The 144,179-nt window shown below is 41.6% G+C and overlaps 1 protein-coding gene and 1 non-coding gene across 7 annotated transcripts; one reads left to right on the forward strand and one right to left on the reverse strand.

Annotated features, from left to right (window-relative positions):
• Positions 1-4,671: 4,671 nt before the first annotated feature.
• On the forward strand, positions 4,672-70,717 carry INO80D (INO80 complex subunit D). 6 transcript variants are annotated; one of them, XM_070387742.1, is made up of 11 exons: positions 4,672-5,163; positions 23,562-23,654; positions 23,760-24,006; positions 28,715-29,457; positions 35,980-36,088; positions 48,053-48,277; positions 52,179-52,288; positions 53,760-53,893; positions 60,806-61,023; positions 61,740-61,897; positions 63,311-70,717. In XM_070387742.1, exons 3-11 carry the CDS (start codon positions 23,789-23,791, stop codon positions 64,489-64,491), a joined length of 3,096 nt encoding a protein of 1,031 aa, XP_070243843.1. In that variant the 5' UTR covers positions 4,672-5,163; positions 23,562-23,654; positions 23,760-23,788; the 3' UTR covers positions 64,492-70,717. The 6 variants fall into 6 exon arrangements, with proteins under 6 accessions (XP_070243843.1, XP_070243833.1, XP_070243863.1 ...); XM_070387732.1 differs by having other exon boundaries at positions 4,672-5,013; XM_070387768.1 differs by lacking the exon at positions 4,672-5,163 and adding an exon at positions 5,492-5,615 and having other exon boundaries at positions 63,326-70,717.
• On the reverse strand, positions 7,928-8,000 carry TRNAC-GCA (transfer RNA cysteine (anticodon GCA)). The gene has a single exon. It is a non-coding gene; the product is annotated as a tRNA-Cys (tRNA).
• Positions 70,718-144,179: the final 73,462 nt, after the last annotated feature.

The raw sequence follows: 144,179 nt of genomic DNA on the forward strand, positions 1-144,179 counted from the left end.
ACAGTACTCCAAGTCTATGCCCCAACCAGTAATGCTGAAGAAGCTGAAATTGAATGGTTCTATGAAGACCTACAAGACCTTTTAGAACTAACACCCAAAAAAGATGTCCTTTTCATTATAGGGGACTGGAATGCAAAGGTAGGAAGTCAAGAAACACCTGGATAACAGGAAAATTTGGCCTTGGAATACAGGCCAAAGCAAATATAAGCAGGGCAAAGACTAATAGAGTTTTGCCAAGAAAATGCACTGGTCATAGCAAACACCCTCTTCCAACAACACAAGAGAAGACTCTACACATGGACATCTCCAGATGGTCAACACCAAAATCAGATTGATTATGTTCTTTGCAGCCAAAGATGGAGAAGCTCTATACAGTCAGCAAAAACAAGACTGGGAGCTGACTGTGGCTCAGATCATGAACTCCTTATTACCAAATTCAGACTTAAATTGAAGAAAGTAGGGAAAACCACTAGGCCATTCAGGTATGACCTAAATCAAATCCCGTATGATTATACAGTGGAAGTGAGAAATAGATTTAAGGCCCTAGAGCTGATAGATAGAGTGCCTGATGAACTATGGAATGAGGTTCCTGACAGTGTACAGGAGACAGGGATCAAGACCATCCCCATGGAAAAGAAATGCAAAAAAGTAAAATGGCTGTCTGGGGAGGCCTTACAAATAGCTGTGAAAAGGAGAAGCGAAAAGCAAAGGAGAAAAGGAAAGATATAAGCATCTGAATGCAGAGTTCCAAAGAATAGCAAGAAGAGATAAGAAAGCCTTCCTCAGAGGTTAATGCAAAGAAATAGAGGAAAACAACAGAATGGGAAAGACTAGAGATCTCAAGAAAATTAGAGATACCAAGGGAACATTTCATGCAAAGATGAGCTCGATAAAGGACAGAAATGGTATGGACCTAACAGAAGCAGAAGATATTAAGAAGAAGTGGCAAGAATACACAGAACTGTACAAAAAAGATCTTCACGACCCAGATAATCACGATGGTGTGATCACTGACCTAGAGCCAGACATCCTGGAATGTGAAGTCAAGTGGGCCTTAGAAAGCATCACTACGAACAAAGCTAGTGGAGGTGATGGAATTCCAGTTGAGCTATTTCAAATCCTGAAAGATGATGCTGTGAAAGTGCTGACTCAATACGCCAGCAAATTTGGAAAACTCTGCAGTGGCCACAGGACTGGAAAAGGTCAGTTTTCATTCCAATCCCAAAGAAACGCAATGCCAAAGAATGCTCAAACTATCGCACAATTGCACTCATCTCACATGCTAGTAAAGTAATGCTCAAAATTCTCCAAGCCAGGTTTCAGCAATATATGAACCGTGAACTTCCAGATGTTCAAGCTGGTTTTAGAAAAGGCAGAGGAACCAGAGATCAAATTACCAACATCCACTGGATCATGGAAAAAGCAAGAGAGTTCCAGAAAAACATCTATTTCTGCTTTATTGACATTGCCAAAGCCTTTGACTGTGTGCATCACAATAAACTGTGGAAAATTCTGAAAGAGATGGGAATACCAGACCACCTGACCTGCCTCTTGAGAAATCTGTATGCAGATCAGGAAGCTACAGTTAGAACTGGACATGGAGCAACAGACTGGTTCCAAATAGGAAAAGGATTATGTCAAGGCTATACACTGTCACCCTGCTTATTTAACTTACATGCAGAGTACATCATGAGAAACGCTGGACTGGAAGAAACACAAGCTGGAATCAAGATTGCCAGGAGAAATATCAATAACCTCAGATATGCAGATGACACCACCCTTATGGCAGGAAGTGAAGAAGAACTAAAAAGCCTCTTGATGAAAGTGAAAGAGGAGAGTGCAACAGTTGGCTTAAAACTCAACATTCAGAAAACGAAGATCATGGCATCTGGTCCCATCACTTTATAGGAAATAGATGGGGAAACAGTGGAAACAGTGTCAGACTTTATTTTTCTGGGCTCCAAAATCACTACAGATGGTGACTGCAGCCACGAAATTAAAAGACACTTACTCCTTGGAAGGAAAGTTATGACCAACCTAGATAGTATATTCAAAAGCAGAGACATTACTTTGCCAACAAAGGTCCGTCTAATCAAGGCTATGGTTTTTCCTGTGGTCATGTATGGATGTAAGAGTTGGACTGCGAAGAAGGCTGAGCGCCGAAGAATTGATGCTTTTGACCTGTGGTGTTGGAGAAGCCTCGAGAGTCCCTTGGACTGCAAGGAGATCTAACCAGTCCATTCTGAAGATCAGCCCTGGGATTTCTTTGGAAGGAATGATGCTAAAGCTGAAACTCCAGTACTTTGGCCACCTCATGCAAAGAGTTGACTCATTGGAAAAGACTCTGATGCTGGGAGGGATTGGGGGCAAGAGAAGAAGGGGACAACAGAGGATGAGATGGCTGGATGGCATCACTGATTCGATGGACGTGAGTCTGAGTGAACTCCGGGAGCTGGTGATGGACAGGGAGGCCTGGCGTGCTGCGATCCATGGGGTCGCAAAGAGTCGGACACGACTGAGCGACTGAACTGAACTGAATCAAATTCACCCATGTTGCAACTGTAGCAGGATTTCTTTTTTGTTTGGGCTGTAATTCCCTCAGACTAGGCTATTTAGCTCAGCTGGTGGAAAAACTTGATGGATCACAGCCCTGTACAAGTCAAACGTTACAAAGAGAAAGACACTGAAATGGTACCATATTTGCACCATATTATGAACATCCCCCTATCCCCATACAGGTATCACTCAAAAAAGCTTGCTGGTCACAAGAGGGACTGCATAAAAGGGTACGGTCAGCTGAAATCAAACACATCTTAATGTCTTGAAAAATTGAAAGTATTTCTATAAAGTCATGTCACGCGTAAGGAACAAGTCGCTCAAAATCATATTTTTCAACTCCACTAGATTTCATTAAGGGAACGGATTTCCTTGTTATGACCGAAGTGTTTGATTTCTAAACACTGAAAAAAACCCCAAAATTGTAAATAGAACACAACTTTAAAACTGAGGCTTCTGAGATATTAAGAATCAGTTAATTTTTTAATTACTTCAGATTTTTCTAGCAAATAGTAAGATAAAAAATCTAGAAAAAAACCAAGACTATTCAGGTACCGTATTCAAACAGATAATAAAGATGTGGGTGAGAATGAAAATACTTAGTATCTGTTATATGCATTATCTGAACTCACTTTAATATTATGGGAATTTTGACATTTGGAAGCTCAAAAAATAAACATTTTAAGGTGAATCATCAGTTATTTTTACATGCTTTTTAGTCAATTTTAAATTAAAGGAATTAAATATTCTACTGATATAAGACACTGCTTTACAAATTCATTTCCACCATGTCAGGCAATCTGCATCAGAAAAATAACTTTTAGTACAAGATTCATCATTTCCTGTAAAAACAGAAAAAGATCTTTTGTTCATTTTCTAGTATTCTTCTCTTTCTTTACAAAATTAGCAAAGAATCTCTGCGATTTGTTTTCCTCCAGTAAGATTTCTGTGGCATTGTTGCAAGTGAGCAGCATCCTTCTGTCCCTCATCTCTCTGTTATCTCAGCTTTGATTCCCCCCATCCTGGGTAACTTTGATCCCCTCTATCTACTAACCTTTTGCTTATTGAAGAAAAGCTGATTCATGACATCCATTGTAATATATTAAAACTAATTCATAGCTTGGCAACACATTGGAAGTTCTGAACGTTTCAACTCTAACAAAAGCAGACACACTGATTCTCAATTCTGTGACACAGAAAGTGGTCAGCAACATGTGCAATGCACCAAAAATCTAAATTTTAAAGGATATAAACTAAACAACAACAAAAAAATTAAATGCCTGGATATAATTCTAAGTAAGCAACTTAACTTGAAGAAAATCTAAAGCTGTCTTTATAGCCTATTTGGAGTTTTCCAGTAATCTTTCTTCACAAGCAGACCATAAGAGCGTTAGGATTATTTCTAGAAACACGGTCAGTTATACTTGAGTTGTATTTAACCCCCCAGTGATCTCTGTCTTAATTTGCACTGTGAAAAATAAACAGCTGTATCTTTCCTTTCTGGACAGTCAATTGTTTTATTTACATTGCTTTGGGAAAAGGAGACAAAAGACATCCCTTTAAAATTGTCTTCCAGCAATCTCAGTTTGGAAGGGAATATATAGCACAAATTTATATATATAAGGAAAGAAATATCTCTATACACAAAAACGTATAAATAAGCAGACAAATAAAGTGGCTAGGAAGTCTCTTGAAGTTCAAATTTATAAAGTGACCATCAAACCCAGAACTTAGATCTGTAATGGAAAAAAAAAAATCATTATTAGGCTGAAAAAAAATTCAAATACCGCTATCACGAACATGGAAAAAAAATTAAATAGAAAACAGAAAACAATAATCACCGGAAAACCTGTGTCTTGTAAAGATTTCTTTCCACCAGAAGATGCAGAAACATTTTCCCCCCTGGAGTAAACGCAAACGTTTCTGAGGCACCCCCAGTTTCTTCCCCGCTTTCTCCCCCAGGCGCCGGTGGAGACGGCCGGTGTGGACTTTTTTCCAGAGATGAGAAGCAGAAATTTGTACTTTATCGGGAGCGGGTGCACTTTTCCCCCTGGCCCCCCTTTGCTCTGCCTCCAAGATGGTAGGAAAGTTGTCGTTTCGGAGGGCAGAGGAGCGGCTCTCTGGTGTTATGTCCTCGCAGTGCCTGTAGTGGTGCTGTAGGAGGCTGCTGCCTCTTCTTGTGCAGCCCCGGCAGCCCTGCCTTCTTGGCTGGAGAGTATATTCAGGGATTTCCCCTTAATAATCACCGACCCTGGGAGCACTTTTTAGTTTCCAAAATAAAAATATGATCCTCACCCCTCTTGCTTGACAGGGAAAGGCTCTCGCCGGAGCCCAGGGGGGAGCAGTAGCAGCGGCAGCCGAGCTTCCTAGTCCATTGCCAGCGCCTCTCACTCTGATCTGTCAGCCCAGCCGAGGGAAAAGGGGGGAAGGAGAAAAAAAAAAAAAAGCAGCTGAAAGGTAAGCAGAAGCGGCCCCAGGCCCGGCCCACATCCCCGGGCTCCCGTAGGGCGGCGGGCTGGGCCGCGCAGGCAGGGCGGGCGGCGAGCACGCTTACGTGAGGCCGGGGATTCGCCGGCCCGCGCCAGGCCCCGGGCAGAGAATGAAAGGGTGAGAGGGCCGGCGCCGGGGTGGTGGGGGCTGGGGACTCGGGGGCCTGGGGGGGCGCCCACGGGCAACGACGGCGGGCCGCCGGCCAGGGGTCCAGCCGGGGCCGAAGCGGGGCGAGCGGCGCGGCCTGCGCGGGCCGGGGTAGGGGTGTGGAGCGGGGGGGGGTTGGGGGTGCCGGTTAGGCCTCGGGCCGGCGGGCCCCGTAGCGGCCGCGCCCTGTCCCCTGCCCCCGCACCCCGGGCCTCCTCGCGCCCCTTCGGGTCCCTCGGGGCCTCCAGGCGGGACGGCAGCGCTGCTGGGCCGAATCCTGCGCGGGCCCCCCGGAGGTTCCCCGGCGGGGCGGCAGGCCCGGGGTGGCCGGGACAGGGGCGTCAGGGCCTAAGAGTGGGGAATGGGCGTCCAGCCGCTCCCTCCCCCGAGTCTCTCGACGACGTCCCCCACCCCCGATTCCGGTAATAGTTGGATTTATTTCTCCCCCTCCTCTGCGCTCCGGGCGGCCCAGGCCGGGGCGGGGCGGGCGGCCTTGCGGGCGTGGGGTGGGGTGGAGGGGCGGTGGAGGAGTCAGGTGCAGCCGCGGCCCGGAAAGTTTCCTTTTAGGCCCGAATTGGGGGCTGGCCTCCTTTCGGGGAGCCCCGGTCCTAGCGCTCGCGACCCCCGAGGGCGTGGGGGAGAGCACTCGGCTATTTTGAAACTCTTTGCCAGTTCCTGTCCGTGGAAGGTACTCCGCCCCTGCACCCCTCGCCCGCGCCCCACCCCGTTCCCCGGTGAGCCCTTCCAGGGCTGCAAACTCCAGCCCCGTCCCCGGGAGCCCCCCGGCTGGGGAGAGGGTCCTCTCTGCCCGTTTGCAAAAGTTTTCCAGGGGATTTGTCTTAGCTGATTAGTTAGTGACTGGGCTTGTTGCAGTGGGAAAGGGAGGAGGTACATTCAGGTGGTATTTCTACTGGGCAGGCTTTTCTAATCGCTTTTTTAGCCCTTACCCCAGGAAGCGAGAGTGTTTATTTTCAGACCGAGCACCCACCCTTCCTCCCATCCCGGACTTCTTCGAGTCCCGAGCCCCCTTTTCTGGACAGCCTTGCAGAGGGAAAGATGCAGGGAGGGGGGAGGAGACTGTCAGGGAGGGAGAGGGGGGCTGGATGTCTGGAGCAGCCCCTAGATGGAGGAGTTTTCCTGTCCTGTTTGGTCACTGTCCGGGAAACAAACACGGGGACTGGACCCAAGGCGGGGACCCTGGTTGTCAGGACGGACCCCGCTGGGAAGCACTAAGAACGAGGAGGGAGGTGGAGGTGGGCAGGGCAGCTCCTGAAACAAGGTCTACAGTTTAAGGATCGTCCGTTTATTTTTTTCTGATAATAGCTATTTGGATTTTTGTGATACTCTTCGACCCTAGAAATAGAAAAGTGGGGGATTTTTAAGGAAACTTGTTATTGCCGCAACTCAGAAGGGTCTGTGGAAGAGCCCTCAGGGAACTGAACACAGTGTGGTTTGGCTATTTCCCCCCTCCTCTATGTTTAAACGGATTTAATTTTAGCTATATTTTGGTGCCGTGAGTTTTGAAAGTTTTTTTTTTTTTTTTAATGTATAAAACTTAAATTTCCAAATCTAAATTTCCTGGTTTTCGGGGATGGGATGTTTCCTGTGGCTCCACTTAACCTCCTGGTGTTCTTTAGTGTGTGGAAGTCAAATGTTAATGTGCCCTGCCCGCCCCCACCCCCCACCAGCCCCCAGCGTGGGATTGTCTGGGGAGGTGGTTTTTCCTCTTTTATTGGCTCTTTTGTTCCCAGCTGTTTTTAAGTAGACCTGGACCTGGGGCCAGAGGCTGTGTGTAGGTATGTGTGTCCCGCCTGGTAGCAGGCTGTGGAGCTGGCTGGCAGAGGTGTTCCGCACTGACCACTCACCCCCAGAGTACTATTATCCAGGAGATGCTGGCACTTGCAGGGCAGTGGGTAACCCACCACAGGGTCACTGCTGACTTCTGTTCCGCGTGGAAGTGAGATTCCTTCTGTGGAGTCTTACTAAGTGTGTCTCCTTTTCTTTTTGTTTGCCTGAAATAAAACTCCTGTTTCTCTACAAGGACAGCCATCCAGCCATTTAGTATTTTGCTAAAGAAAGAAACACTTGATATTTGAAATTGTGTGGATTTCATACCCAAAATGTAAATTACATTTAATGGTTGTTTAACTTTATTGATTTATTGAAATTGCTTGTTGATTTGGATGTTTTCATAAACTTGTGTACCCAAAATTGTTACTTCTGTTATAGTTTGTCCTTATTTTTAGAGCACACTGTATGGAAGAAATCAGTCTGTGAATCTCTTAGGACATTTTGAGGTTTTTAAAAAAAATCTCTTTGCTTCCTAATTTGATATTTTTAAGGTGTATTGTTGGCTTCGTATTCCCAGACTTTAAAAATGTGTATATGTACAAATCCCAAAAGTTTTGTATCCCACCACCCCTGCAGTCTTTCCTGATCTAATCATTCCATGGGCTACTTTATTTTTGAAGGAATAGTGGGTTTGATAATCTAAAAAGTTACATTGTGTTTGAAACTTAAAAAAAAAAGGCTTTCAAGGCAAATATTGAATTAAATTTTAGTGGCTAAGGTAATATAAGTGAAGTGAAGTCACTCAGTCGTGTCCGACTCTTTGCGACCCCATAGCTTACCAGGACCGTAGCTTACCAGGACCGTAGCTTACCAGGCTCCTCGGTCCATGGGATTTTCCAGGCAAGAGTACTGGAGTGGGTTGCCATTTCCTTCTCCAGGGGATCTTCCCAACCCAGGGATTGAACCTGGGTCTCCTGCATTGCAGGCAGGCGCTTTACCGTCTGAGCCACCGGGGAAGAAAGTAGTATACTTTTTCACTATTAAATATTTAGTTTCAAAAGTAGATGTTTATTTTCATTTATAAGTCTGAAGTAATCAAGTTTTCTTTCCTCTGAAAGATTGTGTAAGGAAATTTGTATCCCCTACTCCAAACCATTTTTCTCAGTAAATCATGTTAATACTATTGTAGAGAATTGAAATTACAGTTTAGATGGATTTTAAAATTTCTAAGTCAGAGTACCCAAAATTAAACATGTCACTTCAAAAAAAGAAAAAGGCTGATCCATTCAGTCTTACCTGAATTGTTCCCCCAGAGTTAGCTCTCACTATCCAGGTTTGGAACCATAGTTATGGATAAGGAGAGGTCATTTATATTTGAATACAGTTAGATGGCAATGTTCTCAGACTAGTGGCACCCAGTCTCTTCCCCCCACATACCTCGTAACCTGTAAACAATGGATGAATGGATGATACTGGGTTGGAGGCAGCCAATTGTCCCCAAAGGAGATACTCCACAGCAAATACAATGGTGTTCCATCTAAGCCCATTTAATTTATGCTAATGCAGCTCTGTCCTTTGCAAAACAAACAGCAGTGGAGTCTTCTTCTCACTTCCATCAGGTAGATTTTGTCCCAGAACCTCAACTGTAATGACTCGTCCTGGCTTTTTTGGGACAGTCGCAGAGATAGTCTTTTCCCGCTCCTCTCTTTTTTTCCCTGATTGCACTTAGGATGCTCGGTTACTTGGTTCGGTTTCTTTCCCTGAATGTGACTTGGTTTTAAGACAGCTTTTTGGTCGCATTTTATTTGTAGCAGGCTCAGACGGTAAAAGCGTCTGCCTGCAATTCGGGAGACCTGGCTTCGATTCCTGGGTCGGAAAGATCCCCTGGAGAAGGAAATGGCAATCCACTCCAGCACTCTTGCCTGGAAAATCCCATGGACGGAGGAGCCTGATGGGCCACAGTCCATGGGGTCACAAAGAGTCGGACTTGACTGAGCGACTTCACTTTCACTTTCACTTTCACCCTACAGTCAGCCACATTTGAACTGGGTCTTGAGTTCTGATCCCAGCCAGTTCTTGCACTGGGCAGGTTCTTCAGCTTTATCTGTAAAATGGAAAAAACTTTTTTCTTTTGATATAAAGATTAGATAAGGTAGCTCATGTACTTGACTCTTAACTCACCTAGGCCACTTTACTCTTCTGTGCTCTATACTATTCCCCTTGGCCACTTTGGGCTTCCTTGTGGCTCAACAGCTGGTAAAGAATCCACCTGCGGTTCGGGAGACCTGGGTTCGATCCCTGGGTTGGGAAGATCTCCTGGAGAAGGGAAAGATTACCCATGCCAGTATTCTGGCCTGGAGAATTACATGGACTGTATAGTCAGTCCACAGAGAAGGCAATGGCACCCCACTCCAGTACTCTTGCCTGGAAAATCCCATGGATGGAGGACCCTGGTGGGCCGCAGTCCATGGGGTCGCTAAGAGTCGGACACGACTGAAGTGACTTAGCATAGCATAGCGTAGTCGGTCCATGGGGTGGCAAAGAGTTGGACATGACTGAGCAATTTTCACTTTCAGGCCACTTTACTCTTCTATTTTCTATACTGTTTCTCTTGTTTGACTTTTTTTCTGATTAAAGGTAATATTTGAAAGTGAAGTCGCTCAGTAGTGTCTGACTCTTTGCGACCCCATGGGCTGTAGCCTCCCAGGCTCCTCAGTCCATGGGATTTTCCAGGCAAGAATACTGGAGTGGGTTGCCATTTCCTTCTCCAGGGGATCTTCCCAACCCAGGGATCGAACCCTGGTTTCCCACATTGTAGGCATATGCTTTTACCATCTGAGCCACCAGGGATACCCCAAGGTAATATTTACTCATATTCATTCCATTCAGTCTGCCTGCGATACAGGATACCAGGGTTCCATCCCTGGGTGGGGGAAGATCCCCTGGAGAAGGGAATGGCTACCCACTCCAGTATTCTTGCCTAGGAAATCCTATGGACAAGGAGTCTGGTGGGCTGCTGTCAATGGGGTGACAAAGAGTTGGACACTTTTTGTGTCTAACACTTTCATTCTATTCAAGAGATAACCATTGTTAACATTTTGTGATCTGCGTGTGTGTTTTGTGATTGTGTGTGCATACCACGTGATCTCAGGATCTTCCATTTAACAATGTTGTATACTTTTATACATGGGAGTCGGTGAGGGACAAGGAAGCCTGGCGTGCTACAGTCCGTGGGGTGGCAAAGAGTCGGACATGACTGAGCGGCTGAACTGAACTGATAGTCTCGTATTGGTTAAAAGCTTGGGCGGTGGAGTCACATTGGCTTTGAATCCTACCTATGTGCCTTGGATAAATTAATCTCATTAAGTCTCAGTTTATTCATCTGTGAAAGGGGGTGATGATAACACCTTCATAGGGCTGTTGTGATTAAATGAGGAACTGCACATGAAGCCTCATATGTGGTCTTTGTATAATATTTTCCTTTAAGATTTTTAATATTCTCGATGTTAATTTTTTTCAGTGTGAATGAGTGCTTGACTCAGCATATATTAATAATACTAGTAAGTATTTGAGTACAGATACAATATAATAATTACCTTCGTGGGGCAAATAAATATTTTTGTGCCAGTAAAAAATTAGCAGTATATTCACAGAAAGTTTCAGCAGCTTGATGTTAGTCTAGTCTCTGCCATTGAGCTCTTGAGTTGGTAAATGTAAAGAAGTGGTACTTTGTAAGTACACCAGTGGGCAAAGAAGGTGGGTTTTCTTCTAGCTCCTTTTAAACTTGAAGCTATATGCGTGCAGGTGTGTGTGTTGAATGGCTTTGAAAAGCTGAATAGTCTGGCTGATTTGGTAGGCTCACCTTGGGAAGGTAGGATGCTTATCTGAGTGATAGTAGAGTTTGCTGAAGCCTGTGCCGCTTCGTTCATTTATCACCTCGGCTTCTTTAGTGGTAGCTCTAGGGTTTGGGAAAGATCAAAGGCAGGAGGACAAGTGGTCAACAGAGGACCAGATGGTTGAATGGCATCACCGACTCAATGGACATGAGTTTGAGCAAACTCTGGGAGATGGGGAAGGACAGAGAAGCCTGGCCTGCTGCAGTCCATGGGGTCACAAAGAGTTGGACACAGCTGAGCAACTGAAAAACAACTGGGCCTTGTAAGAAAAAGATACTTTGTTTGCCCTTGAGGAGTTTTTAGTCTAGTGGAGAAGAAAAATAAAGTTGACATTTACAACATTGAAGGAGGAGGGATAGTTTAGCTTGGAGGAAGGAAAGCTTATTTACTCTGGCCTGGGGCAAAAAGTAAGGATTTTCCAGGGGGGTGGGTTTCTGCCCAGAGCAAATAGGAGGAGTTAGGCATTCCAGGAGGTGGGACCTATTCTGTATTGCAAATTGTAGGAATCTATAATAGGAGAGGGAGTGGTTGGCTTGGTTAGGTCTTAAGGAGTCTTGTACTTAAGAGGTTTGGATTTCTCATACATTTATGTAGGCCTTTGACCAAATAAATTATTTGGATTTTAGAGGATTCAGATCGTAAAAAAGTGGAACAAAGGAGGGCAAGTGGACAGCTGCTGAGAAGAGATTGAAGGTTTGGACTACCGTGATGGCAATGGGCTTGGAGAGAAGTCAGTGGAGAGGCTGGTTACAGAGGTAAAGTGGTCGTCTTCCGGTAATCGGATGCCGATTTGGGATCCATCCTTGTATAGATAACAGCTGAAGTTGTAGAAAAATTTGGCTTAGTGGTTCTTAGTCTTTTTTGGGAATCTGATAAACTTTCTGGATCCTGCTCCAGTAAAATATATTTGTACATATTTACAGTTTTATACATTCAGCTTGAAACCTGGGGTAATGTAGAACAGACTTTAAAATGGAAGCTGGTAAAAGTTTTTGTTTGACATTCACTGTTTGTGTGTCACTTTTAGCACTGACACTTTATAGATGAGGAAACAGATTTGTAAAATAACTTGCTCAGGGTCACATACCTTGTGTTTGAACAGTGCAAATGAGCTACTGACATGGAAGATTTTTGTGAGAAAATTTGGATTTGTATTTTTTGAAAAATTGGAAGATCTGGAAACCATAGGTCCGTGTGTGTGTGTGTGTGTGTGTGTGTTTTTAATTCCAACAACTTGTTGAAACTGGTTTGAGTCTGCTGCCTTTAGATGAGCAAAGTTTGCCAGTCTTTGCCCACCCCTGTGGCACATAGAGGCATTTCATCTTGCATCCCTATAGAACAAGATTAAAAGCATCTTCGGGAACATTGACATTTAAGTGTGGGCGCCAAGAGAAAGGAAGCCACTGACTGAGAAGCCAAAAAGAAATTTTTCAAGAAAGAGAAAGTGGTCAGCATGTCAAATGCCACAGAGAGGTCAAGTGAGATAAGGATGGAAAAGAGTCCCTGGAATTGAGCAACAAAGAGGCCGTTAGTTTCAGATTCTTAGAACAAAAGAACTGTAGCTACAACCTAAGTTTTCTTTTTGTCATGCAATATAAGGTTTCTGTAACAATTGAAAGTGACCCCATGGCAGGGATAGAAACTCAGCATTTGCTGTAAAGGAGTCTTAATTGGAGCTAATAAATGTCATAACCCAATCAAACACTGCTCATTCTGCTAGTATTTTTGTCCCAAGAACGCCAGTGTCTAGATGTTCTGTAGAATGTTGAAAACATTTTTAATATTAGATTTTTAATATGGATAATCATAGGAAACAGTTTTCAGTTGATTCTGTTACTCTAGCCTCAAGAAGGTGGGAGGGCCTGATTTACTGGAGAATTACACTGTATCATTCAGAGAACCACCAGCAGCTGGAGACTGCCTTTCAGCCCGCCTTTCAGCCCTGCAGATCTTTGATTAAAATGATAATACCAATAAACCACTACTTAACTGCTTCTAATAGTAGTTAACATTAAGTGATTACTATGTGCTGGATACCATGCATATTGAAATACCTAATTTAATTCTCCTAAGTGACTCAGTGAGGTACATACTATTATAATCCTCTTTACAACTGAGAGAACTGAAACCTAAATAACTTGCCCAAGGTCAAACACCTAGTAATGAGCTGAGCCTTTTTAAGCCCCATCTCTGATACCCACTGAAGCCAGTAAGTGCTCTGCACTGCTGCATGAGCTCTCCTTACGTTTCTAATAAATTAGGTAAGAAGCTCAACTAGCATAAAGGTCATTTTAATTGAAATTCATAATGCAGACTTATTTGCACAGTGCTATTTGAGCACAGTATTTGGCACATAGTAGACATTCGATAAGCATTTAACTTAGCTTAAAATACTCTCCTTTGCACTTTGTGTTGAATATTGTTTATATTTTGGGATGATAGGCAGATTTTCTCACTGATCTTTGAATCACACCAGTTGATAGATTTTTATAATTTCTGAGTCTAACACTGATGTGTGGGATATTGCTTTTTTTTTTTAATCAATATATTCATCTGTTTAGTTTCACATTTCTATGCTGCATGAAGTTGAGTCAAAACATTTCAAAAAAAACCTAAAATGGGACACTTTTTAAGTTTTTAAGATTTTTCAGACTTTTTAAGCTTTTTCAGACTTTATATGATCTGGGATAAACAAAAATTCTTTTCATTTGTATTAATTATATTAGCTAGCATTCTGAGAATTTAGGTTCACGTTGGATTAGAAAAAAATTGTATGTTGTAGGTCTAAGCCCTTAAAAGGGAGTAGACTATATAAAATTACAGATGGCAATTAGGAGAAAATAGTGTGGCAGTGAAATGAACATGCTTCTGAAACAGGAGACTCAAAAGAGCAGTAATGACACACACAGATTCCACGTGGAGGTGATAGAGTGGCAGTCCCAAAGAGACTAATGTTCACATTTTGCAAATTGGTTTCTGGTTGCTGTTGGAAGACCGAAAGGGCTGTAGGTTGCTTTTGTTAAAAGCTTATCTTTCTTACCTTTTCCCCTACTAATGTCTTATTCCTCTGTATTTGCAAGAAGAAAGAGACTATGGAAGGGAATTGTTTTATTTTTCATTAAACTCAGCATATAATATCAAGTGATTTCCTTGTTCAGCTGGTAAAGAATCTGCCTACAACGCTGGAGACCTGAGTTTGATCCCTTGGTTGGGAAGATCCTCTGGAGAAAGGGAAAGGCTACCCATTCCAGTATTCTGGCCTGGAGAATTCCATGGACTGTACAGTCCATGGGGTTGCAAAGAGCTGGACATGACTGAGCGACTTGCACATAATAACAAGGAGGATTTTTTAGGAAGATTTTACAGCTACCCATATTTCCTCCTCTTCAATTCTGGTACATGGATATGTTTGCCATGAAAAATTTTTTTGTGTGACTCTCTTCTCAGGTATTTTTTGCTTTTTTGGTAATAACAAATGTATATTAAAGGGTATATTCTAGTGCTGCTGAGAGTGCTTAATTACCTTAATTCTCTTTCACATTAAACTTGTTTGTGTTCTTTTTCTAAGCAAGCTATTTCCACAGATGAAGATAGTATCTAGTGTAGTGATAAATTTGGTCTGGTTAAGACTCTTTTTTAAGTGTTATTCATCGTATATTAAAAGGTGTAGCTCTAAATGGATTAGACAGTGGGATAGTATTTCAGTGGCATCATATTTAAATACAAGTGTCTATAAGACATTTGATTAAGATCATGTGGCCTTTATACATTATATGTTTCCTCAAATTTTATCTTACAGTGAATGTCAATGAATGAAGGCTATGTGAACTGCGTCTTTGGTGGAGTAGCAGTAAAGAACTTCAGTGTTGGGAGGCTAGATATACAAAATTTTTAAAATGTAGGGTTTTTTTTTTTCCCCTGAAATCTATTTTAGTGCTTTTGTCACGATTACTTTTTTTAAGATAGAGAAGACCATATTAATGGTCGTTTCCAGTTTATAGACAAGTGATTTTGATATTAATATCAAATATTATTTGATTAAACAATACTTCTTAAGAAAGAAGTTAGATTCAAAGCTGAAAGCCATTTTCCCTGAACATTCTTTCCTTTTATAGTGTATAAAGTAAGTCTGAACACATCAGGGAATTGAAAATATAGCTATAAAGATTAAATTGGGCTTATTAAAAGGGATTTGAAAATGGAGAACAGGGAGGTGATTATTTAAAAAGAAGATGGAAAGTTGGCTTTTAGTAGGATTTTTAAAATGTTACAATTCAAAGAAATAGAAAAAATAATCACAGGTTGATGTAAAAAACATGAAGTTTGGAGAGAAGTTGTTTTTAAGGTGTTGCAGCTAGACATTTTGTAATGGCATAGAGATCGTTAGCAAGAGCTTTGGCATCTTGTGGCAAATGCTGAAAGATAGACTAATGGATAGATTACTGAATTCTTAGAGTTAGAAAGATGTTGAATAGGCACATTTTAATGTGTTCTTACATTTATTAAAAAACAATATTTTAATGTTTTTAAAAAAAGTTATTTGCTAGATAGACCTTGGGTGGAAAATTATATGAATCTGTTTGATGAAACTTTTTTTTTAAAATATGTATTTATTTTTGGCTGTGCCAGATTTTTGTTGCGCATGGGCTTCTCATTGCAGTGGCTTGTTATGGAGCTTGGGCTCTAGGTGCACCGGCTTCAAGGCTTACAGGTTTAGTTGCCCCACAGCATGTGGGATCTTCTAGAACTAAGGATTTTAACTGTCCTCTGAATTGCAAAGTGGTTTCTTAACCACTGAACCTCATGGGAAGCCCCTGAAACGTTTGATGTTCATGAGATATACGGCGATATTCAAACATTTTAAAGCTTCTGAATTATACTTTCTCTTGGCAAATGGCTATGGCTATTAGAAATCACTGTGTAGACTTAAGTACCAATTTAGTGATTTTTAAGAATTAATTATTGGTGGGTGAATCTAGTAACCTGTTTTGGGTAGACAACCTAGAATTGAGTTGCTATCACAGAAGCCATTTATGTAGGCAGTGTGTACTTACTGAGCAGCTATTTACTTCTGGGCACCTGTGCTAGGCTCTGGGTATAATGAAGAACAGGAAACTGTCCCTTTAGAAGCTCATTTCCTAAGAGGGAAGAGAGCAGATCAAGCAAAATAGACTCTACTGAGGGTTAAAACAGGTAAATGCACAGAATACCTCAAAAGAGCATGGAACTAACTCTGCCTTTGGGAATCTGCATATGGTGACCACTAAGCTGTGCTCTGAAGGCTAGGACTGGCCAGAGGAGGGGACACAAAGAAGAAGACATCCGTTGTTCTGGACAGAGGGCCTGTCTTTGGTTATGGTGAAGCTGGAGGAGCCTGGGTGCTCAGAGCTGTGGGTAAAATCCTCCAGTTACTCACTTCCTTTCTTTTGAGTGCATTTCACTGCATAGATTATGGAGCTTCCCAGGTGGCTCAGTGGTAAAGAATCCACCTGCCAGTGCAGGAGACACAGGAGATGCAGGTTCAATTCCTTGGTCAGGAAAATCTCCTGGAGGAGGAAATGGCAAACACTCCAGTATTCTTGCCTGGAAAATTCCATGGACAGAGTCTGGCGGGCTACAGTCCATGGGGTTGCAAAGAGTCGGACAAGACTAAGCAATTGAGCACATGTGCACTGCATAGATTGTAATCTTCTAAGGGAAAAAAAGTTGTCTTTTACTATTAATATACTCTGTAGCTTCTCAGAAAATAATGGACTTGTCATAGTGTTTAATAAATAAATGAATACTTGTCATTAAAGCTAGAATCACGTGGATTTGACATAGTGATTATAAATCAAATTTAGTACTTTCTTTAATAGCATGTTTATTCATTAAAATAAATTCAAAATGATCACAAAAGAATATGTTTGCAAAAATTAGACAAGTTTGTTTTATGATTTTATATTTTGGTATATTTTACTATACAGAATTTTTAAAGATACTTCTGGTTAATGATGGCAGAATACTGACATCTCTGTTCTCTCCTCTCTAAACCAACTAAAAAGAATGAGGAGAATGAGAAACAGAAGAGAAACTCAATCTTTGATAACAAAACCTTATAATTTGAACGTATGAATTAGTTTTAAGTGCAGTGGGAATTGAACCAGGGCAAGAAAGGATGCAAGGAGAGATGCTGCTGCTGCTGCTAAATTGCTTCAGTCGTGTCCGACTCTGTGCGGCCCCATAGGCGGCTGCCCACCAGGCTCCCCCATCCCTGGGATTCTCTAGGCAAGAACACTGGAGTGGGTTGCCATTTCCTTCTCTGCAAGGAGAGGTGATTTCCTCTATATAACTCAAGCAGAGTGCTGGGAAACATCGTGAGGACAAAACTAGTGACCCCCTCACTAGGAATGGCAAGGTTGGTATGTACATTGTGCTCCCTGAGTGGCGAGAGAGGTGGGATTGAGTAACAAACTGTATGCGTGCTAAGTCGCTTCAGTCGTGTCCGACTCTGTGCGACCCTGTTGACTGTGGCCCACCAGGCTCTCTGTCCATGGGGTTCTTCAGACAAGACTGTTGGAGTGGGTTGCCATACCCTTCTCCAAACAAGCTGTACAGTTGAACTATTTTTGCAGGAAGTTAAGCGTAGAGGAGAAACTGGCAGCATTCAGCTATATAGCTGTGTATCTGGTCAGCTGAAGAAAAATAAAGCCTAAATGACCATCCCCCCAAATCTATGCCATGTGGACCCTTTTGAGTAGGGGAGACTAGTCCAGCATTGAGTCAAGCCTTAAGGGAGAAATATTGAAGGTGATCATTTTCAGAAAGAACTGAGAAAGTAAAAATTATGAATAAATAGTTCCTTATGGTGGGAGGCGGTCTGGAGAGTTGGGGTAAGACATGGCTCCTCTGAAACAGAAGTTTATAGATAGATACAAAAGCTCAAGAAATAAATGATAAAATATAAGAGTGGAGCTAATGGAACCAAAGTATGAAATAAAAGAGAAATGTATAGTTATTATAGAAATGAAGGTTACTTTCAAAGCAGCACATATATCTGATAGCTGAGGATAATGGAGGTAAACTTGAGAAATTTGAGCAATTCAAAATGGAAAAAGTAAAAATAAAGCCTAGAGACAGATACAGAAGACAGTAAATTTAGCATGCCTATAATTGATACCTCTAAAAAATAGAATAAATGAAATAGAAAAACAGTTTCAAGACATTAAAGCATTTCCCACAATAAAAAAATGAGTTTAAATTCTAAAATGATCTCTAGACTTTATAAATTTAAAAATTAAAAAAAAAAAATTTTTGGCCACATCATGCAGCTTGCAGATCTTAGTTCCCCAACCAGGAGTTGGGCCCAGGTCCTGGCTGTGAAAGCGGCCACTGGATCACCAGAGAATTCCTATGAAGACTTTTATTGTTAGGTTAAAATATGGGGAAAATATAACCTAAGACTTTATGTCCAGGCAAGCTTTAGTTTAAGTGTAATATCAATTGACATATTTTTAAATAGAAAAACCATGGCTTATTTTCAGTAAGTCAGCCCTTGATGGGAAAGATGGAGAATGGAGGTAAGTAAATTATAAACTATTGAATCCAGAGATGGATTGAAAGCTAAGTTAAAAGGTTAGTGATTAGCATCGAATAATTTTGAATATAGGACAAACATTAAAATGTCATAAGCTGTAACAATGTAGAAATAATATAAGGAAGAAATACTGAGTTGGGATGATAGATAGTTAACAAAAATGTAATTTTTTCTCATTCATAGCAAGATCAATCACAGGAATGCTAAGCACACTAACTTTCTTAGTTTGGAGTAAAGAAATGTGATTTAAAGGACACAGACTATAAATCTTCCAAGAAAACAGGCTATAAAATGAAATATGTAATAAAAAGATAGAATTGAAAACTATAACAATACAAAAAATAAGGTAGTAAAATTAAGATGAAACATTTGTCACGTAAGTAAATATTAAATTATAAATTGGATGAACTAATTAAAAGAAAATGACTCAGATTGGGGGGGAGGGAAACCTGTTAAGAGATGCACTGAAAAAGGGACTGCTGCTGCTAAGTCACTTCAGTCTCGTCCGGCTCTGTGCGACCCCACAGACGGCAGCCCACCAGGCTCCGCCGTCCCCAGGACTTTATTTACAAAAGCAGGCAATGGGTCAAATTTGTCTTATAAGCCAGAGTTTGTTGACCTATAATCTTAAATAGTGCTTCAGAAAACCTGAGAGTAAAAGAATAGGCAAAGACTTAACCAGCGAATTCAGCTCCAAAAAATGAAGTCCAGATACTAATATCAGACAAGGTTGAATTTAAGACAAATAACATCAATTGCCTTTTCTAATAATAAAGAGTGACAGTCTAATGATCATGAAATCTCTATCAAATAAAATTTATAAAATAAATACAAGGGAAAATAAATTATAGTTGGAGATTTTGTTTTATCCCTTGGTAAACAGAAAAAGCAAACTAAATAACAGTGGATGTTAATAGCATGATATATGGTGTAACTAGGAAGATACCCTAGAAACAACAAATGCTTTTTTCCAGGAGCACCTATTAGTCCCCAAATAAAAATGCAGTCAAATCCAAAATCAGAGATATATGCAGGTTGTGCTCTTTCTTTTTTCCTTGTGAAATTTGTTTTTATTAGAATACAGGGGATGATTTGAGAAATATCTCCGTGGGTTATGCCCCACCAGGGAGGTATCCATTCCGATCTTCCTGGGATAGCTGTTGGAACTTCTTAAAGCTGCTTTTCTTGCTGCCAGCAGACTCTGAAGGCCCCCCTGCTTGAGTGGCTCCTCCATGGAAGAGAAATTTCCTCTTTTTCTTGGGGACACTCCTGTTTCTGACAGTTCAGGGTCACTAACTGGTTCCTCTTTGGGGAAAGATTTCTTCCTCTTGGGAAGACTTCCATGCTAGCTGTGTCTTCAAGATCGCTGCTAACCAGCTTCTCCTTGGAAAAAGATTTCTTTTTCTTGGGTTTGGAAAAAGAGATAAGTCTTTCATTCCATGCTCCTGAGGAGTCTCCTGGGGCTTTTTCTTCATTGGGGTCCTAGCCTCCTGGGAGGCAGCTGAGCCCGGGGAACCAGAGTGTGTTCCAGCCAGCTCCCTGGGCTCTCTGCAAGGTCCCAGCACCTCTCTTTCCTTATATTCCTTCTCCACACAGCTGCTGTTTTCTGATGATAGGAGGGCAGTTGCAGCCAGCTGTTTCAAGTGTTCTCTCCTGTTTCTCCAGCTTCCTAGTAATCTCAGCAGCTGCTCTCTCTGCCTGAATCGTTTACCTCCTTCACGACATCCAGATTTCTTCTGTGGTATCTCTTCAGTCTCCTAGGACAAGCGTTCCTCAACTTGTTCAAGTTCTCCCCAAATACACTTGTGCAACCCTCAGAGAAGCTATCCATTTGTGAGGAAGTACCTCATTTGTTTGCTAGGGGTCTGGAGAGGCAGCCTTTGTTCTTGGCAATTGCTTGGTCAGTGAAGGCAGGATGGAAAATAAGTCTGTTCTGGAGTCTACCCCTTGTCTTCAGGGCTCTGGAAGCTTGGTCCTTTGCTGGGCCCAGGGAATCAGTCAGACCAGTATGCTCCTTTTTCTTTTATATGTGTGTGTGTGTGTGGAATCTTAGTTCCCTGACTAAGGATTGAACCTGGGTCCCTTGCAGTAGAAGCATGGAGTCCTAACCACTGGACTTCCAGGGAATTCCCAGTGGTCCTTACTCTTAACTAGAACTAAAACAAAGGGAAGCCTAAGACTCTGCCATCCGAAAATGTTAGGTAACTCTTGGGTCAAAGAAGAAATTAAAAAATAAAATCCAAATCAACATGTGGGATATGATTAAAACACTACTCAGAAAAATTCATGGTTGTAAACAAATTACTAAGCAAGAAAAGAATGAAAATAAAAGAATTAAGCCCAAGAAGTTAAAAAATACAAGGTCTGCAATGTAGGAGACCCAGGTTTGATCCCTGGGTTGGGAAGATTCCCTGAGAAGGAAATGGCAGCCCACTCCAGTATTCTTGCCTGGAAAATCCCATGGACGGCAGAGCCTGGTAGGCTACTGTGCATGGGGTCGCAAAGAGTTGTACATGACTGAGCAACTTCACTGATAATTCCAAGAGGTTTTTTTTTCCTTCTTTTTGTGGGGGGAAGTATATTGGTAAAAATGTTAAGCAGATAAATGCCTGTTCAACCCAATCATGAACAAAAGGGGAAAGCACAAATATCACAAATGTGTATGGACATACGTAGAATACAAGAATGAGTCACAGATATTTAGTAAATTAAGTATAAGAGGTCACATTGCTAAATTGTATACAGGTAAATTTGAAAACCTGATCTGCAAAAAACACTGCCCAGGCAACCTTCTAAGGAACGTTACGACTGCAGTGCTTTTTAACTTGTTCAGGAACATAGATTTTATAAATTGTTTTTTAAAATACTAATACCTAATTCTGCCAAGGCACACACATAGAAAAAACTCTAGATGTTCTCAAAATAAAAAAATCCTCACTATTAGCAAATATAGCCCAGTCATACAGTAGAAGAGTAATGCGTGATGACCAGGTTGCTTTCCCAAGAGTGTAAGAAGGAGTACAGTATCAGGAAGTACTAAATACTAAATATTTTTAGTATATATTTTTTAAAGTGCAAGAGAAAAATGATCATTTCCCTGGAAACTGAAAAAGAATTTGGTAAAAATTAGCTGTCAATTCTGAGTTTGTTTTTTTCTTAATAAAGTAGGAATTACTTCATACTTCCTTAACATAACACGGAAGTCAGCATTTTACTGCCATTGACTGGAAGCAATTCTCATTTAAAATTAGGAGTAACAGTGGCTGCTGTTATTAACATTGTTTCAATAGTTCTAGCCAATTCAAATAGGGAAAAAGGATGCATGAACATTGGCAAGCATGGGGGAATCATCAATCTTAATAGACATGATGCTACCTAGGATATGTCAGATAAAAAGTGAATGTTACCCTTCATGTGATTTATAAAATATTCTCATCCATCTAGATATATAGGCTGATTTTTTTCATAATGGCAATCAAATTGATTATGTAAATTCCTTTTTTCAGTTATATCCAGCCTATTTATTTCCTGAAGTTCATATAGATTTACTTAACTAATTCATGAAAGATTGATGTTTGCCAGGTGGATGAGCAGGCCAAAGAGAGTGTAAAAATGAAACCTCATGGGTTTGCTTTGAAATAATTTCCTGTCCTGAACATCCAGACCTTCAGGGCAGCTGAATTTAGATTTTTAGTCCAGCTTTTCTTCCTTGCCTCCTAATAAAGTGAAAAGGCAAAGTTCTTATTTTTGTTTTTCATTGATGCATGATTAGGTTTACTCAGTAATGTGTGATTTTTTTTTTTTATTACCTAAGTAATAAAAAATTTACCAAGTAATTTCAGAATTTTTTCTACTGATGTAAGTGAAATGCTGCTTAAAGGTAATGTAAATTCTCTACCTGTATCATCAGCAGGTAAAATGTAGTAATAATAAGAACTTTATGAGTAATAACTCTGATTTGTTCAAGGCATGGTACTTAGTGTGTTGCATGCTTTGTGTGATTTGATCCCTGAAGCAACCTCATAACATAGCTACTAATACTATCTCTATTTTATAGATGAGAAAACCAAGGTTAAATGATTTGTCCAAGGTAAATACTGTCGTTATCTTGGCAGATCTCTGACTTAAGCCAACATATCTTCTGACTTTTGAAGGATTTGTGTATCTTGTCATTCACCGATATAAGGAGTTTTTTATTTAGTTTCGTAAAGGGGAGAGTGCTTCTCGAGGTTTTCTGTAGCTGATGTCTAAGCTGTTCATCATCTGTCTTGGTGACTTTTAGAGTGTAGAGCAAGCAGGTTGGACCACAGCAGCCCCCTGTGTCCTGATGTGACCGATCCGTTGTTGCAGTTTCATTGTAGGCGGTATGGTGTTAACCATACATGTTACTCCTAGACCTTTGTGTGTTGAGAGGTAGTGACTACTGTGTGATTTCTTCCTTCCATCTTCTTATTAAGCTTCCAGAGACTCATCAGCCATGGTAATTACACTATCTGGTATAATTGGGAACATTCTATGTTGCAGAGCACTCAACTGAATGGTGAAAATGTGGTGGTGACTAGTCTTTGGGCTCAAGGCTATCGTCTGGGTGGGACCGGTGTGGGGGAGTATTAGAGGGAAAAATAACTTTTAAAAAACAGGGATTTGTTCTTTTTTAATATTTCATAGAAATGTTTGTTACAAATTGCTAAATATTTTGCCAACACATCGGAAAATGTAGACTTTCTGGGGGAAGTTTTGGGTCTGTAGACCTCATTCCATTGCCATTTTAAAGAGATTTGAGTTCTGAAAATCGGCATAAGGTAAAACCATCAGTAAAGGAAAAAAAAAAAAAAGGACCCGCCACCTTATAACATGAGTTTGGTGGAAGAACCCTGCTATTTTGAGGTATTTACAAGACTTAAAGCAAAAATTATTTAGTTCAATTTGGAGTGGTAGGTTAACTTAATGTTTTATGTCTTATTATTTGAATTCAATACTGGGATGTTGGGTTATAGTGAAGAATCCATCCTGTTAGGAAGGGTGATACCCTAGAATTTTACTTCCCAGGTGAGCAAGCTTTGCTTATTTCTATTTGTTAACTAGGCCTTTTGATATTTTTGTAGACAATCTGCTTCATCTTGATTCTGCAGCATTCCAAACTGTGGTATCCTTGGGGTTCTCTTAACATTGCTATGGTGCAGAAGATTTAAAATCAGGTATGGCTGTGGGGCCCGAAGTCCCTCAGTGAAATTCTCAACTTAAACCTGCTTTATACTCTCTGATTTATCATTTGGGTTTCTTTTTTTGTGATGGTCTTTTAGCTGATGTTCACAAGGAATAGAGTCACGTGATGTATGAAGGGAAACATATACACTTCTCTGAGGTTGACAATAAGCCCTTGTGCTCATATAGCCCCAAACTGTGCAAGCAGCGGCGACTCAACGGCTACGCTTTCTGTATCAGACACGTTCTGGAGGACAAGACTGCCCCCTTCAAGCAATGTGAATATGTGGCCAAGTATAACAGCCAGCGCTGCACCAACCCCATTCCTAAATCGGAGGACCGCAGGTAAGCTCTGACAGTGGGGAGCAGCCTTTGATTGAATCAGCAAGCTTGGAAGTTGGTTCTGTTTTGTTTGATGTATGATATGATGAATTTAAATGTTGAGTTCAGGGGTTAATCTAAGTAAACTATAGAATGGTTCTAAAGATGAGAGATAGCAATTTTTAGGAAATGGAGTAGTAACTTTGGAGAATTCTTTGTGAAGTATGTTTAAGTGTGTAAAAAATTTTTTTTTTTTTGCTTGAAGTCTTGGTACAGATATGCTTGGTTTACAGCCTTAGAAAGTATTTTCTGATTTTTCTACTTAGTCTTTCGTCAGCCTAAGTGAGACAAATGAGAGGAACTACTTTGGTGTTATAGTTAATGATAATAATTTTGGAATTTTTAAATCTGCACTTGAAAGGTAGCAAATGATATATACTTATTGAAAAAGCATTATTCAAAAGAATGATTACTTGAATCATTCAGAAAATTTATTTTCTCTCAGGCTTCTTTTGGTTAAAAAGAGTTCCATATAAACTATGTTTACTATAATTTAGAACCTGTATTTTCATAGTAAAGTAGGCTTTATGACTGGGATTATGAATTTATACTTTTTTGAGTTAAAGAAAATAATGAGATGTTTTTAAAGGAGTTTTATGCTGATTATTCATCTTTCATATCCTTAGAAAAATTTATACTGTATTTCACATATAATCTCTTTTTTTACGTCTCTTTTTGTCAGTTCTCCAGCAACCATGTTGATCATTGTAGGATATTACAGAGAGATGCATGCTTCTTTTCCTGAAAGTTTCAAATACTTGTCTTTAGGTAGAAAATTTGAACTTTTTACTACTATATTTAAAAAATACATATACAGCCTTTATTTTTTGTTTCTATATGTAAACAAATGTCACCTGTGTAAATTGGTTGAAAAGGAATCATGTATTTTGTATGTCATGGTGAGCAGCTTACACACTTTTAGGGTGAAATAAATAATTTGTGTTGATAAATACCCCACCAAAATGAGTACAGCATAATGTGGTGATTTGGAAATACTCTCTTAGAATATCTAATGAGCACTTCAGGTTTCAAATTACAATACCTGAAAGTTAGAAACAGCTGTTTAGTGAGGAAAGGAATAAAATTTTAATCTCAGGTGAGAAAGGTACCAGTGTATTAGGCTAAGCATGTCTGTCCAGTTGGTTTTAGCTGACTAAAAATAATTTCTTACTCTTACCCCTTTTTAATTTGAAGAATGAATGGACTTGGATTATTTTTTTCACATCAAGATCCATTATAATCACATTTCTATAATTTTGTCTTAAATTCAGTTTATCAGAAGTGCAATTTTTGTCAACCTTGAATTTTTTTTCAATTCAGCTGAAGCAAGTATTATCTTAACAGCAAATAGCAAGAAGTAAATTGAGAGTCACTCTGAATTTCTCCAAAATATTAATTCTCTGAATTAATTTAATATGTCTTCACCTTTATATTCGAAGTAGTTTTCTTTTTTTTTTTTAAGCAAGAAAGGAAAAAATTTTTGTGTTGCTCTGTCAGGAGAATCTGGGCTTAAAAAGTACTGAGTTATATATTTTTTCAAAATTGGTCCAAGACCATATGAATACAAATGCTATTAATATTTTTGTGTTTTTGTTGTTGTAGGGCTGTTTGAAAACAGATTAAAGTAGATGTTAGTAGGAAGTAATATTCTTACTTAACCTCACAAAACCCAGGTTAAATTCATGTCATAATATGTTTAAACCTGTGTATAAATGTAATAGTTGTAACTTATACTATATGACACAATGTAGAAAAGATTAATATTCTTTTGAAAAATAAGCTTTTATCATTGTTAAGGCAGTTACTCCTTGGACACTTACGGATTTGAAATGGTTTTATGTATAGTTTAAGACTTCCCTGGTGGCTCAGATGGTAAAGCGTCTGCCTACAACGCGGGAGACCCGGGTTCAATCCCTGGGTTGGGAAGATCCCCTGGAGAAGGATATGGCACCTCACTCCAGTACTCTTGCCTGGAGAATCCCATGGATGGAGGAGCGTTGTAGGCTACAGTCCATGGGGTCGCAAAGAGTCGGACACGACTGAGCGACTTCACTTCACTATGTATAGTTTTAGAAAACAAATTCCCAAGGACTTTAATTGACAAAAATATCTGGTCAATAGTCAGCTAGAAAAAGTGCATAACTTACCTGGTGTGTATTATAAATGCTAACTTATGAAATTCCATCTTTTGGATAGAATAGTGTTAAGTTCAGTTAGAAGTACTAGTATAATTAAAAAGTAATGTCCAGTTTCTAATATACTTTTAACAGTGGGAAGCTAAGGCCTGGTACTGTAGCCTTGATATTTCAGAGGTAAATGGTTATATTAAATTGGTTATTTTATATAGTATTGTAAATTTAAGTTTGGTATAGTTTTTTATATATGTTTATTTAGTAGTATGTATTTACCAAGAAATTTTCTTGTCTCCTATATTTATTCTTTTCTAAAACAGCTTAAGATATAATTCACATATGAATCAAGTTACCCATTTGAAGTATACAGTTCAGTATTCTCTAATGTCTTTACAGGAGTGTGTAACTATCAACATAGTCTAATTTCACATTTTCAGCCCTGCAAAGGAACACATTTTCAGGCATTTCCCTGTATTCTTTTTGACTGGAAATTCATATTTACATACTTACTTTAAATATATACTTATTTTAAATGCTGTTCATAACTAAGTAAGCTGTGGTAATTCTAATTATGTGGTCACAGTGTGACAGTGGCTGAAGTGGGTTGAGGGTGGGGTTGAAGGAGGACTGTCCCTGTGGACTGGCCTCTGCTGGGTTAGGTGATGCACGGATAGTAGCCTCATTTACCAGTCTAGATGGCCCATGTCAATGAGCAGAGCAGCTTGATTTCTAAATTTAAAAAAGCCCACTTCATTACTCCTCTCTAAAAATTTACTAATCCTTTTGATAATTTGAAAATGAGTAGAAAACAACAAAAACCATCAACACTTTGTTGGGAAGCTTAATACAATTATACCTGAAACCCTTTTCCTTATTAGCTGTAGTTTTATGAATCTTTTCTATTTAGAGTAGGTAGGACCTAGCTCAAACCTACTAATTACACACACATACATGTGCAGTGCAGAGTCTCTTTATAGTCCAGAAAGCTTTTTCTTAATAGTTGTATTTACAATGAAAGAGTGAGACAAAGCAGCAAAACCATGTGTCCTCATTTTTGATGAATCTGTGTATTTAACAGTTTTTAAAACACTTTTCTGTTGCAGCCCAGCAAGTTTGGGAATTGACATTATTTACTTTATTGCCTTTTTTCCCAAACTGTGTTCTATGGAGATATGCTGCAGTAAAAGTAGGTGCCATTTTAAATAAGTTTGGGAAACAGTGCCACATGGGTACATTTCTACCCTTGGAGTATAATGCACATGTCATACAAGATGCTTTGAGAGATTGTTCGGCAGAAACAGATGATATAATTATTATCTCTTTCTGTTTAAGCCAGCATTTTCCCAAATTTATTTAAGCATGGCATACTGTCTTTATGGCATACTTGTCAGCATACCTTAGAACTGCATGAGGTATACCAGTTTGGGAAATACTACTTTTCCATCTCCTAGAGAAGGAAATGGCAACCCACTCCAATATTGTTGCCTGGAAAATATCATGGATGCAGAAGCCTGGTGGGCTACAGTCTATGGAGTTGCAAAAAGCTGGGATGACTTAGCAACTAAATGACAAATGACTTTTCTATTGGTTAGAAACCTTTACAGGTTTTCAGTGTAATTTTATTCAAATAACATGCATTCTTAATAAGAGTCTTCAAGAGCTTTGATTTTTTTCTTCTATTTTTTAATTGTAGTTGATTTACGTGTTAATTTCTGCTGTACAACACAGTGATTCAGTTACACATATATGCATTCTGTTTTATATTCTTTTCCACTATAGTTTATCACAGGATAGTAAATATTGTTCCCTGTGCTAAATGAGCTTTGATTTTTAGATTAAGTCTTAGCTCTGTCACTTTCTATATAGGTGGTTTTGGGTAAGTTAATTTATATAAAATTTAGCTTCCTCATCTGTATAAAGGGCATTATTTTGGTACCTACTGCAGGTAGAAATTAGAAGAGATAATTCATGTACTCAACACATGGCTATTGAGAAACTCATTTAATCTGTAATCGCACCAACTAGTTTTATTATTTTCTCCTGTTCTGTGTGTCTGTGTGTGCGTAGAACACACAGGAGACATTTGACATTCTTAAGTGTTATGTCATAAGATCTTTGTGAATCTCCAATACTTGAATGGCATTGGGACATGTGATTTTTTTCCTCTGGAAGAGAATTTTAAATGATCCTTTAGATTCTTGATGAGCTACTTTGTATGCTATGAATAGAGAATAACAAAGCCATATGAGAACCAATAGCTAGGTGTTTATCCAGGACCACTCACTATTTGAATGACTTGCTTCTGTCTGGCAGCCTCTTTGCATGTGCAATTCATTTATTTGCTTTAGCAAAACTGCACAGACTTTGCGGATTGCTTGAGGGTAATGGAAGTTGTATAAATTACATCCACGAATGCAGAGTTATTATAGTCATGCATTTTGAGCATACAAGGATTCACATTTTATGATATGTAGCTTTGTATTCTACTTTTCTCAAGATGTATTATGAACAGTCTCCTGTATATGTGTGTATTTTTATAGGTACTGCAACAGCCACTTGCAGGTACTTGGCTTTATCCCGAAAAAAGAGAGGAAGAAAAAGAATGACCCTATAGATGAAGTCAAGGTCAGGCACCAGATGGATACCATGGCCTTTAGCCTGACAGTGCCCACACTGGCCTTGAAGATGCCCAATGGACTGGATGGAATGTCCCTCTCTCCACCAGGGGCAAGGGTCCCTGTCCACTACCTGGAAACCGAGTTGGAAGACCCCTTTGCTTTCAACGAGGAAGATGATGACCTAAAGAAAGGGGCAACTGTGAGAAAGAAGTTGCAGAGCAAGTTGGCCCAGAATCGGCAGCGCCAGAGAGAGACAGAGATTTTAAAAGTTCGACAAGAGCACTTTAGTCCCCCTCCTGCCCCTTCTCAGCAGCAGCCTCCGCAGCAGCACTCCCACCTGTCACCTTTACCCACTTTAAAACCTCCAGCGCCACCGCAGGGTGTAGTCTGCAAGTCACCTCAACCTCAGAACACCAGCCTACCAATGCAGGGAGTGGCCCCCACCACACACACTATAGCACAAGCAAGGCAGTTGTCTCACAAGAGGCCTCTGCCCCTCCTGCCATCCAGTAGGGCTCCCGCCGTGGACCCGCCCAGGACTGACCGGGTCCTTATGAAAGCCACAGCCTTCTCTCCACACTTCTCTTGTATAAGTCGACTGCAGAGACTGGTGAAACTGTGCACCCAAAAACATCAGTTGGACACTGATCTGTTTCCCCATTTAGGTGAGTTACCGTTTCTTTTACCGTGTCATATAAGTGTGTAATATAACGAAATGTGCCCTTTTGCACAAGGTTTTATTTTCATAGCCTTCTCATATGTAATAGGGGTAGAAGAATACTTGGACAGAGTGTCCAATAAGACTCTGTATTTAGATAAATCACCTTAACATAAACATGCTACTGGAGAGAACAGTAATTGGTGAACAGGATACAGAAAAATAGGAGCTGGGAGTTTAGAATTCCATTACAGCTTCTAGTAGAGTAGTAGCAATAAAAGCAGTTGTGTTTGGTTTTGTACTTCTGTGAGCTCAGTCCTTGTGTGTCTAATGAAGTTCTTGACATGTCTTATCACAGAACTTTGGAATAAAGATAGTATTGTTGGCATCTGCTGACACTTTTCTAAAAAAAATTCTTAAAGTAATACCTGTTCATGATTTAAAAGCAAAAAGTTACAGAAAACTGTCATGGAGACAGATATCTATCTTTCCTTTGTTGTTTTGAGTTTTCTATCTTAATCAAGAAAATCCTCTGATAGCAAGTTTATACAGATATTCTACATATTCTGTTAATAGTTTGATTGTTTTATTTTTGTTCATTTAAACCTTTGAGACATTTGGAATTTATTCTTGTGTTGTGAGCTGTGATTCTAACTTTAGGAAAGATTATTTGCATGAAATATGGCAGCAATAGAAAAATGGGAAAAGGATGGGAATAGAAGAAGAAGACATATAAATGGTCAATAAACAAATGAAAACCTCAATCCTCCTAACAGATGGGGAAACGCAAATTAAAATAACAATCAGTTACCATCAGATTAGCAAAAATTATATCTGTTGTTAATGAGAATATGGGAGCTCATATGTGGCTGGTGAGTAATGCAACAATATCTACTAATTAAAAGTATATGTATAGTCAGCAAGCTCACTTTTGGAACTCTGTGTATTAAAAAAAAATACCAGAATATAAGGATATGTGTTCCAGGATGTTGATTGCAGCATTACTTGCACTACTAAAAATCTGCAAACCACCTTTATAACCTGTGGGAAATTTTGAGTAAATTCTGATATGTATACATTTTATGAAGTATTGCACAGCTATTTAAAAAGAATAAAAATAAAAAGAATGAGTGAAATCTCTTTTACCTGGATGTATCCATGATATTGTAACAAGCAGAAAAATACTGTGGTATTGTACTGTCCCATTTTTGTAAAAATAAGCAAAGTGAATAAACAAGGGACACCAGTATATCTGTTGATCAAGCATGTGAATAAATGTTTGCCTCTTTGTTACAAGCATAGTTAAAGTGTGAGTGAATGTACACTATTAGGCTGTTAACATTGGCTGCCATGTGGGATGGAACTGGACAGGGTGTGTTTTTAGGGAGACGGGAGTGATAACTCTTACATAGCTTTATATTGTGTCACTTGTTATTAAGCAATGTATGACGTTTGGTGGGCTTCCCAGGTGACTCAGTGGTAAAGAATAGACCTGCCAATTCAGGAAACGTAGGTTCCATTCCTGGGTCGGAAGGTCCCCTGGAGAAGAAAATGGCAACCACTCTAGTATTCTTACCTGGAGAATCCCATGGACAGAGGAGCCTGGTGAGCTACAGGCTATGGGGTCATAAAGAGTTGGACACGACTTAGCGACTAAACAACAACAAAACTTGACTTTGTTAATTAAAGAAACTAATGAAGCTTAAAGAAAAAAAATATAGATAAGCAAATATAACAAAGCAAGCCTTATTAATACTTATTTGTTAATACCTTGGCATATTCTTTCAGATATATAAACTTAAATTCCTGCTATATGTACAGTATTATAACCTATTTAAAAATTTTTATAATGTATTAAGTTAGTAATTTTTCATACACAACATAATTTGTCACAGCTGAATTCTTTCTCTAAATCATTTCCAATTTATTTAATTATAAAGTATTGCAGCTGTATAGCCCTTGCTGTAAAATAATTACCGTCACATCTTTAATTTTTCCTTCAAATAGATTCCTGGAAGCAGAATTGCTGATTCCAAGCTTTTTCACTTTTTAAAAAGGTTTTTGATATGTATTGCCAAATTGGCCTTCAGAATTATTTTTTCAGTTTACTTTTCTTTCAGCAGTGTATGAGAATGAGTTTCTCTACATCTTTATAGACCTGGATATTAGATATTATTATTATTCTTATTTTGCCTTTACAGATTTGATAGAAAATTTGGCAGTACATATAAAAAACTTCTGAGGTGTGCTTTAATACTTTAGACCAGTATTTCTCCAATTTTTGGCCTTAGAATCACTTTATTTGCACTCAAAGGTTGTTGAGGTCACTGTCAAGATTTTATATATGTGAGTTATATCTGTTGCTAGTTACTAATTAGAAGTTAAAACTGAGAAATTTAAAAATTACTAATTCATTTAAAAATAACAATAAACTTACTGCATGTTAACATGTTCTTTTTGTTAACTTATGAAAAATAACTTTCCAAAACAAAAACAAATATAATGGCAAGAAAGCATTTTTTGACCTTGTTTAGCAAATCTTTTTGGCCACCACTGTGTGGCCTGTGGGATCTTAGTTCCCCGACCAACGGTTTGAACCTGTGCTCCTGCAATGGAAGCGTGGGGTCTTAACCACTGGACCATGAGGCAAGTCCCTGTTTAGCAAAACTCAATGTCTGGGGTAGTAGAAGACGGCTAGATATCTGCATTCAGTGTGTCCTGATTCAATGTGGTTTTGGTTAGTAGATAAAAAGATGGCTTTACACATTTGTTGTAGGAAAAAGAGGGCAGGTATTTTAATAGTTATTTTTCCAAAAAATTGTGGATATTTGTAATTGGTTCTTCACCATAACTTGACAAGTGGTAGTTTTTAAAGATTAGTTTCAATGTGAAATCTGAAACCATATCAAGGAATTTTGCGTACAGTTACATTGAAATCCATTGATTTGCCTTGTACTTTGAATATCTTACCCATGGATGATATTGTAAATCGTATGTTGGTCGTTTGGTAAATACTGGCTTACTCAATTACACACATGTTCCAAATGTTGACATATTTTGTTATATTAAAATTTTAGGTTGCATTCATTAATATTAACACTAATCGTATCAGAAAAATCTGACTCATAAGAATTTGTCATACCATCAGTGATAAATTCAAGTTTTACTCCAGAATTGAGCTTTGGTTTGTTTTTTCTTTCATTCCATTGTAAGTCATTGTGTGGAACGTATATTGACAACTAGTACAGTTTTTTGCCCCTCTTGATTCATGCTAAGGCATCAGCAGTGTGACCCACTATGGTTGGTTGTTGTTTTACCAACAGTGCAAATGTCACCACAGTAAAAAAGGCAAATAATATCTTAATATTGTTTTGAAGGTAGTATTGGCCTAGAGGTCTCCCCAAAAGGGTTTAAGGGACCTCTGGGGATCTGTAGGCCAAACTTTGAGTAAAAACTGCTATTTTAGATTAATAATGTAGTTTTGACTATTGGTTCATACTGCCTTTTTTGCACATATGTATTTCCTATTTTGTCAATTTTTTCATCCAGTTTTATTTAAGCATTTCTCTTTTTTCTTGATAGGTAAGGGCTTTTTACACATATTTCATGTTTGTTGCAAAGCCTCTCCTCCCTCCTATTTGTTATTCGCTTTTAGTGCCCATTATAAAGGTTTTCCACTCCAGTACTCTTCCCTGGAGAATCCCACGGATGGAGGAACCTGGTAGGCTACAGTCCATGGGGTCGCGAAGAATCGGACACGAATGAGCGACTTCACTTTCACTTTTCACTTTCATGCATTGGAGAAGGAAATGGCAACCCACTCCAGTACTCTTGCCTGGAGAATCCCAGGGACAGAGGAGCCTGTTGGGCTGCCATCTATGGGGTCACACAGAGTCGGACACGACTGATGTGACTTAGCAGCAGCAGCAGCAGCATAAAGGTTTTGGAATTTATAGGTTAAAATTTTTTATGTAAACTCTCTTTCTCTCTCTCTCTCTCTTTTTTTAAGAATTCTTTTTGAATCAGTTTTTTTTTCCTCTCCCTTTGTTTAGGCTGTCTTCATTCCAAGAAAACATATATGTATGTATGTATTCGCCAACATTTTCTTTAGTCCTGTTGTTATTTCAGTCATCTATTTGGAACTCATTAGGCATTAGTTTTGAGGCAGAGATCTAAGTTTTCTTTGCACATCTGCCTCTCATTCCAGCATTTACCCACATCATCTGCTAAATATTTATTTGTATTTCTATTTATTTCTAGATACTGATAATATTTTAGCTTTTGAAATTTTATGTTATGTTGAGGGCTGACTTTCAGTCATTTTGAACAGAAATAAAACTCATGGAAAAGTGTTGTCTTTTTATTTTTAGAAAATGTAAATGTTTGAGGAACTCAAGTTTTTGTTTTTTTAATTGGAGGATAATTGCTTTACAATGTTGTATGGTCTCTGCCACCAAGTTTTTAAAAACAGGTTATTTCAGAGAAACCAGAAATTGTAATGTACTGTTACAACTAAGTCTGCATTCATGTCAGCAAAGAATACTTAAAGAAAAATGCAGTATTTAATTGGCTCCTCCCGTCCCGTTTGGGTTGGTTATCTCAATTAGTTATGTTGAAACTGGTGATAATGAAGCCAAGATCAAAGGTTTGCTTTACTGGACAGTTAATTTTACAACAGGAGAAGCCCTTCAATCTCAGTTCTTATTTCAGAAAAAGCATAGGTGACTTAGTAGACATTATTTTGACTTTTACGGAAACTTAAAAAATAACAGTTCATGTTCTAATTTTTAAAGGTGCCTTAAGTGTCAGTTTGTGTTTGAAAGATCTCACCTTTCAACATCCTGAAGCTAATGATGTGATCACTTTATTTTTTTACTTACTCTTTAACAAAGTAATAGTTATTTTAGTTAGAGAAAGTAACTTTTTAAGATGACCTGATAGTTTGAATAGTCATCTTGGAACTAGGTTTAGAGTTTCTTTATGCCGTTGTCGGTGTTATTTAATTTTAAGCATTTCTAATTTGCATTTCAATTAACCTTTTCTTAATTTCCTGGTGTGGCACCTGTGAACTAGTGGCTTAGATGATAAAGATCTGCCTGCAGTGCAGGAGACCCAGGTTTGGTCCCTGGGTGGCGAAGATCCCCTGGAGGAGGGAATGGCTACCCATTCCAGTGTTCTTGCCTGGAGAATTCTGTGGACAGAGAGGCCTCATAGGCTACAGTCCATGGGGTTGCAAAGAGTCAGACATGACTAAGCAATTATATTGGACACTAAACCTATTTGAATTATGGAAGAAATCTGTGAGATCCTTTATAACTAATTGTGCGTGATAAAGACTGTCTCTGATTTTTGAGGGTCTCAAGAAGGAAGACAGAATACTAGTCATCAGGGTGTCTAATTAAAGTTTCATAGTGGTTTTGAATATGTTAAGTAGTCCACACACTGTTGTATTTTAGGCTATGCAGGATCAGTATTTATCAAGACCTCTTCAAGATACAAACTTTTATTTTTTATTTTTTTTTATTTTATTTTCTTTAAGATACAAACTTTTAAAAAGGCAGAACCTTTATGTTGGAAGCTAATCGTTATCCAGTCATTAAAAATAATGCTTTTAACAAAATGCATAAGCATTATTCATACTCTGTTTCTCTGCTTTTCCTTCTAATCTTGTTTTCAAAATGAAACTCAAAATGTGACAGCTTTTATTTAACTAAAAGAAACCCCAGTAACATTAGAAATAGAACGTTTCTATCCTGCCCCTGAGGACAGGAGGAGAGTGGGGCGACAGAGGATGAGATGGTTGGATGGCATCACTGACTCAGTGGACGTGCATTTGAACAAACTTTGGGAGACAGTGAAGGACAGGGAAGCCTGGCATGCTGCAGTCCATGGGCCCGCAAAGAGTTGGACACAACTGAGCGACTGAACAATAGTCCTGCCCTTCTTCCCTCTTCCCCTGGGGAACAAAAGACTGGGCACGCTCCTGCTTTGTGGATGGAGTCCTTTCCTCCAGAGATGTTGTTGGGAGAGGGGGGATGCAGTGTGCCTGCCTTTTAACAATTTATTCAAGGGCCCTTCTTTGTTGAGGTATAGCATGAGTCCAGTGGTACCTTTTGCCTTTTTCTTGCCTGAACATACATTAGGCTTCTTTCCCCGTTGTCTTGAATATCTCTTATGTTTTTCTGACATTATTTTAGTGTATATGTTTTGATACTTAAGAAATTCTACCGTTTATTTTTTTCTGACTTGAACGCTCTGTTGTTTCTTCTCCCTTTGTGAAGAATCCTATAGAAGAAGTTCATCTGAGCCTTTTTGTTACAGTGTCTTTGTTTTAAATTTGAGTGCATGTTATGCATTCATTGTTAATACCTTTGCTAGAAACAGGGATGCAACTCATCAGGAGGCATTTATTCACACTATGGTAGTGTTTGCCACAGGTATTGGGTTATGTGTTTCAGGTAGCTTTTCATCTAAATTTTAAATGAACATGAATTTTTTCTAACTTGCCACATCTTCTCCCCTGTCCTAGGGTTGGACTGGTCTGAAGAGAGTGGAGAAGAACTTGAGGACTCAGAGCAGGCCTCGCCATACCAGGTGGCCTGGTCCATCCGAGAGACCCTCAGATACGAAAGACACACGTGAGTCCTCCTTTTCCTTTTTAGTCTTCAATTTCCACTGTAGTAAATGGGTTGTTCCTATATATGCTTATTTTTAAAATGTTACTAGATGTAGTCTTATTGTAATGCAGGTAAAAACAGATTCCACTTGAGAGGAGATGTACTATATTATTTGAGGAGAGTGATGTTTATGTTTCCCTGCTAAATTTGTTTCGGTACCTTTTTCAGTTATGACTGAAGGAACCAGTTGTAATAGATTTTAGAACTGAAGGGGACCTGAGAGTTTATCTGATCCCATTTCCTCATTTTATAGAAGAGGAAATCAAGGCCTTGACGGGTTAAGGAACTTGCCAGTGTCCCTGGCCTACTTGGAGTGCCCCTGTCTGATTTCTCCATGTTTTCTTTGGCCCTATCCACGCAGTAGCTGGGAATAGTTCTTTTTACTTCACCTCCATCTTATGCAAGATTGATCCTTTCTTTAATATTTCTAATGTGCTGAATATTCCTAATGTGTTAAAGTAGTTTCCAAAATAGTCTCATTAGAGGTTCTTGGTACCTGCCTTATTGGAAAGCTGTAGGTTAATGCCCAGGCCCTTCAGTTCTCTTTCGGAGGACTGCCTCAGCATCATGGGTCAGTGCTCTGGGTGCAGTGTGAGAGGACTGAGATCCTTTTCTGTGAGGCCAAAAGGTGACTTACAGATTCAGCTAATTTTTTTTTTTAAGTTCTTTTTTTTTTTTAATTTTATTTTATTTAACTTTACAATATTGTATTGGTTTTGCCTTATATCAAAATGAATCTGCCACAGGTATACATGTGTTCCCCATCCTGAACCCTCCTCCCTCCCCATTAAGTTCTGTTAAATAGATGTTCAACAAGATAGAGGGGAGACTATCTGCCCCAGGCCAGCTCCTAGAATTTCAAAATATCCTTGTATGTATATACATTCTAGGGTCTGGTTTCTGAATTTATAGGCGTACAATGTGATTTGTTAGTATACGCAGAGACGATTAGGCTTAAGAAACTGATCCACTAGAGACTAATGTATAAGCAAAAATGCCAGTTTATAGTCAGAAATACAATCATTAAGTGGTACACATGTTCACTAAGCAACAATATATGGGAAGCCAGTTATGGTCAGAAGCTTATTTGGATGTGGAGTTAGAGCAGGAGAGTTAGCTGTATTTATTAATGGTTGTTGTCCTTAACCTTTAATAGCCTAATGCTTCCGCTTCCACTCTTGGGACTTATATCCCATATAGTTGTCCCTGTTTCTCCTGTCTCCAAGTTAGTATTGGAAAATGCGGTATGTTTTTTTCTCTCTCTGAGGTTCTGTTTTATATGTCATTCAAGACTGTTTCCTTATCATTAGCATTTCTTGCTTTCAGATGGAAGTACAATTGAGCTTACGCTTTCTTTCCAAGTTATAGATAATATCAAACATGTTTCCTAAGGTTGATATTCATATCAGCTTAGCTTGATTTTGGATATTTTGAGTTAATTTTACAAATTGCTCTAAATGAGGTAACATATGTAAATGCTCAGCATAATACCTGATTCATGAGAAATGACAGGTAAATGGTAGCCGAGAATCCTATTTTAATTCTGCAGGTGACCTGAACATTAGTATTGGCAGTATTTGCCTTTGATCAGGAGCAGTTTATATTCCATTCTTCCTTAATTGCCGAATTCTCAGAATTTGTGTTAGACTTGTGACCAGTTGTCATCGTCTTTATCTCTATAGAATTTTACTTTCTTGGCCAGTTTTGCTAACATGCTTCTTCCTTGACTCACCATGATACTCTGCTTTCCTGGCCCTTCTTTCCCTTCAGTGTGTATTTCTCCTTTTTACAAGCAGTAGTCTTTAGTTCTTGCCCAGCTGTCCCTTTATTTATTTATTTTTTTTTCCAGCTGTCCCTTTAATCTTTTCCTCTTCACTCATTTGTTTGTTCACTCACTCAGCATATTCTCGTTGAACTCGTATTATGCTTCAGGCAGTGTTCTGCTTCAGGCACAGGGTACCGCATTCTTTCCCTTGGGTGAAACTGGGGTTGCTTTGGTTTATCACCCCTCCTATGCCTGCGGCTGCACGTCTGCATCTACTGCTGTGCTCTCTCAGGAACTCTGTCTTGTACTGCAGATGACCTGTAGAACAATTTCCTTGCAGCTTCTAGTTGTACTCCACCGTAACAGCAAATGGAGAGCTCTAGGAAGCTGGTCCTGCCTAGCCTGTCCATTATATCTTCAAGAAATTTTTGCCACGTGAGATTTGTGAAAAGGTTTTGCCATTTAAAATCCCTCAATGTGTGCATTGTGTTTTGGGAAGAAAAACAGACAGTGGTTTGATCACCGCATTCCCCTCTGAAGAACCTTTTCATGAACTTTCTTCCTAAATTAAAATGGTACTTAAAGAAATTTGGGGAGACAGTTTGGCCTTGTTTTGGCAAAGGTTCCTTGGTTACTTAGTGTAGTTGTAGATGCGTATGTCAAAGCAGAGCTCTCAGGATTTTACTTGGAGAAGGCAATGGCACCCCACTCCAGTACTCTTGCCTGGAAAATCCCATGAACGGAGGAGCCTGGTGGGCTGCAGTCCATGGGGTCGCGAAGACTTAGACACGACTGAGTGACTTCACTTTCACTTTTCACTTTCATACACTGAAGAAGGAAATGGCAACCCACTCCAGTATTCTTGCCTGGAGAATCCCAGGGACCGGGGAGCCTGGTGGGCTGCTGTCTATGGGGTCGCACAGAGTCAGACACGACTGAAGCAACTTAGTAGCAGCAGCAGCAGTAGCAGGATTTTGCTGAGGTCTCTCAGTAGCAGAAGTAAGTTGGTATCTTAAATGTATTATTCAGTTCAGTTCAGTTCAGTCACTCAGTCGTGTCCGACTCTTTGCGACCCCATGAATCACAGCACGCCAGGCCTCCCTGTCCATCACCAACTCCCGGAGTTCACCCAGACTCATGTCCATTGAGTCAGTGATGCCATCCAGCCATCTCATCCTCTGTCATCCCCTTCTCCTCCTGCCCACAATCCCTCCCAGTATCAGAGTCTTTTCCAATGAGTCAACTCTTAGCATGAGGTGGCCAAAGTACTAGAGTTTCAGCTTTAGCATCGTTCCTTCCAAAGAAATCCCAGGGCTGATCTCCTTCAGAATGGACTGGTTGGATCTCCTTGCAGTCCAAGGGACTCTCAAGAGTCTTCTCCAACACCACAGTTCAAAAGCATCAATTCTTCGGTGCTCAGCCTTCTTCACAGTCCAACTCTCACATCCATACATGACCACAGGAAAAACCATAGCCTTGACTAGACAGACCTTTGTTGGCAAAGTAATGTCTCTGCTTTTGAATATGCTATCTAGGTTGGTCATAACTTTCCTTCCAAGGAGTAAGCGTCTTTTAATTTCATGGCTGCAGTCACCATCTGCAGTGATTTTGGAGCCCAAAAGAATAAAGTCTGACGCTGTTTCCACTGTTTCCCGTTTCCCATGAAGTGATGGGACCGGATGCCATGATCTTCGTTTTCTGAATGTTGAGCTTTAAGGCAACTTTTTCACTCTCCTCTTTCACTTTCATCAGGAGGCTTTTGAGTTCCTCTTCACTTTCTGCCATAAGGGTGGTGTCATCTGCATATCTGAGGTTATTGATATTTCTCCCGGCAATCTTGATTCCAGCTTGTGCTTCTTCCAGTCCAGCATTTCTCATGATGTACTCTGCATAGAAGTTAAATAAGCAGGGTGACAATATACAGCCTTGACATACTCCTTTTCCTATTTAGAACCAGTCTGTTGTTCCATGTCCAGTTCTAACTGTAGCTTCCTGACCTGCATACAAATTTCTCAAGAGGCAGATCAGGTGGTCTGGTATTCCCATCTCTTTCAGAATTTTCCACAGTTTATTGTGATCCACATAGTCAAAGGCTTTGGCATAGTCAGTGAAGCAGAAATAGATGTGTTTCTGGAATTCTCTTGCTTTTTCCATCATCCAGCGGATGTTGGCAATTTGATCTCTGGTTCCTCTGCCTTTTCTAAAACCAGCTTGAACATCACGAAGTTCATGGTTCACGTATTGCTGAAGCCTGGCTTGGAGAATTTTGAGCATTACTTTACTACCGTGTGAGATGAGTGCAATTGTGCGGTAGTTTGAGCATTCTTTGGCATTGCCTTTCTTTGGGATTCGAATGAAAACTGACCTTTCCAGTCCTGTGGCCACTGCAGAGTTTTCCAAATTTGCTGGCATATTGAGTGCAGCACTTTGACAGCATCATCTTTCAGGATTTGAAATAGCTCAGCTGGAATTCCATCACCTCCACTGGGTTTGTTCGTAGTGATGCTTTCTAAGGCCCACTTGACTTCACATTCCAGGATGTCTGGCTCTAGGTCAGTGATCACACCATCGTGATTATCTGGGTCGTGAAGATCTTTTTGTACAGTTCTTCTGTGTATTCTTGCCACCTCTTCTTAATTTCTTCTGCTTCTGTTCGGTCCATACCATTTCTGTCCTTTATCGAGCTCATCTTTGCATGAAATGTTCCCTTGGTATCTCTAATTTTCTTGAAGAGATCTCTAGTCTTTCCCATTCTGTTGTTTTCCTCTATTTCTTTGCATTGATCTCTGAGGAAGGCTTTCTTATCTCTTCTTGCTATTCTTTGGAACTCTGCATTCAGATGCTTATATCTTTCCTTTTCTTCTTTGCTTTTTGCCTCTCTTCTTTTCACAGCTATTTGTAAGGCCTCCCCAGACAGCCATTTTGCTTTTTTGCAATTGAACAGTAATTACTGCCAGGAACTACTTACCTTTTCACATACCTAATGATGCCTTCAATAGAATAAAGTTCTTAATTTTAATGAGTACAATTTACTAGTGTGTTGTTTTTTTTTTTCCTTTCTGGTTAGTTTATTTGTGACTCACTTGAGAAATCATTGCTTATGCCAGGATTATGAAGCTATTTTCTCATAATATCTTTTAAAAGATTTATTGTTTTACTGGCAGTCTTTCTGGAATTTATTTTTGTATATATTATATGTGATGTGAGTTAGGACCAAGGATCATTTTTTTTTCCAATATGACTTCTATTTAAGCAACACTATCGAACACTTGCTTTCCATTGCATTGGAACCCTTGACATATTATGTGTTTGTCTGTTTGTGCATTTTCTAATCTCTTCCATTGGCCTGTTTGTCCTTGTGCCAATAACTTAAAGTTTTAATTAGAATAGTAGCTTCATAATAGATTTTAATCTTTTTAAAGAAAGCTTTTGGTTTCATTGCTTTTTCTTCCTTTTTAATTTCTTATTTTTTCATTGCTTTCTTTTCTATTTGGGTCCACCATGCGGCATCTTCCCTGATCAGGGATTGAACCCCTGCCTCCTGCACTGGGGTGTGGAGTCTTAACCACTGGACCGCCAGGAAAGTCCTATTTTGTTGCTTTCTGTTCTTTATTGTTTTTTCTGTTTGGCTTTAATTTTTTGAAGTTTTTAAGATAATAGCTTAAGTCATGTAAATCTGAGATATTTCTGGTATAGATGCTATACCATTTTCCTCTAAACACTGTTTTTAGCTGCATCCTACAAATTCTGGTATGACATGTTTTCATTTTTATAAAATTTTATGACATGTTTTCATTTTTATTAAATTTTATTAAATTCAAAATACTTTCTAATACCCACCCCACCCCACCTCCTTTTTTTTTTTTTAAATCTCTGTGCAGCCTGTGGGATCTTAGTTCCCTGACCAGGGGTTGAACCCAGGCCCTTGGCAGTAAGATCTAGAAGTCCTAACCACTGGTCTACCAGGAAACTCTAATACCTCTTTTGATACCTTGTTTGGTCTATGGGTTATTTAGAAGTGATATTTAGTTTACACATATTTGGAGATTTATCAGGAATTGGTTTCTCATGTAATTGTGTGTTTAACTGTGATCAGAGATCACATTTAGATTAGAGTGTTCTGTAAATGTCAGGTCAACTTGGTTAATAGTGTTGAGGTTTTCTCTGATTTTCTTTCTTTTCGTCTTTGGTGATTTCCTTTCATTTTGTTCTATCCATTACTGAGAATGGGATGTCAAATCTCTATTTGACCTTTTTTTTTGTTTTAAGGCTTTGTTTTAAGGAAAATTACATATCTTCTTTATTTTAAAATTATCCTTAAAAAAATAAAATAAAATAAAATTATCCTTAATATTACTACATTTGCCAATAGAGAAAACATATATATGCTTGAATGTGAAAGACGGGGTTAGGCAACATAGATGGAGCGCAGGACCACCAGCTCCTGAGTAAGACTGTTGGTATCAGTGTTCGGAGAGTTTCTTTTGCAGTCTTGTTTCTACCATGAGAGACTAAGCAGAATCCTTTTTTATTATTCAATTTATTTAAACTAAAAAACAACTAAAACAAAATGCCCTAAAACATAGCTTATCTATTTTTCCTCCCATATACCTCTGTCTCTGGCATCAAGTGTTTTGTTAAAGATTCCACGTACAAGGAGAGGTCATATGGCATTTATTTCTCTGACTTATTTCATTTAGCATAATGCCCTTGATGTCCCTCCATGTTGTCACGAATGACAGGATTTTTGTTTTTGTGGCTGAATAACATTCTATTATGTACATCTCCTGCAGTTTCTTTATCCATTCATCCGTGTGTGGGCCCTTAGGTTGCTTCTACATCTTGCTATTGTGAGTCATGATGTAGTGAACCTGGTGATGCTGATATCTCTTTGAGACAGTGATTTTATTTCCACTGATTATACGTCCCCAGAGGTGAGACTGCTGGGTCATGTGGTAATTCTGTTCTATTTTTAATTTTTTGAACTGTTTAGACTGTTTCCCACATGTCTGCTCCAGTTTACATTCCCACTAACAGTGTACAAGGGTTCTCTTTTCTCTACAGCCTCACCAACCCTTGTTATTTCTTTTTTTTTTTTCCTTGTTATTTCTTTTTGATAATAGGTATTCCAACAGGTTGGAGGTGACATCTTACTGTAGTTTTTATTTTTGTTTTGTTTCATTTTTTGGCTGTGCCCTGCAGCATGTGGGATCTTGATTCCCCAACCAGGGATCAAACCCATGCCCCTGTATTGGGAGCATGGAATCTTAACCACTGGAACACCAGGAAAGCCCTCTAATTCTTCAGACATTTTGTATAATTCACCAGTGAATCCGTCTGGTCCTGAATTTTTTCTTTGTGGAAAGTTTTTGCTCTTTTGTTTTAATAAATTAACGTTAATTTTATTTGTAAAATTTCTTGTTGCTCTGAGATTACAGACAAGCCTAAAGTCTTAGGAAATCAAGTTCGGAATTTTACTGTTCTGTACGTGGGGCTATGAGTAGCATCTTATTACCTATACTTATATTGTGATTTCACACATATTATTCCTCTTAACCATGGGAGATAGAAGAGCCAACTATGTCTCTCATTTCACCAATGAGAAAATTTAAAGAAGGAAGGAGACTTAACACTTACTGAGGAATGCTGTAGGTACAAGCTCTTGTCACTGCTGGTAAATGATAGGACCTGGCCTTTCTCTTCCTAGTTGGGTAATCTTCCTCAGCAACTAGGTTTGAAGAATGTACTTGCATGCTCCATCCTGTTGGATTCATGCAACCCCATGGACTATAGCCTGCCAGGCTCCTCTGTCCAAGGGATTATCCTGGCAAAAATACTGGAGTGGATTGCCATTTCCTATTCTAGGGGATCTTTCCAACCCAGGGATCGAATCCAAGTCTTCTGCATTGGCAGGTGGATTCTTTATCACCGAGCCACCTGGGAAGCCCCTTGAAGTATTACTCTCAAGCTGTCTTAGAGTGGAAGGCACCTTGAAGACTTTCTAGTTTAGGACCTTACCAAGGATGGTCTGTGAACTTGTGCTAGTCTGCAAACTGCCAGTTATTGGGCCACAGCAAGATAAATAAGAGAGTTATGAATAAGCTCTGAAAACTTTTATCACGACATAACATGTCTCTGCATCCAGGTGCAGCTTCCCATGGTTAACTTGAGAACCATTCATTCAGTCCATTTTCTGTGCAGTAATAGAGTCTTTTTCAGAGAAGGCAATGGCACCCCACTCCAGTACTCTTGCCTGGAAAATCCCATGGATGGAGGAGCCTGGTAGGCTCCAGTCCATGGGGTCGCGAAGAGTCGGGCATGACTGAGCGACTCCACTTTCACTTTTCACTTTCATGCATTAGAGAACGAAATGGCAACCCACTCCAGTATTCTTGCCTGGAGAATCCCAGGGACAGAGGAGCCTATGGGCTGCCCTCTCTGGGGTCGCACAGAGTCGGACACGACTGAGTCAACTTAGCAGCAGCAGCAGCAGAGTCTTTGTAAATAACAGTGTTGGCAGTTGATTATTTACCCTACCTTTATTTTCCCTTTAAGACTTAACTGTTTCTCTTCTCTTTCTATTATGACACTTCCATTCTCTTAGTTATGCAGATTCAAAGTCATTATTGACTTTCTTATCCTTCATGCCCAGTCACCGAATTCTTTTGTGATAATGGCCCTTATGTGTCTTGTTCTTTCTATTATCTCTGTGGCCTTTTACTTTTAGTTACTCCCAGTTGTTAGCTGTTGACTTTGAAATCTGTATCTCTTCCCTAAAAGTGCTCAAGTTTATAATTTCCAACGGTTTTTCTACCACTCCCTTTGATGGCTCCTCTGCATTTTAAATGGAATTTGAGCTTCTCAGGTGGCTCAGTGGTAAAGAACCCTGTTGCCAATGCAGGAGATACAGTACATGGGGGTTTACTCCCAGATTCGGGAAGATCTCCTGGAGGAGTAAATGGCAACACACTCCATTATTGCGTGTGTGCTAAGTCACTTCAGTCGTGTCCAACTCTTTGCGATCCTATGCGAACTATATAGCCCACCAGGCTTCTCTGTCCATGGGATTCTCCAGGCAAGAATACTGGAGAATCTTGTTGGTTGCCACACCCTCCTCCAAGGGATTTTCCCAACCCAGGGATCGGACCTGAGTCTCTTACATCTCCTGCATTGGCAGGAGGGTTCATTACAGTTAGCTCTACCTGGGAAGGCCTCCAGTATTCTTGCCATGGGCAGAGGAGCCTGGTGGGCTGTAGTCTGTGGGGATGCAAAGAGACGGACTTGACTGTGCATGTATGCACGCAAAATGGAATTTATTTCCTACCCCACATTTTCTCTTGCTGCTGTTTCCTGGTCTTTGCCAGTGGAACTGCTGGCTGATAATTGTCCCTTCGGCTTCTTCCTTGCCCAGGTGACAAATCTTTAATACATGCAGATGACCTCTCATGTTCTCCAGTCCTGCTGCTGCCATCTTGGTGTGGGGTCTTTGTTATTTCTTACCTGGAATTTTTTTGTTTTTAACTTTGTTTATTGGCTGTGCCGAGTCACAGCCAATTGCTGCTGCTAGGGCTTTTCTCTAGTTGTGGCGAGCAGGCACTACTCTTCATTGCCCTGGCTTCTCTTGGAGGTTCTCGGTGAGCAGGTTCAGTGGTCGTGGCGCGTTTGCTTAGTAGCTGCAATTCGTGGTCTGGAGCACAGGCTTAGTTGCTCGGAGGCAGGTGGGATCTTCCTGGACCAGGGATCACATCCATGTCCCCTGCATTAGCAGGCGGATTCTTTACCACTGAGGTACCAGGGAAGCCCGTCCCTGGGGTTTTGTAATAACTTCTTCATTACTCTTTTCTTCTATCTCTTTCTCCGTTTATATCTGCCTATGTGTAATCTTTCTCATGCACAGCTCAGTTATTGTTAGCTGTATTCTTAATAATTTATAGAGTTCTTCATTGCCTGTGGAATACGGGTTAAATTCTGTAATCTGGCCTTTATGTTTGGCCTTGCCCATCAGTACTCTGCATACCCCTCTCCCTAGCCCACCTAAGCTCTGCAGTCCTTGGTGTTCCCCATCCTGTCCATCTCTGTATCTTGGCGTATTGCTTTATCCTTGTGAGATCCCTTTTTTTTCTCATCTTCAGATTCCACCTTTTCTTCAAGGTTCTGTTCTGTTGTCATCTTCTCTACGAAGCCTTTCATCCTGGAGTCTTTTCAGTAGACGTTAAAAGCATTTTATCTGTACCTCTCCTATGTTACTTGTTGTTCTCTATCTCACATTAAACATACTAACAGCATTTACTGGCCCTACCAGAACTCTCAAATGGAGACCTGCCGTGAGACTTAGGGAGCAATTAAAAGATTGCTGTGTTCTATCCCATGGAAGTTCTGGATCAGTAGATCTAGGGTGGGTTTCCCAGGTGGCGCTAGTGATAAAGAATCTGCTTGCCAGTGCAGGAGACATAAGAGACATGGGTTTAATCTCTGGGTCCAGAAGATCCCCTGGAGGAGGGCATAGCAACCCACTCCAGTATTCTTGCCCAGAGAACCCCATGGATGGAGAGAGGACTGTAACCTGGCGGGTTACAGTCCATAGGGATGCAAAGAACTGGACATGACTGAAATGACTTAGCACACATGCATGCATATCTAGGGTAGGTCGTGGGAAATTGAAATTTTAAATAGCTCCTAGCTTTTCACAAAGTATGACAGACACAGAGCAAATGTTGGATGTCAAGTAGAGGAAAAGACTGAAGTGAGATCCTTTAGTTGGTATATCTGTAGTAAAAACTGTGCTGAAGAAAACGTGACTTAGGACATATACTAAACAGAAGTTTACAGAGTAGCTGGTTATGAGCTATTTTGAAGGAAAGAGGGGTGATACCACTCAAGAAGAGAAGAGAAACTGAGCAGTATTTACTGCAAATTAGTAAGATACTATATATCGTTTGGAGTGTCACACGTGTTTTGTTTATGTTAGGATATAAGAGAAGGAAGGTAATATATAATATAATACAGGTTGGTTTTCCTGTCTTATGTGCATTATTCCTAATAGAAAAAAAAAAATGAGGTCACATTTGTTCCCTAGGAAAATGACTTTGTTAACTTCCCTGTTGGTGAAGTGAAGTGAAGTCGCTCAATCTTTTTGTGACCCATAGACTGTAGCCTACCATGCTCCTCCATCCATGGGATTTTCCAGGCAAGAGTACTAGAGTGGGTTGCCATTTCCTTTTCCCTGGTGGTAGACATTGCTAACTAACCACCGTACTGTTTCTTTTTGAGCCTGATATACTCTCAGCATCCTTTTCAACATAGTGCTCCAGCCAGGGCTACCGGTCAATCAATATTAGCATAAAGACAAAAAGTGCTCAGTTGGGTCTGACTCTTTGCAACCCCATGGACTGTAGCCCACCAGACTCCTCTGTCCATGGGATTTTCCAGGCACATAGACAAGAATATCCCCTGGAATATCCTCCAGGGGATATTCCTGACCCAGGGATCAAACCCACATTGCTGGTGTCTCCTGCATTTGCAAGTGGATTCTTTACCACTGCACCACCTAGGGAACCCAAAGACAGAAAAGCCTCTGTGTAATTCCCTGGGATGTGAAATGTTTAGGATATTTCCTTGGTTTGAACAAATGCTGTAGAATGATTGTGATCCCTACAATCAAAATTCTTTTAGTGCTTAGCAAAAGAAGGTAGTTAAAAACCAGGGCATCTGAAAGGGCAGCTCTTAGATGTATTCACTGCTCCATTTCTGGCATGACCTATCTTTTATGAAATTATGCTGAGTGTTTTCATCATAACCTTCATGTCATTCATTCAGACTTGTTAGTAAATCGAGGTAAAGAAATTATTTTCTTCCCCCAGATACCTCTTCACTTAAAATTTAGAAGACACTGATACATGGAATGTCTTAATTATGACGGACTAAGAAGTTTAAACCTCGTAGAGCATTGGATTGTCTCTGCTGCCCGCTTGGTGTTAGAACACTGTACTCGTTTTCAGCTGCTCTACTGAATTCTGTTCCTCTCGTTTCATTGTGTATGCTCATGAGCCACCAGTTTCAGCCCTGTACATCCAGCCCCCTTTCCTCAACCTGCTTTTCCCTTTTCTAAAATGCACCTCCCATGTAATCAAGTTCTGTGTTTCTCTCCCTGCACTTTCTAGGTCGGATGATGATGACACGGAGAGTAGGAGCTCCAGGGTGACCCAACTTTGCACTTACTTTCAGCAGAAATATAAGCACCTCTGCCGCCTGGAGCGGGCAGAATCTCGTCAAAAGAAATGCCGGCACACATTGAGGAAGGCCTTGCTGCAGGCGGCTAGTAGAGAACCAGAGTGTGCTGGCCAGCTGATCCAGGAGCTGCAGAGAGCTGCATGCAGTCGAGCCAGGTCAGAGCTCCACACAGCCACCTGTTTCTAAGAGCTCACCCTGTTTTCTCTATTTTTTGAGAGGATAGTCAAGACACAGAGAGTGGTGGACATATTATCCTGAAGTACTTAAGCCCTGTATTTTGGTTTTGTTGCTCAAAGTTCTTCAGCGATGGCAAAATTATCCTGCCACAAGCTGACCATCAAAAAAAAAAAGTATTACTAGAATTTTGCTGGAATTCAATTAGAATTTATTTAGTAGAGAATTTGGGAATGCTACCTGTCTTTAAAAAAATACAGTGCTTAAAAAATTTCTTGTTAAGTAATTTCTTGTAAAAGTAATACTTACAGTTTTTTTTTTTAACTACCAAAGTGGTGTTTTATGTTTTTGACTTATATAAGCATTTTCTTATATAAGCATTTCCATTATATTTTCTGGTAATATATACATTATCCCAAATATTGTATTCAGAATATTTTATTACACTGGATTTTTTTGGGGGGAAAAAGTCCCTTCTGTTTATAATGAAGATATTTGCTTATTGTGAAAGTTTGAAAAATATGGAAAATAGCAGAAAATCTCCATAATATCACCATTCACAAAACAGAATGAGCACTATGAATATTTTTATTCTTTTTCCTCCTAGTCTTTTTCTGTGTGTGTGTGTGCAAATAAACATTATATATGTAAAACATTTTGGGGTTTATATATACCTAAATATTACCAGAATTATCTCAAGTTGATGGGATTATTGATAAAGTTTAAAAAAATTTGTAGTTTGTGTATTTTAATTTTTCAAGGACGATCATAAGTCATTTGAGGGAAAAAGGGTTTAAAACAAGCCGAAAACTAAAAATTAACCTTTGCTTTGTAGCTGTTGATCATATTCCTTACATAACTATACTATAATTTTTGAAATTTCATTTTCATTTTGTGTATTTTGATTTTCATTATATTTGCTTTAACAAAGTAACCTATTTTCCAGTTGAGTATCTCAAAAAATAATATGCCCTGAAGAATTTTCTGCTTCTTGGCATATTTGGAGTGGTTTGAAACTACGTATGTATATCTGATATACCTCCGTAGTGACTGCAGGCTGCAGTATTTCCTCTTTCTTTCAGAACTCTCAGTCTCCTGTCATGGAGTAGTGTCTGCCGAGAAGGTATTTAGGGCTTAACTTACTTCTTACGTGGTCAGAGACTTGTCTTTCTGAGAGAAACATTCCCAGATTCCCCTGACTGTGTTTGGTCTCCTAATACATACGCTTTTGTGCTCTGTACTCTGCTTCATTGTAGAATTCTATACTTACATTAATGTCTCTCTGTCATACCAGACGAGGGCAGGGACAGTGTATATTTTGTTTTTAATCTCCAGTGTTGATGCATGAATGAATAGAATTGAACAAGTGAGGGTCTGTTTTCTATTTGTTAAAAGAACTCACTCATTTTGATATACGTTTTATTTTTTTACTTTTTATTTTTTTGATATACGTTTTAAAATAAAGATATCTAACGTTTATATGATATAATGCTTTCAAGTGTATAATTTCAGTAGAAATTTTAGTTTTGTCCAGCATGAAGCAATCTAGATATAGATCACTGTCTATATTGGGTCTCATATATTGTTACAGCTCTGTCAAAGATGTGACATATAAAGAGACTATACTGTGAGTTTGGGACAATTTGCTATCTGTATGGAAACTGTACTTACCTATGATTTTTAACTGGCAGAATCAACCCCTTTTTATCATCTCCCAAACCACCTTTAGTGATGTTTTTCAGAAAATTCCATGATAACCAAGTGTTACAAAACAGACACCAAGATGAACTCATATTACAGATCTCAAATTTATGTGATATCATTTGCTTATGTCCCCCATGATTAATAAAATGCTTTATTGCTCACTGCATTGCTGATAATTATATGCCAGTGTGCTCTAATCATTCCTTGGTGATTAGTTCCTTACTCCTTTACATTATATATAAGGTCTTCAAAAATCAACTCAGTTAACTAACTTCCTCTGTATGTAATATTTTTGTTATCAGAGGCCTAATTCCACAGAAAACATTTAAAAAGTTGCTGTTAAATATTTTAGAAATTGAAACTATAATGGCTACCTTCTAATAGGTATTCTTAAAATATGGTTTAGATATAAACTTCATTTCAGTTCAGTTCAGTCACTCAGTCGTGTCCGACTCTTTGCGACCGAATCGCAGCATGCCAGGCCTCCCTGTCCATCACAAACTCCCGGAATATTCTTTATCTAGTAACTTTGTCATTTATGGGTGAGCATGTAGAATAAACCATTGAAAGAGCTTAAAATTTATAAACCTGAGTCTCAATATCTTATAGCCCACAGTTCTGCAGAGAGATAGTATTGTTTGTATGGAATCTTCTTTTTTAACAGAGGATCCAGTAGAGCATACAAACTGGAAGCCCACAGTAAATATTTTCATGTTAACAGCATCAAAACCTTTGTTTCGTTGGGATTATTCTCTATGGGGATATTGAAATCCTAACTTTGGGTTTATTTTAAGAGATAGATTGGTGAGTTAGAACATAATGATGATTCTAAAATTGAAGCCAATGGTTTACTTTGAAGTTTAGGATAAAGTAAGTGAGGGCTGTGTTGTAACACGAGGCCTGGCAGATGGTTGAGTAAATTACTAAAGAGTTCAAGGAAAGTTACCCATTCAAATTGGAGAGCTACCTTCTATTTAAATCTCAACCAAGAGAAATTGGGCTTAGCTGCCAAAATAGTAAAGCTTCAGTTTTTGGAAATTGTGAGCTTAATGACCTACTTCCTCACTCGTGATCCTGACAAACCTAGCAGAACTCTTAATTAAAGCCGCTTCTAAGGCAGCACCTTTTAGCATTCAGTATATGAAAGTTACAATTGTAAAAGAAATATTTGATGTAACTTAGATTCTATATGACCTTTTCTAATTAATGTAAATCATCTCACTTAAATCCTTAGAATGATACTAGAAACAAACAATTGAAAAGATTTTTCAATTTTTGATGCCTGACTTGTGACTCAGTGCACCAAGTAGATTCTTTTTCCATACTCAGGCACGTGTGAAGGCCTAATAGTTTATGACATTTGATAGAATTACATAGGTAGCATAGTTTTTATACTTCCAAGAATTAAATTTTTTTTTAAAATTTAATGTTTGTATAAAACTATGGAAGGATTACAAACTACTAAAATGAACACATATTAATTAATAGAGCGAGTGGAAGCTGGCAAATTGAGACAGGGGTGGAAAGGAGATTCTTCATTGCTTAGCTTTCTGTTCTGCATCCCATTCCTCATGTATTAGGTTCATTATTTTGCAGGTGTATTAATGTTTAGAAGCTTTCTGAGGCCAAAATCTAACAATGTTGATAATAGTGGTGACTGACAACCATTGATTCTTTACTGTGTACCATACTCTATACTCTACGTGGTGTTTTAGATGTGTTACGTCTTTTGATGCTTGCCTGTCAGCTAGAGGACTCTTTTCTCCACTCCACAGGTGAGGAAGTTGAGACTTAACCAAGGCTAAGTAACTTGCCCAAGATCACAGAGCTAGTAAGAGGCAGAGCCGAAATTCAGAACCAGGTCTGTCTGATCTAGTCTCATGGTCTTCACTATTTTCTACTGCTTCCTTGTGAAGTAAAAGAAACCAAAATATCACTTAAAAAAAAAAAAAAAAAACCCAAAATAGATAGACATAGCTGAGGCCAAATTATAATGTAATTATTTGTTTTGTCAGTTGGAGAAATATTAGAACTGGTCATTGTAATTCATACTTGCATATTAATTAATGAATCTAGGTAGTTAAAAGTGTGAATGTTATAAAATAGTAACATTATTTGAACAATTGTGCTAGATTCTTAAAGCATTTAAAAAATTCTTACTGTGTTTTCATTCCTTAGCGTAAGTCGGACCACGTTGAAGGAGATGGAAGCGGCAGCATGCAGTGGGACTGTGAAGGGCGAACAGTGCACCAACAAAGCCCTTCCATTCACCAGACATTGCTTCCAGCGTATCCTCCTGACTTAACTGAGTGCACATTGAAAAGTACTGGCTCGTTGGGTGATATATTTCATTCTTAGGCCAAGTGAATAATTCTTGAAATCATAGCTATTTAGTATTTAAAATAGTTTTTATATTACTTCTGATTTTCTTGGTGTTTACTTAAAGTTTCTTGCATTTGTTTTGCTCAAAAACTGAAGAGCTTTTTTTTCCTGCTTATGTCATTATAGTTCTGTATTCAACAATTATATCGAAATGGGCAAAATGGACAGCAAGTAGTAGGTTCTTCCAATGGCTGTCATTTAAATAAAATTTTTTTAAAATAAGATTCTGGTCCTTCCAGTAGTTGTAGGTAGTTTGTAAGAGATAACCATGACACCCATTGACAGGAAAATAAAATCCCATTATTCAAAAACTGTCTTTAGTCTTCCAAGAAAGTTATACAGTTTTATAGTTTTTTTTTTTTTTCCCCACCGTGGGATTAATTTGCTCTTTTTATTGAGTACATGGCTGATCTGAAATGTATGAAAGATAACAAACATCAGTAACTAGGAAAGAAGATATCCTAAGAAAGCATATACATGAGGAAAACCTATGTTAAGGAACTTCAGGGTGATCATGAAATCTTATTACTTTCACTTCTATTAAACATTTAAAGTTGAGTGGGATTTTAAAAATTAATATAGTAGCAATTACTTTTCTTTACTCTTTCCTTCCTTTCTCTTGGTATTGTATTTTCACAGCTTTTTCAGCAACAGTTTCTATGCAGTAAAGGTTTTTTTCCTGTATGCTTAATTGTAAAAGCATAAAGGAATAAATGAAAGATATTCCTTAATAGATATAAAGTATAAATAGATATAAATACAAAAGATATATACTTTATATCTATTATATGGAAATGTAGTTAGTGGCTAAAAGTATCACTGCTTAAAAATGATGATGACAAAAAGCTGATGTTCCACTTTTAATAGTATAGTTTTAACTTTAAAGTAATATTTCATAAGTTAGAAGTTTGAGTTTGGTATTGGAAATGTGAAATGAAAAATTCAAATATGGATAGATGAGTTTTTTTGTAATTAAATCTTTAACTGTTTATTCTTTATTAGTATCTTAGGCAGAAATTTTCCTTAAAAGAAAGTTTTGTTTTTGTTTAAACCATCATAGTGTAACTTTTAGGAGTTAGTGTGTTAGGAAGGAAATGACCCTGCTTCTCTAAATAACAGAAATCAGAATAGCCATAAGAGAGACTCATGTTAGGAGCTCATTAGCAAAATAGACTCCTTTAAAAGTATCTTCTGATAATTGAAGATGATAAATTCAACTGTTACCATTTTCTATAATAGTTGGGTTGGTTCTTTAGCTTTTGTAGAAAACAAAATTTATATTACTAAGCACAAGTAACTGAAGAAATAAATTTTATATAGAAATTGAAAATTTTAATTGTTTCAGTGTATTTTATTCTTAACTTAAAAAAAACCCAGATATCCTCTTAAACCGCTCTCAGCAACTCTTCTCAAGTTGCACAGCCAAGTTCGCAGATGGACAGCAGTGTTCTGTGCCCGTCTTTGACATTACACACCAGACACCTCTGTGTGAAGAACATGCCAAAAAAATGGTAAGTTCAGATTTTATTTTCTGCAACAGAGGCTTTCAAGGTTTTGGTTTTTTTTTTCATATTGGTATTTTAAAATTTTTATTGAAATATATTTGACTTAAGATGTGTTGATTTTTTTTTTTCTATAGTAAAGTGACTCTGTTATACATGTATATACTAACATTTTGAGGCTTTAAGTGGTTTGATAGCTATCCATAGTAGGAAATGTTTTGTGACTTGGTACAAACTATGTGTGTATATATGTTACTGAAACAAGTTTTGTGAAGCTCTTTTAGTTCTTCATATTTTGTAGTCTGTTTTATTTCACTAAAAAAAAATGTTGATAATAAGCTACTGATTAATTTTATACTCTCATTACAAAAGAAACTAGAAAATAGTAGTTACTTAGATATGGTCATTTTGCTTATTATCTATACCTAGTCCATACTTCTTCTTAAGATACATTTTCTTATACTTAGGCAGATTTTCCAAGATCTTTCTTGCCTCATTTCTCTAGGTTTTTGCTTTACTTGTATATAACTCTGTGAATGTCTTGCTTATCTGGTGAAATTTCAGCCAAAAGCCAAACCCTATTATAATCCCATTGAATTTAATTATTGCTTTAGTTAGTGCTGGTAGCATAAGCCCTAATTAATGCAGAATAATTGAGAGGAGAGACAAGTCTGAATCAGTGAACTGTCTGAATTATATAATCACTTAAGATAAAGGCAGTTCCCCATGAGACCACTCCTGAGTTCTGCTGTTTGCAAAGTATTGTGCTGGGTACCTGTGTGCTAAAAAACTGAGTAAGACAGCTCTTACTTGCTATGAGCATATTTCAGTGTGGGCCATTGGACAGGACTTAGTATTGTAACACCGTGGTCCTGGCATGGCCACTAGCTAAGTGCATATCGAGGATTTTTTGGATCTCATTCTTTTTAGACCTCAGTTGTCATATATTAAGTTTAATGGCTGCTGCTTCCTGAACGTCTTTTGGTTTTTAGATTTCCATTATTGACCATATATTTTGAAATGTTGTATATTAAAACTACACATACAAATGTTGAGTAATTATTGTAACATTTTAAATAAAGACATTTTTGTTAGCTCGTTGAGGCTTTATCATGGTTAAAGAATGACTTCCATATGTTTTTTGAACCACTTTTGAGGACCTTCATTGGTGTTCTCATGGACCCTTGGTAACATAGGCTCTGTAGCTTTCAAACCACTGACGTAAATGATCACCATTCTAGCATACTTCTAATAAGACTAGGAGAATATTGTTAAATAGCGGGGGTCTGTACTTCAGGATCTGCTTTATTGATTCAGTGAGTTGATCAGTATAACAATTATGTGACTACTTCTAAAGAAATTGAAAGCAGTTTATTCTTTTCAGCTGGTTAAATATTCTACTTAGACAAATTCAGCTGGGCAAACATAAGGTTGAATTAGTATAATAAACTTAGTCATAAAATAATATTTATTGTATAATAAAAAATGTAGTGTAAATAAATTTATATTGATCAGGTTTTTAAAAGGTATTTTCAATGCAAAGTTTTTACAGTGATACAAATGATACAAATGGTTTTCTCTCTGGAGGCAGTTGTAGAATCTGACACGGGTTTGAGCTATTTTTAGGTGAAAAATTACATAAGAGAGTATAGCAACACATGTATTCCATCAGTGCACCAGTGAGAGACTCGATGGTAAAAACTATGCTGATCTCATGGCTCTACTTTCCAACTATATGCCATCATTTTTCCCTGCTGCTGCTGCTGCTAAGTCGCTTCAGTCATGTCCAACTCTGTGCGACCCCATAGACGGCAGCACACCGGGCTCCCCCATCCCTGGGATTCTCCAGGCAAGAACACTGGAGTGGGTTGCCATTTCATTCTTCCCTACATTATTGTAATAGTCTCCTAATTAGGCTCCCTTCCTCGTGCCATGCCTCCTGCACCCACATGAGGTGCTTGCATATCAGCCAGTGTAGACCGTGTGCACGGGTCCCACTGTCTTTGAATTACGTATAATAAAGTTCTCTCTTTTCATTGTACAGTTCTGTGAATGTTGACAGTGCATACAGTTGCATAAACACCACCATAATCAAGATACACAATAGTTCATCACCCCCTCAAAAGTCTCTAGTGCTGCCCTTTGTAGTCAGCCTTTTTTTATCCCCACTGATCTACTTCTGTCTCTGTTTACATTTTCCAGTGTCTTATAAATGGAATCGTTGAGTATGTAGTCTTTAGAGCAGGCCTTTCCGAATATAGATCTGATCGTTTTAGTTCCCTGCTCAAAACCCTTCCATTGGCTTTACATCACATCTAGAATCCAGTTCAAAATTCTTAATTGTGCCTGTGAGGCACTTCCTCATCTGGCCCTAGAAACCTCTCCAGCTTCATCTTACACCATCTCACCCTCCAGCAACACTGGCCTTCTTGCTCTTTCTTAAACACTTTACATATGCTTCCATCTCGAGAAGGGCGTGGCAACCCACTCCAGTCTTCATGCCTCCTCTTGCCATGGCAGAGGAGCCTGGCAGGCTACAGTCCGTGGGGGTCTCAAAGAGTCGGACATGACTGGGCAACTAAGCACAGCACAGCACAGCATGCTCCCATCTCAGGGGCTTTGTACTTGTTTTTGTCTTTTCCTGGAATGTTCTTTCCCCAAATTCTCCATGTCTCACTCCTTCTTTATATCATTCAGGTTTCTGATCAAATGTCAGTTCATTTCCACCTCCCCTCTACCCTGCCACTTTTTATGCTCATTTATTGTTGTTCAGTCACTAAATCGTGTCTGACTCTTTTGTGACCTCATGGACTATATATATAGCCCACCAGGCTCCTCTGTCCGTGGGATGTCTCAGGCAAGAATGAATGAAAGAAAGTGAAAGTCCCTTAGTCATGTCTGACACTTTGCGACCCCGTGGACTATACAGTCCATGGAATTCTCCAGGCCAGAATACTGGAGTGGGTAGCCTTTCCCTTCTCCAGGGATTCTTCCCAACACAGGGATTGAACCCAGGTCTCCCACATTGTAGGTGGATTCTTTACCAGCTGAGTCATAGGGGAGGCCCAAGAATACTAGAGTGGGTAGCCTATCCCTTCTCCAGTGGATCTTCCCGACCCAGGAATCGAACCGGGGTCTCCTGCATTGCAGGCAGATTCTTTACCAACTGAGCTATCAGGGAAGTCCAGGCAAGAATACTGGAATAGATTGCCATTTCCTTCACCAGGGGATCTCACCAAACCAGGGATCAAACCCAAGTCTCCTGCATTGGCAGGCAGTTCCTTTACCACTGGGCCACCAGGGAATCTTCATACTCTACCTATTTTCCTTCCTAACATTTGTATTTACCTAATGTTGTCATGTATGGATGTGAGAGTTGGACTGTGAAGAAAGCTGAGTGCTGAAGAATTGATGCTTTTGAACTGTGGTGTTGGAGAAGACTCTTGAGAGTCCTTTTGACTGCAAGGAGATCCAACCAGTCCATTCTGAAGGAGATCAGCCCTGGGATTTCTTTGGAAGGAATGATGCTGAAGCTGAAACTCCAATACTTTGGCCACCTCATGCAAAGAGTTGACTCATTGGAAAAAACTCTGATGCTGGGAGGGATTGGGGGCAGGAGGAGAAGGGGATGACAGAGGATGAGATGGCTGGATGGCATCACCAACTCTATGGACGTGAGTTTGAGTGAACTCCAGGAGTTGGTGATGGACAGGGAGGCCTGGCGTGCTGCAATTCATGGGGTTGCAAAGAGTCAGACATGACTGAGCGACTGAACTGAACCGAATGTTATTTATTAGTTTATTTGTTTATTTTCTGAATCCCCCTACTAGAATGTAAACTTCACAAAGGCAGGAACGTTGTTTGTTCATTGCTCTATCTGCAGTGCTTGGAGCAAAGATACTCCATAAGTAATTGTTGAATAATTGATTGGTAGGTACATGGCTTGTGGGGTAGGGGCAGATTCTGAACTAGACTCAGCCACTGGATAGGACAGCCATTGGTAGAAGAGACTCAAGCTGTACGAGGTCCAGGCTGGCAGACAGAACATGGTATTCAACAGGAATGAACTTGTAGAACAGAGGGTAAGGTATTAAATGGGTTGTTGTCCTGCAGAGAAATATTAATAGAAGGGGACAGTTGAGAATGCTGGGAGTGAACAGTGTTCATAGATATCGTAGGTAAAGGAACAGTTGGCTTTAGGAACACCTCCAGGACACAGGTTCTGGGCTTTCTGGAGGAGCCAAGTTAAGGGGATAGCAAGAGCCAGACGGGGCCTTGGTCACGGGCGGTTCTATGTGGAGTGTTGCCAGGATACACAGCATAAGCTTAGAAGAGTAAGGAAGAAGCCTAGACCAGAACTAGTAGGGCTTACATATTTTTAACTAGAGCTCTCTGACTTCCTCATATTCAAGACCCACGCTGGTCCTAGAGGGAGATCCTGGAGTGCATGCCAGCTCCTGGTGGGGACTGGCAGCTGCTTATTCACTGCATAGTGGGCATAAAAAATGTAGAATCAAGTGTTGAACCAAAAGGAATTACAGAGCCTGGAAAGCACCCCGTCTTCTGTTGTTTTCTAAATTTGTTTGCGACTTTTGAGTTTGTAATAGTGTTTGGATTCAGGTGTTTGGCTGGGATTAACCTTCTTTTAGATTTCTTGGATTTATGCTTAATTTTATTCTTTCTTGGTATGTTTGTTGCTACTGATATTTATTAGTCTTCAGATCTTTTAATGTATTTGGTTATAAAAGTTATTACTGAATTCATCAACTCAAAGGTGACATCAATCATAGAAACCACAATTATTTTATATACCATCCAGATGGAAAAAATGTTGCACAGTGCATTTCTTATCACTTAAATTTTTTATTTTATACTTATCAAAATAGCTTTTTTAGACTTAGACATAAATATTTTTATCTTCTATTTCACCCCTGATTTCAGCTAATTCTTGATGTGTGAAAGGCAGTATATAACATCTGCTATACCACAGCTTTGTTCTCTTTGTGATTATTTTCCTTTCTCATTTGGTTGTTGCTTTGCAAAAAAAAAGGTAGAGGTGGGGATTGTGGTCAGTTCTTTAATAATGAATATTTGCTTCGCTAATAACAATTTTCTGCCTTGCTTCTTTCTGTGCCTTTCTGCACACCCATGTTTTTCCTCTACATGTAGAACCAACAATGTGCAAACCTCAGTTCAAACAAAGAGAGTACAGAGAGCTATGACCAACTTTGAACATGTAGGCAGCAGCAACTATAATGACCTGGCTGACAGAGATAATAATATGCCATTATTGTAAAATGCTCCCCAACTGTAGTGATAGTAAAATGTGCATCTGGGAATTGATGAAGTACCGTATTCAGATTTAAGGGTACTAGCTGAAGAAAGCTAGTTATATTGCAAGCTTCTTGTTTTTGCTGGTTCTTCCTTTCCCTCCTCACTTAACTGCAGCAGTTTTATAAAGCTGTGTCCCCACTGTCTTCTCTCTTTACCTTGTCACCGTGGTCCATGTGAATTATTTGAAGGACTTCCACTGTGTTCAACTTCCGAGTCTACGCCTCCATGCCTTTCTTGCATCCTGTGCACCAGATACAATTTTCTCCTGCCCACCCTGGTCATCTTCACACCTCAAACAGTATGTGAGCCCAGCTGAATTCCTTAACTCTGATTCTGTTTATTCTGCTGTGCTCTGTATCCCACGAACGGCACCCTCACCTAACAATCACCTCAACTAGGAACTCTAGAAACACTTGAGAGTTTTATATTCCCCTCATCCGCACCACAGCCACGCAGCTGTCATATCTTGAGAATTCTCTGTCAGCAAGCCCTTGCTTTTCTGTTCTTGCTCACTTCGCCCTCAGCTGTTTATCTTCTAATATCTGTTGAAATCGCCCTGTGATTGGAATTTTTGCCTTCACTCACTTGCCCCTTCTCTTTATTCATTTACATTGTTTCTACCAGGTTAGTTAATCCTGTTACTAGTATTCCCATTATTTTTTGGCTGTGCTGGGTCTTCGTTGCCGCACAGTCTTTGTTGTAGAGAGCAGGGTACGCTCTTGTGGTGCACGGGCTCTAACACATGGGCTTCAGTGTTTGCAGCTCGCAGGTTCTAGAGTGCGGGTCGGTAGTTGTGGCATACAGGCTTAGCTGTGCTCCTCAGCATGTGGGATATTCCCAGACCAGGGATCGAACCAACGTCTCCAGAATTGGCAGGCGGGTTTTTATCCACTGTACCATCAGGGAAGTCCAGTTAATCCTTTTAAAACATCTGCTGTCATAAAAAATCATTCCCCATTGCCTATAAAATAAAGTTTAAAATTCTGAACAGAGTATTCAGAGTCATACAGGATCTGGTGCCAGACTTCCTTACAGCTGACTTTTATATTTGACCCTCCATCATATCCTCAAGCAACAGGCCATACCCAGTTATTTGCTGTCCTTTTTGTCTCATTTGTGCTATTTCCTTTAGCTTAGAGTGGTCTTCCCCCTTATCCCAGCAACTGAAGGTCCTGTTGATGCTTTAATCCCACATAACTACAAGTAATGAATTTTCCATTTGCATACCCTTAGACAGTATTTATATCATCACCGCCCAGTTTTTCCTATAGTATTTATGTATACTCATGTTCATGTTTTTCCCATGGGATACCAAGTAAGTTCCTCTGGAGCTCAAATCAAGTTTTATTCAGTTCTTTTACACTACAGCACCTGTGACAATGCCTTTAAGTGTGGAATGAGCTTTATGTATATGTTGAATTGATGTGAATTAAATTTTAAAATGAATTTCGTATTCATGTAATTATTGTTATACATAGTTTGTGGCACTGTATAAAATAATAAGAGACATAAGTATTTTTTTCAGATAGCAGTTTGCTTTTTCCCAAATAATCTGAGTTTAAAAATACACGTTTATTCATTCCAAAGGATAATTTCTTGAGAGGAGATAGCTCCCGTAAAGTTCAGCACCAGCAGCAGAGGAAACCCAGGAAAAAAACCAAGCCTCCTGCACTTACCAAAAAACACAAGAAGAAGAGAAGGCGTGGACCTCGTCGACCCCAGAAGCCCATCCCCCCTGCAGTCCCCCAGGGGAACCTCAGCATGCCCACCAGCGTCTCACTGCCAGTGGAAGCCTCCCGCATTCGGTCAGTGGCTGTGCCAGGACTCACGTCTCCTTTACTTGCTCTGATTGTTCTCAGAACATCGGCTTCCTTTCCTGTTGGAAGTAGGCTAAAGGCACCCTGTGGTGTATCAGCTTAGACTCTGTAGTTTCTAGTAGGATTTTTACCAGATACCTGATGGGTTTAGATCTAAAGTAAAGTTTTCGATTAAAATCCAAGGGAGCAGATGCTGATATTGGGAATTTAATTGTCTCTTCTCAGATTTTTCTGTTTCAACAGAAATTGCATATATGTTCCAACAGAAACGTGATGCATTATTAATTTTGACAGGGGTAAGCATTTTGACCCGATGAATGATGCTTCTGTTTCAGCTGCAAATTTCAGTTTTACCTCTTTCATCTTTGTTTAAAAATTACTTTGGCCAGATTAAAAACTCTACCGGAAAGTAGTAAGACACACTTGATAGACCAGATTGTAATTCGTTCTACTAGTACACCAAATTGCAATTCATTCTACTAATTTGCAGTAAAAATAGTATCTCAAAATGGTTTCCTTCTCTTAATACATGGGTGAAAATTTGCAGAAATATGTGAGTGCATATGGTGAGGTCTGCCGTTCTGGTTTCAGATCTTAAAGTAGGCAAGGAGATTATTTTGAGTTAGGGTTTTCCATTTCTGCTTCTGGTGACTTGGTGGGAAGGTAAAGTGGGGGTGGTGGGCCAACCGTGTCATCTTCCCCAGGAGCCCGTCCACACCGGAGCTGAGCGCTGATGAGTTGCCGGATGACATTGCCAATGAGATCACCGACATTCCACACGACTTGGAATTGAACCAGGAGGACTTCTCTGACGTCCTTCCGCGGCTACCTGATGACTTACAAGATTTCGATTTTTTTGAAGGTACGGTCAGTATTATAGATTCAAGAAAACCGGTTTCTCAAATGAATTTTTTTTTTTAAAGGGAAATAGTTTTTTTTTTTAATATGTTCAAAGTATTCCTCCTCACATGTAATATGGACAGAAAATATAAAGTGCTAAAGCTATTTTATTCTCTTTAGAAGGAGTACATTTTTTAAAAAATGATAATATAGGTTTAGTAAATCAGTAGGTTTGATAGCTAGGTTTATAACTTTATTCCTTTAAAATGAGTGGTGGTGTTGGTTGTGGTGGTGGTGGTTTAGTCGCTAAATTGACTCTGACTCTTGCAACCCCCTGGACTGTAGCCCACCAGGCTTCTCTGTCCATGGAATTCTCCAGGCAAGAATACTGAAGTGTATTGCCATTCCCTTCTTCAAGGGATCTTTCCGACCCAGGGATTGAACCCAGGTCTCCTGCATTGCGACTGAGCCACAAGGGAAGCCCCCAAATCAGTAATTTTAGTTTATTTATTTTCTAACCTTTTCTTTTTGACTACGTTGCATGGCTTGTGGGATCTTAGTTCCTTGACCAGGGGTCATGGCAGTGAAAGCGCTGAGTCCTAATCACTGGACTGCCAGGGAATGCCCCTACTTTAGTTTGTTTTTGAATAAAGACATTTTAAACTTGAGTTTATTGAACTTTCAGAACTTGTCTTCATTTTGATACCCCACCCTGTACTTCAGTTGAAGTGCACTTTTCCACAACAAAGTTTGCTTAACCCCACCAATTGTTTAGTGCTTTCAAGGGAAATCTTTTCTACTCTGAGAATGTTTCCTTCACCATTAAAAACTGGATATTTTTGCAGTGATTACTCCAGTTCCTAACAGTAGGTTTTTTGATATTGGAAAGGAAATCAGTGTAGCTTCCATTTTATGAAAATTCCTTAGAAATGGGAGACGTGTGAGAGGGGAAGAGCAGAGAGTAATGCAGAAACGTGGGAAAAGGTAACCAACAAAGTGAGCTGAGCACTTGCTTTTGTGCTGAGATATACGTGGAGTTCTGTGTTCTGGGTTCACGGGGCTGTCCCTCCAGGTGAAAGAGCCCAAGAGCAGAAGAGCTAACAGGGTTCCTCCTGCACAGCCTTTTGTCTCAAATGTGAACCGATAGATATGTTTTCTGTTTTAATGTCTTAATATATTAACTTTGGGTAAAAACATACCTATAATCAGATAGTCACCCCAGGTTTTAAATAGATTCCTGAGCACTGAATACTGTGTTGAGATGGCTGTGAGAATGCTGTCAGTGACCCGAAAATGTGGTTCAGGCTCACCTGTCCTGCCGTGAATATTTCACTCTTGCTCTCCTTAGTAGTCCTTAGTAGAATGTCTTGACAGATAGTTCTAATGTGTGGTTTTTGTGGTCAGGATGGTGGAAGCCCCGCTGACTTGTTAATAGCTCTTGTTTACCCAGGAAAGAACGGAGACCTCCTCCCCACCACCGAAGAGGCCGAGGAACTTGAACGGGCCTTGCAGGCCGTGACTTCTCTCGAGTGCCTGAGTACCATTGGGGTGCTCACCCAGTCAGATGGTGTGCCCGTCCAGGAGCTGTCAGACAGAGGAATAGGGGTTTTCTCCACAGGGACAGGAGCGTCGGGGATCCCGTCCTTGAGCCGAGAGGTCAACACGGACCTGGGGGAGCTGCTGAATGGGCGTATAGTCCATGACAACTTCTCTAGCCTAGAGCTGGATGAGAGCCTGCTCCGTTCAGCTACCTTGTCTAACCCACCTACACCCCTGGCAGGGCAGATCCAGGGGCAGTTCTCTGCCCCCGCCAGCGTCAGCCTTACTTCTGCCACTCTGATGAGCCAGAGTGCCCTTGGGGAGAGAGCCTTCCCAGGACAGTTTCATGGACTTCATGATGGCAGCCATGCCTCCCAGAGGCCACATCCTGCCCAGCTGCTGAGCAAGGCAGATGACCTAATCACCTCACGACAGCAATACAGCAGTGATCACTCACACTCCTCGCCCCATGGAAGCCATTATGACAGCGAGCACGTGCCGTCTCCCTACAGTGACCACATCACCTCTCCCCACACGACATCTTACTCTGGTGATAACATGGCAGCTACCTTCTCAGCAGAGATGCCCGTCATGGCGCAGCACTTGCTCCCGACGCCACTTGAGGTGCCACTCGGAGGGGTCGTGAACCCCAGAACTCACTGGGGCAATCTCCCCGTCAACCTCGGAGACCCCTCTCCGTTCAGCAACCTTCTCGTCGCCGATGGGCATCTTCTTTCCACGTCCCTCTCCACGCCGCCCACCACTTCGAACTCAGAGACCACACAGCCTGCCTTCGCCACCGTGACCCCCAGCAGCTCCAGTGTGCTCCCGGGGTTACCGCAGACCAGCTTCAGTGGCATGGGGCCTTCCGCTGAACTGCTGGCCTCCACCTCCCCCAAGCAGCAACTCCCTCAGTTCAGCGCAGCCTTCGGCCACCAGCTGAGTTCTCACAGTGGCATTCCCAAGGACCTGCAGCCCAGCCACAGCTCGATAGCGCCTCCCACAGGCTTCACAGTAACAGGTGCCACAGCTACAAGTACCAATAACGCATCTTCTCCCTTTACCTCCCCTAACTGAGCGTGTCTGTGTGTTTGCAGGCAGGTGGGGAACCTGGTGTTTTCTATCTTCTTTTCCCTCTTTATCACCCACCCCCTCGCCCCCTTTTCCTAAAGAAGATTTTAAAAATAACAGACGGGGACTAGAGGAGAACTCCCCTTTTCCAGTTAAACAAGTTCCCCCTGCGGTGGACCTCGCTTCAGTGTTCACATGTGCTCCTTGGCACTGGTGCTCGTTCCCTCCTGGCGGGTCCACCCTCCCCCCAGTGGTTTCCTTAGTGGCTCAGCACAGTGACTGGATAGAATCGACTTTCAGCAGCAAGTCCTAGAAGTGGAAGATACCTCAGATTACCAGTGCCCTTTACTATTTCTTAGTATCGTAGATCAATGCTTTCCATTCTAATACCAGGTCTTTACACAGGTGGTTCTAGCTAGAATGAGCCTGTTCATCGAGTTCTGTGTAAGAAATGGCAAATGGTGTGCAGAGGCAGATTCAAGCCTCTGTCTTAGCACCAACTGCTCAGCAAACACCACATGAGGCCAGGATTCCATTCCTAATTGTGATCATGTTTAATTAAAAAGAAAAAGAATTAGTCTTTTGACTGCCTGTGTGTGTGTGTGCACCCACGCGTGTATTTCTGTGCAGGGCAGGAAGCAGCTGTCCCATTGTTGGTTTTTTTTTTTTCTTATTTCCTAATAAGTAGAAGTCTCTTCTCCTTTCCCACATCTCAGAGCCCTAATAAGGTTGGTCGTTCTTTCCCGCTGAGTTAGCCGACCTTGGTGAATGGAGAAGGGTGGCAGTCTGGCGGCGTGAGTAACACAACCCTTTTCTGCTAAGTTAGCCCAGAACACAAAAAGCTGAATTCACATCAGTGCCCGGCGGATGTGGTGAAGAGCTTGGCCAGGACTGCAGGGGTTGCTGCAATTCTGAGGTCTGATGGTTGGTTGTATTGCCTTTTTAGACAAGCATTTGTTTCTGAATCCCTCTTCCATGGAATATATTCACAAGATGTAATTAAAGAAAATATTTTGATGTGAAAAGCAGGATAGTTCAAGATTGGTTTGGAGAGATGGGATCTGTGAACTCCTTGATCCATCTTTTGCTTTGGGATTTTTCATGTTTACAGTAGTGATTCTTTGGTAAAGTTTGTAAAATGTTGATGACACTTGTAGAATCAATGTACCAGTTGTGAAGTGACATGTAATATCTGAAGGATACACATTTTAAAATTTTCTTTCAAAGCAAAATATGGAAATTAGACATAAATCTTACTCACCCTTTGGTACTTTTAAAATAATTTTAAGTATTTAGGTTTAAGTTTGGGGAATTTTTTTGAAATACCAGATCTTGAAGGTTAAAAATCATATTGGATAGTTTAGTAAGTTGGTGACTATGAAATGAATATGTGAGGTTTCTTTTTAACCTGCCTTCTCCCTGACCCCCCACCCTCCGCCCAAGGGTGGAACTAGATTTTAAAGGCATCTGTTCTCTGCTTTTGCTGAGAAGTTTCACTGTCCCTTGAGATACCATTGGCTATTTATACCTGAATCTAGTCTAATTTACATATATATATTTTAAAAGATGAGAGAACATATCTATTAATGATGTGATATAATAATTCATTTGTCAGGGAATATTTGATCTTAATTCCTTTTCAATAGGTAAAGATTTGGATGTATTTTCCTACTTCCTCTATGTATTTCTCTTTATGCCATGCTAATTCTAACCAGTCCCTTCTTTTGAAAGCTTTTCTTTCTCTGCTTTTTAAAGGAATGATGGTGATCAGCAGGCATTATGCAGATACCACGTGCCTGAGATTATGGAGGGGAAATGTCACATGACTGTATGAAATCATGATATGCCCTATTTTGTATTTATTGAAGTTTTCTTTTTGTGGGCCAAAAATATGTTTGTAATATATTTAGGTTTTTTTTAATCATGATAATTGATTGGAAGATTTATTTTTTAATAGCTTTGCCTTTTTTGCAGATTGAGAAATTTCTAAATTATAAAATTATGTCACAAAGCAAAATTATATTTGGTAGCACCATAAATTTTTATTCTGAATGGTGAGAACAGATAATCTGAGTATTTCTCACCTGTGAACCTATGTTAGTAAGCTTTTTAATTTTAATGTACTGTAATGAAATGATTATGAGTAGTTACCTCTGCTCAAAAGTGTCATTTAGTTCACTGAACTCTTCACATCCCATTATAACCATCACATGCTAATTGTCCATTCTTAGTGATTCGATTCCGTCTCCACTGTGTACTAATCACAGGTTGTAGCAGAGCAGCCCTTGACTTTCTTTTTTACTGAGCTAAAAGTGGTACATACACATTGACTTTCTTATCAGCCCTTCTTTGACAGTGAAGGGAAAGTCATGGGATGTCGATTTGAATTTTTCTGGCAATTTGTCCCTTGTGGTAGCTGCTTAAAATTCTTCAGTTATGGAAACTGAGTTTGCAGTAAGTTGCACATTTTATTGTTTGCAATTTTCTGTTTTCTGTGCATTTTTAAGCCCTTTCCTGCTTTCTGGTAAGGAGGCATGAAATGATCAGGAATGTTGCCAGTTACAGCTTCACACCAAAAACTTTTGAGTAAATTCGTTTTTGTGTAGATGCCCACGATAAATAGCTGAAGAAAGGGCACCCGTAGAAAGTACCTGTGTAGATTTAAGAAAGTAGCGGAAAAACAAATTTTTCTTCTCACTTTGTCTACTTCAAAATAAATATCCATGCTTGCGATTCACTTTACTCTTGCTGTTTCTTGTGAGTCCCTTTTTGGAAAGAGAAGAACATCTGTGAACCCAGAGATAACCCTTAGGTTGCTGTTTTAGCTAATGGAGCAATTTTACTCTCTTAGTAGCAGGTTTGCTATTAACATGGAAAGAAAGAAACGAAGTATCTTTTACTCCAGAAATATGAAAATTAGTGTCTTTTAAAATAGCACTTAAGGCTCCAATAAGGCAATACTGGAATCAGAAACAAATTTGATATAAGGTTCTATCTAATTACGTGGATACTAGCTTTCATTTTAGTGTTAAAACTCAACTCATGAGAAATAATGGCAAAGAAGGTTCACTCTGTTTCTGCAGTTCTTTGGGACCATTTATAAAGGCCAGTTAGATTGTGTTAAATGTGATTCAGTTTACAAAGTTGCTGCAGTTAATGGATACATTCTGTGCTCTGAGAATCTGAATTCCATGCTAATGTATAATGCTCACTGGCTGTGATCTATAGCATCCGAAGGAAAGATGTGTTTTTCTCCTTTACACTCTCTACATAACTGTTAACTATTATTTTAGTTAAAGTACTTAAGACATTGATTTTCCCCTGTAAAAATGGCTTAGCAATTTGCACATCTGGGTAGATTATGTAGTTAGTAAACAATCCACAGTAGTAAATAGCAATTACATTTAACCCACCAAGTGACAGACTATGCAATGGAAAAATTTTCTAATTATCACCACATAGCTTATATGACAAAGGATTCTTTTCTCTAGTAACCTACCATGTGAACTAGAACTGTCTCATAAATGACTTCCTGAGCAATTTCATGTTGGCAGGCAGTGTGATGTGCCTAGAGTCCCTCCATGAAAAGAGTATAATTTAATGAGAAGCAAATAGTAGGTATGGACATAAAGTTGGAAAAAATTTTTTCTTTTCCTTAAAATCATAGTTATTGTCTTGAGTGGTTTAAGGCTAAAGAAAGCGAATACTTTATCTTTGCCAAATAATTATTTATAAGATTTATTTCTTAAATAAGCCTAATCTCTCAACTGCAAGTTAAGCAGCATCATTTTCTGTGACTAACACTAAAGCTTTTCCTTATCAGAGGTCGTTCGGTCCATGATTGTAATCCACAGAGGCAAAGACAGTGTCCATGATACACACAGCTGCCCTACCTGTGTGATTTTCTTCTTACCTGAAAAAAATATTTCTATTGATCCATACTACTGGGCTTTTATCGTTTGGCACTAGAATTTGAGCCTGTGTAGGTCACACCCATCCTGTAAGTTCACTGATACTTGCCTGCAGTCCTTCCTGTGCCCCTGCCTTGTGGGGCTGGTAATGGTGGTGGTAGCTTCATCCGCAGTGTTTGTGGGAGGCAAGTTGCTTTTTCTCCAAGTTAGTTCAAAAGGTTGCTGTGGTTTGGTATTGCAAAGAGCTGAGGCTGTTAATAACACTAAACTATCATTTCAAGCTAATAGGTTTCAAATTCATTTAAAATTTGTTTAGGTATTTAGTTTCTGGTTTCTTCATCTTTCTTTTTAGCCTTCTTTTAACACTCTTATTAAATTCTGTTTTTAATCTGGTGTATATAGAATAATGCAGTGGTTGTTTAAATGGTCAACAGAATTCTGCAGTTTAATGAGGCAATTTAAAGGATTCCCTGGAAGAAAGTGTAGTCAGTCCAAATGTTTCATCGCAGACAGCTACATTGCTCCAAGGACTTTTTGTCCTGCCGAGAATTATATTTGTTGGAGAAAGGTGAGTGTGGGAATATATATTGGACAGAACATAGATTTTGTTTCCCCCCCTCTCAATACATTGAAAACAACTGAATTTTAATGGGCCTTCTATAGAAAAGTAAAACAATATAGTGACTGCTTAATACCTTGAACTTTATAAAGATTTCTAATATCATATATTGAAGTGAAGTGAAGTTGCTCAGTCGTGTCCAACTCTTTGCCACCCCGTGGACTGTAGCCTACCAGGCTGCTCCATCCATGGAATTCTCCAGGCAAGAATACTGGAGTGGGTTGCCATTTCCTTAGCTCCAGGGGATCTTCCCGACCCAGGGATCAAACCCAGGTCTCCCGCATTGCAGGCAGATGCTTTACCTTCTGAGCCACCTGGGAAGCCCAATATCATATATTGGAGGGACACAAAATCCATGTTTAGTTAATTAAAGCAACTTTTTTTTTATAATACTGTCTTTCAAAAGATGTGTAATAAAAGATCAGTGAAGAATATATTTGAATATCTCAAGTGTTTTTTTCTGATCAGTGAGTTAGGAAAGAAAACATAAAACATAAATGAGTAATTATGTCTCTTCTAATAACCAGTGTCATTAATGCAAAAATTGTGGGTCAGACTTAGCCTTATTTCTAAATAGCAAAAATTCTCTCTTTTTACTCCTACTCTGATTTTTTGTTAGCTTCCCTCTTTCTGCACTGTGATACAGAGCAAATAAAAGGAAACGTGGCATTTGAGAGAGAGTGAAAGAGCAAATGTGGGATGACACCCCCTCCAGGTTCCCAAAGCTTGGGAACGTTTGGCTACTTTGAATGGCAGCGTTGTGGCGGTCTCAAGTGCAGTCTGGGAAAACAGTCTTCTAAGAGAAAACCTGTCTCACTCTCAGCAAAGTAGGGGAGCACAGCTTTCCTTCCATTTTTCCCTTCTGCCTGCTTGCTCAGCCCACCCCCAGCACTGAAGTGTGTGTACACACATACACGCATGATCTGTACTGCTCTTGGCCCAAGAGAACCTTTTCTTTCACTTGGTTCTTTTTTTTTAAGCTGGGGGCCACTTAAGTAAGCTCTATATGCACCCAAAGTTCCCCGTGGAAAACTTTTCAACATGCAGTGCAGAAGGCTCCAATGCAGTTTAAACGCCACCCTTGCTTTTACTTGGAGAATAGACTGATTTGCCCTGACCTGGCTCCACCCTGCGTCACTGAAGTACGGTTGGCTCCAGCTGATGAGCCTGGAAGGGATGGGAAGGTTTGGTACTTAGGACGTTGTCTTCATCTGCTCGGAAGGGTTGAATCAGTTCCTCTCAACAGTGATAATTCTTTTCACTGTATAGTGTTGAGTATGTCTCAGGGATTCCTTGTGGAAATTAGGGCAGTTTTTAAAATAAGAAATTAGTTTTAAAAGCAACTAAAGGTGACTCATCATTGAGAGAGCGCAGGAAAGAGAAAACGTTTGGTTTCGTAGCCCATGGTGTCTTGCTTGGGACGCTTCTCCTTCTCCTTCAGGCTCTCATCTCAGCCTCAGCATACAGAATCCTTTCCCACCACGCACAGCTTTAAAACTTTTATTTAAAACTTTCCTTCCCCAATGAGCTTTCAGAATACTTATTGTAGATTTTAAGAGAAAAGGTATATTAATTTATGCTATTAACATCACCTCATAAATTATAAGTTTTATACTAAAGCTGTATTGAGTGTAATGAATTATGTTGCCTATGTGTTTAATAGCTAAAAAATTATATATGAGCTTTTTTTTTTTTTTTTTTTTTTGACAAAACAAACTAGTGAAGCACCTTTTTACACTGGATCTCTGCCGTGTCAAGGTGTATAGCTATCCTTTGCTACCTTGCAGATATATAAAATAGAAGGATATCCTGGGGCCTCAAAATGTAGAACACCTTTAGACCATTTATTACTGCTCATAGAACCGTTGAGAAATCACGTTTCCTTAGTAAATGATCTGTGGTTTACACTTAAGATGGCTAGAAGCTTAGTTACAGGGTAAATAGAAATACATAGATCAAGTAAAAACTCCCCAACTACTGTAGCTGGAATTTGTAAATTAAGTTTTTAAGACCTCTTTTATTTCCTATGGATTTATTCTTTTAATTACAGTTTATTCTGTAAGTTGGGAAGTCAAATAGGAAAAATAATAAATCTAGATGTTCTCAGTGTCTTATTCAGGAACTTTTTATCCCTCCTCACTAAGGAATTCCCACTGTGACTTAAAAATAGAATTAAAGTACTTGTGTGCATGTATTTGTCTGTGTTTTTACACACATGCAAAAATATACATTGGGGGCACGTGTATGAGAGAGATGAATGTGTGCTTACGTAAAAAGAGAAAGGCAACAGAATGTATGGTAGAAATATGATTTATTTAGTTGAGGGCGTTGGAGTTCCTTTCTCATTGTCTCTGTTGTATAAATACACCAAATTCTTGATTGTGTTATGTTAAAAGGCTAGCTCTGATATCATGTGCATTTTATTTCAAGCTTTTGATTAGCTTATGTTATGTTTTTAAAACAACACAAAAAACAGCAGGTTCTAAGACCAGCCTCTTGCTTTTGAGTGGAAAAATAAGAGAAAAACAGACCTGTACATGAGCTGTGTTTATCTATTGGGGTGGTGGGACCAGAGATCAGTTGAACCTTTTTTACGTTAATAATAGATTTCTTCATATTCTGAGTTATAAAATATTATTGATCACCTTTTCTTGGTGAAATAAAGTTGAGGCCTTTTGTAAAGAATGCCATTTTTAAAGGGGCTCCTTTGTTTAAAGAGTTGGTGGGATCATTTCACCATGCACATTTCAAAGCTGGGTTGATTTCAGTTATTTCCAAATTTTTTTTTTTTAATTACTCAGTTGTGTTGTTATTTATGAAGTTAGCATGCCCCCAAACCACCATATTTTGGCTATAGGAAAATTATGATACCCTTGACTTTTTACCTGGTTTATATGCAATTTTTAAAAAATGCATTCCTGTATTTTGAGTTTTGTCATTTTGCTATACATTCATTACTGAAGTGTCTGGTGGTCTAAAATAGTCAAAGCTAGAGTTTTATTAAATGCTCCAGTCACATTTATTTTTAATATTAAAAAATCGTACTTTGAAACATGTTAAAACAACTTCTGATAAATGACGTCTGGATTTGTCGTTATCTTTGAAGCCTCATTCATTTTAGATATACTCAAGACCTAGGAAAGCTTTTTGTATGTTGTTTTTACAGTTGTATTTTTTGCAGCATCTCCCAGTTTCATTCACTCTTGCTTTATGGATTTTTTAAAAATCTGCGTATTTCTTGTACATATGCATGCAAATGAAAGAAGGGAGGTTGTATTGGTGCCATTTCTCCCTTCAGTTACTGGTTAATGGGATTTGCTAGAATAAATTCCCCTGATTGAAGGGTGAAGTAAGCCCTTTTGTGTATATCTGTACAGAGATGTGTATATGGGATGTGGTGGCACTTTGCTGAATGTGAACTTGCCTTGTCGATGGAAAGATTGAGAAGTATTATGTTTATTTATACATTTGTATAAATCTATATATACACGTATGTATATGTGTGTGTATAGATAAATCTATATACATATATTTCCCTAAAAGAAAAAAAGTGTGTGTGTAACAGATAAACAGCCTTTGTTAAGCAAGATTATACATCTTTGGAGAATTGTGGATTATTCTATAAGCAAGAAGAGGGACAGTCTAGTGTAATTATCAGAGCATACAAAGATGGAAGTCCTTAGGATTATAGTCTTGTTTATGAATTCCTCTTAGAACTGTTCTTACTTGCCACTCCCACTATTCTTCATTTTCATGGACTTCTAAGTCAATCTCTCACCACTTAAAAATCACACTACTTTGTGTTTTTTTCTCCTTTATTAGGTCCTTTTTGCCAGAATCATTTGGCCTAACCATATTTCATTAACACTTCACTTGTCTCTGAAATTTCCCAGAAGACACAAATTTTGGCAATACTTTCTATGGTAATTTTGAAAATTGGGCATCATTTGTCTCAAAAACAACCAACCAATAAACAAAAGATCAACATTCAAACAGAACTACTTTGAAAGTTTTACCTAGTTAATTTGGGGATGTTTTACTTAAATTGGAAAAACATAATTGTGCTTTTATGATTGACATTAGTATTATATTTATTTTTTCATTTATTGTCACTAATTTGTCATTTTAAAATTTTGTTTTACTTTGTGATTGATCATACTTTTACCATTTTCATTTTAATGGAGAGCCTCTTGAATTCTATAACTCATTTTCTTCATGATGAAACTGCTTTAATGAATTCTGCTATATTTCCTTTGGACTTCTCTCACATTTGTGACATTCTGTTTTAACTTTGCTGCAGCTCTCTAGAAAACTTGCATCCCTATATATTGTGCCTTTAAAGCTTTTATGCACACACAGACAGACATGTTGGAGTATGTGTACATATACTTTCCTATATACTCACACAGTATGTCTCTAGTATATACTGTGTGAGTGAATATATAGATATTCAAAGGCAATGCAATGTTGCTCTCTAGATATATATGTATATAAATAGTGTTGATATATTGTATATACACATGTATATGTATGAGTTTTAAATGGCAATCTTTTACATTTAGCAAAATGCTACCCCTACTGGAATATTGTCACTGCGATAGCAGTTGTATGTAATGATTTAAAATAACATTATCAAAAGTTATTTAAAGAACATTTAGAAGTCTCATCTAAAGAGGTCCACACATTATTTATTTCTCCTCCTTTTCCTTTTATTGTTATTATTTTTTTAACTGAAAGGGAGACTGTCATTTTAAAAACGCCACCTATCCCAGGAGAGGAAGAGAACTGGAGACTCACTTGAGGCCCCTCACGTGTCTTCCTCTCTCTGAAATGGAGATACACCACAAACCAGCCTGTTTATTTCAGTTATAAAGCAACCCTAACATTTCCATTACCATATGTCATCCACCATCTCCCAGATCAACTTAATTCACCAATTTGCCTCTTCCTTTCGTTAATAATTAATGATCATTGAGATCATTTTGCCTGGGGGAAGTTAACTACTCTCTAGCTGCAGGGAAATTTATCACCTACTTGTTATTCTGCCTTGTTCAAAATTCAACTTTGAGAAAAGACAGCTCTCTCATGAAGCTATCTTAAGCAGGTTTTACATTTATTTAGTCAAAGGTCTTCCCAGACATTTTTTTTTTTTTTTTTAAGAACTCCAAGTCTGCATGTACCCGACCTAGATTTAATTCTTACTCCCCACAGCTTCAGGTATTTTTCCTTAGTATATCAATTTGACATGCTGAATGGAAGAATACTAAGAAAAAACTGTTCAGTATTTTATTTTATGATGAGTTGGTAGCAGATTCCATTTCAAGACCTTCTAGAGAGAGGAGTGTAGATGGACAATCCTAAATTGTAAGATGTTAACAAAAAACAGATGGAGTAAGAATACCCCTGAAGACACAAATAGAGAAGTTGGGGTTTGAGGAATTTCACAGAGTAACTTAGCTAAAACTTGATATCAGAAGCAGCCTTTAACAGAAGCCTCTTGGCAGTTGTATGGTACTAACCAGAGTACTGAAGTGCACGCTGAAACCAAGTTGCAGTGGGAAATCAAAGGTGAGGTAACAGATTCAAAACCAGTAAAACAACAGGTTGCACAGTTTTGAAATCTCTTCTAACAAAGTAGCTGCACGGTAGCAAGGACGAGCCGTCCTCAAAGCCCTTTCTTTTCAGTGTTCTCCTTCACCTTGGCACACAAGTATGTTCAACAGGCCATACATTAGAATATATATACAAAAAAAAAAAAAATTCAAAGCTGCTTAAAGGGAACTTACAAACTGAGACTCTTCTCTATGTTAATAGTGGCTAGAAGCTTAGTTATATGCACAAAAGCTAGAAGCCACTTGTTTCTACACAGATTGTAGGAGCAAGGTGAGATTGGCAGGTTTGGGGACAGGGCCCCCAGTTCTGAGGAAAGGCGTATCCATGGTATTGGGTGTGCTATTGCTGGTGGGGAGACCACATTTGGGGAAATGATGGGCTTTGGTTTGTAATTTCCCTTTAAACAAGAAGAGATGGCTCACATTTTCCATGTATATCTCAATGAATGTACTGTATTACCATTTTAAAAATTTGATGAAATAATAATGGATTGGTCTCCTTTTGTTTTCTGGTCCTTGTTTAATTTGTTTAAGGGTTTTTGTATACAAAAGTTTACATTTTTATGTATATTTTTCTTGTGTAAAAACTGATGTAATATGTGTATAAAACACTGTATGTATTATCTGTATATAGTGTGACAAAATGATTTTTCTTTCTTTCTTTTGGATGTATTAATAAATCTTGCTGTGAAGTAGCCTTGCTCTTGGTTTAATTTCTTTTGCCTGGATGTTGATGGAAGCTGTTAATCCAGAGTAAGGATTTTTCCCTCTTTGTTAGCTAGAGTATTTATACATGTTTTTTATATCTTATATTTTGGCAAGAACTCCAGGGGGCTTTATTCATGGTTCTTTATATTTAGACTAACAGTGATTAATATCTGTCATATCTGTGGATCAATTAAGTGCTCCTCAAAGTGACTTTAAGGTGGTATCCAACCTTGAAATCCAAGCAGAAGTTGCATAGGAAATTGTTATGTTCTATAATGGAGGTCTTGCAAGTCAGTTTCTATTTAATTTATCAGGAGCACCTTTTTCTCTTCTTTTTCATAGTTTCACAAGTATAAGAACAACTTCATGCTGTATAACCAAAGTAGTACAAACAAAAACCTTTTAACACTCTTCCTTTAAGGCGTTGCCAAGTGCCTGCCTTGTATCTCCTTGGAATTGAAATACATTTTTTTTTTTAATATGTAGATTGGAACTCTTCATTTTCTATGCTGAGGAATTGTGTGGTACTGATAGAGGCTAGGACAAAATTCACAAAGAAAAATTAGTAATGTTCTAATCACACTTTCCTCTTGTAGAGACTTATGATTTTTTACTTTTGTGGGACATTAGACTGTTTAAAAGGTTATTTTTTATTATTTATTTTTGGCTGTGCTGTGTCTTTGTTGCTGCATGGGCTTTTCTCTAGATGCGGCAAATGAGGACTACTCTCTGGTTGCAGTGTGGAAGCTTCTCATTGCGGTGGCTTCTTTTTGCAGCTCCCGGGCTCTTGAGCACAGGCTCAATAGTTGTGGCTCATGGGCTTAGTTGCTCCATGGCATGTGGGATCTTCCCAGATCAGGGATCAAACCCGTCTCTCCTGCATTGGCAGGCAGATTTTTTACCACTGAACCTCCAGGGAAGCCCCTTGGACTTTTTCTTTCTTGATCTCTAATCCAGGCATGTAGGTTCCAGAATTGTACTTTGCTTCTCTAAAGAAGTTACCATTCTGCAGCTAGAAGCAGGTATCCACAGCACTAATGAAACGGCTAACACTGACAGAGCTTCATTCATCCACCTCTGCCTTTGAAACTGCAAGTTATGAAGACTAATGCTTGGCATTGATCTATCCATGTTTTTGGTTATATGGTAGTTGATTTTAAACTCTTGTTCTTTTCTACTTAAGGATGCTTTTTTTGTTGTTGTTCTTTTTTTAAAATATAAATTTATTTTAATTGGAAGCTAATTACTTTACAATATTGTATTGGTTTTGCCATACATTGACATGAATCTGCCACGGGTGTACACGTGTTCCCCATCCTGAACCCCCGTCCTACCTCCCTCCCCATACCATCCCTCTGGGTCATCCCAGTGCCCCAGCCCCAAGCACCCTGCATCATGCATTGAACCTGGACTGGCATTTTGTTTCACATATGATATATACATTTCAATGCCATTGTCCCAAATCATCCCACCCTTGCTCTCTCCCACAGAATCCAAAAGACTATTCTATACATTTGTGTCTCACATACAGGGTTATTATTACCATCTTTCTAAATTCTATATATACGCGTTAGTATACTGTATTGGTGTTTTTCTTTCTGGCTTACTTCACTCTGTATAATAGCCTGCAGTTTCATCCACCTCATTAGAACTGATTCAAATGTATTCTTTTTAATGGCTGAGTAATACTCGATTGTGTATATGTACCACAGCTTTCTTATCCATTCGTCTGCTGTTGGACATCTAGGTTGCTTCCATGTATGTCCTGGCTATTATAAACAGTGCTGCGATGAACATTGGGGTACACGTGTCTCTTTCAATTCTGGTTTCCTCAGTGTGTATGCCCAGCAGTGGGATTGCTGGGTCGTATGGCAGTTCTATTTCCAGTTTCTTAAGGAATCTCCACACTGTTCTCCATAGTGGCTGTACTAGTTTGCATTCCCACCAACAGTGTAAGAGGGTTCCCTTTTCTCCACACCCTCTCCAGCATTTATTGTTTGTGACTTTTGGATAGCAGCCATTCTGACCGGCATGAGATCGTACTTCATTGTGGTTTTGATTTGCATTTCTCTGATAATGGGTGATGTTGAGCATCTTTTCATGTGTTTGTTAGCCGTCTGTATGTCTTCTTTGGAGAAATGTCTGTTTAGTTCTTTGGCCCATTTTTTGATTGGGTCGTTTATTTTTCTGGAATTGAGCTGCAGGAGTTGCTTGTATATTTTTGAGATTAATTCTTTGTTAGTTGCTTCATTTGCTATTATTTTCTCCCACTCTGAAGGCTTTCTTTTCACCTTGCTTATAGTTTCCTTTGTTGTGCAGAAGTTAAGGATGCTTTTCTAAATATCAGCTTAAGTGCAAAAACTTGAGGTTGTGCTGAGTACTTTATTTGATTTTTAAAAAGTAGCCTTAAGGAGACAAGCTTTTAAATGACATGTTTGAGTTCAGTTCAGTCGCTCAGTTGTGTCCGACTCTTTGCAACCCCATGAATTGCAGCACACCAGGCCTCCCTGTCCATCACCAACTCCTGGAGTTCACTGAGACACACATCCATCGAGTCGGTGATGCCATCCAACCATCTCATCCTCTGTCGTCCCCTTCTCCTCCTGCCCCCAATCCCTCCCAGCATCAGTCTTTTCCAATGAGTCAACTCTTTGCATGAGGTGGCCAAAGTACTGGAGTTTCAGCTTTAGCATCATTCCTTCCAAAGAAATCTCAGGGCTGATCTCCTTCAGAATGGACTGGTTGGATCTCCTTGCAGTCCAAGGGACTCTCAAGAGTCTTCTCCAACACCACAGTTCAAAAGCATCAATTCTTCGGCGCTCAGCCTTCTTCACAGTCCAACTCTCACATCCATACATGGTGGCCACAGGAAAAACCATAGCCTTGACTAGACGGACCTTTGTTGGCAAAATAATGTCTCTGCTTTTGAATATGCTATCTAGGTTGGTCATAACTTTCCTTCCAAGGAGTAAGCGTCTTTTAATTTCATGGCTGCAGTCACCATCTGCAGTGATTTTGGAGCCCAAAAGAATAAAGTTTGACACTGTTTCCACTGTTTCCCCATCTATTTCCCATGAAGTGATGGGACCGCATGCCATGATTTTCGTTTTCTGAATGTTGAGCTTTAAGCCAACTTTTTCACTCTCCACTTTCACTTTCATCAAGAGGCTTTTGAGTTCCTCTTCACTTTCTGCCATAAGGGTGGTGTCATCTGCATATCTGAGGTTATTGATATTTCTCCCGGCAATCTTGATTCCAGCTTGTGCTTCTTCCAGTTCAGCGTTTCTCGTGATGTACTCTGCATATAAGTTAAATAAGCAGGGTGACAATATACAGCCTTGACGTACTCCTTTTCCTATTTGGAACCAGTCTGTTGTTCCATGTCCAGTTCTAACTGTTGCTTCCTGACCTGCATACAAATTTCTCAAGAGGCAGATCAGATGGGTCTGGTATTCCCATCTCTTTCAGAATTTTCCACAGTTTATTGTGATCCACACAGTCAAAGGCTTTGGCATAGTCAATAAAGCAGAAACAGATGTTTTTCTGGAACTCTCTTGCTTTTTCCATGATCCAGTGGATGTTGGCAATTTGACCTCTGGTTCCTCTGCCTTTTCTAAAACCAGCTTGAACATCAGGAAGTTCATGGTTCATGTATTGCTGAAGCCTGGCTTGGAGAATTTTGAGCATTACTTTACTAGCGTGTGAGATGAGTGCAATTGTGTGGTAGTTTGAGCATTCTTTGGCATTGCCTTTCTTTGGGATTGGAATGAAAACTGACCTTTTCCAGTCCTGTGGCCACTGCTGAGTTTTCCAAATTTGCTGGCGTATTGAGTGCAGCACTTTCACAGCATCATCTTTAAGGGTTTGAAATAGCTCAACTGGATTCCATCATCTCCACTAGCTTTGTTCGTAGTGATGCTTTCTAAGGCCCACTTGACTTCACATTCCAGGATGTCTGGCTCTAGGTCAGTGATCACACCATCATGATTATCTGGGTCATGAAGATCTTTTTTGTACAGTTCTTCTGTGTATTCTTGCCACTTCTTAATATCTTCTGCTTCTGTTAGGTCCATACCATTTCTGTCCTTTATCGAGCCCATCTGTGCATGAAATGTTCCCTTAGTATCTCTGATTTTCTTGAAGAGATCTCTAGTCTTTCCCATTCTGTTGTTTTCCTCTATTTCTTTGCATTGATCGCTGAAGAAGGCTTTCTTATCTCTTCTTGCTATTCTTTGGAACTCTGCATTCAGATGCTTATGTCTTTTCTTTTCTCCTTTGCTTTTTGCCTCTTTTCTTTTCACAGCTATTTGTAAGGCCTCCCCAGACAGACTTTTTGCTTTTTTGAATTTTTTTCCATGGGCATAGTCTTGATCCCTGTCTCCTGTACAATGTCATGAACCTCATTCCATAGTTCATCAGGCACTCTATCTATCAGATCTAGGCCCTTAAATCTATTTCTCACTTCCACTGTATAATCATAAGGGATTTGATTTAGGTCATACCTGAATGGCCTAGTGGTTTTCCCTACTTTCTTCAATTTAAGTCTGAATTTAGCAATAAGGAGTTCATGATCTGAGCCACAGTCAGCTCCTGGTCTTGTTTTTGCTGACTGTATAGAGCTTCTCCATCTTTGGCTGCAAAGAATATAATCAATCTGATTTCGGTGTTGACCATGTGGTGATGTCCATGTATAGAGTCTTCTCTTGTGTTGTTGGAAGAGGGTGTTTGTTATGACCAGTGCATTTTCTTGGCAAAACTCTATTAGTCTTTGCTTCATTCCATATTCCAAGGCCAAATTTGCCTGTTACTCCAGGTGTTTCTTGACTTCCTACCTTTGCATTCCAGTCCCCTATAATGAAAAGGACATCTTTTTTGGGTGTTAGTTCTAAAAGGTCTTGTAGGTCTTCATAGAACTGTTCAATTTCAGCTTCTTCAGCATTACTGGTTGGGGCATAGACTTGGATTACTGTGATATTGAATGGTTTGCCTTGGAAATGAACAGAGATCATTCTGTCGTTTTTGAGACTGCACCCAAGTACTGCATTTCGGACTCTTTTGTTGACCATGATGGCTACTCCATTTCTTCTGAGGGATTCCTGCCCGCAGTAGTAGATATAATGGTCATCTGAGTTAAATTCACCCATTCCAGTCCATTTGAGTTCGCTGATTCCTAGAATGTTGACATTCACTCTTGTCGTCTCTTGTTTGACCACTTCCAATTTGCCTTGATTCATGGACCTGACATTCCAGGTTCCTATGCAATATTGCGCTTTACAGCATCGGACCTTGCTTCTATCAGCAGTCACATCCACAACTGGGTATTGATTTTGCTTTGGCTCCATCCCTTCATTCTTTCTGGAGTTGTTTTTCCACTGATCTCCAGTAGCATATTGGGCACCTACCGACCTGGGAGTTCCTCTTTCAGTATCCTATCATTTTGCCTTTTCATACTGTTCATGGGTTCTCAAGGCAAGAATACTGAAGTGGTTTGCCATTCCCTTCTCTAGTGGACCACATTCTATCAGATCTCTCCACCATGACCCGCCCATCTTGGGTTGCCCTAAGGGCATGGCTTAGTTTGGGAGAAGGCAATGGCACCCCACTCCAGTACTCTTGCCTGGAAAATCCCGTGGACGGAGGTGCCTGGTAGGCTGCAGTCCATGAGGTCGCTAAGAGTTGGACACGACTGAGTGACTTCACTTTCACTTTTCACTTTCATGCATTGGAGAAGGAAATGGCAACCCACTCCAGTGTTCTTGCCTGGAGAATCCCAGGGACGGGGGAGCCTGGTGGACTGCTGTCTATGGGGTCGCACATAGTCCGATACGACTGAAGCAACTTCACAGCGTGGCTTAGTTTCATCCAGTTAGACAAGGCTGTGGTCCTAGTGTGATTAGATTGACTAGTTTTCTGTGAGTATGGTTTCAGTGTGTCTGCCCTCTGATGCCCTCTTGCAACACCTACAGTCTTACTTGGGTTTCTCTTAACTTGGACGTGGGGTATCTCTTCATGGCTGCTCCGGCAAAGCGCAGCCACTGCTCCTTACCTTGGACGAGGGGTATCTCCTCACCGCTGCCCTTCCTGACCGTCAACGTGGGATAGCTCCTCTAGGCCCTCCTGCGCCCGCGCAGCCATGGCTCCTTGGGCGTGGGGTTGGTCCTCCCGGCCGCCCCTGGCCTCGGGCGTGGGGCGTGGGGTAGCTCCTCCCGGCTGCCGCCCTGACCTCGGACGCAGGGTAGCTCCTCTCCGCCGTTCCTGCACCGTCGCAGCCTGGCACTCTCAACCGCTGCTCCTGACCTCCGACGTGGGGTAACTCCTCTTGGCCGCGGCCCTTAGGACATGGGGTCCTCCGGGCTTCTGCCCCGACCTCGGATGTGGGGTAGCATCTTTAAAGGGTCGGTGCTGAGGACCTGTGGTTTACTGAGTACAAGCAAAAATTCAAATTTAGAAGATAATATATTTAATTCCTTTATTAGCATATCTCCAGCTCCTTACCCTATCATCTGCCTCATTAACAGTAATTCTTTAAAAAAAAAAAAAAAAACTTGTATTGTTAAAAAACCTCATTTACATTAAGTTGTAGCTTTTAGAAATGTGTGGATCTGAACATTAAGGAGGTATTAGTTTGTTTCTTTCACATAACTGGTGTCCTGGAAAATTCTTTAATATGTGACTGTAGTCAGTTATTTTTCCTACTCTAAATCTCTGTAATAGAGAGATGCCTACTGCTTAGTATTCTGAAATTTCATTCAAGCTGCTGGTGGTATGCTATTGCTGCTTCTGTTCTTCTGTCTTCCCGTTGATCTGTCTTTTTGGCCTTCATTTTTTAAAATTATTATTACTATTCACTTGTTTATATGCTTGAGCACTTCCTGTTAAGGACAATGGGACATGTAAGATTGAATCTCAACTAGTTTCTACACTCTCAAGACTACCACATAGAAAAGAGAAGATGCATAACTATACAAACAAGGTAGAAATTGTCGAGTGCTTAGAAGAGTAGCAAAATGCTATGTAAGTTCATGTCAAAAAAGAGATCATTTCCAACCAAAGGGGAGAGAAAGTTTTGTAGAGAACCGTGCATCTGAATAGGGCGTTCAAGGATGAACAGTATTTGGACATCCGAAAACAGAGAAGTATTCCACATAGAGGAAGCTGCATACTCAGTCAGGTGCCTCGTGGTTTGTGTGAGAATAGGGAGAGGTTTAACTTGACATGTACGCATAAGATGTATGAGGGAGGGTGGTGAGGAACAGACTGGAGAAGTTAGTAGGAATGAGAGAATAGTGAGCATGGAAGGCTAGATCAGGCAGCGGGACAACGGAGGGATGGGGACTAGTCTGATATCATCATTTCAGAGGTTCATGATAGAGAGGTGAGTTGGGATGTTGCTAGTGCAATGGTTAGGCTTGCTAATAAAGTCAAGACGGTGGCAGTGAGAAGTGGAAAGAAGGAGGAATTCAAAAAAGCTTGGGAACACTCAGATGTCAGGAGCAAGGGAGGAGGAAGAGAAACTAAAACCAGACTTCATCTCTAGATTTCTGGAAGAATAGTGGTACTGATGGTGAGAGCAGACAGCACCACTCTCAACACATAATGGTTTTCAGAGTCAATTATTTTTTCCAATGGTTTTAAATACATAAAGGTTGAGTCAGAAACAGGGGCATCCTCTCTGTTGGCACGGCCCCCTGGTTAGAGTTAGGGCTCAGAAGAGAGAATCAAACTGAAGTTACAGATCAGAAGTTATGGACATAGAGTTGCTTGTTGAAGCCAGCTATAAATGATGAGGAAGAAAGATAAGAACAAATTTTGGAGACCACTTCTACATAATCTATTATATTTTACTTACAGGCCTAAAAGAGCTTAAATAATTTTTCCAGAGTCTCTTACAGAGGCTAGCAGACTGACTTGCCTAGGGGCGATAGTATTAAGGAAAGGCCCTCCCCACCCCTGACCTCACAAGGGCCTGTAGACATTCACCCCTCACACTCCTTTCCAATGACTTGCTCATCCCACCTGGACAGGACACTCAGTGTCCATACAATTAGCGCCTGAAGCCCCAGCTCCTAGCACAGTGTGGTTGCCCATAATCACAGGAAAGTATTACTGAATGAATTCAGTACTCTGAAGAAGTTCATGACTGGAAAGAATGCAGATCTGAAGAGACTTAGAGGATCTGGTGAGACTTAGAGGATCTGGTGAGAGGCAGTGTGGCAACTGGTGATGGCTACAGAGTTTGGAGTAAGACTTTCTTTATTCTAATATTGGCTCCACTATCTACAAACTTTGTGATCTCCGGTAAGTCATTTAACCTCTCCCTGCTTTGCTTTCCTCAACCATTAAATGCAATGGGAGGATTACATGACACAACCTATGGAAAGCAGGTGCAGTGGTTAGTTCCTTAGTGCACACACTAAGTAAACACTTGCTTATTTTAGTTATGCTCATTTTATGACTTGAGGAAGATACAAACACCATAGGTGTCTGGGGGAAAGTGGAAAGAAAATAGGAAAATGAACAGAAGTTAGCTGTGGAGGAGGAGGATGCGTATAGGCAAGAAGCTTGGGCAAGAAGTTTCTGAAGATAAAGGCAGTGCTGATATTTGTAACACAAGAGGATATGGGTCACCAACAGGTAGGGTTACTTTTACTCAAGTTCCAAAATATTCTACGATGTATTCAGTTACCGAAGCCCTGTTAACTATTATTGGTCTTTTGCTTTTTAATATTTATAGATTTTACATTTAATTTTTTTTTTTGACTGTACTGGGTCTTCATTGCTTTGCTTGGGCTTTCTCTAGTTGCAGCCAGCGGGGGCCGCTCTCTAGTTGTGCTCAGGTTTCTCGTTGCAGTAGCTTCTCTTGGTGAGCACAGGATTTAGGGTGCATGGGCTCAGGAGTTGTGGCACGGAGGTTTAGTTGCCCTGAGGCATGTGGGATCTTCCTGGACCAGGGATCAAACCCATGTCCCTGCATTGACAAATTCTTTACCACTGGACCATCAGGGAAGTCCTATATTTACTCTTTCACAGTACAAAGCATTATGTAGTGGAACGAAACGTATCACTGTATCCTAACTTGTAGAATATAGATTGGATTACAAAGCATTTAAGAGGGCCTCCCTGGTGGTTCAGTGGTAAAGAATCTGCCTCCCAGTGCAGGAGACACAGATTAGATACCTGATCCAGAAAGATCCCACAGGCCGCAGAGCAACTGAGCCTGTGTGCCGCAACTACTGAAGTCCACGTGCCCTAAAGCCTGTGCTCCGCAACACAAGAAGCCCCTGCAGTGGGAGGCCTGCTCACTGAAATTGGAGAAGAGCCCCCGCTCACCGCAACTAGAGAAAAGCCAGAGTAGCACGAAGACCCAGCGCAGCCAAAAATAAATACATACAATTATTTTTTTAAAGCATTTAAGAAAATAGAATATAAGGAATTAGTACAGGGTCCTTTATCAAAAGATGTGCATGTCACCTGCTAAACTAAAGAGTAGAAATCAAATTTACAAAGCCATACTGTGTATCACCCCTGCAATGCAGAGAGGTCAACATGCTGCTCTGTGGCACTCAGCCTCTGTCACAGATGTTTTTTTAAGACTAACATCTTTCCCTTACTTTCTTTTCCCTTCAATAGCTGTCATTTCTATTTACTGCTAAACATTATACCTGCTTTTTCCACCATTACTCTTTAACCATTGCACTTTAGCTTTCACCTTATTTTCATGAAGCTATTCTTTCCAAAGTTATTGATGAACTTTGATGCTATTCTCCGTAACCTCTCTGACCCAGTCAGCATGGACAATGTTTCATTGTCCTGCGTCTCCACTTAATTCTCAGATTATGTCATTTCTAGGTTCTCTGTTAGTTTCATTCACCTCCTCTTTCTTTTCCCTAAATTTGAATATGTCTCAAACTCATTCTTCAACCTCTTTTATTCTTCTCTGTACACAAGCTTCCAGTGTAGGATGCTTCTGCCTTAAATTTTGACCTGGCTTAAATGTTGACCTCTCTGGAGATTAACTCCAAACTTACGTCTACAGCTCTGATTGTGGTTAGACTTTAGCTTCTCAGCTCCTACTGTCTCCTGAGGACCTTCACCTCTCTATTCAGTCATCACTATAAATTTAGTTTGTCTAACCCAAACTTACCATCTTTCCCTTTTAAACCAGCGTTTGCTCTGAATTTCGTCCCTTGCTTTCTTGTTCTCTCATTCATTCAGCAAGTATAAAGACTCCTAATCACCCATACTAGAAGCTTCAGTCATCTTGATTTCTCCCAGGCTTCCCAGCTTTTCATCACTGGGTGACTAGACCAGTAACTAAAACATTTGTTTTCTAACTGGTATTCATGCTTCTAATCTTCCTCAAACCAACCCTTACCAACCCTTTACATAGCTCTTGCCAGACTGACCTTCCCAAAATACTCCCAGATTGGCTGAGAGTAATTTAGGATTTCCAGTGGAAACTGCCTTCATTCAGTCTCCTTGCATTCCCTCGTTGGAAGGTACCCACATAGCTTGTTTTTTTTTTTTTTCCCTTTAAAAAATTTATTTAATTATTTATTTATTTTTGGCTGCATGGGGTCTTGGTTGCTGCACTTGGGCTTTCTCTAGTTATAGCAAACTATGGCTACTCTTGTTGCAGTGTGTGGGCTACTCATTGTGGAGGCCTCTTTTGTGCTGGCACACAGGCTTAGTTTCTCCTTGGCATGTGAGATCTTCATGGACCAGGGATCGAACCCACGTTCCCTGCATTGGCAGGTAGGTTCTCAACCACTGGACCACCAGGGAAGTCCCATAGGTTGGTTTTCAAGGATCCTCATCTTGTCTCTTCTAACCTGTAAGAACCACATTTCATTGTGTGGTCACCAACAATAAATGCTTCCCTTCACAGCTCCTCTCTTCCAGCCAAACTCATCCATACATACCTCAGTGCATACACCCATAGTCCTGTCTAGACCTGTGATAGTGCATCCTGTGAAGACCTTCCCTTTGCTTATCTAAGAACTCCTCTCCTTCAAGCCATCCTACCCTCGAGAAGACTTCCTCCTCTAGAGAAATCCTTTGCCACTTCTTCACGACCCAGATAATCACGATGGTGTGATCACTGACCTAGAGCCAGACATCATGGAATGTGAAGTCAAGTGGGCCTTAGAAGGCATCACTTCGAACAAAGCTAGTAGAGGTGATGGAATTCCAGTGGAGCTATTTCAAATCCTGAAAGATGATGCTGTCAAAGTGCTGCACTCAATATGCCAGCAAATTTGGAAAACTCAGCAGTGGCCACAGGACTGGAAAAGGTCAGTTTTCATTCCAATCCCAAAGAAAGGCGATGCCAAAGAATGCTCAAACTACCGCACAATTGCACTCATCTCACACGCTAGTAAAGTAATGCTCAAAATTCTCCAAGCCAGGCTTCAGCAATACATGAACCATGAACTTCCTGATGTTCAAGCTGGTTTTAGAAAAGGCAGAGGAACCAGAGGTCAAATTGCCAACATCTGCTGGATCATGGAAAAAGCAAGAGAGTTCCAGAAAAACATCTATTTCTGCTTTATTGACTATGCCAATATTATTGTGTGGATCACAATAAACTGTGGAAAATTCTGAAAGAGATGGGAAACCAGACCACCTGACCTGCCTCTTGAGAAATCTGTATGCAGGTCAGGAAGCAACAGTTAGAACTGGACATGGAACAACAGACTGGTTCTAAATAGGAAAAGGAGAACGTCAAGGCTGTATATTTTGTAACTTATATGCAGAGTACATCATGAGAAACACTGGACTGGAAGAAACACAAGCTGGAATCAAGATTGCCAGGAGAAATATCAATAACCTCAGATATGCAGATGACACCACTCTTATGGCAGGAAGTGAAGAAGAACTAAAAAGCCTCTTGATGAAAGTGAAAGTGGAGAGTGAAAAAGTTGGCTTAAAGCTCAACATTCAGGAAAGTAAGATCATGGCATACAGTCCCATCACTTCATGGGAAATAGATGGGGAAACAGTGGAAACAGTGTCAAGACTTTATTTTTTGGGGCTCCATAGTCACTGCAGATGGTGACTGCAGCCATGAAATTAAAAGACGCTTACTCCTTGGAAGGAAAGTTATGACCAACCTAGATAGCATATTCAAAAGCAGAGACATTACTTTGCCAACAAAGGTCCGTCTAGTCAAGGCTATGGTTTTTCCTGTGGCCATGTATGGATGTGAGAGTTGGACTGTGAAGAAGGCTGAGCACTGAAGAATTGATGCTTTTGAACTGTGGTGTTGGAGAAGACTCTTGAGAGTCCCTTGGACTGCAAGGAGATCCAACCAGTCCATTCTGAAGGAGATCAGCCCTGGGATTTCTTTGGAGGGAATGATGCTGAAGCTGAAACTCCAGTACTTTGGCCACCTCATGCGAAGAGTTGACTCATTGGAAAAGACTCTGATACTGGGAGGGATTGTGGGCAGGAGGAGAAGGGGACGACAGAGGATGAGATGCCTGGATGGCATCACTGACTCAATGGACGTGAGTCTGAGTGAACTCCAGGAGTTGGTGATGGGCAGGGAGGCCTGGCATGCTGCGATTCATGGGGTCACAAAGAGTCAGACACGACTGAGCAACTGAACTGAACTGATCCATTGCCTGTAGTAATAATTTGATGCAAAATATGTTTCCTTGACTTATTTATCTTTCTATGTCCTATGCATGCTCAAGAAGAACAAGCTACATTAGGAGAGCTGTCTTCTAAAAACCCTTATTGTTTTGGATGGTGGCCCAACGCATGCTGCAGAACCTCAATAAATTGTTGCTCATTGTGATGCAAGCAGAAGCCAGATAATACATTTGGTTTCTTTGGGTAGGGAGAAGACAAGGAATCTTCAAATATATCTTGACATTCAAAGTTGGTGATCTTGTCTATTACACTCATTTGTCACAGCATATGCTAGATTGTCAGCATTTCATTTATCCATGTCTTGCTCAAAACCTGTGCAGAATATTAATCATTAAGAATGTGTACCAGTGTCTTTTTAATTTAATTTTCATATAATGATGGAATTAGCAGTGCCAAAATTATATTTGAATTTTGGTATTGAAAGTATAATGTTTTCCTGTTCATGGCTGCTACTTACAACATTTCTCTCTGAAAATAACAAGAAACATGGGGCTATAACTTATTTGTATTATGATCATTTATTTATCTTATCATACTCCTATTTAATTAGCAAGCTATTAACAAAATACATTTATTCATGAAAAGTTGGCAGTAAATCTGATTTATATTAATTCATCATATTTTCTTGTTGACATAACTTACAAAATTGGAGATGCTCTCCTTTGGGAAGTATTTTACATCTGAGACTAAACTAAAATATTGGTAGAAAATGCAGTGAAACGTTAAAGTCACATATTCTTAAATGTCTTATAAAATAATGCTTAAATTACTAAAAGTAGAAGGTATTGTTGATGCCATGGAACTAGTCCAGTAGAGGAAAAAAGTAATTTTTATTTATTTATTTATTTCTGGCTGTGCTGGGTCTTCATTGCTGTAGGTGGTCTTTCTCTAGTAGAGGTGCACGGGCTTAGCACTGCAGTGGCTTTTCTTCTTGCAGCTCCTGGGCTCTAAGGCAGCTGGGCTCAGTAGCTGTGGCACACAGATTTTGTTGCCCCAAGGCATGTGGAATCTTCCCGGACCAGGGATCAAACCTATGTCCCCTGCATCAGCAGGCAGATTCTTAAGCACTGGACCAGCAGGGAAGTCCTATTTATTTATTTATAAGTGATCTATTTATTTATTTTGGCTGTGCTGCGTCTTCACTGCTGCACACAGGCTTTCTCTAGTTGCAGCGAGCAAGGGCTACTCTTTGGTTTGCGGTGACTGGGCTTCTCAACTGCAGTGTTTTCTCTGGTTGTGGAGCACAGGCTTTAGGTGGGCGGGCTTCAGTACTTTTGGCTCGAAGGCTCAGTAGTTGTGGCAAACATGCTTAGTTGCTCCATAGCACATGGAATCCTCCCAGACCAGGGATCGAACCCCTGTCCCTGGCGCTGGCAGGTGGATTCTTATCCACTGTACCACCAGAGATGTCTAAAAAGTGAATTTTAAAAGTATAATTTCAGTCTCAGAACAATAGAATTCTAAAAGTCAGTTTTGCTTTGGAACAATTCCTTACTTGTGCAATTTTGTATTACTAAATCAAGCTGTGTGGCAGTTTAGAAATGACAGTTTACTAGAAACAGCACTGTAGTATGAAGAAATGCTCAGACGTGCAAGCTGTTTTTCTAAACTAAAAGTTTAACCTTGGAAAAACAGCCTCACCTTTCTGGACCTTAGTTTTCTTATCCGTAAACTGCAAGAATTCAGCTAAATTAGTGGGTTTCTCTACTTGGCTCTGGGCATGTCCTCAAGGCCCCCAGAGCGGTGGATAGGATTAGAAAATGGTGGAGTGGGATAGACTGTCCCCCTTTCCTTCCCCTAGTGGCTCAGGGGTAAAGAATTCACCCGAAATGCAGGAGCTGCAGGAGACACAGGTTCGATCCCTGGGTTGGGAAAATCCCCTGGAGGAGGGCACGGCAACTCACTCCAGTATTCTTGTCCATAGAATCCCATGAACAGAGGAGCCTAGTGGGCTATAGTCCGTAGGATTGCAAAGTCAGACACGATTGAAGCGACTTAGCACGCACACACTTCGCTTCTCATGGGTTTTTGTTTGAACGTGAGTTCTGGAGCTAAAAACTTTCAATGTTTGGAAATCTTCACATTATATCACGTCTAAGATTCCTTCCAAATCTAAAATTTTAACAATGTTTTTGTTTTGAACACAGTGTCTTTACTGTGGAGTATAGAATGCTAAGCAAACAACTGTTTGGATCTCTTTTAAACCAAAGTTTTTCCTACTTGTTTCCACCATTGTGTCCAATGGGCTGTTTGTCAGTTCCTTGTTCCTTGTGGGTCCCACCTCCATGAGCCGGAGCTGCCTGTTTATCCTCTTTCCTTTGCTAACCAGTCAGTGACTCAGCTCTCTAATCAGAGCCTTGTTGACTATTTTGACTGACTTCTCACGTCAGACTCCTCCCTCTTGTTCATCATTTTGCCCCAGAGACTCTAAGCCCACCATGGTGTAGGGGGGCGGCTCTGCCCTGGCGATCTGTGCATGTCTCCACGTGGGCCCTGGGATTGTCTCAGAACAGGAGAGGTTTGTGAGAAGAGGCTATCAGGCCATTTCTCACTTGCCTCCCAATCTTCCTCCTCATTTCCAGCCTCTGATGAGGTCTGAGACCTTGTCCCCACTGTGAGGGCACAGCTGCAGGCTTTAAACTGATTAGCTCCGCTTGGCGATGACTTCTCGGCGACAGAGCTTCCTGTGATGCATGCTGTAGTCACCTGATCCCTCTGTGAGACAGAAGATGCAAGGAGCTGGCACCTTCACTCCTTGCTTTTTTTGCTGTCTACATATATAATAAACTGAATCTAACAGGGCTCCCATGGAATCTACCAGCCTTGACACATGGCGGTTATCAGTGGACATGGTATATCTGTCGTTATCATTCCCCCAGTTCCTCTCCAATATCCTGTAAAAAAATTTTAAAAGTACAATCATTCTATGGAGCAAACTGGATTGGAGAAAACGTTCCCAAATTGTGTCTACAGACATTTTCTCTGCGGTGGCCATTCCTGTTTATTGGAATAGCAATGTAATTGTCCTTTCTTTACAGTGTAAACTTAGGAGCAAACTGTGGTCCATTCATTGGTGGGTGCTGGGAAACGTTTGGGTTAGTTTTAGCACCATTAGAAATGCTTGTCAGATTAATAGCCTTGGAGCCTCAGTGCATCAATTATTCAAGACAAATTATCTGTCCTGTTTATTGTTCAAGCATCTTATGTCTCCTACCTCTTCTTCTGGCTGCTTGTTTTATGGACATTTCCTGCTGGATAAACACAGGTATTGTAGCATGGGTACAGGAAATAAGGGGCTTCAGTCAGTTCTGTTATTTCAAAAGTTGTAATTGAAGACTTTAGGGGAGGAGGTTTTACGTGAGCTGTTGGCCTTAGTTATCCTAGTAGTCCTGACGCTGCCAGTGGTGTGCTTTTTAGTGCACTGTATTCTTGAACACTTCATCTGAAATGTAGAACATCAGAATTAGACAGTAGGACTTCCCTGGTAGAGCAGTAGATAAGAATCCATTTGCCAATCCAAGGGACACAGGTTCGATCCCTGGTCTGGGTAGATCCCACATCCTGTGCACCACAACCTCTAAGCCTGAGCTCTAGGGCTTGCAAGCGGCAACTCCTGAGCCCATGTGCTGCAGCTACTGAGGCCTGCACGCCCAGAGCCTGTGCTCTGCAACGAGAGATGCCACTGCAGTGAGAAGCCCGCTCCCCGAAACTAGAGAAAGCTCATGCACAGCAGTAAAACCCAGTGTAACCCAAAATAAATACATAAAAATTTAAATAAAAAAGAATTAGAAGGGTAATTTAGACTAACTCCACTGTAATGCAAGAACCATCCTTCACAACATTTAAAACTCCCATCCTGTTATTGTATATCTCTAGCAAGAAAGTGTTATATTAATCTGGAATCTGTACATTCCAGCTATTGATGTGTAGTCTATGTTTGGGGGAGACACCATTCAATTATTTATTCTTTTCCCCACCAAACAGATATGAGTTCTGCCACTAATTTGCCTAGGGACTTTGTTTAGCACACATCTTAAATTCCCTGATCTCCTATTTTTTTCCCTATGAAAGCAAGAAGTTGAATGATAGTATTTAAAGTATCTTCTAATTCAAAAAGTCTAGAGTTCTATGATTTTAGTAGTGAAGTTAATATTTCCATTGATCAATTCATATTCTTTAAAAAGGGTTTATAAATAAGGAGGACTTAAGCATGATTTTGGAGAAGGCAATGGCACCCTACTCCAGTACTCTTGCCTGGAAAATCCCATGGACGGAGGAGTCTGGTAAGCTGCAGTCCATGAGGTCGCTAGGAGTCGGACACAACTGAGCAACTTCACTTTCACTTTTCACTTTTATGCACTGGAGAAGGAAATGGCAACCCACTCTAGTCTTCTTGCCTGGAGAATCCCAGGGACGGCGGAGCCTGGTGGGCTGCCATCTATGGGGTCGCACAGAGTCGGACACGACTGAAGTGACTTAGCTGCAGCAGCAAATAAGCAATCCCTTTGCTCTTCTCCCTCTTCTAAATGACATGTTCACACTTTCTCCTCTTTCCTCAAACCTGACCTCACGCCTCATCTTCACCTTGAGCAGAAATTCTTGCTTCCTAAGGATAATTAAGCACACTCCTACAACACATGCTCCTACAACATGTCTCAGTTCAGTTCAGTTCACTTCGGGCGCTCAGTCATGGCTGACTCTTCATGACCCCATGGACTGCAGCACGCCAGGCTTCCCTGTCCATTACCAACTCCCAGAGTCCATCCAAACTCCAAACCCATGTCCATTGAGTCGGTGATGCCATCCAACCACCTCATCCTCTGTCATCCCCTGCTCCTCCCATCTTTAATCTTTCCCAGCATCAGGGTCTTTTCCAATGAATCATTTCTTTGCATCATTTGGCCAAAGTATTGGAGTTTCAGCTTCAGCATCAGTCCTTCCAATGAATATTCAGGACTGATTTCCTTTAGGATGGACTGGTTGGATCTCCTTGCAGTCCAAGGGACTCTCAAGAGTTTTCTCCAACACCACAGTTCAAAAGCATCAATTCTTCGGCACTCAGCTTTCTTTATAGTCCAACTCTCACATCCATACATGACTACTGGAAAAGCCATAGCCTTGACTAGATGGACCTTTGTTGCTAAAGTAATGTCTTTGCTTTTTAATATGCTGTCTGTTGCTGCTGCTGCTAAGTCACTTCAGTCGTGTCTGACTCTGTGCGACCCCATAGACGGCAGCCCACCAGGCTCCCCCGTCCCTGGGATTCTCCAGGCAAGAACACTGGAGTGGGTTGCCATTTCCTTCTCCAATGCATGAAAGTGAAAAGTGAAAATGAAGTCACTCAGTCGTGCCAACTCTTAGCGACACCATGGGCTGCAGCCCAGAGGCTCCTCCATCCATGGGATTTTCCAGGCAAGAGTACTGGAGTGGGGTGCCATTGCCTTCTCCAAATATGCTGTCTAGGTTGGTCATAACTTTTCTTCCAAGGAGTAAGCTAGCATGGTTTGCTAGCATGCTTTTTAATCATTTAACATATGGTAAAAATCTTTCAAGGTCAATAAATCTGCATCTCCATCATCATTTTTTAATGGCTGCGTAATAATCCACTATATGGATTGATTACAGTTTACTTAACTAATCCTTTTTCTGAACAATTATAATACTATATATATTGCTCTCAAATTGATATATAGGTGTTGGCAGACTTGAACAGGAAGAGATCTAGGACAAGCATGCCAGAACATCTGTCTCCAATTATTTAAAGGATAACGATGACATATATTTTGCATAGTTCTGGAAAATGGGACTTGGATGAGCAGATGAACATTAAATGGAGGTAAATTTCAACATGATAGAAATAGTTTTGTAGCATTTCTTAAAAATGGAAAAGGATGTTTTATCAAGATGGTGAACTCTTTCCAGAAATATTCAAGGAAGGGTTGACTGTTCTTGTTTCTAAAAGAATTCATGCCTTGAAGGGAATATGAAGTCAATGGTCCTCCAGTTCTATGGCTTATAGAAGCAAATTCTGTAGAAGACTCAGGAGGGATCCTCTTATGCTGGTTTTATATGGCTCAGTGCTGTGGCAGCATCAAGTCTCCTCCTGTTTCTAGACCAAGGCAGGAAAAAAGTCTCCAAAAGTTATCTTCTTCTGTGTAGCCAAGGAACTAAGGTGAGAAAGTGAGAAAACAAATAGAGGTTAAGTGTTTAGAGGCATCTTTCTTTTTTTTGGGATTCTTTTATCTCCAGCTTGTCTCACTTTCCTTTTTCTCTGTATTTTATCCTTTGTTTGTTTCTTCTTTTTTTGGCTGCACCACGCAGCATGAGGAATCTTACTTCCCCGTGTATGTGTGTGCACGTGTGTGTGTTTGTATGTGTGGGCATGCACGCGTGTGCTCAGTCATGTCTAACTCTTTTGTGACCCCACAGACTATAGCCTGCCAGGGTCCTCTGTTCATGGGATTCTCCTAGCAAGAATACTGGAGTGGGTTGCTATTTCCTCCTTCAGAGGAACTTCCCCACCCAGGAATCCAACCAGCATCTCCTACATCTCTTGCATTGGCAGTTGGGTTCTTTACCACTATCACCACCCAAAGTGAAAAGAAAGTGAAAGTCATTCAGTCGTGTCTGACAGTTTGTGACCCCATGGACTATACAAGTCCATGGAATTCTCCAGGCCAGAATACTAGAGTGGGTAGCCTTTCCCTTCTCCAGGGGATCTTCCCAACCCAGGGCTCCCACATTGCAGGCAGATTCTTTACCAGCTGAGCCACAAGGGAAGCCCAAGAACACTGGAGTGGGTAGCCTAACCCTTCTCCAGCGGATCTTCCCGACCCAGAAGTTGAACCAGGGTCTCCTGCATTGCAGGTGGATTCTTTACCAACTGAGCTATCAGGGAAGTCCAGCTATCAGGGAAGCTTCCCCAATCAGGGAAGCATGAAGTTTTAACCACTGGACCGTCAGAGAAGTCCCTCTTTTTACATTTTTTAATGTAGCTACCAGAAAATTGAAAATTAAGTGCATGGCTCACATTTTTGCCTTGCCTTACATTTCTTTTGAACAGTGAGCGCTGTTCTGGAACCTCACCACTTAGTGTTGTCCCTGCTCAAGCAGCATCAGCATTTCCAGAAAGCTCGTGAGGAATAGACTCTCAGAGCTCAGCCCAGACCTAAAGAATCAGAATCTTCATTTTAGTCAGATTCCTGGGGGATTCAAGTGCGAGAAGCTGCCCTCAGAGGACTTCCTGTAGGTTCAGCTGATCCGTCTGCTTCCAGGAAGGCATGCTGGTGTGGCCACTGCACGGTGACATACTGGACAGCAAGTAAGAGACTTGTAGAGTGTTGCTGCAGATTCTGTTGTTTTTTTTTTTTCCTTCCTTCCCTGCCTCCCAGCATGGACCCTTGGGTTGAGGTGAACTTCCACAGGGAGTCTATGGCCTGATAATATTTTCCAAGGTGGGCTGGGAGCTGGGGTGGGGAAAAGCAGGTGTGTCACCATAGAAGAGGGAAGCCTCAGACAAGAAGACAAAGTCCTTGTTTGGTCTCAAGTTAATGGTTAACCCACTATGGAGAAAGAAGCAGTTGAGACGGTGGACTTTAGTTTCTGGCTGTTTCTCTACAAACTTCTGTGGCCTTGGTTTAATTATCCCCCTGTCTTGCAGAACAGCAAATGCTGGGATAGACCGGACCCTTTGACACCCAAGTCTTGTGAACTAGGGGACAGAGCCAAGAAGAGTGAGGTCAGCTTTTCACTGTGGCCTGGTTTTCTCCTCTTCTCTGGATAAGTGAGATAACTCATGGAGTTTCATGAATGCTCAGTAGACCTACCTATAAATAATGGGTTAGTCTTTGCAAATAATTTCGAATAAATAACTCTAGTAGTATTCGTAACAGCTTTACTGAATGCCTTAATACATTGGGCTGCTATAACCAAGTCCCATAAACTGGATGGCTTATAAACCACGGAAATTTATTTCTCCCAGGTTAGAAGTCCAAGATCAGGGTGCCCGCATAGTTGAGTTCTTCCGGGTTGTGATGGGTGCCTTCTGGTATTTTGCTGTGGTGGGGAGCAGAGAGGGGAAGCAAACTCTCTCCTCACTCTCTAATCCCACCCATAAGGATTTCATCTTCATAGCCTCCTCTAATCCTAATTGTTTCTAAAAGGCCACATTAAAGGGTAGGGTTTCAACATGAATTTCGGGAGGACACAAACATTCAATTTATAACACTTTATTGAGATATTTATTGGGACTTCCCTGGTGGCTCAGAGGTTAAAGCGTCTGCCTGCAATATGGGAGACCTGGGTTCGATCCCTGGGTCGGAAGATCCCCTGGAGAAGGAAATGGCAACCCACTCCAGTATTCTTGCCTGGAGAATCCCATGGATAAAGAAGCCTGGTGGGCTACAGTCCACGGGGTTGCAAAGAGTCGGACATGACTGAGCGAGTGAAGTTGAAGTTTATTGAGATGTAGTTTATATGCTGTAAAATTCACCTATTTTAAATTCAAACATAACTTTTATTGTATTTAAGTAAAAATGTAATGACACTCTTCTCAGTCCTCTTGTATTTGATTCAGTTATTGAAATTGTGGATGTTTAATTGTTTTTGACCTACAATGTGATTCAACCTTTACCTCTAAAATGCTCTTTGTTAAAATTCTTTCAAAGCCAAGGAGTATTTTTTCAGAGAGATTTCAGTTAGAATGATATCATCTATATTTCATATCTTTTTTCAAAGTCAACTGCAGTATAAGATATGCTACACAGATCTAGATTCAATAATTCTAGTTTTCCCAAATAACTACTTTCCTATTAATTCATTTTACACTTGAAAAATGGATTTTTTCATCCAATAAACAAGTCTAATCAATTTTTTTTTCTGAAAAGGAGATTTTTCAATATTCAGAGAAAAGAATGAGGAGACCTGAGGGAGAACTAAACATGTATCTTCTGCTGTGCATGGAAATGATGATTTTCATAAAGAAAATAAATGTACATGCAATAAATCCCAGAGATATAAATGCAGAAATGAATAGCAAGCTCAAGGTAAGTAGCAGATCCAGGCTTGCTTGGGTGCAGTGAGCTCCTTGGGCTGAAAACGAGATGTGAATATTAACGCTATTTTATCTCCTCTCAATCTCTTCTTAACATAATTGAGAAATATATGTTTGAGGGATACAAATACATACATATATATATATATACACACACACATCTAGTGTAGTCTCTTCTTGGTTAGAAAATATCTTGTTTCATGCCTTAGTTTTTTAATTAAAAATTTAATTTTTGAAATTAGTTTTATTTTTGGTTGTGCTGGGTCTTCATCACTGCACGCAGGCTTTCTCTAGTGGTGGGCAGGGGCTGCTCTAGTTGCGGCGTGTGGGCTTCTCATTACCGTGGCTTCTCGTTGTGGACGGGCTCTAGGCTCACAGGCTTCAGTAGCTGGGATGCATGGGCTTAATAGTTGAGGCTCGTGGACTCTCGATAGTTGTGGCACATGGGCATGTGGGATCTTCCTGGACCAGGGATTGAACCTGTGTCCCCTGCACTGGCATGCAGATTCTTATTCACTACACCACAGTTAACCTGTGTCCCCTGCGGTAGGTCTTTCTTTGAGTTGGTCTCTCTCTTTCTCTCCACACACCACATGCCATTAGGCAGAAAGAAAAGAAAAAAAGGCAGGTTAGTTACATGGAACCCCCATGACTCCAGCCAGATCAGCTTGGTACTGAGGTGCGGTGAGGAAGCAGCTGCCTGGCCTTGGACATTCCCACCCCTCTGTCCAGGGTCAGTACTTCATCCCTCACTGGACGCTTTCTTACTCTGTACTTTTGCAAAGTGAGTTTGGGCAGGTGTGCAGCCCGCCTCTCAGCACCTGTGTCAGCTGCTTGGACAGGGGCATCTCGAAAGGATTATCAAAGTGGGCTGTTAGCGTTTTGACCAGAGCATAGAGAGTATAGCGGGAAAAAGCTTTAATAACAGATGTCAAGTAGAAAAATAGTTTTCTTGAGAGCGAAAGGAGTTCTTAGGGGAGAACTTGACACTGTGTGCGTGGCCTAGGGCTGGGATGGAGGGGCTGGGGCAATGCCATCCTCCCCCCACTGCCCCCCCTACCCCAGCCCGCCCTGGCTTTTGTGTGTCCTTGGGTTCCTGTCCTTCTTGCCCTCTAACCTCCCTCCTCCAGGGAACTGCTTAGAATGAAACATTGTTGCTTTTTTTATTTCCTCCAGTTTGGCCTTCTTGGAAGAGGAGGAAACTTGCAAAGAGAAATTAGATTGTGGCCTGTGGAGCCTTTGTAGATTACCAGGCCCTGCCTGTCACAAATACCAAAATTAGGTTATTTTTCCTTTTATTTCCCATGAATCAAGCTAAGGGAATGTCTTACTACCTGGTGTTTCAGTCTGGGTCAAAGAGATCTGCTTCGTGACTTGTGGATCTTCCCCAAGAAGCCCTCAGAGCTTCATGTATGCTGAAATCTCAAAAGGTGTGTGTAATTAATTACAGCAAAGGCTTGACAGGACAATGCTCTCATTGCACAGTCATACCCAATAAGGCATATCTGGCCATGTCTTCAGCCTGAATGGCTTGATACCATGCATCTTAATAGGCAGCTTTCCCCGTTTTCCTGAAAAGAATCCCTATTTTCAATCAAAAAATTTCCCTAAGATGTAGAAGAGCTGTGTCATTCAGTAGTTGTATGGCTGCTGCAGAAAGAAATGTTACTGAAAGGTTACATTTAGTTTAAATCTCTCTCCCTTCTCCTGTCTCTCAGCACTTTATTTTTTTCCTCTCTCCTCCCTACCTTGCTTCCCTGCCAGTGTCACAGATCACAGACATCTGCATGCACATGTACACATACACACACACATTCAGTGGGAGGGTACATGTGTGCATCATTTCACTTTCTGCTGAAATTCTGATGATGTTTGTAAGGCTCTGGGTTGTCTTTGGAGAACAGGGGAGGCTGGTGGAAATGCACTTCACTCTGACATACGCAAATGCTCACCTGTGGCACCCTGCAGGGCAGAGCTCACTTCTTGTGGTCTTCAATATGCCTGGAGGATGTTGTTCCAATTATTGATAGAGATTGAGGCTTGAAGGAAAGGCTGGGGATGGCGAGTCCAGGATTCTCTTTTCAGGTTAAGTTTGGTGTTTTCCTTTCATTCATACATTTTCACTGTGTTGTTTGAAGCCACTGTTGAGAATTAACTCATTAGAATTTAGTATTGGCAGTTGTGGTTACTCCCAGTGTTTTCTCATCTTGCTGGTCCTTGGTCTGTCTTTTTTTGGCACCAAGCTTGAGTATTTTCACCTTGGCCAGTTCCTCTCACTACTCTTCACATGGGAGCGCACATGTGTGTTTTGACTTTTCTAATTATCTAAAGAATATTTCTTCTGTGAGCATCTCATTCCTAGATCGCCAACCCCGTCCCAGGTTGTACCTTCACAGTTTCCTTTCCTCTTCCTTCCAGAACTTTTGGTTCCATAATGGGAATGATTGCCTTGTCCTTTCCCAGGCTCCCACGTGCTCAGCTTTGGGGTCCAAGAGAGCCAAATTTGAACCCTAGCCACCGAACCTGCTAGTCTCGGCCCATGCATGTTTCTTATCTTCTCGGAACTTGAGTTTCCCCTTGACTTATACTAAGGTGGAATGTGGGTCTGAATTTGGCCCACACTTACACATGTGTTTTATCTGAAAGAACGTGTGTACATATGTATACATCCTGTGTATGTATGCGTGACTGTATACACACACATTGTATATATATATACTTTTACTTTTCTATATATGTATGTTTATACCCACACACACATATATTGTCTAGCTTCTCTGAAAAGTCCCCAAATCTGACTGCTCTCATTTTCCTCCAACTGGGCCAGACTGAGCAGTAGCAGTCTCCCTTAGGTGACAAGCTCTCTGTCACCACCCTGACCCATGTCAATATTTCAGTTTCCAATATTGACTTATCTGAATTGCTCTGATGGTTCTTGGAGCCCGGCTGTTTCCTGAACTCCCTTCTGAACTACATTTTTGAATTCCTGGGAACAGGAGGGAAGGGTGGCAGATGGGATGGGAGCCGCGTGACCGAGGAGCACTGTGTGTGTTAAGTGCCTTTCTCGCCAGCGTAGCGCTTCCATGCCGAGGACCTTTGCTCATTGGATGTTCGGCCTGGGCTGTCCTTTCCCAGTTCTTTACCAGAGAAGGCATCTACTCCTCTAAAACCCAGAGTAAAGGACACATCACTCCACTGGGGGCTTCCCAGGTGGCTCAGTGGTAAAGAATTCTCCTGCCAATCGGGAGACTTGCGTTCCATCCCTGGGTCAGGAAGATGCCCCGGAGAAGGAAATAGCAACCCACTCTAGTAGTCTTGCCTGGAAAATCTCATGGACAGAGGCGCCTGGGGGCTACAGTCCATGGGGTTGCGAAGAGCTGGACATTGGTAACAACGAATTTCCTGCTCCCTCAGCACCCAGAGTCAGTCCCTCCTTGGCTTGGTGCCTGTACCTCAGGTGAGCACTGGTCTGTCCTTCTGTGGCTGCCTTGCCCGGCCTGTTTCTTTTTTGTTAGGGCATGGTCCCATCTAACTCACCCCAGACCCCCCATCTTCCTTCCTTGCTCTCTAGCCTTCTGGCCTTGAATACACGATCTGGCACTAAGTTAAGGGCTAGGTAGATGTTTTTTTTTTGAATTTAGTTGAATTCTTTAGGGAAATTCAATTTTAAGATTTTGGGTTGTGGAACTAATACATGAAGAGAAGTACTGTTCAAGGCTGAAGAGCTCCATGAGACGGGGGCCAGTTCAAGCTGACTTTCTAACATCATGACCACAACGCCTGACACGTCATCAGAGTCCCGCCAACAGTGAATATAGGAGGGTGTGAATGAGAACCCAAGTGCCTTCATCATCTCCTCTCTAAACAAGCATGATATGTGTGAAGCCAAATTGAATTCCTCATTGGATGTGAACTGGCATCTCTCCAGTTAATGAGGAGGCAGCATTCCGTCCCCAGAGAAAGGTTGTTCTGCCCATCCCTAGTCATAGGGACTTCTCTTAAGATTCAGACTCTGTGTTTTTCTACCTTTGGCCCCATCCCACCCCAAGTGTTGGAAGGAAGTGGGAGAATCTCAAATAATAAAATCAGTATATTCCTAAGTCTTTCCCAGGTAATTTGATACAGAACATCAGTTCTCTTTGCTTCACTTCTTAGACCTCTGTTAGAGAAATCACCACATCCATCTTTCCTGAGTCAACCTTGCTTTTCCCAAATGAGCACTGTTTTTATTCAAATGCTGTTCAAAAAGGAGAGGTTCACACATGGGTTAGTGCCTGAGGACCATTTTCACCATACTTGCTGCATTTCTACCTTATAATTGGATGGTAGATACATCTGAAAGAGAAGCATTAAAGTTGAAGTAAAGTGTTAGGAAAACAGAATTCTCATTATAAAATTCCCTTCGTGGACTCGTCTTTCTTTCCTAGTTGATTCTGTATCATAGGCGACGACTCTGAAGTCTTGGATAAAAGGGTGGCTTCTTATTTAGTGTGTACATGTACAGGTTGCAAATATTTTTGATGTCTTTAGGATCTAGGCATTCTTAGTTCATACCAGGAAGATTTTTGCTTCCTGTTATGGAATGAATTATGTCCCCCCTCAAATTCAAATGTTGAAGCCCTAACTCTTAGCCTCTCCCTTCTTACCCTTTCCCTCCTCCAGGGGATCTTCCCAACCCAGGGATTGCACCCAGGTGTCCCGCATTGCAGGCAGATTCTTTACTAGCTGAGCCACAAGGGAAGCCCAAGAATCCTGGAGTGAGTAGCCTGTCCCTTATCCAGTGGATCTTCCCAACACAGGAATCAAACCAGAGTCTCCTGTATTGCAGGAGAATTCTTTACCAACTGAGCTATCAGGGAAGTCCTTAGCATCTCAGAACAAGGCTTTATTTGGAATTTAAGTCATTGCAGATGTATTGGGTTGGCCAAAAAGTTCATTTGCTTCGTGAATATGTTGTTCAATAAAGTTCTTGGTAAAAATGAAAAATGCATCTTTACTTAAAACTGAATGAACTTTTTGGCAAATCCAGTAATTAGTTATATGGTCAGACCCCTAACCCAACATGAATGTGCCCTTACAAAAAGGGGAAATTTGGAGAGCTATGCACATTGTAAGAATATCATGTGAACATGAAGGCAAAGATGGGGTGATGTGTCCATTCACCAAAGACGCCCAAGATGGCCAGCAAACCCCCAGTTGACGCCAGCAGAAGGCATGAACCATGCCAGTACCTTTTTCTTGGATTGCCAGACTCCAGAACAGGAAATAATGCAATACTGTGGTTTAAGGCACTCAGTCTGGGCAGCCCTATTAGATCAATACATTTCCCTTTTTTACCTCCTTTCTCCCCAGAGAGTGACTTGCAAAGTGGAGGTGCCTTCCTGAAGGTCTAGCAGGAGGATTCATGAGGGAAAGAAGATTCTAGCGTCTCTGTTACCAGTGTCACCTCTCCTTCCTATACCAGCAGCAGGGCACAGCGGTTAAAGATGTGGGCCCCAAAGCTGGACCTGAATCTTGGCACCACCAGTTGCTTATCTCCCTCCGGCTTGGGTTTCCCAGTCCAAGTAAGCCGGGGATATGAATAGCACCACGGCTTGTCTGGTGGTTTAAGTGAGATAAAGCATTAAGTACTCAGGGTATGCTCTGCACAGGCTAAGGGCACAATAAATCCATGTTGCTACTGCTGCTAAGTTCCTTCAGTCGTGTCCGACCCTGTGCAACCCCATAGACGGCAGCCCACCAGGCTCCCCCGTCCCTGGGATTCTCCAGGCAAGAGCACTGGAGTGGGTTGCCATTGCCTTCTCCGATAAATCCACGTTAGCTGCTACTATTGTTCCACTACTTGTGTTTTCCTTTTTTTTAATTAATTAATTAATTATTTTGGCTTTGCTGGGTCTTCACTGCTGTATGAAGGCTTTCCTCTAGGCGCAGCGGGTGGGGGCTACTCTTCATTGCAGTGTTTGGGCTTCTCGTTGCGGTGGCTTCTCTTCTTGTGGAGCACGGGTTCTGGGCACGCAGGCTTCAGTAGTTGCCGCTTGAGGGCGCTAGAGCTTAGGTTAGTAGCTGTGGTACACGGGCTTAGTTGCTTCGTGGCATGTGGGATCTTCCTAGACTAGGGATCGAACCCATGTCCCCTGCAATTGGCAGGTGGATTCTCATCCAATGTACCACCAGAAAAGTCCCAATTGTGTTTTCCAATGGAATCTCTCCCCTTGTTTCTCTCTAGCCAGCTTGTTTGTCCCTGGACCTTTCCTTGTAGAGCTGTGTGTGTTTCCTCTTGTGATCCATCTGCTCAGGTGACTTGAGAAAACAGGTGAGATAGTTTATCTCACTTCATTTCAGTTCAGTCGCTCAGTCGTGTCCGACTCTTTGCGACCCCATGAATCGCAGCACGCCAGGCCTCCCCGTCCATCACAAACTCCCAGAGTTCACTCAGACTCACGTCCATCGAGTCGGTGATGCCATCCAGCCATCTCATCCTCTGTCATCCCCTTCTCCTCCTGCCCCCAATCCCTCCCAGTATCAGAGTCTTTTCCAATGAGTCAGCTCTTCGCATGAGGTGGCCAAAGTACTGGAATTTCAGCTTTAGCATCATTCCTTCCAAAGAACACCCAGGGCTGATCTCCTTTAGAATGGACTGGTTGGATTTCCTTGCAGTCCAAGGGACTCTCAAGAGTCTTCTTTTGAATACCCGGCTGCAGGATGGGCAGCATCTGCATCAGTTCATCCAGGGATTGTTAGGCCCCACCCCAGACTTAAGGAAGAGAGGGGGTCTGTTACCTGTGATTCTGATGCTCGCTCAGGTTTGAGATGCAGGATGCTTTCCTGCTCTGGATACAGCAGTGTCTCCAGGTGTGCCTTCCTCTTCTCCTTCTTAAGTACCATTTCTTCACGCGGTCAGTTGCATTTGCTCACAAAATAGGAGGTGGTGACCTGGTTTAGGCTCCTGCCCTCAGCCTTCTTCTCTGAATGGACGCTGTCCCAACGTCTAAAAGGAGGATGCCTTTCTCTGCCAGGGACCACCGAAAGAGCATCTTCTTTCTTTCTGACTCTTGAGTGTAACTAGCTCCCCACTGCTTTGGGACCCAGTGTTGGTCTCTCCACGTGCCGCTGGGCCTCTGCCAGGTAGACACGTTTGCTTCGATCCTGTTTGCTAGTGCAGGGAAGTCCTGGCAGTCCATCGATCAGCAACAGATTTCTTAGTGCACCTCCTCCTACTGAGGCTGGTGAGGGCCGGCCTGGTTCTCCCATCATTTGTGTTCAGTTTGTACAGAACAGAAGCTCAGTCAGAACCTGACGTGGGGAGCAATTCGGGCTCATCATGCCTGTCCTGGTGTTGCTGCTTCAGGGTCCCGCCCCTTGGTTCCTGGCATCCCCTCCTACCTGGCTGAGGCCAGCTGGGTCCACTCAAACTCACCTTCTTACTGAGTGTGCATGGGTCCATGGGAAGGACATATATGCTCAAGGAAATATATGTCCAGGCAGCACTCGCCCTGCTCTTGGCCTCAGATGCTGTGCCTGCTGATTTTTTTTTTCACATCTGTCCTGCTCTGCTTTCACCGAAGCCTGCTTGAGATCTTTTTCACTCTGTTCTCTAGTCCCATCTTGATGCGGGTGGCTGCGCTGTCTCCTCAGGGAGAATGAAGAATCCTGTTGACGTTGGGTGTGTGGGCTTGCCTCTGTTGCTCTGACACCCTGTGAAGCCCTGATGTTCCCAGGCTCCACGTCCTTCACTCCCTGTTCCAGATTGGGCATGCTCCATCCTTCATCTGCTCTCACCTGCTGTCAGCCTCTGCACGCACACACACACACACACGGCTGAGGGCTGAGGTGAGGCCCTCAGTCGTTTTGGCTGTACCTACACTAACATGTTTGAATGCAGGTGGCCAGCAGTTTCTTCTTTGACATGATTGCCTTCCACCTTGGGGAGTGATTGCTATTTTATAACTCTCCCAGTCGTATTTGCATGTTAATAGGAGGCTCTCAACTATCAAAAGCCTTCACGTCTCAAAGTCATAAATAGCTTAGGGTGGAATACAGTTACCCACTGAGGCCGTGGGGAAGGGACTTGGGGGCTGGTCCTTCCTCTGGGCTGACAGCCAGCCCTGAGCCCTGCCTTCTTGCTTACTCACAATACATTCATCATGTCTTAGGAAGAAACTTGCACAGTCTGTTTACTTATTTATCATTTTTTATACCAACTTTATTGGGATATAATTAATATACCATAAAGTTCACCATTTTTAAGTGTACAGTTCAATTTTTTTAGTATATTTATAGTCTTATATATATAGTCACCACTATCTCATTTTTTTTTTTTTTAGGACAGATGGTATGAGTTTATTTTGTGTATTTGTGCTCACTCAGATCAGATCAGATCAGTCTCTCAGCTGTGTCTGACTCTTTGCGACCCCATGGAATGTAACCCACCAGGCTCCTCTGTCCATGGGATTCTCCAGGCAAGAGTACTGGAGTGGGTTGCCATTTCCTCCTCCACACTATCTCATTTTAGAATATTTTCATCACCCGCCAAAGATACTTTGTACCAGTTAGCAATCATTTGTCATTCCCCCTCCCCTCAGCCTTGGCAGTCACTAATCTGCATTCTATCTGTGTCTATAATGCCTATTATGGATGTTTTATATACGTAGAGTTGTACAATATATGACCCTTCGTGTCTGCCTTCTTTCATGGAGCATTACATTTCCAAGGTTCATCTGTGATGTAGCACGTATCAGTACTTCATTCCTTTTTATTGGTGAATAATATTCCTTTGTGCTGAGCCACTGTGGCTCAGCTGTAAAGCCTGACAATGCAGGAGATGTGGGTTCAATCTCTGGGTCAGGAAAATCCCCTGGAGAAGGAAATGGTAACCCATTCCAGTATTCTTGCCTGGAAAAAGCCCATGGACAAAGGAGCCTGGCAGGCTACAGTCTGTGGGGTCACGAAAGAGTCGGATGTGACTTAGCATCTAAACAATATTCCTTTGTATGACTATGCCATATTTTGTTATCCACTCATCAGTAAATGACATTTGGGTGTATGCCTGGTTTTGTTAACCCAGTATATGACCCAGCTATTTGAATTAAACTTGATCTGCACTGGAGAAAGAAACCACGCTCTCATGTTCCATTCGCCTTTCTTGGACATATATCTTCTTCCCATGGAGCTATGCACACTCAGCAAGAATAAGTTTACTGTTTCGCATATTTCGTTATTCATTCTGACATTCCCTTTGTGTATTAACCATGTATTTTATTTTCCGTATTCTGATGCTTTGTTATTTGTGGCCTGAATGACCCTGGAATGACTGCCCCTCCCAGGGTTAGCCAGTTCCTAGAGACAGGAAACAGCTTGCTGTCCAGTACCCTTGTCAAAAGCAACTGATCCAGAGCCCACAACCCCAATCACCTTCTTCACTGGGGCTGTCACACTCGGGGCCCATGAACACCTGCCCTAGTCACCTGGGGCCAGGCACCAGGAAACTAGAGACACCCTTTGTGCCCAGCCTGCTCAAAGTATTCAAATTAGCCTGCTTACCCTATCTCACCTATTCCTTCCCATGAAGACCACAATAAAGACTTCCCTTGTCCAGTGGTTAAGACTCTGAGCTCCCACTGCAGCAGGTGTGGGTTCCATCCCTGGCCAGTGAACTAAGATCTCACATACTGTTCAGTGTGGCCAAAAAGAAAAAAAAAAAAAAATGGTTCTTGCCCCTGCTTCCCTCTTCTGCCTCCTAATTGACCCTGGTGCATCCTTGTGTGGCCCTGTGTGGCGTGGCATTCTCTCTGCTCTTGAGACTTATGAGTCACAAACATCCTCTTCAATGGCTATCATCTCCTGATCTGTTGGCCTCACCTCATCTACACAGTAATAAAACCTAATGGAGCACCTTATCCTAGCACATTGCCACATCTTTTATTTCTAGAATTTCTTCGCAATTCTAACAATGTACCATTCTTTCCAACAAATGCCATGCTGCTATCTTGAAACTTGTTTTATAGCATCTTATAGTCTCCGTAATATTAGGAAACTAATACCTCTTACTTTATTTTTAGCATTGGACATCACTCATCAAATTGTTTTTTTTCTTGCTAACTTTTTATACAGATTTTTATTTTTTTTTACCATCTCCAGGTTCTGTTGGGAATTAAGACTTCAAAAAAAGCATACCATGCAGAGCATCTTTTATGAGATTACAGCTGGGCCTGCTAAGGAGAGGTGGCAGTAGTGTGTGTTTTGATCCTATTCGGGAAAGGTTGAGTGATGCACCTGTCTGTAAATGGTTCTAACTTTTGCGCATGGAACACATTTTATCAAGACAAGTATTAGTAGATAATAGAGCTTTATTGTGATAAAAGAAGAGGACAGCCAATCTTTTTATCTTACTTGAATAATTGTATCACAATTTCTAGCACACGGCTTGTCAATCTAGATTCTATTTACATTTTGGGTCAGAGCATACTTTGTTGGAGTAGGTGGGGGAGCTGTGCTGTGCATTGTAGGATTTTTAGCAGCAGTCCTGGCTTCAACTCAGTAGGTGCCAGTGGCACCCCACCCTCTATGCCCCAGTTCTAAAAAACAAAAATGTCTCTAAACATTGTTCAGAGAAGGCAGTGGCACCCCACTCCAGTACTCTTGCCTGGATAATCCCATGGATGGAGAAGCCTGGTGGGCTACAGTCCATGGGGTCGCTAAGAGTCGAACATGACTGAGCGACTTCACTTTCACTTTTCACTTTTCACTTTCATGCATTGGAGAAGGAAATGGCAACCCACTTCAGTGTTCTTGCCTGGAGAATCCCAGGGACGGGGGAGCCTGGTGGCTCTCTGCTCTCTGCGGTCGCACAGAGTCGGACATGACTGAAGCGACTTAGCAGCAGCAAACATTGTTAGATGTCCTCAGGGTTGGGTGAGTGTAGGGGGCTAGAGGGTGGTATGTTAGAGTGTTAGCCCGTCAGGTTCCTCTGTCCAGGCAAGAATACTGAAGCGGGTAGCCATTTCTCTTCTCCCGGGGTTTTTCCCAACTCAAGCATCAAACCCATGTCTCCTGGATTTCCGGCACTGGCAGGCAAATTCTTTACCCCAGAACCACCTAAGGGTGGTATGGGGGGAAGGAAAAGTTGCTGTAGGTAACCAACCACTGCTCTCAAGTTATGAGGGGCCTTGAAATCAAGCCACCTCCTGGCTGTGGGAAGCTCTCTATGCCATCCCCTGATGGAGGGTTGAGCAGAGAGCTGAGTGAGTGATGCTTGAACACTTTTACTTCCTGAGGGAATTTGCTTTTCACTATGTTAATTTTTTTTTTCAGTTGAATTTACAAGCTGCTACTGCTGCTCTCCACCAAATTGTACTTTCCAGGAAAGTTCAAAGTGTCTCTCTTGCCCCTGTAGTTACAGAGCGGTCCCAGATGTTGTGAGCTCAATGAAGAACTGGGTCTTGCGTGAACTGTGAGCTACAGGGACCAAACTAGGAGAGCACCACCATGTGGAATAAAGTCCTAGAGCTATGTTTCTGACATCACCTGGGGTTGTTGTTCCGTTGTTCAGTCATGTCCAACTCTTGGCTACCCCATAGACTGCAGAAAGCCAGGCTTCCCTGTCCTTCACTGTCTCCCAGAGTTTGCTCAATCTCATTGAGTTGATGATGCTATCCAACCATCTCATCCTCTTTCACTCGCTTTTCCTCCTGCCTCAATCTTTCTCAGCATCAAGGTCTTTTTCAATGAGTCAGCTCTTTGTATCAGGTGGTTAAAGTATTAGAGCTTCAGCTTCAGCATGAGTCCTTCCAGTGAATATTCAGGGTTGATTTTCTTTAGGATTGACTGGTTTGATCTCCTTGCTGTCCTAGGGACTCTCAAAAGTCTTCTCCAGCACCACAGTTTGAAAGCATAAATTTTTCAGTGCTCAGCCTTCTTTATGGTCCAACTCACATCTGTATATGACCACTGGGAAAAACATAGCTTTGACTATGTGGGCCTTTGTCAGCAAAGTGATGTCTCTGCTTTTTAATATGCTTTCTATATTTGTCATAGCTTTTTTCCAAATGTTGCAAATGCAAATTTCTGTACCCCAGCTGGCACCTGCTGAGAGCATGAGCAAAGCAGAGGCATTTGCAGGGACACACACTCACGATTAGATAATTGTCCAGTCTAGAAAGGCAGTATGTAAACTTCATATCTGTTGAATATATACTATGGATTGGGTAATTTAAAAATTAAAAAAAAATTTCCTGGCTTGGTATTGCTTTATATTTTGAACCATTTGTGACACTTCAGGTCTATTTAGTGAAAGTTGCTTAGTTGTGTCCAACTCTTGGCAACCCCATAGACTTTAGTCCATGAAATTCTCCAGGCCAGAATACTGGAGTGGTTAGCCTTTCCCTCCTCCAGGGGATCTTCCCAACCCAGGGATTGAACCCATGTCTCCCACATTGCAGGCAGATTCTTTACCAGCTGAGCCACAAGGGAAGCCCTCTGGTCTATTTGGAGCATCACTTAGGTCCAAGATCTCAAAGGGTGAAGCCTGGGCTCCTGCATTTAAGTAACTCCCCAGGTAATGTCTATGCATATCAACATTTTGGGACTATGACTTTGTCATAAATGTTTGTAAGTATGTTTCTTAAAAATGTTTGTTGGAACACTTCGTTTACAAATGCATTACATTTTTTTTTTCTACAGAAAATTTGGAAAATGTGAAAAAGGAGAAGGAAGGCAAAATCAGGCCTTGAACCGCTCTATCTGCTATACTTTCCCATGCATCTCATTCAATTTCCTTTTCTTTTACAATGTATGTATGGTATGTGTAGGGTTTCTAGATGGCTCAGTGATAAAGAACCTGCCTGCAATTCAGGAGACACAGGAGCCATGGGTTTGATCCCTGGTTTGGGACGATCCCCTAGAGGAGAGCATGGCAACCCACTCCAGTATTCCTGCCTGGAGAATCTTGTGGACAGAGGAGCCTGGCAGGCTACAGTTCATAGGGTGGCAGAGTCGTTCATGACTGAAATAATTTATCACACACATAAGAATGTATTTATTCAAAGACGTGTGTGCACTTAGCTGAAAAGTCAGTGCATATCAAAGGCTTATAAAGAAAAGCACTCATTTCTTGTTCTGTTTGTATCTGCTCTCCATAGCCCTGCATTGAGAACTCAATGGTTGTTTCTTCTGTATTTACTTCATACTGATTCATAGCATGCTTATGTTACTGTGTAGTATTTGTCCATTCAGACACCATCTCTTGGCTCCCTGCAGTTGAAGAATTAGCTCCTTACGTGCTCCTCCCTTCTGTCTGCTTTTCTGTTCCCCATCCTCCCCAAATCACAGTTGAGGGGTAAATTAATGTCCCGCCTCTTTGCTGCTCGATTACACTCATGAAGTAAAATTCATATTTTATGGCAAAAACAGGAAACATTTAAACATAAATTTTTTTTCTTTGTCCTTCAACCCCCTCTCTCCCACACTGTGTATTGTGTATCTGCACTATGCATCAGCCAAACCTCCGTGGGCAGAAATACCTGCTCAACCATAGAGAGCAACATTCTTCCAGCATCAACAAGACAACTCCTTAAAAGATAACATTCCTTCTTGATCTTGTAAGGGGCCATGGTGACTCTGAGATCTGGATTGTGTAAACTGTCAATAATCCGTCATTTGATGTACAACCCTCTGTCTCAAGACACTCATGACCGTGCCTTGACTCCTGACGGGTGGGGCAGTCCCCATGCTCCCCATGCTTTCTGAGACGCTCTTCCAGTGTCATAATCCTCAACTTGGCTCAAATCAAATTTTCCCTTTCTTTCTTAGATCGACTGATCAATTTCTTGCCATCACATAATGTTTTGCTTTTCCTGGTTTTAATCATTGTCTTAATTTTCTGTGGACTACCACTATATACACATTTTTTTTTCCTAAGCACTTCAACAGAAATTTCCAACAAAATACTTTATAATGGTGTCTCCAAACGCTCAAACAAATGGCTGTCCTCCAGTCCTGTGCTTCCTTGAGTCCCTGTCCTCTGCGGTCTGCTCCCACTGGTTGTGGTTCTCTGGCTTGGTGCACACATGGCTTCCAGTGCTTTCCTGCTACTGCTCAGCTAGCTTCCATCCTCTCTGTTCTTATTTTCTGGAACTTGTATTAGAAGTGAGGCCGCCTTGACTGATCCCCCAAGTTTCTCCCTGCCTCCTCTGTTCCCTACCTCCTTGTAATTTTCCATCTCCATTTCTTTTGTTTTAGCTTCTTGGAAGATTTTGTCACCTTAATCTAGTAAACCTTCTGTTGAATTTCACTTTGTAAAGCTCTTTTTTATTCCCTGTTTATTTTTGTCGATCCACCATCCCATTAGCTTCCAATTCTTGTCATGTGGACACTATGCTCTTCTCTGAGGGTATCAACTAATGCCTCTTGGAAGTTTTATTTTGTTCCTTACATTGATTGCATCCCCATTCCTTTTAAAATAATTTATTCATTTACTTATTCATCAAATATTTATTGACTATTTTTTATGTGCCAGGTGTTGTTCTGGGTGTTGGGAATATAGTGGTTGATGAGATAAGGTCCTCTGACCTTATGAAGATTATATCCTAGCAAGGGAGAATGATAATAAACAAATGAATTAAATCATGGCTATGAATAAAAGTGGAGCAGGATGAGGGTATTGTTGTAGATAGAATAGACAGGGAAAGGTGCTTCTCTGTCCGAGGTTTCTCTATTCGCCTGTCTGCCGCCTGGATTGGGATGACTTGAAGTCTGGGCTTAGCTGGAACTGTGAACCCGACAGCCTACAAGTAACTACTTCATGTGGCCTGAGCTTCCTCACAGCGTGGAGTTGTTGGAGTGAGCTTTCCCAGACACCCAGGCAGAGCTGCAAGTCTGCTGTTGGTTATAGAAAAGTCATTAAGGCCAGTCCAGATTCCAGGAGAGGGGAGTAAGACCACACTTCTTAAAGGGAGAATGGCACGGTGACATTGCAGAATACATATAATAGGAGGAAAGGTTGTGCCATTTTTGGGAAAATACAACCTACCACATGTTATAACTTCCTCCATTCTGTTAAACCAGTTGCTCTTTCCCCATCCACCTTTTATTTTTCAACATTACATGTCTTGGTCGTTTCCCCTTCTAGTTTTTCCTTATAAGTTAATATGCTTTTATTATTCCTTCACAGTCTAGTTGAGTATGGAGAGGAGAAGGAACAAGTATGTCTTCTCAGTTGGCTAGTTGGAAGTGTTATCACAGGATAATGGCTTCAGGTAACCCATCACAGAGACTGCTGAAAGTTGTGTGTGGGGAGACAAGGGCAGAGTTTAAGAATGGCTGAGATAAAATAATTTTTCTGTCTTCTTTTTTTCTCTCTTGGTTTACATCTGAAAAAAGGAAGGCACACAGAGGTTAGGGAACTTTCAAAAATGTTGCTCAACTAGCGTAAGAGCTGAGACTGCATTTAGACTTGTATTCCTCAATTTGTTTGGGTAATATTAAAAATCATAACAATTAAAAAAAAAAGACCCAGGACTTCCTTGGTGGTTTAGACTTCTTGCTTTCAATGCAGGGGATGTGGGTTCAGTCCTTGGTTGGGGAGCTGAGATTCCACAGGCTGCATGGTGTGGCCAAAAAAATAAAAAATAAAACGGAATCACACAGCTTAAAAAAAAGTACCCAAGAAGAAAAGTATAATAAGGAAGCCAGAAAATATATTCAGAGGTTCAAGAAACTTCAGATATAAAAAAAAAAAGAAAAGAAACTTCAGATATTCTGAGCTAAGCAAAGCTAAGCACCTTTACTGCCAGAATTCTCTGAGGCTTTCATATGCTAAAGAACCTGTAGATCTCCTCGGAAGGATAAATGGAAGGCAGACTAGAGAAGGGGTGGTGGTTTTCCAAACATCTCTGCCCAGTTTTTTAAGTTGTCTCTGGAACTGGTTTTTCATAGTCTGGTCTATGAAAAACCAGGGTCTTTTTCATAGACCAGACCCTGGGAAGTGCTCATGCAGACCATAGCTGGGTAAATACACCCACGAGTGGCTCTCAGAGTGTTCCAGGTCCCTGTCTTTTATTATCAAGTATCCATTGATATCAATTATCACCTGTATTGTCAAAATGAGCTACTTGTTTCCTCCACTTGACCACCAATAGACATGTGCATGGCACAATGGACGGTTGCAGACATTTGACCTAAGGGATTTGCAGACTTCAATTTTTAACGGCAGTTTTTCTGAACCTGTTTGGTTACCAGTCAGGCTCATCCAACCAAGCAATGTAAGAGCCTGTAAGCCTTAGATAAGATTGTTCACAATTGGTTTGTTCCTTTCATAATCCCAACTTCCTTTGCTCATTGATAAAGAACTTGAGAAAATCTTACTGTTCATGATTTATATGAAGTTATATGACTATAAATGGAGAAACAGTGGAAACAGTGTCAGACTTTATTCTTTTGGGCTCCAAAATCACTGCAGATGGTGATTGCAGCCATGAAATTAAAAGACGCTTACTTCTTGGAAGGAAAGTTATGACCAACCTAGACAGCATATTCAAAAGCAGAGACATTACTTTGCCAACAAAGGTCTGTCTAGTCAAGGCTATGGTTTTTCCTGTGGTCATGTATGGATGTGAGAGTTGGACTGTGAAGAAAGCTGAGTGCCAAAGAATTGATGCTTTTGAACTGTGGTGTTGGAGAAGACTCTTGAGAGTCCCTTGGACTGCAAGGAGCTCCAACCAGTCCATTCTGAAGGAGATCAGCCCTGGGATTTCTTTGGAAGGACTGATGCTAAAGCTGAAACTCCAGTACTTTGGCCACCTCATGCGAAGAGTTGACTCATTGGAAAAGACTCTGATGCTGGGAGGGATTGGGGGCAGGAGAAGGGGACGACAGAGGATGAGATGGCTGGATGGCATCACTGACTCGATGGATGTGAGTCTGAGTGAACTCCGGGAGTTGGTGTACTGCGATTCATGGGGTTGAAAGAGTCAGACATGACTGAGCGACTGAACTGAACCGATATGACTATATTCAGACTTTTGGCTGCGTTGTTGTTCAGTCGCTAAGTCATGTCCAACTCCCTGTGACCTCATGAACTGCAGCATGCCAGGCTTCCCTATCCTTCACTATCTCTCTGAGTTTGTTCAAACTCATGTTCATTGAGTTGGAATTGGTGATGCCATCCAACCATCTCATCCCCTGTCTCTCCCTTCTCCTCTTGTCCTCAGTCTTTCCCAGCATCAGGATCTTTTCCAGAGAGTCACCTCTTCGCATCAGGTGGCCAAAGTATTGGAGCTTCAGCTTCAGCATCAGTCCTTCCAGTGAATAGTCAGGATCCATTTCCTTTAGGATTGAGTGTCATTCCACTTTTGACCACCAGATGGCAGAGCACAGTCATACTATGATGCTTGAAATTTCTCTGGAAGGTCTGTGCTTTGGCTGGCAGAGGAGGAGCTGTATGTGTAACTTTGAGGAATGGTTTATTTCTAGAACACTTCAAATGTTAGAATCTATCTTGTTTTAGTGATACCTGGATGGACAGAGGAGCTTAGAGAGCTACAGTCCATAGGGCCTCAAAAAGTTGGACATGACCGGAAGTGACTTAGCATGCTCACGCACCCATGAATTTATTTCTATGTCAGTACTTAGGATAGGATAATTGAGCCATAAATAGGACTCATAAAAAGAATTTCATTTTTTCTTAATGATTTGTCAACTGCACTATTTACTTGTGGGCATTTGTTGCTTCAAGGTCAGTTTTCTGACAATACAACTATATATATATTTTAATTGGAAAAAGTAAGTTGAGAAATTTGTCAAGATTTAAAACTCCTTCAATTCAGATTGCTAATTTTGGAAACTGCAAAGACCCAAAGGGCTTAAAAACACTGCTGCTACTGCTAAGTCGCTTCAGTCGTGTCTGACTCTGTGCGACCCCATAGACGGCAGCCCACCAGGCTCCCCCGTCCCAGGGATTCTCCAGGCAGGAATACTGGAGTGGGTTGCCATTTCCTTCTCCAATGCATGAAAGTGAAAAGTGAAAGTGAAGTTGCTCAGTCGTGTCCGACTCTTAGCGACCCCATGGACTGCAGCCTACCAGGCTCCTCTGATCATGGGATTTTCCAGGCAAGAGTACTGGAGTGGGGTGCCATTGCCTTCTCCGAAAAACACTGCTACTTCTTGTATTTGCATCTTTTCAAGAGAGATGAGAATTAAAACACAGCCCAGACTCAGGAGGGAAGGGGGAAAGGAGAGATCTCAGGGCAGAAAACAGGAGAACTCCGGGTGGTCTGGCTGGAATATTTATGATTATGGAATCCATGAAGGGGGAAGGATGTCTCAAGAGGCCTTGAAATGAAGAAAAATTAAACATAAGGATATTTACAACCAATTTGCCAGATAGTCACCTTGAACTGGTTCTTGAAGATGGGAAATGGGAAGACAAGAGTAACTGAAAGCAAAGCTTCAATTCTTCTCTGTACTTGTCCTCCATCGTTTATGCCCAGCCGAGATTTGGGAACTGCACTCTTCTGTCTGTCCCGACTCCCATCTGGAAATACTTGACACTGTCCTTCACCGGGTGCCCTATCATGGAGGCTGGGGGATGAGAGGTGAGGTGAGTGGCTATTTACCAGCTCATGCCAAGTTCCCTCTCAGAGCCCAGGGAACTCTACTGCACACTCTGTGATGACATACATGGGGAAAGAATCTGAAAAAGGGGATCTGTGTAGAACTGGTTCACTGTGCTGTACAGCAGAAACTAACACAACACTGTAAACCAACTGTGTGCTTAGCTGCTCGGGCGTGTCTGACTCTGCGACCGCAGGGACTGCAGCCTTATCTCCCTGGGAGGGCTCTGGAGCTCAGGCTCATTGTATTCTCTGCCCTTGAGTCTGGAAGCTTCGATTTCCCCTGGGGCAGGGAGAAAGCGTGTCCCATAACTCATGGGCTACATCGGTGTTCTCGCCAGCAACACAGCCGCCCCACTACAGTCAGAGGCCAAGTGCCGATGAGAGCGCCTCATTTTAATCTGAGCTCTGGGTGAGAAGCTGGAAGGATGAATGAGGTGCCCTTTCCCAAGGTCTCTTCCTGCCCTATAATTCTAAGTTTCTGCTGTGTTTTGAGACCCTTGAATTGTTGAGGTCAAGAGAGTGAAAGGCATTACGATTATTTATTGTCACAATTGCCATCTGTCTGATTCTCTGCTGACACCCAGGGCTCCTCATCAATCTCTATGAACATCAAATTACCACTGCTTAAGAGGGAAAAAGTGCTTTTATGAAAGATTCATAGAAAGATGCAGTTTGTGGGGACCACCTCCTTGGCACCTAAAACCGTCAAGAGGACCAGCATAAAAAAGCCAACTGCCCCAAAGCACATGGGGATGAGGAGAGTGGAGCCTGAATTTAGGTTCATGTAGGAAAGGTGGGGTTTTTCTTTGGGCAGGGGTTGTCTTTGTGTACACACGCCGGCTTTGTTTGCTTATGTCTCCTCCTGCGAGATACACAGCTTATACTTCTCCCAACATAGAGAATTTTTGAAAGCTTCGCTGAAAAGTATCATAATAAAAATATATAAGCCCCAGCTTTTATGTATTTCACTTTTATTGAACTGCCGTTAGTATAAAAGTAGCCTATTTTGCAGTATTCAGTCTCGTGTCTGTCTGCAGACAGAATGCCCTGAGTGAGAGTGAGAGACGGAAGGCAGATAAGGGGGAAAGTGCAGGCTGGGGAAGTAGAGACATCACTGCCTTCTGGGTCAGGGCCACTCTACCATTTGGTTTCCTTTCCGTGTTTGTGTTTTTCTATGGTGGTGGTTTAGTCGCTAAGTCGTGTCTGACTCTTGCGATCCCAAGGACTGTAGCCCACCAGGCTCCTCTGTTTATGGGATTTTTCCAGGCAAGAATACTGGAGAGGTTTGCCATTTCCTTCTTCAAGGGATCTTCCCAACCTAGAGATCGAACTGGGGTCTCCTGCATTGCAGGCAGATTCTTTACCGACTGAGCTACCATTACTTGGGTGATTTTCTGATACAGCTTAAGGGTGTCTTCTGCGTGCATGCCAAGTTGCTTCAGTTGTGTCTGACTCTTTGCAACCCTATGGACTATAGCCTGCCAGGCTCCTCTGTCCATGAGATTCTCCAGGCAAGAATCTTGGAGTGGGTTGCCATGCCCTCCTCTAGGGAATCTTCCTGACCCAGGGACTAAATCTGCATCTCTTGTGTCTCCTGCATTTGTTTTGTTTTTAAAAAATTTTGACTCACCTCTGTCTATTAACCAAATAAATGGGGGGAAAATAAAAGACACAGAAGGGACATAGCATCAAAACAGCTTTGTTAGGTTTCTTTTGGATAAAATCGTTTCCTGAGAGTTTACTCAGAAATCCAGGTGTGGAATCAAACTGTGTCAACTAATAACCTACATTTTTCGCATCTTAGTTCAATGGAAAGAGAGTTTCCAGCAGTTGCTTTATCTGCTAGCTCCAGATGTTCCCAAGTCTCTCACTGGCCTCTTTTTTAGCATGGTGCTCCATTGGCACAGCCTCGATCACCAGCAGCACCCAGAGCATTGGTGACTAGTGGGACAGTGTCAGCTCACGGGAGTCTCTGAGTCACTGTGTGGGCTGAGCGTGGAGTTCCACATCCACACACATCCATGGCAGGCCGTGTGCCGTGTCCTGACAGAGGAGGGTTGGCAGCAGATGGAGGAACCAGGACTCAGCAGGCCACCAGCTCCTCCCACCAGGCACCCAGCGCTGCGCCGGCTGACCACATTTCGTCTTCTTCCCCATGGCTCCTGCCCTGTGAGTCCTCCCAGGCTGGTTTGTCTGCACTTAGGGAGCTGGTACTCACAGAACGTGAGCCTGAGAGTTGGTGTGTGTGGAGGGATTAGCATGGGCCCTGACATGGGAGATGCTGGGTGACTTGTCCAGACAGTGATCTCTGGTCCAAACAGCCTGCCCTCAGCCAGCCTGAACTGAGTGGCTTGGTCCCACAGATGAAAAAGTGGAGGTGAGGGTTCTCCTTGAGCTCCTGAGTTCAGCTTGGGGCGCCACAGCCGGGTCGCCACAGGGGGGACTCAGGAAGGAGCAGTGAAATGCACCTTCCCCGGAGACAAAGTTCCACACTCTTGGCTGCTCTCAGGCAAGAGTTTGCCTGCTTTGTGCCATTGCAACCCCTTGTGGGCTGACCCTGCCCCCTGCAGAAAGGGAGGGCCGGTTACAGACACCGGAATCTGCTGCAGGCTTTTGCCTCCCTGCAGTGGGGACCCCAGCCCTGGTGAAGGCATGAATGTGCTCAGCTTTGTAGGATGGGGGAGCCCTTTTCACCCCCAGAACACACGTGTCACACTGTCTCTCTGGGATCTCCCTAAATTTGATATTTTGGTACAACCTGTTTCCAGTGCTGAAAAAACACCTTTCTTCTACATTAGTTCATTATCACTTAGGATAATGTTCTCAATTATCCTGACAACTCACGAGCTCATAGTCTTAGATTTTCTGCTTAAATCTCCATCTAGGTTTTTTTTTTTTTTTAATTTGTCAGGATGTCGGTATAATAGCTCTTTTGTCTTTTTCTTTCCCTGCACCTTGTAGCTTTTCAGGATGCGGTGTTATCCTTCTCACCCACACTGGGATATGCTGAGAATAGGCCCCATTGGATACTTAACGCTACCTAAATAAACCAACCCCAGTTCTCTTCAGAGAAAAAGACTAGTCGGGGATGGCAGAGGAGAGACAGAACCTGAGCAGTCTTTTTATTGTTGTTGTTTGTAAATTGAATGAAAGCTTCTTTACATTCTATAGTGCTTACAGTTTTCAAAAGTTTCACACACATGATTTCCTGCAATCCCTTAATAATCCTTCCCCGCTCTGCTCCTGTATTGCCCTCCCCACGTCCCTCTCCCGACTTGTAACTACGAGTTTGTTCTATGTGTGAGTCTGCTTCTTTTTAAAAAATATTCGCTGGTTTGTCCTGTTTTTTAGATTCCACATGTAAGTGAAATCTAAAAAAAAAGGAAAGAATCTGAAAAAAAGAAAGTGTTTGTCTTTCTCTGTCTGGCTTATTTCACTTAGCATAATACCCTCCAAGTTGATCCACATTGCTGCAAAGGGCAAAACTTTGTTCTTTTTTTATGACTGAATAGTAGTCGATTGTGTACGTGTGTGTGATACACACACACACACACACACACATATATAGCCCATATCTTCTTTATCCTTTCGTCTGTTGATGGATAGTTTCCCTCCATACCTTGGCTATTGGAAATAGTACTGCTATGAACATTGGGGTGCGTGTATCTTTTCGAATCAGTGCTTTTAGTGTTTTTGGATATATATCCAGGAGCGGATTTGCTGAAAACTGGAGCAGTCCTACTTTCTAGCTCTTTCAAGAAGTCTTGGTTTAATTGAACACTATAAACTTAAAATCACCTCATCCCCACAATATGTCAAAATATCACTTAAAATACCATTTAACTAGGGTAAAAATACTACTTAACTGTTTCATCAGTAGGATAAAGCTATACATGAAATGTAACATTAAGGCAATTGTCACAGAATCATAGTGCTGGAAAGGGTCTTACATACCCTTTCTGATGCCCCTCAGGAGAGGAAAGGGGAATGTCTGCAGAGAGGTAAGATATCTGAGCAGCTGTTGAGTGGTGGTGGGAATTAAATGGTGGTCCCAGGGGTCCCCCTTGTCCTCCCCACTGAGGATGTAACTTTATGGTGTGCTCCAAGCTTCTGTGGCTCGGACTTGGGAATGGGCTCTGGCCAATGGGATGGTAACAAATGTGACTCAACCAGATGATGGAAAAGGCTTCTCTCTCTCCTTCCTCTGCCACCACCCTGAGCACGTGGCCAGGCTAGCCCACTGGAGGAGAGAGACATGGGCCACCGAGCTGCCCCAAGGGATCCAGTCCAGAAACAGCTGCCCCCTGGCTGGATCCCAAATATATGAGTCCGGATGAAATCAGTGAACTCATAGATTTTGAGAAATCAACTGTTGATGAATGGCACTGAGGCCTTGTAGTGGATTGTTTTATGGTGTATAGTTGTGTAATGGACTGCGTATTTGTGTCCCACATCCCAATTCATGTGTTCAAGCCCAACATGATGGTATTTATTTAATTACACATATTAAAGATCTAAATATAGCACACTTAAAAAAATAGTCTATAGGGAACTGGGGCTTCCCTGGTGGCTCGGGTGGTAGAGAATCTGCCTGCAATGCAGGAATCCTGAGTTTGATCCCTGAGTTGGGAAGATCCCCTGAAGAAGGGAATGGCAACCCACTCCAGTATTCTTGCCTGGGGAACCCCATGCACCAGAGGAGCCTGGTGAGCTACAGTTTATAGGGTCGCAAAGAGTCGGATACAACTGAGTGATTAGCATTTTCACACTTTATATGGAATCAAGCACTCATGCATTGTTTTATTTCTTTACCTATGTATATCTAGTTATTCATTTATGGTTGTGTTGGGTCTTATTATGGCATGCATTCTCTTGGTTGTAGTGCACGGGCTTCTCTCTAGTTGTGGTGTGTGGATTTAGGAGTTGAGGTGTGTGGACTCAGTAGTTGCGGTATGCGGGCTTAGTTACCCTGCAGCATGTGGGATCCTAGTTCCTCGACCAGGACTGAACCCGGAACCCCCGTTCCCTACATTGGAAGGCAGATTCTTAACCACTGGACCACCAGGGAACTCCCTAATCTTTTTTTTAAAAAATCGAAATATAGTTGATTTACAGCATTGCATTAGTTTCTGGTGCACAGCAAAGTGATTCAGTTTGTACCTATTCTTTTTCATATTCTTTTCCATTGTGGTTTAGTTGAATAAACTAAATATAATTCCCTGTGCTCTACAGCAGGCCCTTGCTGTTTACCCATTTTCTGTGTAGTCATTTGTATCTGCTGATCCCAATCTCCTGATTTACCCCTCCCCCACCCGCTTTCCCCTTTGGTAGCCCTGTTGTTTCCTGCATCTGTGAGTCTGTTTGGTAAGTAAGTTCATTTGTATCCTATTTTAGATTCCTTTTTATGAGTGAGTGAGCCTGGGTGAGAGTTTGGACGTTCTCTCTTACCTGCTCCTTCCAAGTTCTGCATTTGGTGCCCCGTCCTTGTTTGTGGGCTGTGGGCTGAGGTCAGGGCCCATGCACACCAGCCTGCCATCTGGCCGTATCCCTGTTCTGCCGAGGGCGGTGCCTCTTGCCTTCTGACCATCACTCTTGTGGCCAGGTATAACCAGCATCCCCTCTTGAACTGCTGTACACCTTACTTTCTACTCAGAACCATCTTTTTTTTTCTGTTGCCCATTTCAAATAGTAGCTTGATTTAAAAAAAAAAAAAAAGAGTTTGGGATGTAGTCACAGTGTTTTCTGGTTTTTTTCTCTAACAGGTAGATACACTTTTAAGGAGAAGCCCCTATTTAAGCACAGCTGGTGCTAGTGGTTAAAAAACCTGCCTGCCAATGCAGGAGACAAGAGAGATGCAGGTTCGATCCCTAGGTTGGGAAGGTCCCCTGGAGGAGAAAATGGCAACCCACTCCAGTATTCTTCCCTGGAGAATCCCATGGACAGAGGAGCCTGGCTGGCTACAGTCCAAAGGGTCACAAAGAATCAGACATGACTGAAGCAACTTAGCACACAGGTGGACCAAGAGATTGTCATACTGAGTGAAGTAAGTCAGACAGAGAAAGGTGAATATCATATGATATTGCTTGTATGTGAAATCTAAAAAAATGGTACAAATGAACTTATTTACAAAGCAGAAATAGAGTTGTAGATACAGAAAACAAACTATGGTTACCAGAGGAGAAAAGGGGGATAAACTGGGAGATTGTGATTGACATACACACAGTACTATATATAAAATAGATAACTAATTAGGACCTACTGTATAGCACAGGGAACTCTGGTCAATACTGTAATCACTTATGTGGGAAAAAATCATTAAAAGAGTGGATATATGTATACACATAACTGATTCACTTTACTGCATACCTGAAACTTTGTAAACCAACTATACTCCAGTAAAAACTTTTTTTAAAAGGGAATCCTTAAAAAGTTCTTTAAAAACCCCAAACAAACAAAAAAACATAACTGAAACTGATGTTGGAAATGGAAATAATTTCCTAGCAACTGGTAAAAATGATCAGAGCAAAGGACTCCCTGAGGACGTAACTTTAAACTTTAGGCATCACATGACTTTCAGTGTTCACTAGGTGAAGAATTCATAAAATGAGAGGAGGACTTCCCCGGTGGTCCAGTGGGTAAGACTTGGCACTTTCACTGCAGGGAGTGTGGGTTCCATCCTTGGCTAGGGAAGATCCTGTATGCTGCCTGGCACAGTCAGAAAAAAAAAAAAAAAAAAAAAAAAAAAAAAAAAAGCAAGAGAAGAGAGGAAATGGTCCCTGTCTGAGTTCAGGTAAAGAAGCCCCCTATGGAGCTAAAAAATATATCAACCCTATTTATAATTCACTTGAGAAAAAATGAAATCACACACTATACTATTCAGATTATGCATACTCAAATTATGAAACTGTATGATGATAACATTTGTTTCATATTTCAATATAGTTTAAATAATTACTTCTAAATAGAAATATATATATATATACACACATACGTACATACGCAGATGCACCATATTGAAATGCAGTAAGTGGAATTGAGAGTAAAGAAGTGAACGTTATGCCTGTAGCCTTGGGGCTCTTTTAGATTATGCTCCTGAGGTTGCAGTTGGAAGACAAGGACAATCAACGGGAGAGCTCAGGAAAGAAAAGGCAAAGGTCACAGTTTTTCCGTTACTATGCTTTGTGGAATGTATCTGTGCCACCCTTTCCCCAGAAAGGATTTCGTTTTCTCTCTAGAGTTTGCATGAGAAATGGGGAACAAGAAGAAGCAAATTGATGGAAATAAAGGTGAAGGTTGGAAGCCATGGCGGGGGGTGGAGGGGTGGGGGGCGGTGTCGGGTGGGAGGGGGAGAGCCTATTTGAGTTCAGCTGGGTGACCCGAACCATCCTATGCTATTCAGACTCTCAGATGAAAGAGCTTTCATCTAGCCTGTGGCTTTAATCGCCTCTACCTCCCATCACGAAGAGGCCAGGCGGAATCTTCCCTGGGACGGAGTGGGGAGGGGGTCTCCTAAAAGCATCAGAATAATATCAACAGAAAACTCTTTCATGCATTCAGCCCACTTGAGTAAGAACCACTGGGCTCCATCACCAATGAACCTGACCTTAGACACCGGGGCAAGGCGACAGCTGTTAGAGCAGGAGTATGGAAGCCGAGAGTGGGCATGTCCGTGAAATTTGTGTATCTCCTCAAACATGAGAAATAATACAATGATTTAGTCACACAGGGAATCCATTAGATGTGGCAATTTAATTTCTATATCCTTAAGATCTTTTCTTGAGGGCTTGAGGCAATAGTGTCTTCCTAGTTAGCATAATAGATCTGATTAGATTCCCCAGGGATTCTTGACTTGTTCTTTGGGGCGATTTTAAGAATTTGATTTTTTTTTTTTTAATGTCGGTCTTGACTGAAAAGAAAATAATTTCTGAGCCTTGATCACTTACTGTTTCAGATTAACATTGAAATGCTAGAGGTTGGAGATCTGTCAAATGGGGCAGCAGAAAATCTGATTATCTCCAAACAGGGGAAGTGCAGATTAACAAATTTCATATCCAATAATATTTATTGAGCGTTTACTTTGCTAAACTGAAAATTCTCCATTCTGAGTCAGTGAGTGTTCAAAGCGTCACAGGATAAATCTGTATTAAATGAAAAATAAATCAATTATCATGCTCGTATAGCCCAGAAAATTTACAGCTGAAGTAAAACAGAGCGCAGTGGTCTGCCTTCCTCTAGCCTGTGGCTCCCCCATTGCTTCCTACCTCCATGCTCTCCTGGGCACACAGCAGTGGGTCAGCTCAGGGTGGCACAGGTGCGTAGGGAAAGGGCTTCACTCTGCTGTTTTCTCAGAAGCAGTCTGACTCTTGAGGGCTGGAGCTGGAAGCTTGGTGGCTTTATCCAGCCATCCCCTGGCCTCCTTTTCCCAACAATGCTGTCTTTTAGAAAGACACAAAAATCAGACAGTAGTCTTTTTCCCCATGCGCGTTAATGAATTCCATATAAAGCTTAAAAGAAGCTGGAACTTTCCTCAGCACCATTCTCATCCACTTTTCAAGGCTGGGGTGGGGTGATGAGGGTGGTGAGGGGAAGATGATTTCCATTTCTAGAATTTGAGGTGAGTGGCATTTTACTTTACTGACTAAAAAGTTGTCTCGCAGGGTAGCTCCTGTCTGGAGAATTTAGGGGTTTTGCTAGCAAAGGTCTCAAGGTGTGGGGGACAGAACACTGGTTTAAGGATCTAGACACTCGGTCCTTGGTTTGGAGTGGTCCCGTAGGCTTAATCACCTTCTCCAATCTTCCCAGCCTGACCGTTATGGGGTTGGCTTTCTGAGGTCTCTTCTGGCTCTAACATTATGTAAATGATGCTCTTTCCATAATCGATACCTGAACTAGCAACTGATTCTAGGAGGAAGGTGGGGCCAGCCCCAGTGTCTGATGGGGAGCTAGCCTATAGAAGACTAAAGGTCTCAGAAGCTTTTCCTCTGTGGGTGCATGTCCCTCCTGGGATGAATCTGAATGAATGTTCTCACCTCTCAGGTTCAGAAGACTTTCCTTGTGGAATTAACTCTTTTATACCTTGTGGATCCCATAAGACCTCTAATTTGAGGTCATGGTATAATCCTTGGACTAGAAGCACTGGCTTTAAAAATCTTATATATGTGTTAATATATGATATTAGTTTTTCTCTTTCTGACTTACTTCATTCTGTATGACAGACTCTAGGTTCATCCATTATCACTAGAGATGATCCAATTTTATTCCTTTTTATGGCTGAGTAATATTCCATTGCAAGGGCTTACCAGGTGGCGCAGTGGTAAAGAATCCATCTGCCAGTGCAGGAGATGCAGTTTCGACCCCTGGGTCAGGAAGATTCCCCTGGAGTAGGAAATGGAAACCCAAGCCAGTATTCTTGCCTGGAAAATTCCATGGACATAGGAGACTGGAAGGCTACAGTCCATGGAGTTGCAAAGAGCTGGACGTGATTGAGTGACTCAGCATGCCCTCAATATTCCATTGTAAATATGTACCACATTTTCTTTATCCATTCATCTGTTGATGGACATGTCATACTGCTTCTGTGTTCTGGCTATTGTAAATAGTACTACAATGAACATTGGGGTACATGTGTCTTTTTGAATTGTGAGTGGTATTGACATATATATACTACCATGTGTAAAATAGATAGCTAGTGGGAACCTGCTGTGTAGCATAGGGAGCTCAGCTCGGTGCTCTGTGGTGACCTAGAGGGGTGGGATGGAGGTGGGGTGGGAGGGAGGCTCACAAGGGGGGGGATGTATGTATACATATAGCTGATTCATGTTGTTGTACAGCAGAAATTAACATAACATTGTAAAGCAGTTATACTCCGATTAAAAAAAAAAAAAAGAATTTAAACCACCCCGTGCAAAAAATCTTAGTGCTCATTCTGCCACTATGATTGAGTCTTTTCAAGCCAAGTCAGTAGGGGAACAAGAACCATTCAAGTCCTTTGGGAGAAGCTTTGAGGGAAAACTAGTTTCTCCTTTTTTTCTAATTGTCAAAGGTAATGGCAGTGAGACAGTGTAGCTGCTTGTGACATATACTCATGGAAAGAGAGTCATTTAAGGCCCAAATCTCACCTTCAGCAAAAACTGAGCTTGTCAAATTCCTGTTTGGTGTGTACAGCAGGAATGCACTTACTATTTTATAGATAACTATGATGGGTAGTTAACTAGTTAATAAAAAACTGGTTGAAGTGGGGGGAGTGATAAAAAATGTTACATACATGCCATAATCATTTGTTCTAACTTAAAATGTATGCCATACTTCAAGGATGCACATTATTTTTACATTAACTTGTCCAAAATTGGGATTGTTTTGCAATCACTGTCTGTGAGGCAAAATTCAAGATTTAGCTGTCGTTGCTGGCAGGAGAATATTAGTTTGCTCTTCTTGATGGCACAACTAGACACCCAAGATCCTCAATGTTTTGAATCACAATCTAAGGGACTCCTTGAGGAGTGAATATGAGTCCTAGCTGTTGTTGGCAAGCATTGCTTTGACACATTCTAGTAAGATCAAGAAAGGGCCAGCATGAAAACTTGTTGAATATGTGTCAGGGGCTGGGGAGAATTCCTGGAAACAATCATAGAGCACTATTCTAAGAAATACCGCCTTACCATCACCCTGATGGTCTATTGAGCTGAAAGATACAGGCTTCCATGACTCTAGAAGGAAAATGATGTGTAAATCAGACTCTTGATGACAAGTTTTAGGAATGCATTAACCGATTTATTTTACATATATATGTATATTTCGTGTATGCACGAAACTGATGAAAAACTATGTCTTCTTTGTCTAAAATAATGTTTTCAAGAAGTGTAAGATAAAGTTCTAACTGATAAGAAAGTTTTGATTATGGCTTTGGCTGTATTTTGTCTTTCTTAGTGGCATGCATAAAATAATATATATCTTATTAATACAGTCAATAGGATCTTAGATTTGATGAAACACAGTAAACATAAATTAATCGTCCAATCTGGATGCCTGATAAGTTTTCTTTGAATATTGATTTTCTTGCACCTTCTATAATTTTTCAGTTGCAGTATCTTTAAAGTAGTGAAAGTCGTTCAGTTGTGTCCAACTCTTTGCAACCCCATGGACTATACAGTTAATGGAATTCTCCAGGCCAGAATACTGGAGTAGGTAGCTTTTCCCTTCTTCAGGGGATCTTCCCAGCCTAGGGATCAAACCCAGGTCTCCCGAATTGCAGGCAGATTCTTTACCAGCTGAGCCACAAGGGAAGCCCCTTTAGACTAAGAACTTAAAAATGGTGAAGAAGAGCAGATATCAGAAATGTTTAAGAGGTAATAACTGGCAGGCTCATATGTTGATTGGATGTATGGAGTTAGAGAAGAAAAGATGGTGATTCTCAGATTTCTGGTCTAAAGGATTGACAAATTACAACCCTAGGGCCCCAACTGGACAATCCTTTGTTTTTGTAAATAAAGTTTAATTGGAACACGGCCACACCATTCACTGATATATCATTAAGCTTTTACACTGCAGCCACAGAATTGAGTAATTGTGACAGAGACCATATGGTCCCAAAGCCTAAACAATTTATTAACTGGCCCTTTATAATAGAGTTTGCTAACCCCTGGACTAGGTGATGGCAGTGTCTTTGAATTAGTATAAAGACTGTGAGAGGAAGATGAGATTTATAAGGAAAGACAACGGGTTTGTGATACTGGGCTTCTTTTATGGGTATATCTACAGATGAGCAATTTTTTATTTAATGAGAAATCTGGAATTCAGTAAAATAAAGAACTGAACTGAAGGTACAGATAATTTTTTAATGGCCTCAAAGGAGACTGTTAACATGGATTACAGATGCTTTTGACACTGATTCTGAACCAGAAGCATGGGGGGAGAGAAAACCTGATCTTTCAAGGCTTTCATACTCAGTCCCCTACGAGGCATAAGGGGCTTCCCTGGTGGCTCAGACGGTAAAGAATCTGCCTGCAATGCAGGAGACCCAGGTTCGATCCCTGGGTCAGGAAGAAGGAACTGGCAACTCACTCCAGTATTCTTGCCTGGAGAATCCCATGGACAGAGGAGGCTGGTGGGCTACAGCCCATGGGGTCACAGAGAGTCAGACACAACTGAGTGAGTAACACACATGAGGCATAAAGTGCACCAAACATATACACAGAGAGCTTCCACCAGGAGAACGGAAGACAGAAAGGAGCAGATTCCTGCACGTGTGGAAACTGGGATCCTGGTCTTATCACCAGTCGCTATTTGGGAAATAGTATGCTTGACAGAGCTCTCGAATTAAGCATTGTCTTGATGAATATGATCTAATGAACACATAGAAAATTAATTCTGAAAGTTAGTTCTGTATACACTTCATTCTCTGAAGGTGAAACCAGAAGCTTTATTTTAGTTGGCTTTTACTTGGAGCCTGGAAAAAAGTAATGCTAAAAAAAAACCAATGTGAGAAAGCAATTTGTAAGAAGCGAGATGATCAGTTTAAAGAACTCTTGCCTTCCGGTCCCTCAGAGTTAGGGTGTAGGAGTGGATTTTATGCGTAACAAAAGGTCAGTCATTTCTGGGCTCCAGAAGGATTAGTGAGCTGTATGATGACATCAGCCTCCGTGCTTCCTGCTGACCACGGCCTTAATATTACAGCAAACGGGTTTGTGGGAGAGAGGGTGGAGGGGGGAAGGGCAGGCGCAGTGGGTAGGAGGTGGGGAGTAGGGGGTGAAGTGGGAGGTTGAAACACTGAGCTTTAATCCCAGTTTGGAAATTGCTTGGAATGTCCGGGGAGGAGAGGCCAGTTGGAAAAGTAAATAAACTGACAATTGAAATTCATTAGACAACTTGAGTGCGTTCTGATCAAACAGAGTAGAATTACCTGCATTGTGAAAAATCAAAGAATGCCAGGGAAAAAAAAGAAAACACAGATGAGATAAAGAGATCAACATTAACCCTCTTCTGGGAAGTCTTGCTAGGATATTAATAACCTGCTTGAGCTTTTGATTTTCGTGACTGCCTCCGAAATGAACAATCTGTTCACTGTGGGATGAGGATTTGCCAAATCGAGTTCCCCAATTCACCCCCAGATAAGTGGCTCCACGAGCTTTAAAGGCTCTCTGCTGCCAGGGTGGGCTTTGCCGGGGGAGGGTCCAGATGGACACTGTGGTTGCTTGAGCTCTTTGCAAGTTTTGGATAAGAAAGGAGGTGCCAGGGACGTGAGACCTATCATTGATGGCTGAGCCTCTGGGAGGCACTGTGAGGCTTCTAGACAGATGTCAACTGTGTCTTCATGGCATTTATTTCTCGGGGCTGGTTCTCAAAGATAGTTCTAAATATCTGACATGGGAAGGAGATGGCTAGAAAATGCAGCATGCCAGCCAGCCATCTTTGTGAGACTAGCGGGCGGCTGTGATCTCTTCAAGGTGACTTTCAGATGCAGCTTTATGGAAACGTAGAGAAATTCCTGGGTGCCTGGCAGTACCCGTTCCTGTGTATGCACGGCATGTCGCGGGCAATTACTGAGCGTGGGGAAAGGGATTGCATTATTAATATATGAATTATTAATTATTATAATTGCATTTGTCATTTATTGAGCACAAGCCATGCACTAGAAGCTTAGCAGACCTTAAGAGTCCCTGCCCAGTGGGGGGTGACTGAGGTAATTACATTTGAAATAGCTGCGATCACGGGCTCACAGTAGAACTGGTAGCATTGCCTCCGTTCAGGGTGTGACTCCTGTTCTTTTGCTCTCCCTAGATCCATATATTCTCATTTGGTTTTTCTAATTTGTTTATGTAAAGATGGGGGACGAGGCTATTTGTCAAGATGAAAGATGCTGCATCAGGTTATTTTAATTAGTATTTATTACATCTTCCTACCTGTGATAAGAAACCAAAGGAGAAAACGCTTCTGTAAAAAAACACAGGCAATTCTTTTTTTTTCTGACCAGACTTCTCTTGGATGAGGGCTGATGGTCAGAAGGTGAATCCACACAAAGGTGAAGGGACCGATTTTGCCGCCTTGGGAAACCTCTTCTGGGCTCACCTGAGCCACAAGCATTGTATTTGCATGGTACGGGCAGCTCATCTTAATAGTTTATTTTTAACATTTAATAGGTAGAGTTTTAGATTTAAGGATGAAAGCCATTTAAGAAATTATCTTGTCAAAACTTCTTATTTTGCAGATTTGAAAATTGGGATGCTAGATGTCATGCAATATGCCTGAGGTTATATGTTTAAAGCAAAACTGGAACCACAGTGGAGGCTGGTCAGTCCCAAGTCAGGGATCCCACTGCTTGCCCTTCCCTTGTTTCGCTTTCTTTGGAGAAGCACCTAGTATGGAATCGGACTCATGAATCTGGGAAGAGAAAAGCCAAGTTCAAGTCATGAGGCTCATTGTAAGAGTTTCCCAAGCAGAACTTCGTTGGGTCTTTCCTGCTGGTTCAGATGGTAAAGAATCTGCCTGCAATGCAGGAGACCCAGGTTCAATCCCTAGGTCAGGAAAATCCCCTGGAGAAGGGAATGGCAACCCACTCCAGTATTCTTGCCTGGAGAATCCCATGGACAGAGAAGCCTGGCAGGCTACAGCCTACGGGGTTGCAAAGAATTGGACAAGACCGAGTGAGTCATGTATGGATGTGAGAGTTGGACTATAAAGAAAGCTGAGCACTGAAGAATTGATGCTTTTGAACTGTGGTGTTGGAGAAGACTCTGGAGAGTCCCTTGGACTGCTAGGAGATCCAACCAGTCCATCCTAAAGGAGATCAGTCCTGGGTGTTCATTGGAAGAACTGTTGAAGCTGAAACTCCAATACTTTGTCCACCTGATGCGAAGAGCTGACTCATTTGAAAAGACCTTGATGCTGGGAAAGATTGAGGGCAGGAGGAGAAGGAGATGACAGAGGATGAGATGGTTGGATGGTATCACCGACTCAATGGACATGGGTTTGGGTGAACTCCGGGAGTTGGTGATGGATAGGGAGGCCTGGTGTGCTGCGGTTCATGGGGTTGCAAAGAGTCAGACAGGATTGAGTGACTGAACTAGAATTGGAGTTGAATAACACTAGGGATTTTTTACACTAGATCCTTATCAGTGATTTGTTTTGTTTTGTTTTGTTTTTGCTTTCACTGTGTTCACCAAGCAAATCTCCATCAACAATATATTTATTGCATACATTGATCCTCTAGGGCTTCCCTGGTGGCTCAGAGGTTAAAGCATCTGCCTCTAATGTGGAAGACCTGGGTTCGATCCCTGGGTTGGGAAGATCCCCTGGAGAGGGAAATGGTAACCCACTCCTGTATTCTTGCCTGGAGAATCCCATGGACGGAGAAGCCTGGTGGGCTATGGTCCACAGGGTCACAAAGAGTCGGACACGACTGAGCGACTTCACTTTCTTTCTTTCTTCTTTGATCCTCCACCAGGGGGCACCTGGTGCCATTGCCTTTCTGGGGTACTTTAGCTCCATATCCCAGAGTGGGTCCAGGGAAGAGCTTCTGAAGGTTTGAAAGTCTGTGCCCCACCCAAGGGAAATCTATCCAGACAGAAGAGCTGGTTTCCCACCCATTGTGTCAGGAAGATGGTCAGAGACTCTGATTGGCAAGGTTCAACAGTGTGACTCCCTCTAGACTGCAACTTTGGCAGTGTTCCTGAAAGGCTCAGGGAAGCACATGGAATCCCGCCATGATATTTTAGTCTGAATTTGTGCAAATCACTTTGAGGCCCCCAAATGCAGCCTCGCAGGATGCATTTGTCTTTTCATCCAGAGGCAACTGGGGATGGATGTCTGCGTGTTTCACCTCCTTCCTAAGCTGTCTGTAGACTGGCATGGAAGGAGGACAGCAAAATGATAATCTTCACCTGAGGGATGTTCTTTTTCTGAAAATTAGAGCAACGTAGACACTACATGTTCCTATTAGTCTTATTGAGCACTCTGCTGGGAATGGTGGACAGCCTCCTGGGTGAACATTAACTGATTTCCTCTTCCTAAAGGAATGTAGTGGGCTATTTTCGTAAAACATATGCAGCCTTCAGTAGGTGAGTTATTTATTTTCAAAGAAAATTATGACATGGGAATATAACCTATAGCAGGGCTTTCCTGTTCATTTCTGGGAACACTCCGCATATGTCTCTAGACCCTTCATCTTCCATGCAAAGAACAGTCAGGAAATCGCTACATCAAACTGCTCATGTAACCTGGAAATGTTGGTATTGGTGGTGCAGATCCAGATTCAAGCCTGTGATTTCTTTACACTCGAGTGCTACTTTCTTCCCATTTAGACTTTACAATCTTAGTCTGCCTGAACACTAGGCTCATGTCTACCGTGTTGAATGTCTGTTTCTTTATGCAACTGTGACTTATCACCAATGTCAGCTAAGACTCTCCTTTCACAGTTGTATAAATGACCATGTTCCCATCTATTTTTGTAAGTGCTTTGGCATTCAGACGGCATATATGTTTTATTGAATTTTCCCATATTATGGCTTTTCCACCAGGGAGTTAAGAGGCTAATTCAGAGTCATGTGATTACAGGAAGATGTGTGAGGAAGGCAAGAGGGATATGATTCTATAAGGTCTGCTGGGCCCAGACCAGTAATCCATATGTTTCCATTTTCCTAATAAGCAGAGAAAATAAAAAACAAAGAGGCCTAGAGACCTGCACCTGCATAAGCAGCCCAGCAGAAGTAATCTATAAACACATGAAAAGCAGCTCTCGAACAATTCCATCTGCATTTTATTGAAAGAAACCTTTGGAGAGGAGAGAGGGAAGGTACAATTTACAAGAACTGTTGTATAAATCCTGCCACAGTGCCAACTGCTAAAAGCATTGGAGTCTGGGAAGGAGGGAGAGATCCATTCATTCATTGCCCCTAGAAAATAGGCATTCAGACCAGCCACACACCTCATGCATCCCGAGGGATTTACACCTCTGACTGACTGATCACGCGAATCACCTTGGATTGATTGCTTCTATATAGAATGTTCCTTTATAGCGTGTATGCTTTCTCATTGCAGAGTTGGGCTCAATTCCATTCTGCTGGAGCCTCTTTGGGACACTTTGCATGAGAGATGCGGGAGAAGGGAATATTTTGTTTGTTGGTTTCTCTAGTACATTTCAAGACTGATTGACTCTTAAACCGGGTGCAGAGGGAAAGTCTGTCATCCCCACCTCAAGTGAATTCCAAATCAGTGGCATCCTCCCTGTTTCTTCAGAGGACCCTGCATTTTCCTCTTTCCAGTATTGTTGCATGCATACTGGAAGAAGGAAGAGGAAAGAAAAAAAGATAAATATGTACCCAGGGAGAGATTTTTTCTAATGGTGATAACAATACCAAGGGGCTTCCTCCGTGGCTCAGCGGTAAAAAATCTTCCTGCAGTGCAGGTGCCACAGGAGACAGGGCATTTCAGTCGTGTCCGACTCTTTGAGACCCTATGGACTATAGCCCACCAGGCTCCTCTGTCCATGGGATTCTCCAAACAAGAATGCTGAAGAGGGATGCCTCCAGGGGATTTTCCTGACCCAGGGGTCGAACCCCTGTCTCCTGTGGCTCCTGCACTGCAGGAAGATTTTTTACCGCTGAGCCACGGAGGAAGCCCCTTGGTATTGTTACCACCATTAGAAAAAATCTCTCCCTGGGCACATATGTATCTTTTTTTCTTTCCTCTTCCTTCTTTTTTTATTTCCATGGGAAAATGATTTTGTTCATTTGATCTATCACTCAGCAGTGGCTGGTCTTAATGACGTGTTCGGGGCAGCTGAGTTCCATGTTTTTCTCTCTGTATCTCCTTTGCTTGGCTCTTCTGAAACATCGTGTTTCTCTCCGAGGGCTGTCCATCTGTCTCTGCCTCTTAAGGGTTTTGATAACTCTTGCAGTCATTTTGCTCCTGTCGTCCTCACTCCCGGTGAACGTGTTCAGGCCAACGAAGTCCCCTTTGGAAAACCTTTCAGATCATTTGAACTGGCCACGAGGGGCTGAAGATTTGAGATAAACAAGAGTCTGAGATTGCTCCAGTGTCTGGCTGGCAGGAACCCATGGCCTCTCGGCGCCAGCGGCGCTCACCGGGATGTGTTGGTGCCGGCGCCGAGCACCAGGGGGCGCTGTCGGCTCGCGCACGAAAGGGAGGGCGCCCCGCGGCTCCGGGAGGCGGCCGCGGCACCCGGGTCCATGCCAGGCTCCCAGTCCCAACCCCGCCAACTGTGCAGCCAGCCTCGCTCTCCGTGTCTGCGAGACTCAGGGGTCGCCACTCCTGGGGCTTAGACTCAACCCATATGGACCTGGCAGGGACCATCCGGGATAGTGGAGGACCACGGGCCGGAGCAGGTGGGAAGCGTTTTAATAAACGTGGGTCCGGCCGCCACACTTGCAGAACGCCTCGAGCTCAGCTCGTTCACCGGCCCATTCGTGTGGATTGCTTCCTCCTTCCGCAGTGACTTATTCTGACCATAAGATGTAGTTGCAGTTTTCAAGACTAAATAAGTGAACTAATGAACCTGAGATCTGCTCTGTGGGAGGCAGCCCTGAGGAATGAGACCTAAGCTGGACTGACATTGAAGACTAGGGTTGGAGGCTTGTCTCTAAATGAAGAGCCTTGGGTAGATTGCTTACTTCCTTGACTCTCTGATCCTCAGTTTTCTTCTCTGTGAAATGGGAACAATGATGCTGCAGTGAGAACAAATCAGGACTCAAAGAACTTGAGGCCCTTTCCCTTCCTTCACTGTTTTCATGGCACCATTCTCCTGATTTTCCCCCAGCCCCACCCCCAGGCTTTTAAAAAGCCTTGTTTGTGGATCTCCCCTTTTCTATAGTTTCTATATTGAAGTCTCCTAGGTTCAGTTCCACACCCTTGAATCTTTTGCTGTGCTTGTTGTTTAAATTATCCTGCATGCTTTCTTGGGGCAACATGGCCTAACAGGATTCGTTGCCCACCCCCTACCCCCGAGGTTTCCTGACCCCAGGATCCACAGCCAGTCCTTGTCCAGGGCTCCAGAGTGGAGCTCAGTGCCCACAGTTTCCACACAGACCAGCCCAGGGTGTTATGCAGGTCCCTAACTGGCTTGATGGGGCTTCCCTGGTGGCTCAGTCCATAAAGAATCTGCCTGCAGTGCAGGCAGAGTTGAGACCCAGGTTCAATCCCTGGGTTGGGAGATCCCCTAGAGAATGGAATGGCAACACACTCCAGTATTCTTGCCTGGAGAATCCCATGGACAGAGGAGCCTGGCGGGTTACAGCCCATGGGGTCACACTGAGTTGGACATGACTGAGCGACTAACATTTCACTTTTTCACCTGACTCGATGGCCACTTCCTTCTCTGACTCCTCTCCCTGCTCCTGAATTTCCAGCATGACAAATGACCCCAATTTCTGCCAAGCTTCTAAGGCAGACTTGGGAATCAGCCTGACCTCCGGCACTCACCGTGGTCAAGGGGTCACTGAGAGCATTGCTTTTCCTAACCATCCCTCCACCTGTGTCCCTTCTCCATCACCCGACAGCCACCTAGTGTGTGGCTTCTCGTCCCTCCCACCTGCTTCCTGCCTCCAGCCTCTTCATGCCCAGCCACATCTCCTCCCTCTCCTTTGAGGCAGAAAGACCTTCCCCAAATGTGCGTGCAGCGGTGTCGTTCCTCTGCTTCAAATCCTGCCGTGATTTTTCCAACAAAAGCCAGGCTCTTTGCTGCACAAGCCCTGTGAACCCAAACCCCTGTGGGTCTTGTGCGTCCTCCACCCCTGACCCTCACTCCCACTCCCTGCTTCCCAGGGTGGAGACACTGATGCTCACAGCCCCCGCCCAGCCACCCCCTCAATGCTCTGCGCTCACTTCCCTCACTGTCCAGAATCACAGCCAGGACTGGGCTCAGGGTCAACACCACGAAGCTTCTTCAGCCGACCCCCTCCCAGTCTGGGCTTGGAAGGGGTCTGTCAAGTATTCTAAATTTCCCTGCTCAGCATGGAGTTCCTTGGGGCAGGGGCACCCATGTGTTTCATTCCTGTGCCCCAGCACAGTGCCTGGCACACACTAGGTGCTCAGAGGGCATCAGGACAAATGGCTGATGGGGAGGGATCCTGCCAATGTGAAATGCAGTGCATGTGGAAGCATGTTGTTGCTACGTGGAGCACCTGATGTGGGGGAGAGAAAGATGAATTAGACACAGAACTGGCCTTCGTGAAAACGCATTTTGAAAACCATCACAGAATGCAGTGAACCATTGACGCGGCTCTTATGCAGGTTTTCAGATCCCTATTGAAGAGCCATGTCATGTTACTCGCATCCTCGTTTACCTCTGCTCAAGTCGTTTTCATGCTGGGAAGCCGCCGAGGGGCCATCTGTTTCTCAGGGAATCAGCCTGGGTCTCCAAGGACACAAGGGCCTCACTGACCTTAAACAGCCCTATTGCCTTGCTCAAGGACACCCAGCACAGTGGGCAGGGAATTTCATCAGGAGAGGAGAGAACAGAAGGGGGAAGAGGGTTCTTAACTCCCGGGAGACTCTGAACCTGGTCATGGAGGAGATGCGGAGAAGACCTGCCTGCAGGGGACTTTTCTATTCACTGTGGACTCAGGAGGGAAGAGGTGCTGGGAGTATTGGGGGATGGGGGAGGACTACAAGGTGGCTACAGGCGCACTGCTCTCTGGGATCTCGGCTATAGGGGGGCTGGGCTGTTCTCACTAAAGGATGTGATGCAAAGTCATCTTGCAAAAGGGTTGGTGGTTGAATGACCTCCACCCGAAGCCCAGGGACTCAGCATTTGTAGACAACTTCCTGGGACCTCCTGCCTACCACCTGCTGATTGTGGGGAACCTCCTCTCGCCCCACTCCCTGGATGCTTAACATCTCCATCATATTCCATTAGAACTGTTTGGAGTTGATTTTCTGACAATGTCTCCCAAGTGACACAGTATCATCTATAGTTCAAGACTTTTCTTTATGCTCAGGTTCTTTTAATCACAGCCAAGGGTCCCCTAGTTCACCAGGATCAATATCCTGACGGGATGCAATCCATCAGCTTGGGCAGCCTGCCGAGGGGAGGGCTCTAAGTGTCGTGGGGGCCAGGGTGGGCATGGCTGGGCTTGGCAGTGGCCTGTGTAGCCTCACCCGGCCTTGGTCAGCATGGCCCATTAGGCTAGGGGGAAGCAAAGGGTGGTTATAATAATGATGTCTGGTCCCCAGGGCCCACAGTTGCTCGACCTTCTCTGTGCACCTGCTGGGTGTGAGATGCTTCTCCTCCAAGTGCTGTGTGCCTGAAGGGCTTGGCGCTCCTGGGTCATCTGGTATCCCCTCCCACCAGTCAGCGAATTCCCCAGAGTGTCCGTTCCCATCTCTCTCCAGCAGTTATACGAATCTTATGTACCAGAGTTTCGTCTGCTTTCCTTGAGGGAATAATTCCACACGCATACACGGTTGATGGTTTCAGAAAGTCTGCAGCATCTTATGACAGATGCTATGTGGGGCAGAGAGCATTCTCTGGTTAGGTATTTTGCTTTTCAAAATAAAAAAAAAGAACACTTTTTTACTCTCTTTTTAAAAACTAAATAAATTGAATAGCCCCTAGCAATTGCTGACTCATTCCTAAATTGGCCTTTCCAGTCTCTTGCCTTGATGTTCCTCTAAACTCTGGGTCTTCTGCAGTTTCAGGTCTCTTTCTAAAAGTGCTTTCTTCTTTTTCATGCTTCATTATGATGAATCTAGAAAAAAAAAAACAAAAAAAACAACAAACCTTTGGGAGTGTTCCTTTCAACTGTACCCCAATCGATCTAACTTGAAATTAGACTGACCTAGGTTAGAATCAGAGAACTCTTCCTTTTTACTGGCTGTGTGATCTTGAGACACTTATTAACTTCCCTGAGAGTCAAGTTCTTCACATGGTAAATGAAGGGGGCAATGTGGAGTTGAGATTATTTCACTGGGTGGCTGTGAGTTTGAATGTGACATTGCGCATCATATGCTTAGCCGAGAGCTCAGCACATTGTGAAGACACTCTCCTTAATATCTACTTGACATGTTAATAAAAATAGTAACAGTAGACAGGCCCATAGAGGCATCTACTAACCTTTCTGGGACTGGGTTGATGTTATTTAAGGGGAGAGAGATTCTAAAGGAGGAGTTGGGAGCCCCAGCTCTGCCCCTTCCTTCCCTCCCGATCTGGCAAGTTACATCACATCCTCAGACTATTTCCTCACCTAGAAAATGGCGGTTGATAGGGATTTAATGAGGTAGCGCCCACAGGAGCAGGTGATTCTGTGCTTGGTGCTTCCTAGGCTGTTCATTTCAACCACTAAAGAAGAACTGTGAGCCCAAGTGCTCGTTCCTTCTCTTTACTCTCTTCATTTCCTCTTTTTCTTCTGGGATGAGGATGAATGACCATAGCATAACACATCGCATGTAGGCCCTACCACCGTCCTGGGAGGTGAGGGAGATGAGGAAAACGCCCTTGGCTCATATGCAATAACTTCTCCGGGTCACCTCCACCACATCCTGTGATCCCGAGACACCCCAACTGCTGGATTTCGGCAGAGGAGTTTTGAGAGCTGTAAACACTTTGAGAGTAGGTGGGGGAAGAAGGTCTGAAGAAGAAGGGGCCACCTTTTTCTCTAGAAGATGCTTGGCTTACGTAAACTGGTTGCACACCAGGGTCCTGGTGAAATGTGGCCCGCTTGACTTGAACTCCCTGGAGAAATGGGCTGTCTTGGGTGGAAGTCAGGTAAAAGATTCTCTTCTCTGTGTTCATGCTCTGGAACGCACCACCTCTCCAACTTGGCTGAGGAAAGACCAGATTTCTTCCCAGCGAAGAAACAAACGACTGACCATGTTGAATGCATCAGCCTTTCCACAGGAGTTTTCATTTGGACATCTGAAAGAAGCCTCAAGTTAGAGGAATGACTTCCTAATAAGTGAACTGTAGACTCTGTCCAGAGAAGGAGGTATTATTTCAGCCAGCTAAACGATCCTAACATCACACCAGCAATTCTAAAGGCTCTTCCTATAGACATACAATGCATTTCACCATTCCAGCTTCAACTAAATGCTTGGTAATGATAAGTATCAGTATTTCATAAAACCAGGACAGACATTTTGAAGAAAGTAAAAAGATAAATTAGAAAAAGACATGAATTTGGGCTGGAAACGCATGGACTTACTCTGCAGGGAGAATCAGTGAAAACTCCCAATCCATGACTTCAGACAGGTGAGCCCTTTCCCACAGAGCTAAGGAGCACAGATCAAGGTGCGGGGGGACTGCTGTCTTCTTTCCCGTCTTCCTCCCACTTTATTTATTTGTTCTTAAAATAGAGGCAAAATTGACCCATACCATTGTATTAGTTTCAGTGTACAACATAATAATTCGGTACTTGTATATATTGTGAAATGATCGTCACCATCAATCTAGTTAACATCTGTCACCCATATGTAGTTGCAAAAAAATTTTTTTTTTCTTGTGATGAGGACATTTGAGATCGACTCTCTTGGCAACTTTTTTCTGTTTATTATTTTTTTAATTGGAGTATAAACTGGGCAACCTTGAACTATGTAATACAGTATGGACTGATTCTGGTCACCAGTGCTGTATGTGATGTCCTCCTAACTGACTATTTTGTAACTGGAAACTTGGCCTTCTTGACATTTTCCCTCTTTTACCCCTACCTCTCTTTTGAGGATCCTTTTTCTTTCACTGGAGTAGCACTGGTTTATAATATCATATAAGCTGCATGTGTACAACATTATATTTCAGCTTCTATTCACCCAACCTCATGCTCACCACCAAAAGTTTAGTTTCCACTGGTCACCATTCAGTCGATCCCTTTACTCATTCTTCTCTCCCCATCTCTCCCACACCCCTTCCCCTCTGGTAACCACTACTCTGATCTCTGCATCTATGAATGGTGTTTTGTTTTAATCATTTATTAATTTATTTATTTACCAATATTATGCATATGAGTAAAATCATATGGCAATTGTCTCTCTGTCTGACTTATTTCACTTAGCTTAATGCACACCAGATCCACCCATGTTGTCACAAGGAGCAAGATTTCATCTTTTTTATGACTAATATCCTATTGTATGTATATCCTATATCTTCTATGAGCACTTAGATTGTTTCCGTATTTTGGCTGTTGTTAATAGGGCTGAAATGAACACAAAGGGATGTATATCTTTTTGAATTAGCATTTTCATATTCTTCAGATCACTAGGCAGAAGGGGAATTGCTGGGTCATATGGGAGAAGTCGATGGCACCCCACTCCAGTACTCTTGCCTAGAAAATCCCATGGACGGAGGAGCCTGGTGGGCTGCAGTCCATGGGGTCGCTAAGAGTCAGACATGACTGAGCAACTTCACTTTCCCTTTTCACTTTCATGCATTGGAGAAGGAAATGGCAACCCACTCCAGTGTTCTTGCCTGGAGAATCCCAGGGACGGGGGAGCCTGGTGGACTGCCGTCTCTGGGGTCGCACAGAGTCGGACACGACTGAAGCCACTTAGCAGCAGCAGCACCATGGTAGTTCTATTCTTAGTTTTTTGAGGAGCCTCCACAATGTTTTACACAGTGCTGCTGCTGCTGCTAAGTCGCTTCAGTCGTGTAGTTGCACCAATTCTTTTGGAGGAAATTTTCAATATAATAATGAGCAATAGTAATATAAAAGTATTCAAAAGAGTTCAATATTTGTAAATGCAAGGCAAATCGATATTAGATACATCTGTGAATATTTAGTAAACCGTTACAGAAAATGTTAATTCTAAGGAAAATATGTAGTATAACATAATGAAGATTGGCAAAGAAAAAAGTCTCTCCCCTTTTACAACTCTGCACAGAATTTGTCTTGCCCCATCTACCACCTTGATCTTTTGATATCTGCCATATCAGCAGGCAGTACCGAAGTTACAGTGTGTGTGTCAGTTGCCAAGCTGTGTCTGACTCTTTGCGACCTCATGGACTGTAGCCCACCAGGCTCTTCTATCTATGGAGGTTCTCCAGGCAAGAATACTGGGGTGGGTTGCCATTCCCTTCTCCAGGGGATCTTCCTGACCCAGGGATTGAACCCCGGTCTCCTGCTCTGCAGGCGGATTCTTTACCATCTGAGCCACCAGGGAAGCTCCAGTGACAGCAGTCGCCCCAGTTTAGATTCCCACCAGTAGTGTGCAAGGGTTCCCTTTTCTCCTCACGCTCACCATCACTTGTAATATATTGTCTCTTTGATAACAGCCCTTCCAATTGGTGTGAGGTCATATCTCATTAAGGTTTTGAATCGCTTTTCCCTAATAATTAGTGGTGTTGACCATCTTTTCATGCACTTTCTGGCCATCTGTATGTCTTTTTTTTAAAAAAAAAAGTCTATTCAGATCCTCTGCCCATTTTTTAGGGCTTCCCTGGTGGCTCAGACAGTAAAGAATCTGTCTGCAATGTGGGAGACCTGGGTCCGATCCCCAGGTTGGGAAGATCCCCTGGAGAAAGGAATGGCTTACCCACTCCAGTGTTCGAGTTGTTCTCATGAAGTTGAGTTGTATGAGTTCTTCATGTATTTTGGATATTACCTAGAGGGTCCTTTGTCAAAGTATAGCTCAGTTTAGTCCTCCATGGATTCCATGAAGAAAGTCATGGGGTTAGGAATAGAAAGGAACTAAGAAACAGTTCAGCTGATAAAGTTGATGGAAATGGATGACAGAATGACAAGGCAAGCAAATATTGAAGGAGGATGGGGCCATGAGCCAAGGGATGAAGGAAGCCTCTCAAAGCTGAAAAAGTCAAGGAAATGGGTTCTCTCCTAGAGCCTCCAGAAATAAATGCAGCCCCTCTGATGACCTACATTCTAGCCCAGTGAGACCCATTTCAGACTTCTGATCTCCAGAAGTGTGAGATAATAAATCTGTTTTGATTTAAAGCGCTACCTTCGTGGTAACTTGTTACGTGTACTTTTGTGAGCTCACCGTTTTGCTCAGGGCCATCCCTGAAAAGTTTGACATCAGTTATTTACATGCATCTCCCCGTAAAGTGTTAACTGCTTTCATTGAAAAATGGGGCAGGAGCTTAGATGCTTTAAGCTTTAATGAAACAAAACTAAAACAATCCCACAGGTAATATTTCTCTGCTCATTTAGAAGGCACTAGAGGATCCTAGATGTCCCTGGATCCCCATCAGGAATGTTGATAGCCAGTGGGCAAGCCTGCCAGCTGACAGAAGTTTCTGTTTGAAGGGATGCCAGATGCGCATGCATTCACAGATTCAACCTTCCACGCAAGAGTTGCTAACACACAGAGAAAGTGGGCATTGGGTCTCTTTTCTTGGAATGTAAACTCTGAGAAGTTGAGACCCTCATCTTCTGAGTCTCTCAGGCTATGCTACTAAGTGGCAGATATAGCTTCTTGAATTGGTTCATCAAACTATCCAGAAGATCACAGCTTCCAAATGCAGGCCTCTGAAAGGTCTTCTTTTCAACCTTTATTTCCTGATTCACAGAGAAGGGAAGGCATTAATTGGGGCTGGTTCTGGGGTCACCCCCACTCACCACCTTATGCTTATGCTCTTCCTTGGGGCCAAAAGAGCATCTGTAAAATCAGCAGCTGCCTGAAGTACACGTGCAGCCTGGGTTTTTATTATAAATACACACTTCCTCCTGTGTTAGTGCATTATCTGACTGACCTGTTAATTAGTCCTCTGGTCCCGGTAAAGTCTTTTTACTTACAGGCCAGAATTGCTATTAGCACTGTCACAAAAATAGTCACTTGCTTTTGCCCATAATGTTTTGCTGTGAAAGAAAAAGCATAGTTTTTTTTTTTTTTTTTTTTTGCCATATCTTCTTAAGGGAAAGGAAGAGAAAAAGCACATACACGAAGAGTGTGGTGCTGGGTGTCAGCTGTGGGCCATGTCTTGGAAAACTTGATTAGGTCCAGTGGATAAGTGACTCTCTCACGAAGTGACTGTAAAAACTTCTGTTCGAGCTTCCCTCTGGGGACTTGCTGGCAGAAAGAATGGAGTTTCTCAACAGTAATACATTTTGAGGTTATTATGCGAGGAGAGGAGAAATACTGGGATTCGAGAGGATGTTTTCATGACAGGCCAAAGCGCTAAAAAATAACTAAACTCATGCAACCTCCAGACGCAAATGACATTTCAAAGTCTGCTGAAATTTGGTTGACCACAGAACAACTGACTGACTTAGGTTGTATCCAGAGACAGAGGTATGAAAAGGATGTCCATTCACACCCAGGAACAGAGGTGGTGCAGGTACCACCTTCTCTCTAAGAGAATTCCCCACATTTTGGAGAAAGGTTTGTCACGTTTCTTTCTCCTCTGCTTCTTCATTTTTAAGGATGTGACTAATTGTCAAAATTAGTGAGTCACAGTGTTGCTGGGAGGTCAGAGTGTGGGTTTGTTGGCTGCTTCTTTGAGCAAGGGGAGAGCTAAGTGAGCCGAAGCCCCCTCCATGAAGGCTGGGCAGACAGACTCACTGGGCACCGTATGAAGCATCTGATTGGAGGATGGACGTGCACGTCCATCCACGGGGCAGGGAAACACAACGCAAACGCTTCCAAGCCTGAAGTGTAGAGGGTTGCGTCCCGTCCTGTTGAAGGACATCTGAGGAGAAGCTCTCCAGGCTTACTACCTGGCTGTGAAGTTGGGTCATTGAATGGTTTGAACTTTTCTGAGTCAGGATGTAAGGGTGGTTAGTTTTATTGAACTGTTCATTAGCTATTGTTGAGGACTTAATTAGCGTTGAACAAGTCATGGCTGTGCTCAACAAGAAAGATGAAAACACCTGAGGAGCGTCATTCTGTTCTTTGACACCAGGTACTCAAACTCTTTGGAGAAGGCAATGGCACCCCACGCCAGTACTCTTGTCTGGAAAATCCCATGGATGGAGGAACCTGGTAGGCTGCAGTCCATGGGGTCGCTAAGAGTCGGACACGACTGAGCGACTTCACTTTCACTTTTCACTTTCATGCATTGGAGAAGGAAATGGCAACCCACTCCAGTGTTCTTGCCTGGAGAATCCCAGGGACGGGGGACCCTGTTGGGCTGCCGTCCATGGGGTCGCACAGAGTTGGATACGACTGAAGTGACTTAGCAGCAGCAGCAACACTCAAACTCTTTGTGGCTTTCCATTCTTTATACATTCGTTCCCTCCTCCATTCATTCCCTCCTCCATTCATTCCTACATATGTTCATTCAACAAATATTTTATTTTCTCCTGCAAATCTTGGGTCACTGTGGCTCTCAATTGCTGAGTTGTCTAAGCACTTCAGAAGCTGGGCTTGCTGCTGGATTAGGTACAAGAGCTCAGGACCCGAGCAGGAAGGAGATGTTAGGAAAGGCATGGGATTGTTGGGCTGGTCTCCTTTAACAAGGCGCAGGGCTTCAGATGGGATTTCAATTAGCTGAGTTGTCAGTGACACTATGCATTGAACCTTATCCCAAGCACTTTGGTTGAACAAAAAAGTTATTGTGACCTAATGAATGGAAACAAGATGTTCACCCTCTACTGGGGATGTGATTAAACGGTCATCAACATTAATAAGGCATGC

The sequence above is a fragment of the Bos mutus genome, chromosome 2 (assembly GCF_027580195.1).
Source record: "Bos mutus isolate GX-2022 chromosome 2, NWIPB_WYAK_1.1, whole genome shotgun sequence".
NCBI classification, from domain to species: Eukaryota; Metazoa; Chordata; class Mammalia; order Artiodactyla; family Bovidae; genus Bos; species Bos mutus.

Coding starts and splice junctions, on each gene's coding strand:
- INO80D (XM_070387742.1), top strand. CDS start 23,789: ATGTATGAAGGGAAACATATACACTTCTCTGAGGTTGACAATAAGCCC. Junction 29,458..35,979: donor TGATCTGTTTCCCCATTTAG/GTGAGTTACCGT, acceptor CCCCTGTCCTAG/GGTTGGACTGGTCTGAAGAG. Junction 61,898..63,310: donor AGATTTCGATTTTTTTGAAG/GTACGGTCAGTA, acceptor ACTTGTTAATAG/CTCTTGTTTACCCAGGAAAG.